This window comes from Oncorhynchus mykiss, chromosome 27, assembly GCF_013265735.2.
Source record: "Oncorhynchus mykiss isolate Arlee chromosome 27, USDA_OmykA_1.1, whole genome shotgun sequence".
In the NCBI taxonomy this organism is placed as follows: Eukaryota; Metazoa; Chordata; class Actinopteri; order Salmoniformes; family Salmonidae; genus Oncorhynchus; species Oncorhynchus mykiss.
Genome location: NC_048591.1, coordinates 24762179 through 24906357, shown reverse-complemented (window position 1 = coordinate 24906357; position 144179 = coordinate 24762179). Strand labels below are relative to the sequence as shown.

General features: G+C 43.5%; 1 protein-coding gene across 2 annotated transcripts; it reads left to right on the top strand.

Moving 5' to 3' along the window:
• The first annotated feature begins 52692 nt into the window (after positions 1-52692).
• Positions 52693-136783, top strand: LOC110507849 (CXADR-like membrane protein). Of its 2 annotated transcripts, none has more exons than XM_036964985.1 (7): positions 52693-53213; positions 120460-120617; positions 126463-126664; positions 130303-130470; positions 133789-133911; positions 134473-134614; positions 135445-136783. In XM_036964985.1, the coding sequence occupies exons 1-7, from the start codon at positions 53108-53110 to the stop codon at positions 135791-135793; spliced, it is 1248 nt and encodes a 415-aa protein (XP_036820880.1). In that variant the 5' UTR covers positions 52693-53107; the 3' UTR covers positions 135794-136783. The 2 variants fall into 2 exon arrangements, with proteins under 2 accessions (XP_036820880.1, XP_036820881.1); XM_036964986.1 differs by lacking the exon at positions 52693-53213 and adding an exon at positions 120120-120235.
• Positions 136784-144179: the final 7396 nt, after the last annotated feature.

The window sequence follows — 144179 nt, the reverse complement described above, 5'->3', positions numbered from 1 at the left end:
CACAAATGGCAGTAGTAATTCAATCGGGATTGAGTGGGCATACAGCTCTTTAAGTCTACGCATAATGTAATTCAATAGTGAACATATAGGAATTGTGTAGGTATGTGTAGGAAATATGTAGTGTTTAGTTAGCAGTAGTGAAACTTCCCAATTTATCACCCATTACCACTTAAATTATAACATAAATCAATACTGGTTTACTAGACATCTCAGTAGCAATCAAGTAGTAAAACCAGTAGGCTTTGTGTAAAATCTTATGTAGTAGTGATAAGTAGTGATTCAGTAGTATTTTCATGAGGGGAGATCCCTTAAAACGCTCAAAATAGTACCTTCATACTCACAGCGAACATACCCGTTGGTTATAGTTTAAACAAAAGGCAATGATTACAAAGTTAAACAAACCATACAACTCTATGCACAATGACTACTTTTAATCATTTCTACTGAGTTGTATGGTTTGTTTAACTTTGAGGTCATTGGCTTTTGTTGGACATACATGATCTTTTCAAATCAGATCTGATTGCTCAAACATCAATTAGTGAAAAAAATATCAGAATTATGCTGCCTGTGTAAAACCGTTTGGAAGAGTTTTTGCATATCTTATGATGGCATTTTGTGCCGTTTTAAATTTTGGGGGGCTGTTTGGGCACACAACATTTTATCTCAGTGCAAGTCGGTGCAGTTGCAGTACCAGGCGGTGATACAGCCTGACAGGATGGTCTCAATGGTGCGTCTATAAAAGTTTGTTAGGGTCTTAGGAGCCAAGACAAATTTCTTCAGACTACAGTTTTTACGACAGGTCTGATTTATAACATAAACATGCGTATGTACAGTATTGTAAGGTCTAACGCAGGAGTAAAGAAGCAGGTACGGAGAGTAGAACATTTAATGAGGAACAGACATGGAGCAAGACAGGAACAGCGTCAGCACACGGGTGACACAACGACATACGACAATTAATCCTGAAGCAGGGAACAGAGCTTGGAAAAAGACAGATCTAGGGGAGATAATGACACAGGTGATTGTCCAGGTGTGTCCAATAATTGCTGATGCGCGTGACAGGGGAAGGCAGGTGTGTGTAATGATGGTGGCAGGAGTGCATAATGCTGGGGAGCCTGGCGCCTTCAAATGCCAGGGAGAGAGAGCGGGAGCAGGCGTGACACAGTATGGCATGTGCCATGTTCATACATTTCTATATTTTTGTACTTGCACAGACTTTTCAGAAATGGGCCACACAGAAATGTTGTGTGAAATATATTTATAATGGTTATAAATGATGCCCCTGTTAACTACCACACAATTTCCCCTGTTTGTCTCAATGCTACACCATTCAGAATAAAATGAACACACATTTTGGTAAAGACATGTATTCCTTTTTTCTTTTAAATCAGTCACTATACAGTGAGGGAAAAAAGTATTTGATCACCTGCTGATTTTTTACATTTGCCCACTGACAAAGAAATGATCTGATCAGTCTATCATTTTAATGGTAGGTTTATTTGAACAGTGAGAGACAGAATAACAACAACAAAAAATACAGAAAAACGCATGTCAAAAATGTTATAATGTCACGTCCTGACCTTAGTTCCTTTTGTATGTCTCTGTTTTAGGTTGGTCAGGGCGTGAGTTGGGGTGGGCATTCTATGTTTTGTTCTATGTTTGTATTTCTATGTGTTTGGCCTGGTATGGTTCCCAATCAGAGGCAGCTGTCAATCGTTGTCTCTGATTGAGAACCATGCTTAGGCAGCCTGGTTTCACCCTTGAGTTGTGGGTAGTTGTTTTCTGTTGTGTGTCTGCACCAGCCAGAACTGTTTCGGTCGTTTGCGTTGTTATTTTTGTGATTTCAGTGTTCATTAAATAAATATGGACACATACCACGCTGCACCTTGGTCCTCTCCTTCCAACAGATGTTACATATAAATTGATTTGCATTTTAATGAGGGAAATAAGTATTTGACCCCCTCTTAGAATAAAGTGACAAGTACTGTTACTATGTAAAGTCAGATTTAAGCTGTTGTCAGGCTGCATAAGAGGCCCTGGCACAACCCCAGCTGGGTGGAGGCCCTGGCACATCACCAGGGAGTGCCTGCACATGCACAAATAGGGCTCTACCTGTGCAGAGCACATGCCCCTTTGCCCTACTAGTTTTCAAAGTGCCCTTTTTGGTGGTTCTGGCAGCTTCATGAAATAGTACCGGGTACTATTTAATGAAGCTGCCATTTGAGGACATGTGAGGCGTCTGTTTCTCAAACTAGACACTCTAATATACTTGTCCTCTTGCTCAGTTGTGGACCGGGGCCTCCCACTCCTCTTTCTATTCTGGTTAGAGACAGTTTACGCTGTCAACTAGTATAAAGAAGGACAGTTTTATTGCTTCTTTAATCAGCACAACAGTTTCAGCTGTGTTAACATAATGGCAAAAGTGTTTTCTAAAGAACAATTAGCCTTTAAAAATGATTAACTTGGATTTGCTAACCCAACGTGCCATTGGAACACAGGAGTGATGGTTGCTGATAATGGGCCTCTGTACACCTATTTAAATATTCCATTCCATATTCCATTAAAAAGTCTACACTGTATTTCTGATCAATTTGATGTTATTTTAATGGACAAAAAAATTGCTTTTCTTTAAAAAACAAGGACATTTCTACGTGACCACAGACTTTTGAACGGTAGTGTATATGGCCTTTTGTTTTAGGTAATTGTCCTGCTGAAAGGTGAATTTGTTTCGCAGTCTCTGTTGGAAAGCAAACTGATCCAAGTTTTCCTCTATGATTTTGCCTGTGCTTAGCTTTATTCCATTTATTTTTACTCCCTAGTCCTTGCCAATGACAAGAATACCCATTACATGATGCAGCCACCTCCATGCTTGAAAATGTGGAGAGTGGTACTCAGTGATGCGTTGTGTTGGATTTGTATTCTATGCAAGCTTCCTTCTTTTCACTCTCTCATTTATTTTAGTATTGTGGAGTAACTACAATGTGGTTGAACAATCCTCCGTTATATCCTATCACAGCCATTAAACTCTGTAACTGTTCTAAAATCACCATTGGCCTCATGGTGAAATCCCTGAGCGGCTTCCTTCCTCTCTGGCAACAGAGTTAGGACGGGTGCCTTTATCTTTGTAGTGACTGAGTATAGTGACACAATCCAAAGAGTAAACAATAACTGTGCCATGTTCAAAGGGATATTCAATGTCTGTTTTTTTATTTGTTAACCTATCTACCAATAGGTGCCCTTCTTTACGAACCATTGGAAAACCTCCCTGGTCTTTGTGCTTGAATCTGTGCTTGAAATTCACTACTCGACTAAGGGACCTTAGAGATAATTGTATGTGTGGGGTACAGAGATAGAGTAGTCACTCAAAAATCATGATAAACACTATTATTGCACACAGAGTGAGTCCAGGCAACTTATTATGTGATTTGCTAAGGACATGTTTACTCCTGAACTTACACTGAGTGTATCAAACATTAGGAATATCTTCCTAATATTGAGTTGCAACCCCCTCTTTTGCCCATAGAACAGCCTCAATTTGTTGGGGCATTGACTTTGCAAGGTGTCAAAAGCATTCCACAGGGATAATGGCTCAAAGCTGTGTCAAGTTGGCTGGATGTCCTTTGAGTGGTGGACCATTCTCGTCATACACGGGAATCTGTTGAGTGTGCAGTTCTTGGCGCAAACTGGCGTGCCTGGAACCTAGTACCGTACTTCATTCAAAGGCACGTAAATCTTTTGTCTTACCCATTCACCCTCTGAATGAGACACAATGAATGAATGAGGGGGTTGGAGACAGTCCACGTCTGAATTGTCTCGAGGCTTAAAAATCCTTCTTTAGCCTGTCTCCTCTACTTCATTTACACTGATTGAAGTGGATTTAACAAGTGACATCAATAAGAGATCACAGCTTTCACCTGGATTCACCTGGTTACTCTATGTCATGGAAAGAGCAGGTGTTCTTAATGTTTTGTATACTCAGTGTATTTAGACTTGCCATAACAAAAGTGTTTAATACTTAATGAATGTGTAAATATTTCTCAAAACATAATTCCACTGTGATATTACGGGGTATTATGTGTAGATCAGTGACACAACATCTCAATTTAATCTATTTTAAATTCAGACCCTAACACAACAAAATGTGGAGAGAGAGAGAGCATACAACATTATACAATCCATGTACATGAAACTTTATTTTTGTTTATTTCACTTTTGTTTATTATCTATTTTCATTTGCTTGTAAACATATGTTTCCATTGCCAATAAAGCCCCTTGAATTGAATTGAGAGAGAGAGAAAACATCCAGCAGGCTGAACAGTCTGCCTTCCTGAGGCCTCTCTTGCGCCCTCCCTTCCTACCAATCACACATTCTCACCCACACACCCCAACCCGCTGTCCCTGGGGCTACCATTTGCGAATTCATCTCTGCCCTCGTAGCTCTGCTCAACTGTCACATCGCATCTCTCGTGCACAGACAGTCAATGATAACAATGGCCTTTCATATTTCATACACCCACCCAGACCTAGCACCACGGACATGCATTGTTACCCATTGCCTCTCATTGTCAGCCTCCCTCTGTGCTTTGTGGACGGCTGATTCCATCTCAACTCCTGTGTCTCTCTCCATGGATATTCAGCGTGTCACTCTCATCCTCAGCCATTCCATCTTTGGATAGAAAAATAATCAAGTTGAGCAGACACATGTTACCATTTCCTTGGAACTTGTCATCTATTCAAAGATGTATAGCAGAAGCCATCCAAGGACATCATCCAACACAAACTATTGTAAAGTGAGTTATGAACCAGTTCCTTCACTCAAATCATAAGGGATTTTCTATTGAAATACAACTGCCTCTATTTGTTACAGAGAGGTAAGTCATGAAAGAAAATGGGATATGAAACAACAAGAGCGTCACAAGTCTCATCTAACAACCTTGGAGGATGGTATTTAATGGAAGTAGAAACATAGGCCAAGCTACATAAGAATGAACCAACTGGGAAGAGGAAAGAGAGCTGGTCTAACCTGTTGTTCTGTGTGCAACTCAGGGAAGACGGCCTAATGGGAGATGACAAAGTGAAGGAAGAGAAGGGGGGAAAAGGGATGAGAGGAAAGTCTTAAAAGCTACTAAGAGTGTGCTACTGAGCAACTGGCAACGTTGACTACGTGACAACACAGTGGGACAATAGCAGACAGAGAGAGACATCTAACAAAGTGCCTTACTGCTGGAGGCTAAACAATCAATAACACCTGACTGTGCATCTGTGCTAAAGCTTCTCTGGTGAATATCTCCCCGCAGCAGAGATGAGCCCTAACTCTCCAAAAGAAAGTATGGTAATGCTAGGGCTATTGTGTTGACCATATTAACACCACACCGGCAGTCATGAGTACCCAACTTGCTAACTACAATCATATCTCTAATGGCCTGGTACTCAGGGCTCTATTGTCCCTCTAACCACTCTAACATCAATCCAAATGAAATAGAAAAACACATCACAGCAGGCCTGTCATACTTTTAAAACTCACCTCACTGTGATGATGAATTTGACGAAAGATGTTCAACAGCAGGTTGAAACACTGTAAAACATGGTTGTTGTGGATGTTGTTTCAAAACCTAACACAACCAAATGGAAAGCACTTTCTAAGGTGATGATTAATTCAAAACATCCATAAGCATATTAGCGCTTATACATAGGCTTATGAGCTCAAGCCCCCCCCCCCCCCCCCCAAAAAACGGAATTAAAATTATGGTTGTGCCCTTATACAGTTCATAGCCAACCGCATATTACGCATGGCAGAAAAACATAAAACAAAACTGACTTAAGATGTCTTTGGTACATAATTAGTCTAACCTATACTCTAACATTTTATTTTTTTAGTAATTGCCTTTGAGTGTGGACTGTATTATTATGTACACTGGATGGACTGGTTACATTATGCTACACTCCAACAGTTCTATCTGTGAGTCTGGGAGAGAATGTATAGCCCTAAGCGATGTTGTTGGTTCATTGAATGTACTGAATTTAGTGAATTTGTATTTGGTTTTGAATGAATAGCTTAGTAATACTTTTTTATATTTTATAATTAATTGGGTGACGCATTACATTTAGCTATACACCATGCGTTTTCATTTCCTCTTCTCTCTGTTCTTTTCCTTTCTTGAGCGCGCAGACAGGCTGTCAACAGTTTAGTGAAATGTGTTTCATTGTGAAACATGTTGCTATCGATGTTCCCGAACAGATTTCACTTGATGTCCCAAAATAAACTCTAGGTAGCTGCAGTAACAAGGTTGAAGACTACATGGCATACAGAGTTTGGGTGGAATATCACCCGTAGGGAAGCGAGAGCATGCCCCTCAAACAGGAATATCACCCGTAGGGAAGCGAGAGCATGCCCCTCAAACAGGAATATCACCCGTAGGGAAGAGAGAGCATGCCCCTCAAACAGGAATATCACCCGTAGGGAAGCGAGAGCATGCCCCTCAAACAGGAATATCACCCGTAGGGAAGAGAGAGCATGCCCCTCAAACAGGAATATCACCCGTAGGGAAGAGAGAGCATGCCCCTCAAACAGGAATATCACCCGTAGGGAAGCGAGAGCATGCCCCTCAAACAGGAATATCACCCGTAGGGAAGAGAGAGCATGCCCCTCAAACAGGAATATCACCCGTAGGGAAGAGAGAGCATGCCCCTCAAACAGTGGCTGATGCATGGAGTGAAATAAGTTTTCTTATATTTCCTTATATTTCCAGCTGCTCATATTTAAGCACATGCTCTGCTATAAAACCTACAGTAGGCCAACTCACATTCTGTTCTTCTGAAATACATTTACTTCATATCATAATCTTTCTTTAGACCTAAATCATTTATTTATTGTGATGATGTATATTAAATTGATTTATTATACTTTTAAATGTAGATGTTCCAAAGGCTCGCATCAGCAGCTTGTATGAGTGGAGTCCTGGAGATGCAAAACGTGTTTATGTTAATTAACAGTAAATTACCGTGAGACTGGCAGTCTTTTGAATGATAATAACCGTTGGACAAAATGTCATGACCGCCACAGCCCTAGGTAACGCTTCACATAAGATGCTCTTATACCTGTTTAATAACACCGTAATTACTCTATAAATCGTGGGTCAAATTTTCACAGTCTACCTTCAGTAGTTGAATTCCACCTCAAAAGGCTCATGCCAAACTCAAGTGAATTACATACCATTACAATTGCTCTGACACACACGTTTGTTTAACATTCAATGCATGGATAGTTTCCTTGTATTTTCAAAGGCAAATCCACCAGGCAGATGGAAGATGGATTGAGTAAGCTTCTGTAAGGTAGACATAAAAACATTGAGCATATGGGACATGGTTAGCATTGTCTTGATATTTGACAGAAGCTTTGCATCTGATCTGTTCCCCTGTAGATTCATGTGCAAGCATTATTCCACCAATAAAGTGACGTTGAAAGGTGTTTGGAAAGTTGGCTGGAATAATTGCAGGAATGTGGTGAGCTTGTGATGGAAATGTTCCTGTTTGTGCTTTTCTAATGACCGATTTCTGTGTTCATGCAAGTGACTGATTGAACGAATTCTCACTATCAGTATATGCAATTTGGCAGTACGCCCAGACCCTTTTTGAGAACGATATCTCAGTTTCAAGGTCTCAGCTTAGACAGAAGAAGTCTCGTGAGGTATTGGTCTGTCACATGCATGACCCAGTTGGTCACATGAATGACGCGAACGTTAATGATGAATTAATTATGAATAATGAATAAGCTAAATCATGCAAATATTACTTTCTGTGTAAGCAGTAGGTATATAAGATAACTAATGGGACTGCCCCATTGGAGCTCCCGATCGACATGTGTACTTGGTGCATTGAGTTGGTTGGAACCTCTCCATTGCTCTGATGATAAAGAATTATTTATTTAAGATTGACATGGAGTGTCCCTATGGAGAATTTTCAAGCTGTCAGGCTGTTTTGTCTCGTCTTCCCTGATATTTATTTTTGCTGGCACTTTTTCCCAAACTTCTTCATCTCTCTGTTTCCTGGAAATCGTTTATTTATGTCAGAGGAAGGTCTCTCTCTTTCTCTCCAACATAGGGCAGCACACACTCCTTAATAAAATAATATAGTAGATTGTGTATAGGTCTTCAAATAATTTTTCAGAAACAAGACAACCCTTCTCTGAGTGACTCAAACTTGTTATTGAACTCTGCAAAGCTGACAAATAAACATTTTTGATGAAAACATACTTTGACAGTTCTTCAATTTCAAGCTAGAGAGAGTTGCATCATTGTAGCGTTTGCCCATAATAAAGAGCCTTGTGGTGTGCATGGTAATGACCTCTTCCTCTAGTCTAGCTCCCATACCACAGAGCCACAGCTCCCCACATATTCCTCTAGGAGTCTCACTCACTCACAACAGCCCTGCTGCTCTCTTCAGAGCTGTCAAGAAAGGAAAGGGAAGATACCTAGTCAGTTGTACATACAGTGGGGCAAAAAAGTATTTAGTCAGCCACCAATTGTGCAAGTTCTCCCACTTAAAAAGATGAAAGAGGCCTGTAATTTTCATCATAGGTACACTTCAACTATGACAGACAAAATGAGAAAAAAAATCCAGAAAATCACATTGTAGGATTTTTTATGAATTTATTTGCCAATTATGGTGGAAAATAAGTATTTGATACCCCATAGAGCACTAAAAATGGGAGAGTCCTGTGGCTGAACAGGGAAGGGTGTTCCGGGCATACTCCACCCAGACCAGTTGTCGACTCCAGGTAGTGGGGTTGGTTGAGACCAGACATTTTAAGGTGGTTTGCAGGTCCTTGGTTAGCTCGCTCTGACTGGCCGTTGGATTGGGGATGGAATCCGGAGGACAGGCTGGCTGACGACCCAATAAGAGTGCAGAACGCCTTCCAGAACTGAGATGAGAACTGAGGACCCCGGTCAGAGACCATGTCCACCGGGAGTCCATTGATCCGGAAGTGCTGCACCATAAGCTGGGTCGTCTCCTTGGCAGAGGGTAGTTTTGGGAGAGGGATGAAATGGGTGCCTTGGAGAACCGATCCAGTACCGTCAGAATGACAGTGTTGCCATCAGACGGAGGGAGCCCAGTGACAAAGTCCAGAGAGATATCGGACCAGGGACGATGAAGGACAGGTAGTGGCTTTAGGAGGCCAGAAGGAGCTTGCTGTGGAGTCTTGTTCTAAACACACACTGTGCACGCGGCGACAAAGGCAGAGACGTCAGGAACCATTGTGGGCCACCATAAATGTTGTCAGAGGAAGAATAGGGTATGACGGGAACCTGGATGACAGGTCAGCCTGGAGGAATGAGCCCATTCCAGGACCCGGGACCGGACTGTGTTAGGGACAAACAACCGGTTAGCTGGGCCCCCTTCGGGTTCAGGCTGGGGACATTGTGCCTTGCGGACCAAGGTTTCAATACCCCAACCCACTGAAGCCGCAAGGCATGGGGTAGGGAGAATGGTTGTCACGTTCTGACCTTTATTTCCTTTGTTTTGTCTTTATTTAGTATGTGAGTTGGGGTGGGCAGTCTATATTTTGTGTTTCTATGTTTGGTTTCTGTTTCGGCCTAGTATGGTTCTCAATCAGAGGCAGGTGTTGTTAGTTGTCTCTGATTGAGAATCATACTTAGGTAGCCTGGGTTTCACTGTTGGTTTGTGGGTGTTTGTTTCCGTGTCTGTGTTTGTCACCACACGGGACTGTTTCGGTTTGGTTTTCGTTCATGTTCACATGTATTGTTTTGTAGTTCTTAGTGTTCAGTTTATGTTTTATAATAAACGATATGGACACTTACCACGCTGTGTTTTGGTCCGATCCATGCTACACCTCCTCTTCAGACGAAGAGGAGGAAATCTGCCGTTACAATGGTTTCGGAGACCGAAGGTGTGGCAGAGGAACGGTATAGGCAGGAGAGGTCATCAGGCTTCACATTTTTGGACCCTGGGCGGTAGGAAATGGTGAAGTTGAATCCTGTAAACAATAAAGCCCACCGGGGTTGCCTGGAGTTAGGGTGCTTGGCGGTACGGAGATATTCCAAATTTTTATGGTCCATCCAAACTAAGAATGACTGTTCTGCTCCTTCCTTGCAGTGCCTCCACTCTTCCAGCGCCATCTTGACCGCCAGGAGTTCTCGGTTGCCTACATCGTAGTTCCTCTCTGCAGGATTGAGGCGATGGGACAGGAAGGCACAGGGATGGAACTTTTGGTCCTGGGCAGATTGCTGAGACAGGATGAAGGGGACGTCTCAAGAACGGCTGTGCCGCTTTAAGGCAATGAGATTGACAAAACGGGCTCCAACCCAGGATGGAGCTCGTGGTCCAGTCAATTACATGATTGTGTTTCTATAGTCAAGAAAATCCCAAACCCACAGGAACATGGGGGGAAATCGATGAGGAGGAACTGTATGGTCTCACTGGTTTCCTGATACCCGTATATGAACGGGCACTGTGCTATGGGTGACTTTTCCAATAGAGGGGCCGTCCAGTGCCCTTGCATCCATAGGGACAGAGAGAAGTTGAATGGGAATACCTAATTTAGAAACCATGGTAGCATCCATACAACTTTCAGCAGCCCATCAGCCATTTCCCGAGCTGCGAGCTCGTCCTTCATCCCCTCCGACAGTCCATGGAGGAAGGTGTCAAACAGAGACTCCGGATTCCAGGAACTCTCGGCGGCCAATATGCAAAAATCTACTGCATAGTCTGCCACACTACGGGAGTTCTGATGTACCTGCAGTAGTTTTCAAGCCGCCTCCCTCCAAGGCACAGGAGAATCAAGAACCTTTCTTGCCTGAATTCCTCCAGGCTATGGCACACAGTGGATTGCTGCTCCCACCCAGCCGTTGCGCAGGAGAGCGCCCTTCCGGACATTAGCGTGATTAAATATGCTATCTTTGATCGTTCCGAAGGGAACGAAGAGGGCTCAAGTTCAAAAATGGGGGAGCACTGGGAAAGGCCAGCAGGTACCAGGATTGCCTGCATAATGCTCCGGAGGAGGTAAGCGGGGTTCTCGGGGAGCCGGGGTAGGTTGAACAAATCCACTAGTAGTAGAAAGTTTACTGGGTGGTTGGGAGGTCTCAGATGTGGCGTGCTGCCTATGAGCTAATTCACAGATTTGCTCCATTGAACCTGCGAGCCTTGAACCTTTGGTTCAAAAACAAGATGAACTGGCTCAGAGAGACAGGAAACACAGGGATAAATACACCGGGGATAATAAGCAACACCTGGAGGGGGGTGGAGACAAGCACAAGGACAGGTGAAACAGATCAGGGTGTGACAGTACAACTGAATGCATTCAACTGAAAGGTGTCTTCCGCATTGAACCCAACCCCTTTGAATCAGAGAGGTGCGGCGGGCTGCCTTAATTGACATCCACATCTTCGGTGCCCGCGGAACAGTGGGGTAACTGCCTTGCTCAGGGGCAGAACGACAGATTTTTACCTTGTCAGCTCTGGGATTCGATCCAGCAACCTTTCAGTTACTGGAGTGTGTGTGAGGGCAGGTGTGTGTCTGCATGCATATGTGTGTGTATGTCTGCAGGTAACTAAAACAGTGTGTTGGCAAAGGTGCACAGAATCACTCTCTACACCACCACCTGTATTGACCTACCACAATGCCACGCCTCTCTGGGGTCCGGCCTTCACGTCTGGGCAACAACAACGAAGGGGGAAAAGAAACAGGTGGACAAGGACAGCTGTCAAACCAGCAGGCCTGTGTGTCCTGCTACTGCAAATGTGATCAATTAGAAGCTGAGGTATAGGCAACATCTTTCCCAAAGCGCTGTCCCTACATTCTGATTATACACTAACTAACACACTTATTTACATGTACTTTAATGCCAGCAATAAAAATGTCTGGCATCAGCATTGTGCCACTGGGCCGTGTCCACCATTAGGGTTTTGATTGCATTATGGGACGTAAGCATGATTGATGCAATGGGGGGAAATGGTGAGGCTGCAAAGAGGGCCAGTGCAAGTAGAAAGATAAATCAATTAATTTTCAAATGTAGGATTTATATAATTGGATAAGAGACATATTAAGGGGAACTGATTTCACATGCAAAGACACCAAAGAGAGCGGGGGAGAAAACAGTTTTGGTCTATTACCATTTTGCTGATCATCAGAACTACAATGAAGAGAGTACTGTCGAGTCTATTTTGAGGCTCTATCAACATGGCATGAGAGAGTGAGTGACATCCCAACTCATGTATCATCAGTTACTTCACTCACGCTATGAATCACAATATTAAAGTTATATAAAAGATGGCTGCTGGTTACTCTTGCTTTTTTTTACTAATAACCACAGTGAAATAACCTTAGACGTACGCTTATTGAAACCCTAAATGTGTCCTAGGTCACTTCTGGACTGATTCTCTCTTTGATAAAGATATTATATACATTTACAAACAGCACCACCCAAAGCAAAGTCATTAATATCCCAATGCCCCAGTGCAGTGATTGGGGACACTGCCCTGTGTAGGATGGAACGTTAAACGGGTGTCCTCACTCTCTGTGGTCATTATTTAAAGATCCCATGGCACTTATCGTAAGAGTAGGGATGTTAACCCCAGTGTCCTGGCTAAATTCCTAATCTGTCCCTCATACCATCACGGTCACCTTTGATTCCTGGGACCACCCATATGTAAGCATTGATGCAAGCATGACTGTAAGTCGTTCTGGATAAAAGTATCTGATGAATTACATATATTATTATATTAGATGATGTCATAAGATTTCTGACTCTCTTCATCTCTGACAAATCATATTTTATGTTGCCATGTTATAGAACACAGAGATATTTTCTATCTTGTGCTATTACAGCAGACATGCTGTACCATCAGGTCTGAGCAGACTTGGTCCTCTGTAGTTGAGTTCATGATGGCTCACTGATTCTCTCCCTCTATCAATGATTCTCTCCCTCTATCACTGATCCTCTCCCTCTATCAATGGTTATCTCCCTATATCCCTCATTCTCTCTCTCTCTATCCCTTGTTCTCTCTCTCGATCAGTAGATAATTGACAGTCAAATGTTCTGGCGGTAGCCACACTCTGGTGGATGGTGCTTCAGTCAGAGTAATGTGTGACAACCGGATGCCAGCGAATTCCCAGCGAATTAGTGGCATAACAGAAAATGCTGATCCCATTTTTGGGGGTAATAGGAATTCACTCCTCCTATAAGTCCCCTCTAATGGGCCTGGGACACAAACACATGGCCAGCAATGGGGAGCCAAGAGGAAACCAAGCCACAGATATCAACAATTCATTCCACGGATTTGTCCTGTGATGTGAGTTTCTTCTGATTTTCCTCCGCCTCTAATGCTCAGTGAAGGAGATGGACCATTAAAATAGCCGAACATGTCTGTGACATGGCTCCGGGGAAATCGTGTGTCCATTAATAATTCAGAGGCAGACAAACAGAGCAAGACAGGTTGTCAGTTACCAGATATCTCTTCAGTGAAAGACACAAGATGCTCAACCTGGAATTAGTGATAGTCAATGTAAATCAAGGGCACATACACTATCATACAAATTAGCGGATTCCAATTTGTTGTGGGTAACTTTAGTTAGGTGGCTAAAGCTAAGTTTAGTTAGGTGGCTAAAGTTAGCTAGGCTAGGGTTTAGGGTTAGGGGTTAAGGTTAGGGTTAAGGTTAGGATTAGGATTCAGGTTAAAGGGTTAAGGTTAGGCAGTGGGTTAGGGGTAGCTAACATGCTAAGTAGTTGCAAAGTAGTTAGGGTTAGGGTTAGTCAGTAGTTGCAAAGATGCTAATTAGCTATAATGCTAATGTTATCCTTGATGAGATTCGAACACGCAGACTTTGGGTTGCTAGATATTTGCTTTATACATCTACTATCCACCCCAACCAACTCCCCTACTTTAGTTTTTGCCTTAAGTAATCTTGTCTTATATAACCATACCAAACATAACATACTGTATCAATCTAATTCTAACATTTACTTGATGATTGACGCTAGCTGGGATGGCAGCTTCTTCTGTTTTTCTCCCTTCTCTGGCCAGCCAACCCATCCGACCCTTCCTTCCATTCTTTAGTTCCCCTGGACAGAGGGGGTGGCAGACAGAGGTCATTAGTAACTGTCTGGACAGTGGGCACCATCCCCTAACACCGGCCACTATGAGAAAACAGACAAATATTGGGCAGAGCCCCTTTCATAGCAGATGTCCTACTAGCGATTGATGCCCAGGCTCCAGTCTGACAACTGTGGACATTGGGTCCCCTTGGCCCCGGTCCTGTCGGGCAGAGAGTCCTGGACACGTTGTCTGTGCCACCCCCTCAGCCGACCCTCTGAGCGGAGCTGTGAGACTGGGGAGTGGGGAGAGGCGGGCTAAGCTCTTAGCAGCTCCTTGTCTCCACACTTTACTGCACATGGGACAGGCACAAAGTAAATAACCAGCCTTTGTAAAGAGTAATCAGACGGAAGGGTTCCAGGAGGTCATGATGCTGCGGTAGGGCAGGCAGGCTTTCTCTTTCTAGATAAATCCCCTTTCCTGACTGTCTGAATTCTGAAGGAGGACTGGAATGTTTCTGGAATCTGACTGTTCTTTTCTACTTTTATCAGTCATTCACGTAAATTCCCACAGGTGTTGTCTTATTAAAGGCTACAGGAACACAATGCCATCAATTGCCCCTATTCATTGACCCTCTTTGAGTCCAGATGTTAACACCAATGCAGTATGCCCTTTTATAAATTAATGCATTAAGTACAAACCACTTTCGTCCTGGCCTGCTCATTCCAGACTATAGACAGACTACAGGAAATGGTGTAGCCTCCTTGACTGCTCCAAATGACTGATACGAATGAGAAGTGCTGATGAGTGTGGTGTGGGACTGGTTCCTGGCTGGGATAATCTGTCTGGGGGGAAACCTCTGATTTTTCCCACACTCCTGCTAATGCTTCTCGGTAAATGCAAAGGGCAGGAATCAGGGAGAGGCATGTAGTGTAACCCAGTGTGATCTGTTTACCCACCAGGCCGATATGGTTGTCTACCTCAATTGAGCTCCACCTTTTAATGTGTTGCTTGATGTGTTGGCCTGATCTATGAGAATGTCTCTTGTTTAGCACCGCAGCATTGTAATCCATTCAATTACGGACCTATTTTTAAGTGAAGCCATCTGTATGTAAACAAAGACCTTCCCCCCCAACGGTGCTGAGTGAGAGGAAGAAAGAGCACAGTGAGAGATCAGGATGGTATGACATACCCACCCACCACTGTGTTTGTGATGAAGCCAGAAGAGGTGCACTTGCCAAATCTGCAAGTCAGCATGACTCGTTTGATGATTTCCCGATCCATGATTCAAAGAGGAGCGGAAGGGATGCAAACTCCTGGGTAGGTAGGCAGCTCTAGCTGGCTGTGTGGGGCTAACTCCCTCACTGGGCTCTCTGCCAACATTTACATTTATTTATGCTGCAGCCCACTCACTTAACAGGCTCCGTGATATCCTGGCTGTTGCGGCAATCTCATTTACCACCCCGCGACACGGCGCCAAACTTCCCCTTCCATTTTCACCTTAAGCACTCACTCCTGTATCAGGATGAATAATGCATGACTGTGTGGAGGTGGAGGCCTTCCCTACTATAGCTTCACACATCCATAAAATACCTAAAGATGTTATTGGGGAAATACACTGTAGGTACTGTATTTGCGGTTGAAGATATTTTGGGGCATGAGTCATTGCCTTTAATTAATGGCCCTGAGCAATAAAATTATAATACAAATCTGTGGTTAAGTGGTGTCTGAAGAACTTGGTAACGATGCCCCAGTAGAACATATACTATATCAACAATGACAGATAGATTATTTATGTAGTTTATGTCAAATGTGACTATTTTGCTACTTGTGACTATTTTGCTACTTACACAGTCAGATGAACTCATGGATACAAATTGTATGTCTCTGCATCCAGTTTGAAGGAAGTTGATAACTAGCATTAGCGCAATTGCTAACTAGAGTTGGTGCAATGACTGGAAGTCTATGGGATCAGATAGCATGCGAACAATCGCTCCCAAACACCTTTCATACAAATAGTATCTATGAGTTCGTCTGTACAAGAACAAAACCAGAAAAACTTAAGGGGTACCATTGTGTTGCACTGTTCTGTTTCTCGCTGCATGACACTGCATTTCAATAAATCAAAAACTAATGTGACAATGATCCCATCAAGTTGATCAACGTCATTCAACAGACTGGTAATATTTTTAGCCAGCTGTGTAGAGCGGTACTAAGTAGCCTCTCAACAATGTTTGCAGTATGTTATACCTGTCAAGTCTCTAGTCATTTGCATGGAGTCTGGGGGTTTTGATGTATGTCTTCTGGACGTAACAATTATGCTCTATTTGGTTTCCCAGACATACACCATATGCTGGACTTCTGAAGGATTCAAAAAAAACATTCAGTATGCTTTTGATGCAGAAGCAACATGAACGTTAATCTATCTTGGCTACAAGTTAGAGCGATGCAAAATGTTTGGACATTGTCATTAACTTCTTATGGCTGCAGGGGCAGTATTGAGTAGCTTGGATGAAAGGTGCCCAGAGTAAACGGCCTGCTCCTCAGTCCCAGTTGCTAATATATGCATATTATTATTAGTATTGGATAGAAAACACTCTGAAGTTTCTATAACTGTTTGAATGATGTCTGTGAGTAGAACAGAACTCAAATGGCAGGCAAAAACCTGAGAAGAAATCCAAACAGGAAGTGAGAAATTTGAGGTTGGTCGATTTTCAACTCAGACGCTAGAAACTTGAATGAGGTTTATACTGTGTTGTGTGGCTGAATAAGAGCTGAATAAGTCAGGTTACTGGCAGAGAGCCAGGTCCTGGTCATGCACAATTCACATGATAGCGACCTGCGTTCCATGGCTTTTCTACACACAAAGGAATTCTCCAGTTGGAACTTTATTGAAGGTTATAACAACACCCTAAAGATTGTTTATTTTCTTAGTTTGACAAGTTTCTTCGACCTGTAATATAACTTTTTGAAGTTTTCATCCGACGTTCGGATGGACCTGCACAAGCGTTTGGATTTGTATATCTAAGCCCTAACAACAGTAGCTACTTGGACATAAATAATGGACATTATCGAACAAATCAAGCATTTATTGTGGAACTAGGATTCCTGGGAGTGCATTCTGATGGAGATTGTCAAAGGTAAGGGAATATTTATAATGTGATTTCTGGTTTCTGTTGACTCCAACATGGTGGATAATTGTATTTATTTTCTGAGCGCCGTCTCAGATTATTGCATGGTTTGCTTTTTCCGTAAAGTAATGATTCATTAGAGAAGTCCTTATCAACTAGTGGAACGGAAGAAGAATTCTTCACTACCGGCAGACTGTCAGAACATGATCTCTAATTATTATCTATGTGGGACTGATACCGGTGTGGAAGAGCTGGTCACTTTTAAAGGACTCTGTGAATGATTATCTTCCCAATAAGACACTTTTTTTGTAGGTTTCCTCCTAATACAGGATGTGGTAGGAATCATAACTTTGTGAGAAATCAATTACTTAATGCAACAGCAAGTAAAATATGCCCTTTGTGTTTTATAAGAATGCAAGGTGTTTAATGTGAGTGATTTTATGTTTCAGGCTAATGTTTTTAATACGGTCTATTTTTTCATGTTTTTTATTGTTTTATTTGTTATATTGGCCATTGGCCCAATTTTACTACAAGGAATTCTAATTGGTCAACCACAGGCTAGGGTTGGGTTATAAACTACATCCTGTCTCTTTGTTCAAGGGAGAAAACACTGAGGACAGGGAAGAATGACCATCTACCATCTACTTTCCAGCATAACAACTAAGATTTGTTCTGTTTGAATAAATATATTTTTCTGCCTCTGATTTGCTTTGGGGTCTGTGTTATTGGAGAATAACATCAACTGCTAACAGCTAGAGCACATGTGCCAAGACCAGAGCAGTCACATTTGCAAAATAATTAACGCAATAGTTTTTGTGACAAAACTGTTAAACTATTGGTAGAGTTGAAAATGCAATGAAAACACCTTGAACTTTAAAGTTTTATTCTGTTCATGAAAACTTAAGCGAAAAAAGTAAACTTTGTGCGCACTACGTCATCACGCACTGATTTTTATCTGCAACAAGTCAGTTTGGTGGAAACAACCCACGGGTGGGAAAAGGCACTTTTTTCTTTATGCGGATGTTGGAATATTCGCATGAAAATCTTTCGCCAATTGGATAGAAACCTAGCTACAAAAACACATTTTTAATCCGTAGAATTGGTGTTGAATTAAATGGCTTTCTCTTGTTCAATTTGTCAGCAGGCTGGTGTCATGTAAAACATCAGCTAAGCCATCATTCAATTGGCTATAAGCCATGGTCATTTTGTAACTTGGCTAATGTTATTAAGACAGTGATTCAAGCTATTAGCTCATTGGTAAAGTCAAATAGAGTGGGTAGCATACTTAAAGAATGCAGAAAGTACTGGTAAACCTTATATCAACCTTACATCAACAAACCTGTGTTGTTTCTTTGGTTCTGTAATTTAAAGTCAAGAAGAACTAAATCCCATAAGAGGTGAAACTAATGCCCCAAATATTCACCATTGACTGTGAAATTCACCAGAGCTCTAAACTTCTCGACTGTAACAATGTAGCTTATAATTACATCAACAGAGCAAAGCTTATGTTCTGCAGAACTGTGACTAAAAGTATAAACAGAAGACTTCCTCCGCACTTTGTTGGAAGTTTGCTTTTTGTCACGCTATTTGTGCAAGTATTTCGCTGCACTTTGTACAAAGAGCAGCTACCTTGATGTCTGTGTTTATATCTCCCTCTAACTTACTTTCTCTCTCTAGTTTCCTCTCTCTAGTTCCCTCTCTCTAGTTCCCTCTCTCTCTCTCTGACCCTCTCATTCTTTCTCTCACACACACTCCAAAATACACAGAAAAACTCTCACCTTTACATGTCTTTCAAATGTCCCTTCTGAATGCACATATTTCTGCATGGCAAGACCCCACTGTTATGAAACAATATCATGAGAGTGTGATGCCCGCAGGGGCCTCTTGTCCTCTGTAATTGCTTTTGCTGGTGTCCCATGCAGCTCTCTGTGTCCTGAACAGGACCTGTAATTACCGTCTCAACCAAGGGCCCCACAAAATAAATGGCCATGCCTTCTTCTCCACAGACCTCCGAGGCCTCCCTCCCCTACCTGGTCCCTGACAGATGTCCAGGGATTCCCCTCATCCCATCCTGCCTGAGAAACAAACGGCTCCAAGCTGGAATTTGTTTTTGTTTGGTAGTTTGTTTTGCTCTGTAGAAAATGTCAGGTATTTTTAGAAGTGGCTGAGTTGGCATGCTGGTCCAGTGTGTAGGGCAGATTGCAGAGCACACAAGTCATTCAGATCTTTCCCTTTGTCCACAGATGAGTACCAAGCCTGTGGTGTTATAACCCAACAATCAATCCCTTCAGCCTTACTACAATATGGCATTGTTTTGATATCTGTATCATTATAGTGGGAACATTGTATTCAGCTGTAATATAATGTTGGTTGTTTTCAGATATTACACAGGATATTTTTGAGTGGTGGATCAATAAAAATCCAATACCACAAGCTAATAAAAGGAGTGTGAATATATAAAGTCATATAATTTTTTATGACGTTTCTGAGATTGCATAAAACCTGCAAGTGAAACAAAATGCTGAGGAAATTCGAACAGAATGAGATGAAAGAGTAATATAGTCCTTTGGCGAAGTCCTGTGTCTCTTTAATGGTGACATCCTGGCCCGTATCTGCTGTCCATCCGTCTGTGTTAAAGGCTCTTCTATGTGTCAGTTATTCCATTGCACACAATGCTTGCCATCTGGTTTGCACATCCTATGGAATGGATTTATGTTGGAGTGTCAGGCATAAAGTCAGAGGAGGAGAAAATAAAAATGTGGTTAACCTTCACTCAGGTTAGAATGAGAAACGTTTATACTGCTGCTCCAACTCTCCTACTAACCTTTTGTCTCACTCAATTGCATTTACAAATTATTGTTTTTGTCTTGCAAACCTGCAAATAAATTATTGACAGCAGTGAAGTAATTGTGTATCGAAGAAGGATGTAGCAGTTGTTCTTGGAAGGGTTAGCATCACTGTTTGTGAGTTGAAGTGTCAGTGTGTGTGTTTGTGTGTGTGTGCATTGCCTCCTCTCCCTCCCTTCAAAGAGAGTGCCTGATGTCATTTTTTATCACAGGTTGACATTAGATATGGTGGATTAGCTACAACCCCGTGATCACTCTGATTGCAGCTGGCTGCTTCGGTTCATCCAGCAGAAGAAAGTGTTGAGGCTGTGGATGTGAGGTTGTGGTGCTCCAGAAAGAACATGGCACCCAAACACAGGTCGATCTGGTCGGCTTCCCACCTCTTAATCTAGTGAGTCACACTGTCAGACCCTACCCCCCCCCCCCCCACTCACATCATCATTAGCAGTATTCCTGTGTAACTATATGAGATAATCTACAATCAAATTGTACCAGGTATACAGATACTTATATTGTATTTACCACTGTTTATTCCTGTTCCCCAAAACCATACACATAACTATTACATTCATTTAAATAATGGTAATAACAGTAATTACAGTGTAATAACAATGTAATAACATCATTGATTCTACCAGTAGGCCTGTGTCACTCTTATTTAAGGAACATGTGACAATAAGACCAATCTAAAGACTAAATACTAAGCATAAAACAACAGCTGACATATTAGTGGCAGGTTCTGAAAGTGAGTTAGTACTCAAATTGTTCCATTGTAATACATGATCCATTATTCTTATCAGTAATGGACAAGAAAAAGTTGTCAATTTGATATGGCGGCACTACAGTGTTTCATAATACCTGTTCCTGGTGACATGGCCCAAGGGATGCACAAGCCTGTGCGCACCAAGTAAACAGCGCTCCAGATGAGAACTTAGCCAGAGGAAAGCAGAAACAAATCCTCTGTCCCTAAGCTCGTTAGCCCACCTCACAACAGAAACGAATTACAATACATTTTGACTTCCAAAAGAATGGGCTCCTGTTGCCCCTGGCAAAAACAATTAGAGAGTGATGGACACCTGATGGACACCTGATGGACACCTGATGGACACCTGATGGACACCTGTCTGTGTCAGACAGCTTTTTTCAATCCATCTCCAGGGCAAGCTAGTCTTCTGCTTCATCTCAGTCACTACCCTTCCTTTGTCCTTTAAAATCAAGGGAGTAAAAATCAATGGTGCTATATTGTTGCTTTGAATCCACACATACAGCGGTGGGATGGTGAGTGCTTTGTGGGGTTGGATAGAGGAAGGGGGAGGGACAGTGAATCTAAGGTATCTGGATAAGATCAATATGAGAGAGAGAGAGAGAGGGGGGGGGGGATAGTAAAGCTTGATGACTTCAGACACACAGGATGTAATCTTTTTGAAAAGCCCGTAGGTGGGGATTTCCTTTTGGTCCAACTCATTTCACTGTCCATACAAAAAATGTAGTGCACAGACAATAAAATGAGTAAATCATTATAGGAAAAGGATGATTGCTCCTATCTTAGTGTTGCCACCACTCAACATCTCATTGACATTTCAGTGCACAATGAACAAATAGATCAATGGGTTCTTTAATAATTAATCATAAACCTCATTGCAGTCTTTGTTGAAGGTAAACTGTACAGAGATTTATTCATTCAGATATATTCCTAAATTGACATTTCAGCTTGAAAGAGCAAAAGAAAAACGTTTTTAACCTCTGTAAGATAAACGTCCAGTTACTATTTTCCACTTACGGCTATTGAGGGGCACCACTGCAGAGGGATGGTGTCAGGGGGAAGTCAGGGTTGTGTGCTCTCTCGTTGCTTTTTGAGAAGATAACTTACCTAATCCTGAATCCCAATCAGACCTGGGTTCAAATACTATTTCAAATACCTCAATGACGTTCACATACCTTTCGAGAGTAAATATTCTGTTTTTTTTTAAAGATAAGTAGTTCAATATTGGAATTATTTGGAAAATACACTTGAAAAGCATTGGCATGTATTTGGAAATACTCAAATACACTCCCATGCATTTAACCAAGGTTTTTCAAAATATTATTAGAAATAAGTATTTGAAAATACTTTTAAATAGTAGGCTATTTAAAGGAAATTATTTGAAAATAATTCAAAATACTTTCAATAGAAGTAGATGTTGATACGGGCCACATTTTTTGCAAATGAAACAACAACATACTGTTAGCTATCATACTCCCAACATGAAACAGCAGCATATTGTTAGCTATCATACTGTGGCGAACTGCACTAGCATCGAATAGTCCCCGCAATATGCAACTTTTCAGAGAACTCAGAAACCAATACACGCAGTCAGTTATGAAAGCAAAGGCTAGCTTTTTTTCAAACAGAAATTTGCATCCTGTAGCTCTAACTCCAAAAAGTTTTGGGACACCGTAAAGTCCATGAAGAATAAGAGTACCTCCTCCCAGCTGCCCACAGCACTGAGGCTAGGACACTCTGTCACCACCGATAAATCCACAATAATCAAGAATTTCAATCATTTCTCTACGGCTGGCCATGTTTCCCACCTGGTTACCCCAGCCAACTGGTCCGCATCCACTGCAGCTACTTGCCCTGAAGCTACTTGCCCAAGCCTCCCCAGCTTCTCCTTCACCTAAATCCATATAGCAGATGTTCTGAAAGAGCTGCAAAACCTGGACCCGTACAAATCAGCTGGGCTAGACAATCTGGACCCTCTCTTTCTGAAATTATCCGCCGCCATTGTTGCAACCCCTATAACCAGTCTGTTCAACCTCTCTTCGAATCGTCCGAGATTCCTAAAGATTGGAAAGCTGCCGTGGTCATCCCCTCTTCAAAGGGGGTGACACTCAAGACCCAAACTGTAAGAGACCTATATCCATCCTGCCCTGCCTTTCTAAAGTCTTCAAAAGCCAAGATAATAACAAACAGATCACTGACCATTTCGAATCCCACCGTACCTGTGCAGTCCGGTTTCCGAGCTGGTCACTGGTGCACCTCAGCAACGCTCAAGGTACTAAACGATATCATAACCGCCATCAATAAAAGACAGTACTGTGCAGCCGTGTTCTTTGACCTGGCCAAGACTTTCGACTCTGTCAATCACTGTATTCTTATCAGCAGACTCAACAGCCTTGGTTTCTCAAATGACTGCCTCGCCTGGCTCACCAACTACTTCTCAGATAGAGTTCAGTGTGTCAAATCGGAGGGCCTGTTGTCTGGACCTCTGGCAGTCTCTATGGGGGTACCACAGGGTTCAATTCTCAGGCCGACTCTTTTCTCTGTATATATCAACGATGTCGCTCTTGCTGCTGGTGATTCCTTGATTCACCTCTACGCAGACAACACCATTCTGTATACATCTGGCCCTTCCTTGGACACTGTGTTAACAAACCTCCAAACGAGCTTCAATGCCATAGAACACCATCCGAGGTCTCCAACTAGCGTCACTAGTGTGAACTAGCATCACTACTCTGGACGGTTCTGACTTAGAATATGTGGACAACTACAAATACCTAGGTGTCTCGCTAGACTGTAAACTCTCCTTCCAGACTCATATTAAACATCTCCAATCCAGAAATAAATGTAGAATCGGCTTCCTATTTCGCAACAAAGCCTCCTTCACTCACGCTGCCAAGCATACCCTCGTAAAACTGACTATCCTATCGATCCTCGACTTCGGCGATGTCATTTACAAGATAGCCTCCAACACTCTACTAGGCAAACTGAATGCAGTCTATCACCATGCCATCCGTTTGTCACCAAAGCCCCATGTACCACCCACCACTGTGACCTGAATGCTGTCGTCAGCTGGCCCTTGCTACATATTCGCCGCAGACCCACTGGCTCCAGGTCATCTATAAGTCCTTGGTAGGTAAAGCTCCGCCTTATCTCAGCTCACCGGTCACCATAATAACACCCACCCGTAGCACACACTCCAGCAGGTATATCTCAGTGGTCTTCCCCAAAGCTAACACCTGTTTTGGCTGCCTTTCCTTACAGTTCTCTGCTGCCAATGACTGGAACGAATTGCAAAAATTGCTGATGTTGGGGACTTTTATCTCCCTCACTAACTTTAAGTTGGATAGCTATCTGTGTAGCGTACCGATCGCTGCAGCTGTACACAGCCCATCTGTAAATAGCCCATCCAACTATCTACCTCATCCCCATATTGTTTTATTTACATTTTTTGGTCTTTTGCACACCAGTATTTCCAATTTTTCTAGTTGCACATCATCATCTGCACATCTATCACTCCAGTGTTAACTTGCTAAATTGTAATTACTTCGCTACTATGGCCTACTCATTGCCTTACCTCCTTATCCCATTTGCACACACTGTATATAGACTTTTTATTGTGTTATTGACTGACTGTTTGTTTATTACATGTGTTACTCTGTGTTGCTGTTTGTGTCGCCCTGCTTTGCATTATCTTGGCCAGGTCGCAGTTGTAAATGAGAACTTGTTCTCAACTGGCCTACCTGGTTAAATAAAGGTGAAATAAAAAAATAAAAAATAAAATACTCCTAGCATGAAACAACAACATACTGTTAGCTATCATACTCCTAACATGAAACAACAACATATTGTTAGCTATCATACTCCTAACATGATTCAACAACATACTGTTAGCTATCATACTCCTAGCATGAAACAACAACATACTGTTAGCTATCATACTCCTAGCATGAAACAACAACATATTGTTAGCTATCATACTCCTAACATGAAACAACAACATATTGTTAGCTATCATACTCCTAACATGATTCAACAACATACTGTTAGCTATCATACTCCTAGCATGAAACAACAACATACTGTTAGCTATCATACTCCTAACATGATTCAACAACATACTGTTAGCTATCATACTCCTAACATGATTCAACAACATGCTGTTAGCTATCATACTCCTAACACAGTACTTGGCCTCAAATTGGCCTCAAATTATTGCTGTAATGTAATCATATAATCGAAAACTAAAACATAATTTCCATTACCTGCAGCTAACAATAAGCATTGCTGTGTGATATTCCGCTGTCGGCAATTACATTTTTGTAAACTTGGCAGAATTTGACTATGTTTCCACACAGTGATCATATTTCCATACAGTAAGTAGGATTACCTTGTTCCTTCATTTAATCAACTAATTCAAGCATGCTGTTGGATCATTCAGCAGTTTCTTCACATCACATCCATTAGGTCCTGTTGGAGTAAAACATTGATATGCCGTATGGACATCTTATTCCTACCAGTACATCAAAACATTATAGAGAAAGTACTTACCACAGCATTGCTTGACTCCAGAGGATTTGTCTTGTAGACTATCAAACAACCATACTAACCCATTAACTAGTCAAAGCCATTCAGACTCATGTCTTGTTCCTTCATGTCGGAAACCGATGAGTAGCGCTCCTCAGGACTTCTAATGTACAGACAATCTTGGCTAACAATGCTATTGCATATTTCCCTCTTTCTTTATTTGCCTGTTTTGTCTACTGAGATCAAATAAACAAATACATTTGTTTCCATATGCATCATGTGTCCCTGTGTGCTCTCATTTCTGTTTTTAGCTTTTGTAACTTTCAAGTCTGGAGAAAGCTCTCTTCCCTTTGTTGCCAGTTCTGTTTCTTCCAGCAACCGTCTCAGAGCAATAATTATCTCTATGATAGAGGGAGTCTTAAGAAGTTCAACAAAGTTGGCAATGGGAGACTCTGTTATGCAGTAACATTGCAGATTCAATGATCATGTACAGTACATAATATAGGTTACTATACAATCAATCCCATGCTACCAAAGACATTGTCTCCTTTTGAAATAAAGAGTACTATAGTTGTTTATGTATATTCTCATGCAATGGAAAATAAGTCATCCTGGAGGAGAGGACATCACATTTCAATTCAGTTATGAGAATCCCATTACGTGGGGTTTTTGGCTGGGTTTCTGTATAAGCACTTTGTGACATCTGCTGATGTAAAAAGGGCTTTATAAATACATTTGATTTGTTTTATCGCATTGTGCTAACACTTCTCCCCAAATCAGGCAAAGTGTGTTTCGAAATATAACGTCCTTTGCTGCACACGCTAATGTTAACAATAGACAATAACTTGTTTAGTCTCTTAGACGATGGAAACATGCATTCCTCTGTCCTCTTCAACAAAGTGTTGAGACCTGCAGAGCCCCAGACTCCAGCCTCGTGGCAGCTTCATGAGAAGCTTTATTTCTAGACGTCAAACAACAGGAAGGGAAAATTGGGCCAATTCTACCTGGCAAGATGTGCAGGAGTGAAGACACACGCTCAGTAGAGTGTAAACAGAGCAAGAGGAATGGCCAGAAAGAGTGTTATGAGAGAGAGGGAAATAGAGGGAGAATGAGGTCTCTCGGTGTTATAGTCCAAAACATTTCCTTAGCCCTGAGCCAGTGAGAGTGCCGTATATGCCTCCCGATGTCTAAGGCAAGGGGAGAGTAGAGAGGGGATTCAATGAGATTTACTATGTAGGTCAGCCCTTCTATCTTACAAGTAGAAAGTCTGGGATAGCGGTTCTGTGGAGCTCTCTAGCATGGAAAATGTGCACCTCTGTGAATTGTTACAGTTTGCTGTTTACAGTTTAACTGGAAAGAAGAAGAGGCATGACATCACATTACGAACAAAATGAGTGTTGGATTCAGGTCATTTAATACATTTCATTGAGTGCAAAGAAGTCAAATAGCAATTCCGATTTTATTGTTTTGATTTGATTTATTTGACTATTTTGAAACACAACCACACGTGGATACAGCACGATGTCTTTAACATCATAGAGGATGACTCAAAAACAGTTAGAAAAATGTATTTCAACTAAATCTACACAAGGTTATAACATGAAAACAAAATACATCATAAATTCATCTCATCTATAGGGAGGAAACTGTAAAAGGAATACAATAGATTACATTAATTGAAAGCAATTATACTTTCTTTAAGCCTGTGCAGTTGTAAAGCATTGCCTATAAACCTTTCCTTAAAGTTTATCTTAAAACTCCCTAGTGGATTTTATATGATTGAACATGATTCCTAAGGTTAAAGACACATGAGGCTTGTCCTGCAACTCGTTCAGTTTTCATTTTCGTGGTATTTGTAGTTAGTATAATCCAACATTGGGAGATATTTGTTTTGTCTCCCAAAACCTCTGTGTCAAACCTTTTTCATCTCTCTAACCTCTCTGGTAGACTTCCAATATTATACCCACCCTGAGAAATACTACCATTAAAATGCAAGTATCATGGAGGCATCCAAACAGAGGCGTATTTAGGGGGCGATATCTGTATATAGAGATTATTGAATCATTTATTTGGCAAATCCAATCTTGAGACTGCAGGGGACGCCTGCAAGCCGTGTGATGAGACCATGACTTAACAGGCTTAGGAAGCGATGCTGTGGAGAAGGCCTCTGCTGCTTCTCATTAGACCAGGGTTTTGAGAAACGGATCTGGCTCTGAGTTCATTAGCGTACACACACCACAATGATTGTTACACATGGACCCTATAATAACCTCACCTTCACACACGGAAGTATTTATCAAGCGAAGAAGGGAAATGAATGGTCCGTCTCATATACATCTTTGATTTCAGTCCTCTGATTATGAAGGCCATTAGAAGGAAATAGTATTTTGTGCAATTAAATAAATGGTTCAGAGATAATCACCTGGTCCCTTGAGCTATAATATGCATATGGGGAAGGTGGAGGCTCTGGATGAGGTTACCCCCTCTAATTAAAGGAACATGTCCACAGTGAATCTGCTGTCATGGCAACCACATGATAGTGGAAATATTGTGAATTTAAAGGTCCAGTCAGAAACCTATAAAGGATTATCATGGGTATGACATGAAATAATGCAGTAGGTCTTGACAGAAACAAAAACAACAAAGAAATAGAAAACATAGATTCTCCCACCCAGGTCACACCCTGACCTAACCAAACATAGAGAATAAATAAGGATCTCTAAGGTCAGGGCGTGACATTACCCCCCCTCCCCAAAGGTGCGGACTCCGGCCGCAAACCTGAACCTATAGGGGAGGGTCCGGGTGGGCATCTACTCTAGGTGGGTGCTCCGGTGCTTGACGCAGACCCCGCCCCGCTTTAGGCTCCCCCGACTTTGGTGGCGCCTCCGATGCAGGGATCGTCACCGGGACCTTCGGACCATAGATCATCGCCGGAGGCTCTGGACTGCAGACCGCCGCTGGGGGCTCTGGACTGCAGACCGCCGCTGGGGGCTCTGGACTGCAGACCGCCGCTGGGGGCTCTGGACTGCAGACCGCCGCTGGGGGCTCTGGACTGCGGACCGCCGCTGGGGGCTCTGGACTGCGGACCGCCGCTGGGGGCTCTGGACTGCGGACCGCCGCTGGGGGCTCTGGACTGCGGACCGCCGCTGGGGGCTCTGGACTGGGGACCCTTCGCTGGATGCTCCGGACTGCGGACCGCCGCTGGGGGCTCTGGACTGCGGACCGCCGCTGGGGGCTCTGGACTGCGGACCGCCGCTGGGGGCTCTGGACTGCAGACCGCCGCTGGGGGCTCTGGACTGCGGACCGCCGCTGGGGGCTCTGGACTGCGGACCGCCGCTGGGGGCTCTGGACTGCAGACCGCCGCTGGGGGCTCTGGACTGCGGACCGCCGCTGGGGGCTCTGGACTGCGGACCGCCGCTGGGGGCTCTGGACTGCAGACCGCCGCTGGGGGCTCTGGACTGCGAACCGCCGCTGGGGGCTCAGGACTGCGGATCGCCGCTGGAGGCTCCGGACTGGGGACCCTTCGCTGGAGGCTCCGGACTGTGGACCGTCGCTGCAGGCTCCGGACTGTGGACCGTCGCTGCAGGCTCCATGCCATGGATCATCACTGGGCGTGACACACTGTCCTTTGTGAATATTTTTCTTACATTTCTCCTGAAACAGCTTTGTTACTAGTCTAAAATTCCACAGTAAGTAAGTTACAAGCACCAGATCTAGACGTCCCACAACTCTCCCACACTGGTTTATTTTTCTTGTTGCAAAATGATATCAATAAATAATGCCAGCGATATCAGCGAGTGTGACAGAAATGGAAATGAGATTTGGGTTCCCGCTGCCTGCCACATATCGCTGTGGGTTGGGTCTTCCAGGAAGTTATTTTTGAAGCAAATTTGGGTCACGACTTGCAAGGTGTTATTTTTAAGTATCGTCCTGTTTAGCTAACGTCTGCGAGCTACAATAAATGTAACCGTGCTTTGCGTGATTTGCATGTATAAAGGAAAGCAGAGGAGGGAGAATCAATGTGCTCTGTTGCTCTTATCTTTCCTTCTCATGTTTCACTGAAATGCTCCTCATTTCTAGGACAGCGGCTGGAGCAAGCCAGACATCTCCAGTCTCGGCTAGTTTCTCTCTGTGATGGGATGAAGCATACAGTATTAAAAGCTATTCTGTACCTCTGTACTAACCCTCTCTCTCCCTGGCCTGCAGACTGAACTAGATTGGTTGACTGGATGTTTCTATTGCATTGTGCTTCACACCATCATGCTGTTATTGATTTCTAAGCTCCCTGGTGCACCTCCTGTTGTCTGCTTAATGTCGATACTCACTCTCATGCTAAAACCATTGTCTGGCGCACCACACTTAAGGAGAAGGCAGCTGTATTCTATGTTATAAACTGGGTGGTTCGAGCTCTAAATGCTGATTGGTTGACAGCCGTGCTATATCAGACTGTATACCACGGGTATGAAAAAACATTTATTTTTACTGCTCTAATTACATTGGTAACCAATTTATAATAGCAATAAGGCATCTCGATGTGTCAATGCATCGTGCGCCGTGCCTAAGAACTTTGATGCGTCGTGCCTAAGAACAGCCCTTAGCCGTGGTATGTTCGCCACATAGCACACCTCCTCGTACCTTATTGCTTAATAATAGCATTTAATTTGGACATATAGTCTAGCACTGGTGACACATTGGTGGAGAAAATACTCCCAACCAAGACTTGGACGTCTCATGTTTGGATTTCGGTTTCATTATGGAGTTACAGAGTCCAATTACTGACTTTTATTGGATTCTGAGACTGCATTCTCAATCCTTTTGGAGGAATTATCACAGATATTTGTGAGAGAACTAAACAAAATTTTGTCTGTCATACATTATAGTGGGTAATAATGAGAAAAGCACAAAATGAAATGTAGTAATTGTTGGGCTTATATTATAATTTACTTCCCAAAATCCTAACGGAAAACACTGACATATTTAACAATTCAGCTCAACCTGTTCTGACACCCCTATCCAAGTCTGCCATTCGATTCTCACTGTTTATTGGCCTCACACACCACATCTTTCTATCCTAATATTTTATCCCAGTTTGTTTCTAGATGCTGTCAGACTTTACCATGGTAACACTGTTAGAGTGAAAAATGTCATCCAATCACAGTCCAAACTCGATTGGTAAATTGTAAATTCCATTTACACTGAGATCAAATATTTATAAACAGTATTGCTTTCCTATTGCCAAGAAAAATATCAAATTAGAAACCATATTGGCAAGGACTGCCAATATTTGTTTTTCATGCTATAGTAGATTTCATTTGTGGCATTTGAATGATATATTCATGAGCGTTAACAGCAGCCTTTGTTGGAGTCCCATTCCTGATGTGCATGGATGTCTCACCTTTCTTTTGCGTCATACGTTCAATAATTTGCTCACCGAATCACACATAGCCACTCTCAGTTCAATGAGCATCCCTTAGGTTCAGTGAGAAAAATGTGCTCCTTGGAGCACGACTTTCAAGTTCACACAATGTTCCAACATTTCCTTGTTTTATTTTTTTATTTTGCAAGCTGGAGGAACAACGATTTGTGAATTCACCAATCACAAACAGCATGTGACAGTGGATATTCCAGCACAGTGGCCAGATATGTAAAAAATCTGGGAATGATTTGCTGGCTCCTCAATGCCAAGCAGAGTGACCTGCAAGTATAATGGTTCATTTCTATCCAAAGAAGGGAACAATTTAATGAATTTAAAGAACCCATTTAGTACTAAAGCGTTTGGATGGGAGCATCCATCATTCGGCGGACTATTCCTGATGGTCTTGTCTGTTTGACCATGATGCTGCTATAGTGTTGTCTGAAATGGATGCAATTAGAATAATCTCATTGGAAGGTGAAGCGTTTTGTTGGCCATGCATGTGATTCTTTCCTAAGGCGTGAGCGTGCTCCTTATAGTCAAACAAGCTCAAGGTGAATCTCACTCCCAGTAGTGTTTCATGGTGCAGTTGAAAGTGATTCATGTTTGCTCTGGACAAGCAGTATTTCACTGTGCCCTCCTCCCACTCAATCCCTGTCTGTTGAAGCTCATTAAACATCACTGTTTTCCCCGTCGGCTCGGGAACCGTACAGACTGCATACGTCCTGCAGGAGCCGTGTGTGTTGTGTTCCAAAGGCATCACTGTAGCTGTGGAGGCACTTCCTCAGGGCACATTGGTCTGTTTGCTGTGGCCATGAGCTGTGTGTGTGTGTGTGCGTGTGTGTGTGTGTGTGTGTGTGTGTGTGTGTGTGTGTGTGTGTGTGTGTGTGTGTGTGTGTGTGTGTGTGTGTGTGTGTGTGTGTGTGTGTGTGTGTGTGTGTGTGTGTGTGTGTGTGTGTGTGTGTGTATTTACTATTATTATGGGAAACTGCCCAAAGGAACAGGAGAAAGGCAGGGAGGGCAGCTATTTTTACCAGCTCGTGCTCTGCCTTGATCCTCACTCCTCCCTTCCTCCTCTCCTTCTTCCCTCCCCTCATCCTTTTCTCCTTCCTCTCCTCCTTCCCCTCCTCCTCCCTCCCATCCTCCTCTCTCCGACACCTCCTTTTTAAAGCAAGGTGTGCCAGTGCCCTGTGGTGCCATGTGCTGGCCAGGCATGCCTGCAACATCTCTCTCTCTACCCCCTGTTGTCTCTGCATCCATGTCCACTCCAGGTTTGATGTAATGCTAAAGCACCAGGTGCCAGCGTCCCTGCCTTTCCTCTTTCATTTTCCTCATCAGCCAGCATGGACGGGAACATAAAAGGCTAGGGGAATCACTGTTCTACGCGATACGAGCTATTTTAGGACAGCACTTTTAATCAGATCAAATCAAATGTTATTGGTCACATACACATGGTTAGCAGATGTTATTGCGAGTGTAGCGAAATGCTTGTGCTTCTAGTTCCGACAGTGCAGCAATACCTAACAAGTAATCTAACAATTCCACCTAATACACACAAATCTAAGTAAAGGAATGGAATATACACATGTAAATATATGGATGAGCAATTACCGAGCGGCATTGGCAAGATGCAGCAGACGGTATAAAATACAGTTTATACATATGAGATGAGTAATGCAAGATATGTAAACATTATTAAAGTGGTATTATTAAAGTGACTAGTGATCCATTGTCACGCCTTGGTCGTAGTATATTATGTTTGTCTTCATTTCTTTGGTCAGGCCAGGGTGTGACATGGGTTTTTGTGGTGCGTTTTTGTCTTAGGGTTTTGTGGGGTGTCTAGCATAGTCTATGGCTGCCTGAGGCGGTTCTCAATCAGAGTCAGGTGATTCTCGTTGTCTCTGATTGGGAACCATATTTAGGTAGCCTGGGTTTCACTGTGTGTTTGTGGGTGATTGTTCCTGTCTCTGTGTTAGTTGTCACAAGATAGGCTGTATAGGTTTTCGCGTTACGTTTGCTGTTTTGTATTTGTTCGTTTGTTCTTCTTCATTAAAGAACATGAGTAACCACCACGCTCCATTTTGGTCCGCTCCTCTTTCAACAGACGAACGCCGTTACAGAATCACCCACCACAACAGGACCAAGCGGCGTGGTAATGGGCAACAGCAGCGAAAGGAGGAAAGGACATGGGAGGACGTTATGGACAGCAAGAGTATGGACTATACTACTTGGGAGGAGATAGACAGGTGGGCGGTCGACCCAGGGAGAGTGCCGGAGCCCGCCTGGGATTCGATGGAGCAGTGCGCGGAAGGTTATCGTAGAATGGAGTTGGCGAAACAAGCACGGCGGCGCGCAAGGAAGCCCGGGAGTCAGCCCCAAAAATGTATTGGGGGGGGGCTAACAGGGAGTATGGCTACGCCAGGTAGGAGACCTGCGCACGTGTTATGCTGTGGTGCGCACAGTGTCTCCAGTGCGGGTGCATAGCCCCATGCGGTACATTCCAGCTCCGAGTATCTGCCGGGCTATAGTGAGCTTCGAGCCAAGTGCCATGAAGCCGGCTCTACGCATCTGGTCCCCAGTGCGTCTCCTTGGGCCGGCTTACATGGCACCAGCCTTGCGCACGGTGTCTCCGGTTTGCCTGCATAGCCCAGTGCGGGCTATTCCACCTCGCCGCACTGGCAGGGCGACCGGGACCATTCAACCGGGTAAGGTTGGAGCCTCTCGGTGCTCAAGAGCTCCAGTGCGCCTGCACGGTCCGGTCTACCCAGTACCACCTCCACACCCCAGCCCTCCGGTAGCAGCTCCCCGCACCAGGCTTCCTGTGCGTGTCCTCGGCCCAGTACCACCAGTGCCAGCACCACGCATCAGGCCTACAGTGCGCCTCGCCTGTCCAGCGCTGCCAGAGCCTTCCTCCTCTTCAGCACTGCCGGAGTCTCCCACCTGTTTAGCGCTGCCAGAGCCTTCCGCCTCTACAGCGCTGCCGGAGTCTCCCGCCTGTTCAGAACTGCCAGTCTGCAAGGAGCTGCCAGTCTGCATAGAGCTGCCAGTCTGCATAGAGCTGCCAGTCTGCATAGAGCTTCCAGTCTGCATGGAGCTGCCAGTCTGCATAGAGCTGCCAGTCTGCATAGAGCTGCCAGTCTGCATTGAGCTGCCAGTCTGCAAGGAGCTGCCAGTCTGCAAGGAGCCGCCAGAGCTGCCAGTCTGCATGGAGCAGCCAGAGCAGCCAGTCAGCATGGAGCAGCCAGGGCCGCCAGTCAGCATGGAGCAGCCAGGGCCGCCAGTCAGCATGGAGCAGCCAGGGCCGCCAGTCGCCATGGAGCAGCCAGGGCCGCCAGTCATTATGGAGCAGCCAGAGCCGCCAGTCAGCATGGAGCAGCCAGTCAGCATGGAGCAGCCAGAGCTGCCAGTCAGCATGGAGCAGCCAGAGCTGCCAGTCAGCATGGAGCTGCCAGTCAGCATGGAGCAGCCAGTCAGCATGGAGCAGCCAGTCAGCATGGAGCAGCCAGAGTTGCCAGTCAGCATGGAGCAGCCAGAACTGCCAGTCAACCAGACTCTTCCAGATCTGCCAGTCAGCCAGACTCTTCCAGATCTGCCAGTCAGCCAGACTCTTCCAGATCTGCCAGTCAGCCAGACTCTTCCAGATCTGCCAGTCAACCAGACTCTTCCAGATCTGCCAGTCAACCAGACTCTTCTAGAACCACCAGCCAGCCAGGATCTGCCGGATCCAGCTACCTGCCTGAGCTTCTTCTCAGTGCTGAGCTTCCTTTCAGTGCTGAGCTTCTTCTCAGTGCTGAGCCTCCTCTCAGTGCTGAGCTTCCTCTCAGTGCTGAGCTTCTTCTCAGTGCTGAGCTTCTTCTCAGTGCTGAGCTTCTTCTCAGTACTGAGCTACCCCTCAGTCCCGAGTTACCCCTCAGTCCCGAGTTACCCCTCAGTCCCGAGCTACCTCAGTCCCGAGCTGTCCCTCAGTCCCGAGCTGCCCCTCAGTCCAGTGGGGTTCTAGGTGAGGACTAGTAGGCCATGGTCGGCGGCAAGGGTGGACTATCCAGGGACGCGAGGAGGAGGGACTAAGACAATGATAGAGTGGGGTCCACGTCCCGCGCCGGAGCCGCCACCATGGACAGACGCCCACCCGGACCCTCCCTATTGTTTTGACGTGCGTCCGGGAGTCCGCACCTTAGGGGGGGGGGTTCTGTCACGCCTTGGTCGTAGTATATTATGTTTGTTTTCATTTATTTGGTCAGGCCAGGGTGTGACATGGGTTTCTGTGGTGCGTTTTTGTTTTAGGGTTTTGTGGGGTGTCTAGCATAGTCTATGGCTGCCTGAGGCGGTTCTCAATCAGAGTCAGGTGATTCTCGTTGTCTCTGATTGGGAACCATATTTAGGTAGCCTGGGTTTCACTGTGTGTTTGTGGGTGATTGTTCCTGTCTCTGTTAGTTGTCACAAGATAGGCTGTATAGGTTTTCGCGTTACGTTTGTTGTTTTGTATTTGTTCGTTTGTTCTTCTTCATTAAAGAACATGAGTAACCACCACGCTGCATTTTGGTCCGCTCCTCTTTCAACAGACGAACGCCGTTACATCTATTTACTAAAGTGGCCTCAGCAGCCTCTCTTTGTTAATGATGGCTGTTTGACAGTCTGATGGCCTTGAGATAGAATCCCTTTTTCAGTCTCTTGGTCCCAGCTTTGACGCACCTGTACTGACCTCACCTTCTGGATGGTAGTGGGGTGAACAGGCAGTTGCTCAGGTGGTTGTTATCCTTGATGATCTTTTTAGCCTTCCTGTGACATCGGGTGGTGTAGGTGTCCTGGAGGGCAGGTAGTTTTCCCTCTGTGATGCGATGTGCAGACTGCACCACCCTCTGAAGAGCCCTGCGGTTGTTGGCGATGCAGTTGCCGTATCCGGCCGTGATACAGCACGACAGGATGCTCTCAATTGTTTTAGGTGACAAGCCAAATTTCTTAAGCTGCCTGAGGTTGAGAGGTGCTGTTGCGCCTTCTTCACCACACTGTCTGTGTAGATGGACCATTTCAGTTTGTCCGTGATGTGTACGCAGAGGAACCTAAAACTTTACACCTTCTCCACTGCTGTCCTGTCGATGTGGATAGGGGGTTGCTCCCTCTGCTGTTTCCTGAAGTCCACGATCATCTTCTTTGTTTTGTTTATGTTGAGTGAGAGGTTGTTTTCCTGAACACCACACTCCGAGTGCCCTGAGCTCCTCCCTATAGGCTGTCTCGTCGTTGTTGGTAATCAAGCCTACTACTGTTGTGTTGTCTGCAAACTTGATGTTTGAGTTGGAGGCGTGCATGGCCACGCAGTCATGGGTGAACAGGGAGTACAAGAGGGGGCTGAGCACGCACCCTTGTGGGGCCCCAGTGTTGAAGATGAGTGAAGTGGAGATGTAGGGCAGCCCGTCAGGAAGTCCAGGACCCAATTGAACAGGGCGGGGTTGAGACCCAGGGCCTCAAGCTTAATTATGAGCAAAGCACTGGGGGTGCTTTGCTGCAGAAGGGACTGGTGCACTTCACAAAATAGATGGCATCATGAGGTAGGAAAATTATGTGGATATATTGAAGCAACATCTCAAGACATCAGTCAAGTTAAAGCTTGGTCGCAAATGGGTCTTCCAAATGGACAATGACCACAAGCATACTTCCAAAATTGTGGCAAAATGGCTTAAGGACAACAAAGTCAAGGTATTGGAGTGGCCATCGCAAAGCCCTGATGTCAATCCTATAGAACTGGGCAGAACTGAAAAAGCATGTGCAAGCAATGAGGCCTATAAACCTGACTCAGTTACACCAGCTCTGTCAGGAGGAGTGGGCCAAAAATCACCCAACTTATTGTGGGAAGCTTGTGGAAGGCTACCTGAAACGTTTGACCCAAGTTAAAGGCAATGCTACCAAATACTAATTGAGTATATGTCAACTTCTGACCCACTGGGAATGTGATGAAAGAAATTTAAGCTGAAATAAATCATTCTCTCTACTATTATTCTGACATTTCAGTTTCTTAAAATAAAGTGGTGATCCTAACTAACATAAAACAGGGAATTGTTACTTGGATTAAATGTCAAGAATTGTGAAAAACTGAGTTTAAATGTATTTGGCTAAAGTATATGTAAACTTCCGACTTCAGCAGTACATATGAGATGAGTAATGCAAGATATGTAAACATTATTAAAGTGACTATTGATTATTTTATTAAAGTTTACAATGATTTCAAGTCTGTATGTAGGCAGCAGCCAGCCTCTGTGTAAGTGGTTGCTGTTTAACAGTCTGATGGCCTTGAGATCGAAGCTATTTATCATGTCCTTTAATTCAGCTCAGGCTGTAACACTGTTCAGCAAATGGACGCTGTTTCTTGGCTTTTAAATAGCTTCTTGCACAGAATATGCAAAAATCCATTCATACAGTCAGTGATATATAGTCCTCATTGACATTGCAGTGCTAATGCAGGGGAGACACATTTCTCCCCTCCTCTGCAGGAGCCAAAAGGTAGTGTGGTTGACTGAGAACTTGAGCTTAGCTTTCTCTCTCTCTCGCTCTCTCTCCATCTCTCTATCTGTCTCTCTCTCGCTCTGTCTTGCTCTCGCTCTTTCATTCATTTGCTTTACTTGGGTTTATCTATCCTATGCCTCCTTTCTCCCTCTTGCTTTATGTCTTTATTTGCTCTCCTCTTTCTCTCTACCAACCATGTCGTTTCTTGCAGCCCAGAAAAGAGGCAAAAACCTTGTTCTAAAGCCCTGATCTCTCTTCTACCCCATTTCAGCCCTCTCCCTGAGACTTAAAGTTATTATCTTAGAAATCTGCAGATAACGTAATGTCATTATTACCTTGATCAAACTGTTTTGGGTGTGTTTCTGAAATAAACAATGACTTGGGAATGATATGACTGAGCTTGTTCTTCAACCAGTGTATTATTTTTAGTGTTGGATGTGACAGGTATAATTATGCCACCCATATGCTATTTTCTTATTTGTGCTTTGACGGGAGCAGAGAGGTCATTGCGCTAAATATGTTCAGTGGTTCAAGTTAACTGTGCTGTCAAGGCTACCACATGAAGACTGTGAACTTGGTGCATTACACATCATTTTCTATGTTTGTTGTTTTGCCAGCCACAGCCTGGGCCTTAATGTGGACCATTCCCTTCAACATGGTAAAGCATTGTTTATGGCTCTGAACTCACAATCACCCTACGAAAAGCAATATAGGAGCAAGCAGTTGTAACTTGACTAATCTTTTCAACTTAATATAATTTATTTGGTGGCTCCTCCATACTGCATTGCCAAGTGATCAAAATAAGTATTCTCCGATCTCCCATGGCAGCAACTTCTGCAGTGCCGTTTGCCAAACACTCTCCCAAGCCTGGTGGCATGAGGAGTGGCAGGCAGATATTATCTAGACGGTAACAGAGGATGTCTCCACAGAGGGGAGGATGGAAAGAGAGAGAGAGAGAGAGGAGGGGGTGGAGGGGGAGACTGCAGAGCTGGCATTGTGCCAAGAAATCCGTCTTGTGGGCTCACAAATCAGTTTGTACTAGCGGTTCAGATTCCAGAACCTGCCTTGAAATAAAACAGCAGTAGTCATAAGGTTGGAACCCAAAGATTAGAGGGAAATTGAACACACCCAACTGAGGAAACGTAATCAACTGGTTGCTATTAGATAATGTAAAGTTTGTCTAATAAATCCTTAGCAGTGAGTATCAACAGCTTATCCATGACATGATACTGAGATACAGTTCAATCACACATAAATGACAATCATTACCAGGTCAAGAGTTCCAGTCAATACAAAATGAATGTACCAATATTTCTCATCCTGTGGATCTAGTGTGGTGTGGGATTCATTCAGTGGGTAGAGTACAGGACGTATTCAAGGTATGTCATAAAGTATGCTTGTTACCTGTCTCCCTGTGTGATGTTGAGCTGCTATGTTCATCAAGTGTGCAGCAACCGTGGCTCAAGGCACAATAATGAGCTGTGTGATATTTGGTGGGTGGCCCTCCTGACTAAAGCTTTGTGACAGGTTGCATGCTACGTTGTAATTTCCTTGTTAAGAAACTCGAGTTCAATGTCTAACCAAATTAGATGTTTGAATATATAATGTACCATAATTAATTGGGTAGTAAATGTAATGTGTTTTAGTGAACGCGTACAGCCTACCTTGTGCTGTATACAGTGTGCAGCATGAATCACCTCTGCGACAAATAGCAATGCTGTCTAGTTCACGTCCTTTATCAATGGACAAGCCAGTTCAAGGCATTACAACATGATTACAATGTAATAGCTGTACTATGTATGTGCGCAGTGCATTCAATGGTTCTGCATAAAAATATGATTTGTAATTCCATATTATCACACCTTTACTTCTCAGTTGCAACAAAGATAAACACGACTGGCATCACCCCTATAGATTCCGATTATTTGCCACTTTATCTACTTGTCCTTCAATCCGGGTCTCAAGATTCCTTTCCTCAATAAGATTAGTGGTAGCTAGTTCCGAAAGCACTTTCCTGCTCTTCCTGAATTAAACGTGATTGACTTATGGAAGGACCAAGCTGCCATTATCATATTTATTACTTGTGGAATTTGAATACATGCATACCAAGTTTACTTCTCCATCTCCAAGTCAGCAAGCAATTCCCCAGAGGCAAGAGGTTAGCCTCACTCCTTCTGCCTGGCTATTCTTCCCAAGAACAGACATCAAATCATTATGAATGGTAGAATAGAAGCTTTCATGGTACGTGCAGCCTACATGGAGAAGTTCCATCAGGAAAGATCAGGAACCTCATGAATAAACTGGGGTATGAAAAAGAAGGTTGAAAGTCAGGATGGCACTAGACTGACACCTCAAATGCCTTGGACTGAAGTTATTTGATTTACTCCAGCATCCAGCAAGATACCACCAGGGCATTGCTGCTAAACGTCCTGATTTCTTCAGGGTGGAAAATCTATAGAGATTTCTATTTTTACTTTAGTTATAAATGAAACCTGTACACAGCCCAAAGGTCAGAGCTGGCTGAGATGGAGGGGGATTTGTGTCTCTGGCCATGGACTGTAAATCAAAACGATGATCATCTGAGATCAATTTTATAATCCATATGCAGTTAAAGTCAGCTGCTCCCTTTTGGAAATATGAAACAGGACACCATTTTACTCATAATCAACGACACACAGAATCAGATAATTAATATGACATTATTTATTACACAGCTAAAAAAACTATATCTATTTTTGTTTCGTATAAGTGGAGACCAAAATAAAACAAAACTGTGACCATCCTACTGTAATCCATTGCCTGTATGTCTTTGAATAAGACACACCTTAAACAGTTTGTGTAATGTTAGACCTGCTGGGCCTTGGGGATACAGAGAGAGCAGGGGACAAAACCAGGAGGTTTGGTGACTTCATGAATGAAAGGATCAATTGATTGATTTGTTTAAATGCCTGGATGGTAGTTGCATGTTGATGTCTGCTGTGCCCCCAGCATGATTTACAGACACCCGTGGACAATGTTAAACAGTGCTAACACATACGCCTCACAGCTTTGACTGGGGGGAGGAAACCAGAGCCAAGCAACCTTTGGTATTTATCTAAAAGCCAATGCGTATAATTGTCCAATAGCTACATTCCAAGAGACAATGTCACAGCACAGAGAAATCCATGGTTCCTTTAACCTCTGATGAGAACAGAGTCTATTTTTAGAGCTCTGCTGATATTTTAGAGTAAACCAGGCTCACTGAGGCATGGAGGTATAGCCTTTGTATTAGAGTGCATTAAGGAACATGTGAAGGAAGGCATATGATCATCCATATCAAAAAAGAATCCCTGCATGCAGGATTTTCTAGGTTACAGTGTTACATTGTCAGGATAAAGGGTATCATCTTTGTGCTACATTTTTCATGTCTTGTCATTCTTCTTTGGTAGGGGCTTGTCAAAGAAATGATCTTGCTTGGCCGGACACTGCGTCAATTACGCCTCAGTCCATAGTTGCTCTGGAAAATAGCCGGGACTTTAGATTAGTTTGCGGCTAGAGGCAAGGAATTTTCTCTGACCAATAAATTCTCCCTTGTTGAAAATATATTTTTTATTTTCTGATTTGGAAGGTTATTCGGCCCAAAGCATTACCATCGTAATCCCATATCTTTTCTTTTTTTTTATTGTTCCAAAAATGTACGGTACATTTATCCTTCGGCTCTGTGTGTCCCCTTTTTTATACTGTGAGAGGCATTGACTCTGTATTGGAATGTGGAGGTTTTACTTAAGAGTACTAACCGTAAATGTCCTTCACATGGTAGATTACGTTTGGTTTTAATGATGAAAACACCTCTTCATCCCTTCCAATAAAAAATGCAGTGGTTTTGCCAATTTAGCAAGGGACAGATGATAACATAATTTGTTTCCACTCTTGCAATTATTGAGTTGACCTTGGGTGATGCCTTGTGTTATCTCCAAACTCTGCCTTAATCAAGTGACAGTGTATGAGCCTTAAGAAGGATTTCCCATGAACATAAAACTGCTCCATCTACTCCATCTACTGTATACCCATACATTTAAACAAGAGCATGTGGAGCACATACACAGTACATTCGGAGAGTACTCAGACCCCTTGACTTTTTCCAAATTTTGTTACGTTACAGCATTAGTATAAAATGTATTACATTGTTTTTTCCCCTCATCAATCTACAAACATTACCCCATAATGGCAAAGCAAAAACAGGTTTTAAAAAATGTAGCAAATGTATTAAATATAAAAAACTGAAATATCACATTAACATAAGTATTCAGACCCTTTACTCAGCACTTTGTTGAATCACCTTTGGCAGCGATTACAGCCTTGAGTCTTCTTGCGTATGACGCTACAAGCTTGGCACACCCGTATTTGGGGAGTTTCTCCTATTTCCTCTGCAGATCCTCTCAAGCTCTGTCAGGTTGTTTGGGGAGCGTCGCTGCACAGCTTAATTCAGGTCTCTCCAATCTGAGTTTGCCACAGTCTGAGGTCCTGAGAGCTCTGGAGCAGGTTTTCTCTGCACTTTGCGCCGTACATCTTTCCGTTGATCTTGACTAGTCTTCAAGTCCCTGCCACTGAAAATGGTGCCAGGTTTCTTCCAGATGTGATGATTGGCATTCAGGCCAAAGAGCTCAATCATGGTTCCATCAGACCAGAATCTTGTTGGTCTGAGAGTCCTTTAGGTGCCCTTTGGCAAACTCCAACTGGACTGGCGTGTCTTTTACTGAGGGGTGTCTTCATTGTGGCCATAAAGGCCTAATTGGTGGAGTGCTGCAGAGATGGTTGTCTTTCTGGAAGATTATCCCATCTCCACAGAGGTCACTCATCAGGTTCTTGGTCACCTCTCTGACCAAGGCCCTTCTCCCCCAATTGCTCAGTTTGGCTGGGCGGCCAGCGCTAGGAAGAGTCTTGGTGGTTCCAAACTTTGTCCATTTAAGAATGATGGAGGCACTATGTTCTTGGGGACCTTCAATGCTGCAGCAATATTTTTACACCCTTCCCCAGATCTGTGCCTCGACACATTCCTGTCTTAGAACTCTACGGACAATTCCATCGACCTCATGGCTTGGTTTTTGTTCTGAAACGCACCGTCAACTGTGGGACCTTACATATACAGGTGTGTGCCTTTCCAAATCATGTCCAATCAATTGAATTTACCACAGGTGGACTCCAATCAACTTGCAGAAACATCTCAAGGATGATCAATGGAAACAGGATGCGTCTGAGCTCCATTTCGAGCCTCATAGCAAATGGTCTGAATACTTATGTAAATAAGATATTTCCGTTTTTTTTTTTTAGCAGTATTTTTGTCATTATGGGGTATTCTGTGTAGACTGATGAGGATTCTTTTTGTTTAATCCATTTTAGAATAACGCTGTAACGTAACAAAATGTGAAAAAAGGGAAGGGGTCTGCATACTTTCCGAATGCACTGTAGAAGTAATTCTGTAAAAAATGTAATCTCACCCACCATGACCCAATGGACACTGTTAGCCTATAGACTTGCAATATAGGGGTAGGGGATTCACATAACAGACATCAAAGGGACTTTCACCTTTACCAGGCTTAGTGCTGTGGTGAACAAACAGTTCTATTTATCATCGGCAGAGTTAGGTACCCTCATTTAGCAGCATGATTTATGTAGACCTGTGGAGAACTGATGTGTTCCCCCCCACCTGACATATGATGTAATTTAATTTTTTTATTTTTAATTTCACCTTTATTTAACCAGGTAGGCCAGTTGAAAACAATATCTCATTTACAACTGTGAGGTGTCCATGATAAAGCAAAGCAGTGTTACAAAAAAACAACACAGTTACACATGGGATAAACAAAAGTACAGTCATTAACACAATTGAAAAATCTATATACAGTGTGTGCAAATGGAGTAAGGAGGTAAGGCAATAAATAGGCCATAGTAGCAAAGTAATTACAATTTAGCAGATTAACACTGGAGTGATAGATGTGCAGATGATGATGTGCAAGTAGGCATACTGGTGTGCCAAAGAGCAAAAAAAGTAAATAAAAACAATATGGGGATGAGGTAGGTAGTTGGATGGGCTATTTACAGATGGGCTATTTACAGATGGGCAGTGTACAGCTGCAGCGATCGGTAAGCTGCTCAGATAGCTGATGCTTAAAGTTAGTGAGGGAGATAAAAGTCTCCAAATTCAGCGATTTTTCAAATCATTTCAGTCATTGGCAGCAGAGAACTAGAAGGAAAGGCGGCCAAAGTAGGTTTTAGCTTTGGGGATGACCAGTGAGACATACCTGCTGGAGCGCGTGCTACGGGTGGGTGTTGTTATGGTGACCAGTGAGCTGAGATAAGGCGGAGCTTTATCTAGCAAAGACTTATAGATGACCTGGAGCCAGTGGGTCTGGCGACGAATATCTAGCTAGGGCCAGCCGAAGAGAGCATACAGGTCACAGTGGTGGATGGTACATGGGGCTTTGGTGACAAAACGGATGGCACGGTGATAGACTGCATCCAGTTTGCTGGAGTAGAGTGTTGGAGGCTATCTTGTAAATGACATCGCTGAAGTCGAGTATCAGTAGGATAGTCAGTTTTACGAGGGTATGTTTGGCAGTGTGAGTGAAGGAGGCTTTGATGTGAAATAGGAAGCCGATTCTAGATTTAATTCTGGATTGGAGATGTTTAATATGAGTCTGGAAGGAGAGTTACAGTCTAGCTAGACACCTAGGTATTTGTAGTTGTCCACATATTCAGTCAGAACTGTCCAGAGTAGTGATGTTAGTCAGGCGGGCGGGTGCGGGCAGCGATCGGTTGAAGAGCATGCATTTAATTTCACTAGCGTTTAAGAGCAGTTGGAGGCCACTGAAGGAGTATTGTATGGCATTGAAGCTCGTTTGGAGGTTTGTTAACACAGTGTCCAAAGAAGGGCCAGATGTATACAGAATGGTGTCGTCTGCATAGAGGTGGATAAGAGAATCACCAGCCGCAAGAGAGACATCATTGATATGTACAGAGAAAAGAGAGCCTGAGAATTGAACCCTGTGGTACCCCTATAGAGACTGCCAGAGGTCCGGACAACAGGCCCTACAATTTGACACACTGAACTCTATCTGAGAAGTAGTTGGTGAACCAGGCGAGGCAGTCATTTGAGAAACCAGTTGAGTCTGCCGATAAGAATATGGTGATGGACAGAGTCAAAAGCCTTGGCCAGGTCGATGAAGACGGCTGCAAAATACTGTCTTTTATCGATGGTTGTTATGATATTGTTTAGTACCTTGAGCGTTGCTGAGCTGCACCTGTGACCAGCTCGGAAACCGAATTGCACAGAGGAGAAGGTATGGTGGGATTCAAAATGGTCAGTGATCTGTTTGTTAACTTGGCCTTTGAAGACTTTAGAAAGGCAGGGCAGGATGGATATAGGTCTGTAACAGTTTGGGTCTATAGTGTCACTCCGTTTGAAGAGGGGATGACCGTTGCAGCTTTCCAATCTTTAGGAATCCCGGACAATACGAAAGAAAGGTTGAAGAGACTAGTAATAGGGGTTGCAATAATGGCGGCGGATAATTTCAGAAAGAGAGGGTCCAGATCGTCTAGCCCAGCTGATTTGTACGGGTCCAGGTTTTGCAGCTCTTTCAGAACATCTGCTATCTGGATTTGGGTGAAGGAGAAGCTGGGGAGGCTTGGGCAAGTATCTGCGGGGGGTGCGTAGCTGTTGGCCGGGGTTGGGATAGCCAGGAGGAAAGCATGGCCAGCTGTAGAGAAATGCTTATTGAAATTCTCGATTATCGTGGATTTATCAGTGGGGACAGTGTTTCCTCATCTCAGTGCAGTGGGCAGCTGGGAGGAGGTGCTCTTATTCTCCATGGGCTTTACAGTGTCCCAGAACGTTTTGGAGTTAGAGCTACATGACGCAAATTTCTGTTTGAAAGAGCTAGCCTTTGCTTTCCTAGCTGACTGTGTGTATTGTTTCCTAACTTCCCTAAAAAGTTGCATATCGCAGGGACTATTTGATGCTAGTGCAGTACGCCACATGATGTTTTTGTGCTGGTCGAGGTTTGAAGTGAACCCAGGGCTAAATCTGTTCATAGTTCTGTTCATAGTTCTACATTTTTTGAAAGGGGCATGCATATTTAAGATGGTGAGGAAATTACTTTTAAAAAACAACCGGCATCCTCCCTTCCAGGATACCCAGGATAAAAGGAGCAGATTTCTGGGTGTGGTAGAATAGATTCAGGGCATAGTGTACAGACAGGGGTATGGTAGGGTGCGGGTACAGTGAAGGTAGACCTAGGCATTGAGTGATGATAAGAGAGGTATCTGAGGCATGTTGAGGGGTGCTAGGGGCTCCACAGTAAAATAAAACAACGATAACTACCCTAAACAACAGTGTACAAGGTGTATTGACATAAGAGAGAGACATAAAGTGAGGCATAAAGCAATCACAGGTGTTGATTGGGAGAGCTAGCTCAGACAATAACGGGTAGGACAACAACAGTTAATCAGCTCAGACAACAACAACAGATAAAATGGCAATGAATGGGCAGAGAAGATCAGTTAACTACACACAGGGCCTGAGTTCGAGGCTGGGGCCGACAGATAAACAAAATAAACAAAATGGAGTACCATGATTAATGAACAGTCCAGCAGGCATCAGCTATGTAACCAGGTGATCATAGGGTCCAGTGAACAGCAATAGATGAAACAGGGAAGCCGTTGGGTAGTTGTTACACCACTAGCAAGCGGGAGACACAGCGTTCATAAAGTTAGCAGGCCGGGGCTAGCAGAAGCATCTTCACTGACGTCCGGCAAAGGTCGGTTGAGGGCACATCGGACAGAATTACTTCGGCAGACCAGTCGTGATGGATCGGTGGGGCTCCGTGTCAACAAAGGGTAAAGGCCAATTGGCAAAAGAGGTATTGTAGCTGGAGTCATTTTGTTTGCTAGCCGGGAGATGCGCCTGGCTCGAGGTTAACTGGAGCTAGTTTCGGGACAAGGGCAAGGGGACTAGCTAGCTGCAATGATCCGATGCAAAGGTCCAGAGCTTACGGCAAGAATCCGGTGATGTAGTGGCTTCTAGTCGTGTTAGTGAAGAGTCCGGGAGGCATCAGCTGTGTAGCCGAGTGATAATAGGGTCCACTGAGTAAGCCGGAAGATGGGCCTGGCTCAAGGCTAGCTTCTGGGCTGGGCCGGGGCTGGGCAACTCAGTAGCAGCTAGCTAGGTGCAATGATCTGGAGTAATGGTCCAGATCTTACGGCAGGAATCTGGTGATGTATTGGAGAAAAGCAGTACGGTATGCTCAGGGTTGATATCGCGCTGTGCAGACTGGTATTATCCAGGCTAAAAGTGGCTGGTGTCTGAGCTAACGGTAAAGGCTTCTAGCAGTGGCTAACAATGACTAAATAGCTAGTATCTAATTAGCTGGTTAGCATCTTGTGGCTAGCTTCTGATGACGGTTCTAGCTATAAGTTCTGAAAACAACAGATCTGTATCACATTGGGTGAGGCGGGTTGCCAGACGGTATATTTAATTTAAAAATCGAAAAAGAGATTGAAATATATACAAAAAAACTCAATCCACACGGGACAACGACAAACATGTCTGCACTGCTACGCCATCTTGGATAAAGCGCCTGTTGATTTACAATGGCTCTCCTAGCTGTGGCATGCGCCTCGGAAAGCCTCACATCCCTCACTTCCCATTCCCTAGATAGGGAACACTTCATCAAGGGAGGGGTGGTGGGATTGGAGAAGGAGAGGGGAGGTGGCATGACATCAGCTACTCTTCCTGGGATCTACATCATCATCCATGACCAGCATTCACATGCATAGGCCTTAAAATGCAATGGAATCAATGCCAAGGAACGCATTCAAAGTGGGTTTAAATCCCAGGCTAATCAGCTAATTCATGGGGTTAAAGAAAGTATCCCAGTTGGTGTCTGAGGATCCTCAAATGTCTTAATAGATACATAAAGATTGTTTTCTCTTTTCCCATTAACCACTTTTGCAGGGGAAGGGTATGGGACAGGGTTGCAATCTGGTACAGTTTCTCTTTGGGAGAAACTTCCTTTTGTCAAAAGAGGCTGCCCCTGTGGAATAGAGATGAAATTAAAAACAACAAAAAACAACAGTGGCTCTTTGGGGAGTGGAGAGGAGCCAGGCGAGAATTCATAAGCACCCATTTGCATCTCTTAGTGTTGTAAACGGGCTATGCTAACATAGTAACATAGTTTGCAGTATATCAGTCGATATCTCTGAATTAATGGTTCACAAAAAATTAAGGACAACTTCCTAATACTGAGTTGCAACCCCAGCTTTTGCCATCACAACAGCCTCAATTCATCATGGCATGGGACTCTACAAGGTGTCGAAAGCGTTCCACAGGGATGCTGGCCTGTGTTGACTCCAATGACTCCCACAGTTGTGTCAAGTTGGCTGGATGTCCTTTGGGTGGTATACAATTCTTGATACACACGGGAAACTGTTGAGCGTGAAAAACCCAGCAGCATTGCAGTTCTTGACACAAACCAGATGTGTCTGGCACATACTACCATACCCCGTTCAAAGGCACTTAAAACTTGCCCATTCACCCTCTAAATGGCACAGATACACAATCCATGTCTCAATTCTCTCACGGCTTAAAAAATCCTTCTTTAACCTGTCTCCTCCCCTTAATCTACAGTGATTGAAGTGGATTTAACAAGTAACATCAATAAAGGATCTTGGCTTTCACCTGGATTCATGGAAAGAGCCGGTGTCCTTAATGTTTCATACACTCAGTGTATATCCAAACAATCCGTTCCCCAGGTAGGCCGTCATTGTAAATAAGAATTTGTTCTTAACTGACTTGCCTAGTTAAATAAAGGTTAAATGTAAAATGTTTAAAAAATGCAGCATTAGTATGAGCAGTATCACACAACACCTTTGAGAGGTATTTTTTTGCACACACAAACATCCACACAAAGGTAAAAACAAAAAAACAATCAAATTAGGCTAAATGTATTTATTTGAGTAATTATGAATATTTTTGATTTAAGTTATGCTTTCTGGCTATAAGAGATTGCATTTTCCTGCGCCTAGTGGTGCTGAAAATACCAAGCAATGTTGGGGAAAACAAAACTTAATGTTGTGTGCAATGTAGTGGAAATGATTTTGAAAGAGATTGATCTTTTTACCTTGAATGCACCAGGCATCATACCACCCAGTGCAGAGGAGGATGGTGGGAGGAGCTTTAGGAAGACAGGCTCATTGTAATGGCTGGAATGGAATTAATAGAATGGAGTCAAACTTGGTTTCCATTATATGTTTGATGTGCTTGATACGGTTCCATTTATTCCACTCCAGCCACTACAATGAGCCTGTCTTCCTAAAGCTCCTCCCACCAGCCTCCTCTGACACGGTGGTATATTTTACCTCTCAAAGATACAACCATGAGATTCATCATAAACAGTGATCAAATTCGGCCTTTTTGACGATAATCTTCTGACTGATCCCTTTTGATCCATTCAAGCAGCTTACGAATGCAAAACAAAACATTGGTTCCAAGTTTGGCTCTTGATTCTGATTCAGTCATTTCCCTTGTCTTTAATCAGTGCATGATAAACATGTTCCGATTTTTTGCTCCCTCTCTGATTCTCTACCATGATGAAAGCTTCATGAATAAATTGAAAAGCAGACTCAGAGTAACATCTGCTTATGAAGTCATTGGTTCTTTAACTGCAAGGAGTGTGCACTGTTCCCCAAATAAGATATGGGAATAACAAATGACAGAGAGAGAGAGAGAGAGAGAGAGAGAGAGAGAGAGAGAGAGAGAGAGAGAGAGAGAGAGAGAGAGAGAGAGAGCCAAACATTCACTAACCCTTCATAGCAGTAATTGTGGAGCAATGAACATGCATCTGAACAATCACTTTTCCTCTTGCCATGACTACATCATGTTGAGAGAGGCAGTAACAAAGGACCTTTTGGAAGAGAATACATTCATGTGATTGGATTAAAATATGCTGCCTGCATGTGGATGTGAGCATCACTAAAGGCCTGGCTGTGTTCTAGTACACAGGAGGGAATGCGCTTTACTGAGCTATAAACGAACATTCAACGTGGATCAATAGGCCGAGTGGCCAATGCTGACTCGAGATGCTGACCATAAATCTCCCAGGGCCACCCTCTCCCTCATTAAATTATAAAAGATCTATGAGCTGTGAAACACTGACGGTGAAGGATCCCAGCGGTGCCTAAAAATAGAGACCAACAAAAGAGATTTTCAGTCCATATTGTTACTCAAGAATCCTTTTAAGTTTGTCTACAGAGCTCATGCACATCTGTGGTGCGTCAGCTTGTCAAGAAAATGCTTACACCTCTGTGTGATGTCACGACCATGGAAATACGGTGTAAGAGCGACCAGGGAACACTCGACAGGTACGTTCCTGAGGTCCGAGCTGCAGCTCAATGCTTGTTATATTCAAATTGAAAATCCACTGCAGTACATAAGTTAGGAGTGCTCGGAACTAAAACGGAAGCCATGTTGTGTCTGAAGCTTTTTAAAAAATCATGGACCTTGCACTTATGGAGATTACATTTTCATGTGGTAAAATAAAAAGAGTCTCAACACATCACCGTCATAATTTTTAAAGGGGGTCTGTTCCCACAAATGGAATCCTAATGCCAAAAGTTATGCCTCATACAATACCGGCTCTGGGGGAATGAACGCAAGGACAGAAAGTGGCACATTGTAATGCTAGCTCACCAATCAGTGTTGACAAGGACCTGTTTCCACACTAGTGAGTTTTCAGGGCCTGTATAAATATCAGCCATCTGCGAGACCATCTGCATTAGGGTGCTATATCATGCACTAAGGCTAAGCCACCAAACATAGACAAGTTTGCTTCCATGGCAAGGTCTGCTCCCCATTTGTGATGGATGACCTGCTGCATGACCATTAGTGTCTACCTCGCAATGTTTCATCTAACTGCATTACATTTTACTATTACAGGAGCAATTAGGGTTAACTGCCTTGCTTAAGGGCACATTGACAGATTTTTCACCTAGTTTGCTCAGGGATTCGAATTATGTCTAAATAGGACACATTTATGAATACAAAAACTTCATCCATTTGTTTAAAATATGACAAAACGGACAAAACTGCACATGCTATAGCACATGGACAGAGTGAGACAAAGAAAAACACTTCTTCATACCTCTCCTGGCACATTGGCTTGATGTAGATGAAGGGGAAGGGGGGGGGGGGCATTGTTTCAAGCTATCTAGATATTGTGATGGAAATTAATGGGGGTCTTGTGCTAAGAGAGCCACTTCAGAGAGAATCAGCAGTGAGGGGAGTGGAGTGGAGGGCTGGCCTGGTGGCCACTGGAGACCTCAGACCTGTGTGTTATTTAAATAGATTGTTCAGAGACAGAAGAGGGGATTAATCTCAATGGGACACTTTGCTTCTTTGTTTATTTACCTCATGGGATGCACAGTCATACATTCTACATCCAGGGAAACCATGAATGGTTACATAAATATTATCTGGATGTGAACTATGCCTCAGGGATAATGGACACTACAAGCCGATAGTTGCTTATGATAGTTGCTTATGTAGACAGAAAAATGTTAGAATGTTGTGTTGAGTAGTGACATTTGTTGCAATTGTTTATAAATGCAAATATACAGTACATTGAATATACAGTACCAGTCAAAAGTTTGGACACGCCTACTCATTCAAGGGTTTTTCTTTGTTTTTACTATTTTCAACATTGTAGAATAATAGTGAAGACATCAAAAATATGAAATAACACATGGAATCATGAAGTAACCTATTTTTTTCTAAACAAATCCAAATATATTTTAGATTCTTCAAAGTAGTCACCTTTTGCCTTGATGACAGCTTGGCACACTCTTGGCATTCTCTCAAACCAGCTTCACCTGGAACATTTTTCCAACAGTCTTGAAGGAGTTCCCACATATTCTGAGCCCTTGCTGGCTGCTTTTCCTTCACTCTGCAGTCCAACTCATCCCAAACTATCTCAATTGGGTTGAGGTCGGGTGATTGTGGAGGCCCTGTCATCTGATGCAGCACTCCATTACTCTCCTTCTTGGTCAAATAGCCTTAACACAGCCTGGAGGTGTGTTTTGGGTCTTTGTCCTGTTGAAAAACAAATGATAGTCCCACTAAGCACAAACCAGATGGGATGGCATATCGCTGGAGAATTCTGTGGTATCCATGCTGGTTAAGTGTGCCTTGAATTCTAAATAAATCACTGACAGTGTCACCAGCAAAGCACCCCCACACCATCACACCTCTTCCTCCATGCTTCACAGTGGGACTCACACATGTGGAGATCATCCATTCACCTTCTCTGCATCTCACAAAGTTGGAACAAAAAAATCTCAAATTTGGACTCATCAGACCAAAGGACAGATTTTCACTGGTCTAATGTCCATTGCTCGTGTTTCTTGGCCCAAGCAAGTCTCTTGTGGTTTCTTTGCAGCAATTCGACCATGAAGGCCTGATTCACGCAGTCTCCTCTGAACAGTTGATGTTGAGATGTGTCTGTTACTTGAACTGTGTGAAGCATTTATTTGGGCTACAATCTGAGGTGCAGTTAACTGTAATGAATTTATCCTCTGCAGCAAAGGTAACTCTGGGTCTTCCTTTCCTGTGGCGGTCCTCATGAGAACCAGTTTCATCATAACACCTGATGGTTTTTGCGACTGCTCTTGAAGAAACTTTCAAAGTACTTGAAATGTTATGGATTTACTACCTTCATGTCTTAAAGTAATGATGGACTGTCGTTTCTCTTTGCTTATTTGAGATGTTCTTGCCATAATAGGGACGTGGTATTTTACCAAATAGGGCTATCCTCTGTATACAACCCCTATCTTGTCACAACACAACTGATTGGCTCAAATGCAAAAAGATGGAAGAAATTAACAATGCACACCTGTTAATTGAAATGTATTCCAGGTGACTACCTCATGAAGCTGGTTGAGAGAATGCCAAAAGTGTTCAAAGTTGTCATCAAGGCAAAGGGTGGCTACTTTGAACAGTATAAAATAAAACATATATTTTGATTTGTTTAACACTTTTTTTGGTTACTACATGATTCCATATGTGTTATTTATTAGTTTTGATGTCTTCACTATTATTCTACAATGTAGACAATAGTAAAAATGAGAAGAATGAGTGAATGAGAAGGTATGTCAAAACTTTTTACTGGTACTGTATATATTGAAAAAAATAAGGAATTCCAGTCATTTATTTTCCATTTCAATCTTTCCCAACATGTGTTACTTTTTCACTGCGCTGTCTCCCAATTTATTCTATACAGTATACACTATTGTAAAAATAATGCAAGAACATTAACATTTTCTTTAAAGCACTGAAAAATAGTAACCTATTACATAAACATTTTCATGCAGACATCTGTAGGGGGAAACATTGTTAACCTTTTTTTGCACTGCTAACGAAGTGGCCACCAAGTAGCCACCTCACAGTCAGACCAGCCCAAGATGCCTTTGTGGTCATACAAGGCGATGTGAGCACTTCAGACTCTAGAGGTCTCCGTCCAGCATGCAGCAACATCCACCTATCCAGATTCTGCCCCTCACGTTCTAGTGCAGCGGACAACCGTATAGGAGAAGACCGCTCAGAGCCACGGAGACAGAGGGAACCTGAGGGATGCACGCTTCCCGAACGAGACAGAAAGAACGGGAACTTTGATTTGACGCGAGGCTGATAAAATTACGATAATATAGAGCTGCATTCCTTAGTGAAGGGATGCATTGACATTTCGAGTGTTCAAAAATGATGTCCTTGGTTCCCTGCTCATTGTAGATTATATTTAATGTATCTCTCCTATTTCTGATGTGCTACTTCATTGTGACTGTACACTTGGGTCACCCGCATGAATTTTAAGGCAGCCGGAGCGCATTGTTTCCAGCTTCGTTTCATGGGATTTCCAGTCGTGTCGGGTGCCGTGATGTCTGCAACATTTCGCTCTTTGTTTCTGGGTAAGTGAGTTCCCAATCGCAAATATGTAGTTATTTTATAGGAGAGTATCAATGTGACGATAAGTATTTAATCGGGTTTTTGTTATGAATTATTATGATTTATATAGAGACGTTATATAAATGTGTATTGTTCACAAAAAAATGTACCATAGCTAACAGCGCTCTATTGTGCGTAATTTGATCCAGAATTATATCAAAATTTGCCTAAAAATGATGTAACAAACTATTCATAATTGTTTATCTCACGTTCTTTTTGAATAGCCTAGATCACTTTGACAAATTAGCCATTTTGTAATGTAAAATCAAAAGTAAATGAGATGGGACTTAATTGCGATAAATTGGCTAATTCAAGTGAAGAATTAGTGTTAAGAAAAAAAAAGTTCACTTCGTTTAAAAAAAGAAACCCTTACAATGTGAATTGAAAGCTGTGTTAATGATCACCGTACAAAGGCTACACTTCAGGCATTCACTTGACTGGTGCTGGACAAAGACTGTATGTAGTCTGAGTGTATTCTAGGTATTCATTAGGCTATTCATTGTCTGTTAATGGCAGATTAAACACAACTGCTTCTTATCAGAAAGCACAAAGACAGGGCACGCCACATATAATCCGAATCACAAACTAATGTGCTGTGACACCGATTGGCAAACAGATATTTCTAATAGACCACGGCCGGTGGTGAGCGAGCGGCTCGGCTGGTGCCCTTAAGAGGAATGAGGAAGCTGGATATCGCATGCCCGCGTGTGCCGGGGTCAGAGCTCGTAAGAGTGGTGCAAAGCAAACGTTGAAGATTCTCGGGTTTGTCTCCTTTGGTTAAATTCCAACAATTCCGTCCATCGTTGGTGCATTCCAGAACAATTGTTATGTCTATTGACAGTTTGTTAGCTATAGCCTTTTGTGTGCAGCCTAATGTGTCCAGCAAACTTAGACCTGTAATATACTGTGTATTTCATTTGCAATAGCACATTAAATGCATGACCTCGGGTAATATATTTGGATGTTAAATTGGGCCCTAAAGTCTTCTTTTGTCCAAATTCAATGCAACGTCCACAATTCCTGCAGTAACCTCACAATGTCTAAATTGCACTGTGAGGTTTCTAAAAATTCAGGAAATACCGTAGCTAGAGCTTTACATGTTCAAAGTACAGTAGCTATGCCTGAATGAGGTCTCAGTAGCCTGCCCTGCAAGGATGGGCGTATGAGTGAGGCAGACAAATGATGTGGGTTGCCGTCCATTGACCGACTTAAATAGTTGGACTGAGGATGGGACACGCCATAGCACTTTAAGCCACTCTGTCACTGGGATAATGAGGATCATCATATAACCACTGTGTTCATTTTCTATAGCCTATAGGCTGTGGGATCACTGGGTTGGCAGTCTAGACATGCAATAATATCTTTAGTGATCTGTATTATCAGCTATTCATTTTGTCAGCTGGTGGTGATGAGGGTGATGATAATGATGGTTATGGTGATGATGACAATGATAGTGGTGATGATGACGGTGGTGGTGGTGAGGATGATGATTATGATTATGGTGTGGTGGTTTTGGTGGTGGTGATGTTGAGTATGATGGAATTGGTACACTATGTATACAAAAGTATGTGGACACCCCTTCATATTAGTGGATTCTGGTATTTCAGCCACACCCGTTGCTGACAGGTGTATAAAATCGAGCACACAGCCATGCAATCTCAATAGACAGACATTGGCAGTAGAATGGCCTTACTAAAGAGCTCAGTGACTTTCAACATGGCACCGTCACAGGATGCCAGCTTTCCAACAATTCAGTTCGTAAAATTTCTGCCCTGCTAGAGCTTCCCCGGTCAACTGTGAGTGCTGTTATTGTGAAATGGATCAACAACGGCCCAGCTGCAAAGAGGTAGGCCACACATGCTCACAGAATGGGACTGCTGAAGCACGTAGCACATAAAAATCATCTGTCCTCGTTTGCAACACTCACTACCGAGTTCCAAACTGCCTCATGAAGCAACGTCAGCACAATAACTGTTCATCGGGTGCTTCATGAAATGGGTTTCCATGGAAGAGCAGCCTCACACAAGCCTAAGATCACCATGCTCAATGCCATGCATCGGCTGGAGTGGTGTAAAGCTCGCTGCCATTGGAACCGGAGCAGTGGAAAGCTATTTTTCATGGTTCAGGCCCCTTAGTTCCAGGGAAGGCAAATCTTAACGCTACAGCATACAATAACTTTCTAGATGATTCTGTGCTTCCGACTTTGTGGCAACAGTTTGTGGAAGGCCATATTCCTGTTTCAGCATGACAATGCCCCTGCGCACAAAGCGAGGTGCATACAGAAATGGTTTGTAGAGATCAGTGTTGAAGAACTGAAATGGCCTGTACAGAGACCTAACCTCAACCCCATCAAACACCTTTGGGATGATTTGGAATTAGACTGCAGGCCAGGCCTAATCACCCAAAAACAGTACCCGACCTCACTAACGCTCTTGTGGCTAAATGGAAGCAAGTCCCCGCAACAATGTTCCAAAATCTAGTGGAACGCCTTCTGTTATAGCAACAAAGAGAGACCAACTCCATTATTTTGGAATGAGATGTTCGACAAGCAGATGTCCACATACTTTTGTTCATGTAGTGTATTATTGTTTGTATTTGGCAGATTAGTGCAGTGCTGATGTTATCGTCAGATGGCATACATGTAATGGTTACATATCCCTCTGTGTGGTCTTTCATAATGTAAAACCAGGTTGAAGGACATTTCCCTTATAATTATGAACAGATCAACACAGAGGCTGAGCTAAGAGAGAAGAGCTTATTCTATTATGGAATGATCAATACTCATTAATAAAGCTCATTTCCTTTTAATTTGTCTTTGGCCTTGGAAGTCCTGAGACATTCTTAATTTAATATCTGTGGGAGATGTAATATCCAGTGTTCCCTTTATAGATAAGTACCACAATTAAACACCACAGAAAACCTCAACTGCCTTTATCAAGGCATACATCACAAAATGAACAGAATAGTAGAAGGTCAAATAATGTGGTAAAGCCCTTAAAACTGCTGGAAGTAGAACCAGAGTAACCAAACCAAAGTAGTGGAGCTTAATGATGGATTGCCTGCCTGTCCTTCCCTCAGCAAAATATGGTATTGAGTGGAAAATGTTAAATTACTGTCCATGAAGTAATAACAGATTGTAATTCACTTGACAGAAATGTAATGGGAAAAATGAGTAGCCTTTCCGTTCGAGTTATTCATTTCCAACCCCCAAACGCCCTCATTTCAAATGGAGCTTATGCGCTATGATATTTAGCAGTCTTGCATCTATGCTGCACTATTTGAGTTACATCCTCACGTCTAATCACTGTTCTTCTGATCCACTATATATGGAGATAGATACTAGGTTTAAAATTGGTTTCTGTTCCCGTTCTATATTTAGAAAGTCTCCAGGGGTGGACAAAGGATCTCTCAAATGTGGAGATGACAGGAGCCTCCAGAGCCAGAGGTTATGAAGTGACATCTCGATGTGTTTGCTCCTAAATCACACTCCCACACATACTAACCCCCCCTATCTCACACTAATACAAACACACAGCCATTTAAAAAAAATCAGATGACCATAGAAAGCATTAAGGCTATAGTTCTAGTTATTGCATATTTAGTCAGTATTCATCGACTATGGGCTGTATTCAATTAAATCAGATGTTATTAGTCACATGCGCCGAATACAACAGGTACTGAATACCTTACAGTGAAATGCTTACTTACGAGCCCCTAACCAACAATGCAGGTAAAAAAAATAAAAAATAATAATAATATTAAGAAGAAGAAGAAGAAGAAATAAAAGTAACAAGTAGTTAAAGAGCAGCAGTAAAATAGCAATAGCGAGACTATATATAGGGGGGGTACCGGTACAGAGTCAATGTGCGGGGGCACCGGTTAGTCAATATATCAAATTTATTTATAAAGCCCTTCTTACATCAGCTGATGTCACAAAATGCTATACATAAACCCAGCCTAAAACCCCAAACAGCAAGCAATGCAGGTGTAGAAACACGGTGGCTAGGAAAAACTCCCTAGAAAGGCCAGAGCCTAGGAAGAAACCTAGAGAGGAACCAGGCTATGAGGGGTGGCCAGTCCTCTTCTGGCTGTGCCGGGTGGAGATTATAACAGAACATGGCCAAAATGTTCAAATGTTCATAGATGACCAGCACGGTCAAATAATAATAATCACAGTAACAGCACCTCAGGAGTAAATGTCAATTGGCTTTTCATAGCCGATCATTCAGAGGATCTCTACCACTCTTGCTCTCTAGAGAGTTGAAAACAGCAGGTCTGGGACACGGTAGCACGTCCAGTGAACAGGTCAGGGTTCCATAGACCCAGGCAGGACAGTTGAAACTGGAGCAGCAGCATAACCAGGTGGACTTGGGACAGCAAGTAGTTATCAGGCCAGGTAGTCCTGAGGCATGGTCCTAGGGCTCAGGTCCTCAGAGAGAAAAAAGAGAGAAAGAAAGAAAGAGAGAGAGAGAAAAAGCAAGAGAGAGAGAAAAGGAGGGGGAGAGAATTAGAAAGAGCATACTTACATTCACACAGGACACCGGATAAGACAGGATAAATACTCCAGTTATAACAGACTGACCCTAGCCCCCCGACACATAAACTACTGCAGCATAAATACTGGAGGCTGAGACAGGAGGGGTCAGGAGACACTGTGGCCCCATCCGACGATACCCCCGGACAGGGCCAAACAGGTAGGATATAACCCCACCCACTTTACCAAAGCAAAGCCCCCAAACCACTAGAGGGGTATCTTCAACCACCAACTTATTATCCTGAGACAATGCCGAGTATAGCCCACAAAGATCTCCCCCACGGCACGAACCCAAGGGGGGGGGCGCCAACCCTGACAGGAAGATCACATCAGTGACTCAACCCACTCAAGTGACGCACCCCTCCTAGGCACAGCATGGAAGAGCACCAGTAAGCCAGTGACTCTGCTCCTGTAATAGGGTTTGAGGCAGAGAATCCCATTGGAGAGAGGGGAGTCGGCCAGGCAGAGACAGCAAGGGTGGTTCGTTGCTCCAGTGCCTTTCCGTTCACCTTCACACTCCTGTGCCAGACTACACTCATAGGACCTACTGAAGAGATGAGTCTTCAATAAAGACTTAAAGGTCGAGGCCGAGTCTGCATCTCTCACATGGATAGGCAGACCATTCCATAAAAATGAAGCTCTATAGGAGAAGGCTCTGCCTCCAGCTGTTTGCTTAGAAATTCTAGGGACAGTAAGGAGGCCTGCGTCTTGTGACCCTAGCGTACGTGTAGGTATGTACGGCAGGACCAAATCGGAAAGATAGGTAGGAACAAGCCCATGTAATGCTTTGTAGGTTAACAGTAAGCCAGTGTAGAGAGGTTAGCATTGGAGAAATATTATCATATTTTTTGGTTCTAGACAAGATTCTAACAGCCGTGTTTAGCACTAACTGAAGTTTATTTAGTGCTTTATCCAGGTAGCCGGAAACTAGAGCATTGCTGTAGTCTAACCTAGAAGTGACAAAAGCATGCATACATTTTTCTGTATCATTTTTGGACAGACATTTTCTGATTTTTGCAATGTTACGTAGATGGAAAAAAGCTATCCTTGAAATATTCTTGATATGTTCATCAAAAGCGAGATCAGGGTCCAGAGTAATGCTGAGGTCCTTCACGGTTTTGTTTGAGACAACCATCAAGATTAATTCAACAGAAGAGCTCTTTGTTTCTTGGCACCTTGAACTAGCGTCTCTGTTTTGAGATGTTCTAAAAGTAGGACATTTGCCGCCATCCACTTCCTTATGTCTGAAACACAGGCTTCCAGGGAGGGCAATTTTGGCGCTTCACCATGTTACAGCGAAATGTACAGCTGTGTATCGTCCGCATAGCAGTGAAAGTTAACATTATGTTTCCGAATGACATCACCAAGAGGTAAAATATATAGTGAAAACAATATTGGTTCTAAAACTGAGCCTTCAGGAACACCGAAATTTACAGTTGATTTGTCATAGGACAAACCATCTACAGAGACAAACTGATATCTTTCCGACAGATAAGATCTAAACCAGGCCAGAGCTTGTCCGTGTAGACCAATTTGGGTTCCAATCTCTCCAAAAGAATGTGGTGATCGATAGTTTCAAAAACAGCACTAAGGTCTAGGAGCACGAGGACAGATGCAGAGCCTCGGTCTGACGCCATTAAAAGGTAATTTAGCACCTTCACAAGTGCATTCTCAGTGCTATGATGGGTCTAAAACCATTGTTTCATATACATTGTTTGTCTTCAGGAAGGCAGTGACTTGAAGCTCAAAAGATGAAAACGCAGCCGTTTTTTTTGTCAATTGAAATTTGATAACGTAAATGATAGCAACACCTCTGCCTTTGCGGGATGCACAGGGGATATGGTCACTAGTGTAACCAGGAGGTGAGGCCTCGTTTAACACAGTAAATTCATCAGGCTTGAGCAAGGTTTCAGTCAGGCCAATCACATCAATATTATGATCTGTGATTAGTTATTTGACTATAACTGCCTTGGAAGTAAGGGATCTAACATTAAGTAGCCCTATTTTGAGACGTGAGATATCACAATCTCTTTCAATAATGACAGGAATGGAGGAGGTCGTTATTCCAGTGAGATTGCTAAGGCGACCACCGCCATCTTTAGTTTTGCCCAACCTAGATCGAGGTACAGACATGGTCTCAATGGGGATAGCTGAGCTGACTACACTGACTGTGCTAGTGGCAGACACCACTAAGCTGGCAGGCTGACTAACAGCCTGCTGCCAGGCCTGCACCCTATTTCATCGTGAAGCTAGGGGAGTTAGAGCCCTGTCTATGTTCGTAGATGAGATGAGAGCACCCCTCCAGCTACGATGAAGTCCGTCTCTCCTCAGCAGGCCAGGCTTGGTCCTGTTTGTGGGTGAGTCCCAGAAAGAGGGCCAATTATCTACAAATTCTATATTTTGGGAGGGGCAGAGAACAGTTTTCATCCAGCGATTTAGTTGTGAGACTGATCACTAGAGCTCATCACTCCCCCTAACTGGGAGGGGGTCATAGACAATTACTTGATGCCAACATCTTTCTAGCTGATTTACACGCTGAAGCTATGTTGCGCTTGGTGACCTCTGACAGTTTCATCCTAACATCATTGGTGCTGACATGGATAACAATATCCCTATACTCTCTACACTCGCCAGTTTTAGCCTTAGCCAGCACCATCTTCAGATTAGCCTTAACGTTAGTAGCCCTGCCCCCTGGTAAACAGTGTATGATCGCTGGATGATTCGTCAAAGTCTAATATTGCGGGTAATGGAGTCGCCAATGACTTGTGTTTTCAATTTGTCAGAGCTAATGGTGAGAGGCTTCTGCGTCTCAGACCCCTTAACGGGAGGAGGAGAGACCAGAGAAGGCTCGGCCTCTGACTCCGACCTGTTGCTTAATGGGGAGAACTGGTTGAAAGTTTCTGTCGGCCGAATGAGCGTCACCGGTTGAGCATTCCTTCAGTATTTCCTTCCAGAAGCCATGAGAAAATTGTCCGGCTGCGGGGACTGTGCGAGGGGATTTATACTACTATCTGTACTTATTGGTGGCACAGATGCTGTTTCATCCTTTCCTACACACAAATTACCCTTGCCTAACGATTGCGTCTGAAGCTGGGCTTGCAACACAGCTATCCTCGCCATAAGGCGATCATTCTCCTGTATATTATCAGTACAGCGACTGCAATTAGAAGGCATAATGTTAATGTTACTATTTAGCTTCGGCTGGTGGAGGTCCTGACGAACCATGTCCAGATAAAGCATCCGGAGTGAAAAAATTGAATGAAAAAAGTTGTAAAAAAAGTGTAATATAAATGTTAATTAGAAAGTAAAAACCGTAGGTAGCAGGTAGCAAAGTAAGATTAGCAACAAACTGCACAACAGCTCGTAAACAAGTCTACAAGTTGTGACTGGAAATGATGCCAAAAAACAAGTCAACTAATCCTCCGAGGTAACTGAGGTAATATGTACATGTAGGTAGATCATTAAAGTGTCTATGCATAGATGATAACAACAGAGAGTAGCAGCAGAGTAAAAGAGGGGGGGAGCAATGCACATAGTCTGGGTAGGCATTTGATTAGATGTTCAGGAGTCTTAGGCTTGGGGGTAAAAGCTGTTTAGAAGCCTCTTGGACCTAGACTTGGCGCTTCGGTATCACTTGACTTGCGGTAGCAGAGAGAACAGTCTATGACTAGGGTGGCTGAATCCTTGACAATTTTTAGGGCCTTCCTCAGACACTGCCTGATATAGAGGTCCTGGATGGCTGGAAGCTTTGCCCCAGTGATGCACTGGGCTGTACGCACAACCCTCTGTAGTGCCTTGCGATTGGAGGCTGAGCAGTTGCCATATCAAGCAGTGAGTGATGCAACCAGTCAGGATGCTCTCAATGGTGCAGCTGTAGAACCTTTTGAGAATCTGAGGACCCATGACAAATGTTTTCAGTCTCCTGAGGGGGAATAGGCTTTGTCATGCCCTCTTCACAACTGCCTTGATGTGCTTGGACCGTATTAGTTTGTTGGTGATGTGGACACCAAGGAACTTGAAGCTCTCAACCTGCTCCACTACAGCCCTGTTGATGAGAATGGGGGCATGCTCGGTCCTCTTTTTCCTGTAGTCCACAATCATCTCCTTTGTCTTGATCACGTTGAGGGAGAGGTTGTTGTCCTGGCACCACACGGCCAGGTCTCTGACCTCCTCCCTATAGGCTGTCTCATCGTTGTTGGTGATCAGGCCTACCAATGCTGTGTCATCGGCAACCTTAATGATGGTGTTGGAGTCATACTTGGCCGTGCAGGATGTGACTGAACACGCACCCCTTAGGGGCCCCTGTGTTGAGGATCAGTGTGGCGGATGTGTTGTTACCTACCCTTACCACCTGGGGGCGGCCCATCAGGAAGTCCAGGATCCAGTTGCAGAGGGAGGTCTTTAGTCCCAGGGTCCTTAGCTTATTGATAAGCTTTGAGGGCACTATGGTGTTGAATGCTGAGCTGTAGTCAATGAATAGCATTCTCACATAGATTTTGTCCAGGTGGGAAAGGGCAGTGTGGAGTGCAATAGAGATTGCATCATCTGTGGATCTGTTAGGATGGTATGCAAATCAGAGTGGGTCTAGGGTTTCTGGGATAATGGTGTTGATGTGAGCCATGACCGCCTTTCAAAGCACTTCATGGCTACAGACATGAGTGCTGCGGGTTGGTAGTAATTTAGGCAGGTTACCTTAGTGTTCTTGGGCACAGGGACTATGGTGGTCTGCTTGAAACATGTTGGTATTACAGACTCAGACACGGAGAGGTTGAAAATGTCAGTGAAGACACTTGCCAGTTGGTCAGCGCATGATTGCAGTACACGTCTTGGTAATCCGTCTGGCCCTGCGGCCTTGTGAATGTTGACCTGTTTTATGGTCTTACTCACATCGGCTACGGAGAGCGTGATCACACAGTCTTCCGTAACAGCTGGTGCTCTCATGCATGTTTCAGTGTTATTTTCCTTGACGCGAGCATAGAAGTAGTTTAGCTCGTCTGGTAGGCTCGTGTCACTGGGAAGCTCTCGGCTGTGCTTCCCTTTGTAGTCTGAAATGACGAGAGTCAGAGCCGGTGTAGTACAATTCGATCTTAGTCCTGTATTGACGCTTTGCCTGGTTCTTCGGAGGGCATAGTGGGATTTCTTATAAGCTCCTTGAAAGCGGCAGCTCTAGCCTTTAGCTCAATGCGGATGTTGCCTGTAATCCATGGCTTCTGATTTGGGTATGTACGTACAGTGGTTCCTTCTTTAAAAGTTGCAGCGTACAGCGGCGCAGCTTGCATGGTGCGGTAGAATTCTATGGCACGTTATTTAAGTGTAAACCACTGGTACCATTAATGCTAGTTAGTCCTAGTTTGACCACCAAATAATATCTTTGAGAGGCATTTGATAGCCTTCAATAATGGCTGTACTAGAGAATGCGGGCAAGCGGGAGACTGGGGTTCAATTTCCCGACAGGGAGAAAGGAGTAGGCTGTCCTTGTAACTTATGAATTTGTTCTTAATTGATTCCATATGTGTTATTTCATAGTTGTGGTACAATGTAGAAAATAGTGAAAATAAAGAAAATCCCTGGAATGAGTAGGTGTGTCCAAACTTTTGACTGGTACTTGCTTAATTAATTTGATTAATATTATGGTGTTTTTATTCCAAGAATAATGAAAACCCTCTGGGTTTCTTTTAGGATGGAACGGAAAATATGGCGCTGTACAACGTGATGTCGGGAGTACAGTACTGAATCCCCATGTAGCGCACGGGGAGGAAGGAATAGGCTGTCCTTGTAAATAAGATTTTGTTCTTAACTGACTTGCCTAGTTAAATAAAGGTTACACTAAGAGCATAACATTTCTGCACTCTAATTCTAGTCTAACCAATACCCAAGCGGAGATTAAGTGAAAATAAAAATCTCAATAATTTATCAAGACCAGTCCCCATGCTTGTCTCAGAGCAGTGTGAAACGGTGCTAAAATAGTCGTAGGCTTTTGCTTCAAATCCTATTGCCTCTAACTTCAATATGCTCTTCAAATAAATAAGACCTGTGCCACTTTTAATAGCACATTACTCAACATTAGTGAGACTCATGTCGCCTACGGTAGGCCTACAGTATATCGAAAAATATGACGTGACTCTCCACCAATAATTACATATAAAGGATTGGAAGATTGGAGCATATTTCTGTAATTCAGTGATATTTATTCCCATAGTAATTTGTTATGAATCCATAACTAAATAAGCATTATAAATCTGAAAGAGTATTTTTGTAATTATTTTATTAATGAAAGATTAAAGATGCCATTATTAGTTACATTGTTTGAACGTGCAGACTGACACTAAGAACAGAACCCCTTCCTCCCTTCCCCATGGCTAGGTCAGTCTTCTGTGTGTGGCTCTGCGGCCCATCCCGTGCCCCCTGCCCTTGTGTCTTGCGTGCTTTCAGTGGATACAGCTGATAACTGCAAGGCAGTCCCATTGTGCGCCACTCCGGAGCCATGACCAATATATATTGTCCTGCTAATAACAGGGTTAATAATATATCTATGAGAATTTCCAATGAGCTTTTATATCATTTTAAATAAATAATAATAATAATAATCACTTTGTTTAAAAAATATTAATATTTTGGAGATTATTTTGTTTTCCAAAAATGTAAAATGAGCGAGAAAAAGGCCATTCTCGATCATGGGGTGAGATAAATAAATAAAGCCTGTTTGTTATTTATAATTATTTATTTCTGTTTTTAGAGCCAGAGAAACCAAAAACCTAGTTATCTCATGGGTCTCCCAGTCAAGTGTATTGAACCAGCATCTGCAGCAACACAGCTTGTCTTAGACCATTGCGCCACTCAGGCGCTGTACAATGTCACTGGTCGGGAGTGGGCTACAGTACTACAGTAAGAGAAAAATAAGACATTAGTGTAACAACAGTTTTAGTAAGTAATACTGAAGTCGTGCACAATTATCAGTCTCTATTTAGGTTTATGTCGCCCATTCATTGTCAGTTAGAGACACAGTAGGCCCCAAAAGCATAATCAGAGCTCTAACTGCTCCTTGCGCTGGTCTGGAGCAATGAACTGGTGACGCAGGGTACTGTACTAAACCACAAATTACCTCTAAGTCCTGCGGTATAAACTCACAATTTTTAAAGGAGGAACCACTGTACGGTCACTGTGGGGACGTCATCATCGATGCACTTATTGCTGAAGCTAATGACTGATGTGATGTACTCCTCAATGCAATCAGAGGAATTCCGGAACATACTCCAGTCTGTGTTAGCAAAACAGTCCTGTAGCTTAGCATCTGCTTCATCTGACCACTTTTTTATTGATCGTCGAGTCACTGGTGCCATCAGGAGGATAGAATTATGGTCAGATTTGCCAAATGTAAGGCGAGGGAGAGCTTTGTATGCGTCTCTGTGTGTGGAGTAAAGGTGGTCCAGTGTTTTTTTCCCTCTGGTTGCACATGCTGATATACATTTTGGTAAGACTGAGTTAAGTTTCCCTGCAATCAAGTCCCCGGCCACTAGGAGCACTGCCTATGGGTGAGCATTTTCCTGTTTGCTTATGGCCCAATACAGCTCAATGAGTGTGGTCTTAATGAAAACTAGAGGTAGAAAACTAGAGGTAGATAGTGTGGTCTACAGCTTATCATGAGATACTCTAACTCGGGCGAGCAAGCTGTTATTTACAAAAATACATAGTCCGCCTCCCCTTGTCTTACCAGTTGCCGCTGTTCTATCCTGCCGATACAGTGTATAACCAGCCAGCTGTATGTTTATAATGTCGTCATTCAGCCACAACTTCGTGAAGCACAAGATATTACAGTTGTGAATGTCCGGTTGGTAGTTTAATCTTCCGCATAGGTCATCGACTTTATTTTCCAAAGATTGCACGTTTGCTAGCAGAATGGAAGGCAGTGGGGGTTTATTCGATTGCCTACGAATTTTCAGAAGGCACCCTGCCCTCCGGCCTCATTTCCTCCGCATTCTCTTCACGCAAATGACGGGGATCTGGGTGTGTTCCCGGGAAAGCAGTATGTCATTCACGCCGGGCTCGTCGGACTCGTTGAAGGAAATTAAGGATTCTGCAAGTTCGTGATGAGTAATCGCAGTTCTGATGTCCAGAAGTTATTTTCTGTCATAAGAGACAGTAGCAGCAACATTATGTACAAAATAAGTTATAAACAACACAAAAAAAACAAAAAAACACAAATGGATAGGAACACGTAAAACGTCAGCCTTCTTCTCCGCCGCCATCTAATCCATATCGCAGAAGTTCAGCGTTACAGCGTGATTGAAATTTAAAGATAATGTTTCCGCATTAGCAGAGACTGCATTCAATTAAACGCTGCATATGTCTGCTCAATCGGAAATTACCTTTACATTTCTTTACATTGCACTATCTGTAATGCTTCAGCCCTAGATACTGATTTTCATCAACATGACTTGACATTCATTTTCCATAAAGCCTACATTTTCTACTTGGAGGTTGTTTTGGTTTTAAGGGTTGGGTTTCACTTGGCAGTTTTGAATTTGTGGGACAAAAATCACATGGTATTTAACATGCTTGGCCTGGACTCTTGGCTGGACTCTTGGCTGGACAGTGCTTTGGACATTCTTGTGGTGTTTGAGGGAGGAAATGGTCTTGATTGTTTGACTTATTAATCCTGTTGGAAGTCGCTGTAATACAAACAGAAAGTACACTATGAATGACTTGCACCTTTGGCATCAAGAGCAAAGAGAGAACAGATATGATTTACCTCCAAGGCTGTGTTTTGCTTTGGCAAAACATTAAATAATAGTGAATCCAAATATTTCAAGCTCTTGGCTGCAGAGATACACAAAGGATGGAAGAACCTTTTAGAAGACATGTGAGCACACATCTGATGATCAGCCTATTGAGAAGATGTTCGAGCACAAAGGTCTGTCACTATTAGAACTATACACCCAATATCGCTAACAAACACGGATTAGCTTTTCTTGCAGTGTTTCTAGATGAGTTATGTGTTACTAGATTCCTATGGCCTTTTTTCTGGCTAATACGCTTTTCCATTTTTTCTGCTGAAAGAACATTGTTTAATGAATTGAGGTGCTTTTAGTAAGGTTTTTCCATCCAGAGCAAGCCTAGGGCCCGATTCAATCAGATCCGCTTTAGCCGACATCCGCATAGTGTTTGTTTTGGCAGTGTCAGAGGTGGAACTTTGTTAGAGCTGTCAAATCCACAAGCAGCTCTATGGGTTAAGGCCAGGTAAGGCTATTGCGGATCACTGCCATTGGATGCAATGAAACCACACCTGACTTGAAGTTCATGCATCCGCTTTACAAGTTCAAACACTCTAATTAACTTATAGGCATAAATCCACACATCCAAAATGAACATAAAAATTAGTCTAACATCAATGGTTTGACATTTTTATCAGTCATTATTTCTACCATTGATAGAGCCTACACTTTCTAACGCCATTTTGAACTTCTATTGCAGTAGGGATAATAAGGAAGAGAGTGGTTTGTGACACACAAGAGCAGCCGCTCCACGATTTGTCAGCTCATACCCCAGTTACACCTCCAACACCATCAACACATCAGCTATGTAGATCCTCCCAACTCTGGTTAACGTTGGTTAGTGCTTGATCTGATTGAATCCAGGTCCTACTTCTGTGTTTTGAATAAGAGCGACTTTAGGTGAAATAGTGCCTATTTTATACCTGTTCTTGCTCTCTCTGTGGAACATATCCACTGTGTGTATTTTTTTACACTCAAAGACATTCTCGGTACAAGTAAAGGTCATTCTGGTGGGATGAAATTGTATATTTCAGCACGACAGATTTCCTCTCTTTTTCTAAATCCTGCCTATTTTAACTCCCAGTGTCTCTCACCATCTAATTTGCATCAATACACTACATTGATGTTGGACATCAATTTCACCATTGATCAATGTTTTTTCAAAATGTATGACTCAAATACAATATGTCTTCGTTTGAAATACGATGTAGCATTGACATGGGCCACAAACGTCTGGACAGGTAGCTTTGTGGTTAGAGGGTGGCAGGTAGCCTGGTGGTTAGAGCATTGGGCCAGTGAACAAATGTTTACTAGATCAAATTCCTGAGCTGACAAGGTAAAAATCTGTTGTTCTGCCTCTGAACAAGGCAATTAACCCACTGTTCCTAGAATTTGTTCTTGACTGACTTGCCTAGTTAAATAAAGGTTAAATAAAAAACAGTACTGGATTTGTGTTGTTTTCTGACCTATGAATCTCAGCCGCTTTTGAACCTTCATTGACAAAATGACTTCCAGATTATTTTGGAACCCATGAACAGGAACTGCCTAGTTCACTTTATGGCTAACTTTTGACAGATGTTCTGGAGAGGGTCAGATTCAAGTTAACTCAAGCCACCTGTATAGTACAGTAGGCTACGTTCATTCTTGAATACCAAGCTCTTCTTTCTATGTTATCTATCAAGCATTGCAGACCTTTCATTTTGGGTTCATAAATGGGGTTCAAACATAAGAGTGCCCTGCGGCTTTCTCTAATCTCTGCCGCCATGGTCATTTACGAGCAAAGGTTTGAATTTCTGCACTATTTGCTGCAGTAAATAACCATGAAAGTCAATGGAGCAAGGACAATTATTGCTTCTTTTCAGAAAAGCTTTGCCGCTAGTGAACATAAACAGTTTGATGAGGGTCTCTTTGATTGGACTCAGAGATCTGAGGGTGAACAAGACAAATACTGATGTTTTCTGCCCTGATCTACAAAGGGCATGGTGCTGCCTTGCGGTGATTCACCTCGCTAAAGCCATGGAATGATATTTTTTAAATTGCAGATAGATTGTGTGTTCTATCAATTTAATTATTTGCATAATTTCTAATCCCTGTTATTTTCTCAATATTTTTTCCATCTACCCTACCTTCCCTACCCTGATTGGAATAAACTAATGGATAACAATACTTCTACTGATACTTGTAGTTATTTTCTCTTACATGTTCGGTACATGTACTTAAATCATTTTAGATATATTTCTAATTTCTTGTTTCTGTAAATTCACCCACAGTGGCCAATCCACCATTAATTCTGATCTTAACTCCAACCCTCTGATGTCCAGAGATGATGCCATTTTGCTATTTCCTTTTGCAAAACATCCCTCCATTTTACTATTATGTTTTACGGGGATCCTGAACTTCCCTATTTGTAAAATGTTTACCAATATTGTAAAAAATATATGTACTTTACCCAAGAGTATAATGATATTTCCCATTGACTGATTGTGGTTTTTCAGATCCCCTGGTAAGTTATTGTTGCACATCAGTGCTTGACACTGTTGAACTTTAACCACATCTTTCAATTGATACCTAGTGTATGGGTCAATTGACACCTAGTGTATGGGTCAATTGACACCTAGTGTATGGGTCAATTGATATCTAGTGTATGGGTCAATTGATACCTAGTGTATGGGTCAATTGATACCTAGTGTATAGGTCAATTGATACCTAGTGTATGGGTCAATTGATACCTAGTGTATGGGTCAATTGACACCTAGTGTATGGGTCAATTGACACCTAGTGTATGGGTCAATTGACACCTAGTGTATGGGTCAATTGATATCTAGTGTATGGGTCAATTGATACCTAGTGTATGGGTCAATTGACACCTAGTGTATGGGTCAATTGATATCTAGTGTATGGGTCAATTGATATCTAGTGTATGGGTCAATTGATACCTAGTGTATGGGTCAATTGACACCTAGTGTATGGGTCAATTGATATCTAGTGTATGGGTCAATTGATACCTAGTGTATGGGTCAATTGATATCTGGTGTATGGGTCAATTGATATCTAGTTTATGGGTCAATTGATATCTAGTGTATGGGTCAATTGATATCTAGTGTATGGGTCAATTGATACCTAGTGTATGGGTCAATTGATACCTAGTGTATGGGTCAATTGATATCTAGTGTATGGGTCAATTGATACCTAGTGTATGGGTCAATTGATATCTAGTGTATGGGTCAATTGATACCTAGTGTATGGGTCAATTGATACCTAGTGTATGGGTCAATTGATACCTATTGTATGGGTCAATTGATATCTAGTGTATGGGTCAATTGATACCTAGTGTATGGGTCAATTGATACCTAGTGTATGGGTCAATTGATATCTAGTGTATGGGTCAATTGATACCTAGTGTATGGGTCAATTGATACCTAGTGTATGGGTCAATTGATACCTAGTGTATGGGTCAATTGATACCTAGTGTATGGGTCAAGTGAATAGAGATTGATCAAAATCAACACTTCTTTTGAATACCATTTAAAATGATACAATTATCATCATTCATTGTTGGATGCTATCATTCCAAGCTCACTGCTCTGTTTTGCTTCTCTGAAGCATGCTCTGCCTAAGTGAAAAATGTCAGCCCAGAATAAGGCTGGCACGCTTGTCTACTCTGAGCAGAACATGCTTTTGATCTGTGTTCTCTCTTTGGAAACTAGGTATATCTGTTTTCAGAGAGGCTGAGTGATCCGACGCAAGTACAGGAAAATAAATAGCTTCAACCCTCCCCAAAAATCCCTGTACCAAAGGTGTCATTCAATTTCAAGCAGCTTAGCATACTGCTTACATCAATGACACAAAAAGAATAACAAGTGCTTACCAATGTATTTTAGATGTGGTTTGCCTCCATTGAAAAGAATGGAATTGTCATTCTGTACGTTCGTTCCTTGGCTGAAATTGGCCAAACCTTCTTTTTCTCAGAGGCTGTAGTGAGCGTTTCCTCTGTGTCAAATGCTCAAGCCTCCTGTCAACTGAACGACCATTAGCTTGAGCTGAGGTGATCACGCTGCAAGGCTGAGATGATGAGTTGTGATTTGACTGTTTTATGTTATTCGTCAAATGTGCAAGACCTTGCAAAATATGCAGGGAATTGTTGATTTTGCCCCAAAAAATCTGTAGGGACTAATTGATTATTATGTCCAAATAGAGGCTTTGATGTTCAAAATGCTTGATATGACTGAAGATCTGAATCATTTGGGAATATTGCTCTCAGAAGAATAGGTTCTCACTATAAAGCACTCTATGATAGTGATTATCAGCTAGGACAAGTTTTTCTTCGCTATTTAAGTGCTAATATTGTCACCCATCAGACTATTCTTGATTTAATCTTGTCTTTGCATATACTAAATAATATATGTGTGAAATTTGTTTTGATTTAGAGTGGACCATTACCAAGCACCTGTATCGAAACAGGGGCAGGGGAACGACATGTATGCACTTAAATAGCGAATGGAGGACGCTATTCCAGTGGTTCATTTTCATTCCAGTCTGTTGCAATGAGAAGCAATGTGCTTAATATTAGGAACGTTTAGAAATAAATATAGTAGGCTTAGCCTATAGAACGCTAATGGGATCATTAGCCATCGCTCACGCAATTTCGCAGGCTCATGTTGCGCAACATGAGCTCATGGGCTCTCATGAAGGGTTTGATTCGATTTTGGATTACATTTGCATTGATGTCAGAGTGATTAGAGGGACAATAGAGTGCTGAATACCAGACAGTTAGCAAGTTTGGTAGGTTACTAACGACCATCAGCAGCATCAGAGCTTGGAGATGCCTAATTACCCTGACTAATGGGTCACGTGGAATTTGACTGCCGTTATGACCCATGAACGGCGGTGTGGCGGTAATGCGATCACCGTAACAGCCCTAACTAAGGATGGACTTCTTCTCCCACATATGACATTAAGAAATTGATTACAGATTTTTTTTAAATATCAACCCATGATGCAAAAGCATATTTCACAAGGCAATGGCAACCCTGTTGTTTTTTCTCTCTCTCTCTTTGTGGAATGGGAGCCAACTGAGTGAACGGGGGAAATGTTCCACGTCTGACTATTTAGACGCCTGCTGTTCCTTTCAATTTGAAACAGTCCATTACCTCTGCTAGCAGGCCACTCCATTAGGTGTTCTGAACCCACGTGCTCCATTGTCTCACTCCATTTCCCTCTTGCTGCTCTCCCCCAAGAGTTAGTGCCAGTAATCAGCCTCCTGTTCTTCTTGCATTCATCTTCACCCCCATTGGTCGTCACCACTCCACCCGGAAAAGATCCAAAGATGGAGGGTTTTTGCAAGGGGTATTTGGTGACCAGTTATTAGTGCATTTAAAAGTAAGGAAGAAGGAATGGGTAACCTACATGTAGCATCAACAACTTGAGCACCATTTGTCTTATTACCTGAGTCCAAGTCCCTATTTGATTTGGAGGGGTTTTAAAATCTGAAGTTTGTTCATGGTTCAATACTCTTGTTTTATGTCTGTAATTAATTTATCAATAACATAACGTCCTGTAATTCGGATAGGTTAAATTATTTTATTTGAATCATGAAACTGGCTTTATATGATAAACACATATACTGATGCTGATTCATTTATAACTAAGGATAAATGCATTGGTCATCACGACTGCAGATCTTGTATTGCTATTCAGTACAACTAACTGTAGAATGCAATATTTAGGTCCCACGGTAGTGGCTTGCTTTTATCTTGTACTAGAGGCGTCATGATGGATGGTATAATTATCAAGCAACAATGCCAGGCACTTGGCTGTTCATACCACAGCAAAAACATTGTAAACTGGATATCGCTGATCAATCGCTAGGCTGCCTGCAATTAAGTGTGTAATGCTGCTGATTACACTAGCCTGCAGTGTGTCACACTAACAGTGACTCAGCCTTTAGACACTGAGAGGTGAGATGCACTCAATGGAAGAAGTTTATGTTTGCATAGGAGATTAAGTCACTTATTCAAGTGCTTAGGCCAGGGGTGTCAAACTCATTTTGTCCCGGGGGCCTCATTCGGTCTTTAACGAGGTCCGGTAAGGGGGCGCTTAAAATTGGTTAGATTTCCTCGCTGCCAGAATTAGTAAAAATGTTTCCTCTATCCATCGTTTTGGGAATTTTCGATGCTCCCTGACTGTCTAGGTTTCATTTCGGTGAATATTAATGAGCTGGACAGAGTAAAGAAACTACACACTTTCCATTTAGATTTTGGATTTTTGTTTGTTTGTATTTTTTATTTATTTATTTTTTACAAATAATGGAATGTATGTTTGGCACCCATGGCTTAGAGTTAGACCATGGTGAGTGTACAGTAGATTGCCCTCCCTGCTGAAAAAGCCATTTTTTTCTCCCTTCCTGTGAAACTGTTCCAGAACAGATGGCATCACCACCTTTACTTTTACGAGTCGTTAGACTTGACTTGTTGATGAAATGGAGCCTTTCTGCTTTACTGCCCATGCAGATGTGTAGCTCTATGGTTTGATGTTATCCACCCTGTAGCATAGTGCTGTGCAGTAATAGCGATGTAATACACTGCCCAAACACCTACGAGCATTACATTTACAGGCTTCAGATATTGCCTTTCCAAAGAGGGCACATTATGTTTTCCCATGACTGAGATGGCAGCAGCACCAAGACCTGTGCTCTGATAAAAGTGTAATGTGTGGTTGTTATCCTGTACGCCTGAAATACACACACACACATTCACACTCCTTCTCTCAGACACACACACACACACACACACTCCTGCCCTGGGATCGTGGGGTTTATGGTATGGTTGTGCTCCTGCGTCTGAGGAGGCTTCCAATACATTGGGGAGTGGCAAATTAATGCCATCTACTTCCCTGTTCCCGGATGGACCAAGCTGCTACTTACATTTCCTGCAGATGCTACCATTTTCACTCCATTGTTTAGTCATCTTCTGCCCCTCCTGTGTCTCTTCTTGATTCTTTACCATGGTCCTCCTCCAGCCTAACTGTAGCTCACTACGCCACCAGAGAAGACACGGCTTAGGACTGTGTTTAAAATGCTTGTCATGGTTTTGTGTTTTTGTCAAAACTGTCACATTTAATGTATCCCATGCTGGTGCTGGACAGTTTGCTTCTGAATGAGATGTTCCTTTTCAAATATTTGTTCATTTCGGAGCAAAGGTTCAGTTGGGAGCAAATAGAACATGACGGGCACGGCTTGTCTTTTTTAGATTAAATGTGAGGTTTTTAGCAGCACACATCATTTTATTGTCTGTGTCATTTCTGAAAGGGAAATCTGGGGTGTTAGCATTTGGCATGATTTGCCGTCTGGGTTCCAGAGTTGCTGTGGAAGAGGAATAGCAACGTTTGCAAAATCATGCTCTTAAAATAATTAAAGTTGGCAATGATGACTGTGTATTCTAGACTAGTCCAAGCTGAAATAGTACAGAGATGGGAAGTACTGTACCATCAAATGTATGCTATGTTATACATTTCTTTTAAATGGAATTGGGTTAGAATATAGAATACGAAGGTGTGATTAAATGGATTGCAAATAGAGAATAAGGACATGCCTCATCTCCTTGGTTACTGGAACCAATTTAAAATTAAAATAAAAAAAAATTCCCTATCTGCACTCTTGGGAAAAAAAGGTGCTATCTAGAACCTAAAAGGGTTCTTCAGCTGTCCCCATTGAAGAACGATTTTTGGTTCCAGGTAGAACTCTTTTGGGTTCCATGTAAAACCCTTTCCACTGAAGGTTCTACATAAAGCTGTGGCGGTCACAAAATTTTGCCGGTGATTGTCAAGCAAATAACTCTCGGTCTCACGGTAAGTGACCGTTAATTAACATTAACACATTTTGCATCTCCTGGCTTCCACACATAGCCTACAAGCCATTTTAAAAAGTCTAATAAGTCCATGTAATATAGCCTACACCTTCACAATAAGTCCATTATTTATTTTAGACAGGTCTAAAGAAGCATGATATGAAGAAAATGAAGTCTATTTCAAAAGAAAACAATGGCATACTCTGAGTTGTCCTTATGTTAGGTCCAGATGTGGCTATGCCAAATGGCTGTGGGCTACACTAGTTAATTTAGCAGACAAGATTTGCTTATTATTATGTTGCATTATTTTATTGTATGAAGAATAGTATTGAACAAATATGAAAAATAATATAAATATTTTCTCCAAATTATTTGAGGAATTGCGCACATGCGGCTATTCTGTGTTGAGCGGTTAACAAAGAAATAGGTACTCCTATATCCTTAATTTAGAGTTATGAATGTAACTTTAGTTGTTCTACAAACGTTGAGCTATATGTTTAGATTTTTTTATTTTTAACACATTGTAAGGCTGCATGATGAGACTCTAACGATGATTTGAAAAAAGTTGCATGAATTCTGTTTGTTTTTTTTGCGCAGGCTGTACACACTTCAATAGTCTCTCATTCACAATTTGACAAGCACCTGATAATGCCTCGAATTTCATGGCGGCATCCCCTTAGTGGCCTTAATGCACCCTAAAAAAATCCATGCCTTTTGCGGCCCAGAGTGCTTTTGCGGCCCCTTCTCTCTGAGTGTGCTGCGCAATCCGAAGCGCCTCTCACTCACATGGCTCTCCGTCACATGATCAGGTCTTTCTCACAGGCTACAAGTGAAGATGAACACATCAGGGATGCAACTGCGGATGTCCTTATACAATTCCAAGGTGCATGTTGAAGATATTGGAAGAACTGTCCATATTTACTTTTTGTCAGCCAACAAGAGTCGGAGTAGGCCTAACGAACAGCAAAATCCCTAGCCTATGTCAATCTACTCTCCCCCATAGTACAAAAGTTGACCTATTCTATTCTGTGCAATAAATAAATATTCCAAACATAGTCTGGGACAGTTGTGGGATGCGATAGATCCCAAATTAATACAACCACTAGCATCAAATAACCTTTTTTATGCAATGTGGCTGATGCAACAGATCAGAACGTTTAGCTTAAAATGTTGATAAACTATTATGCTATTTCTTCACATTAGAAGCGCAGCAATGTGTACATGGTAGTAGGCTATAAGCGTGAATGTTACATTAGCAGAAAAAAACATTATCAAAAGTGACCGCAAATGCAATTATGCATGTAATGCTTTTTTATAAAGGTGCATTTTTATTGTGAAAATTATCTTCCCCAAACTCATGCGCTGCTTATATATTAGTTAGGCTCTACTCTGTTTGTAAATTAAATTAATTTTAAGAAGCTATTTCGCCACTTTAGTTATGATACAAACCTTATTAAAACATATAGGCCTATGGGCTAGACTACATGAGGTGTGATACTAACCTTATTAAAACATATAGGCCTATGGGCTAGGCTACATGAGGTGTGATACTAACCTTATTAAAACATATAGGACTATGGGCTAGGCTACATGAGGTGTGATACTAACCTTATTAAAACATATAGGACTATGGGCTAGGCTACATGAGGTGTGATACTAACCTTATTAAAACATATAGGACTATGGGCTAGGCTACATGAGGTGTGATACTAACCTTATTAAAACATATAGGACTATGGGCTAGGCTACATGAGGTGTGATACTAACCTTATTAAAACATATAGGACTATGGGCTAGGCTACATGAGGTGTGATACTAACCTTATTTAAACATATAGGCCTATGGGCTGGGCTACATGAGGTGTGATACTAACCTTATTAAAACATATAGGCCTATGGGTTAGGCTACATGAGGTGTGCGACTATGATTCCAAAAAGTTTTTTTTTAAAGGCATTGTTTCTTATGCTCGGCATCATTCACAAGTGCTAATATATAATCCACAAGTGATAGGCTAATATTGTCACCCATCAGATTATTCTTGATTTAATCTTGTCTTTACAAATACTGAATTATATATGTGTGACATTTGTTTTGATTTAGAATGGACCATTATCATGCACCTGTATCGAAACAGGGGCAGCAGGAAAAAATACATGTCATCTCTGCACTTAAATAGTGAATTGAGGACGCTTTTCCCCTGGTTTATTTTCATGCCAGCCTGGTAGACTGTACTCCTGTTGTAAATATAAGCAATGTGCTTAATATTAGGAAAGTTGAGAAATAAATATAGTAGGCTAGCCTATAGAAAGCTGATGAGATCCTCCTATTTTTATTAGCGGCTGTCACTCTGTTTTCTCCCGCAATTGCATAACCTATAGAAATGTTGCTCAACATGAGCTCATGGGCTCTCATGAAGTGTTTGATTAGATGTTTGAATGCTTTTGCATTGATGTCGGAGTGATTAGAGGGACAATAGAGTGCTGAGTACCAGGCAGTTAGCAAGTTTGGTAGGCTACTAATTACCAGCAGCAGCATCAGAGCTTGTAATTATGCCTAATTACCGTGACTAATCGGTCACGTGGAATTTGACTGCCTCCATAACTCGTGGCGGTAATACGGTCACCGCAACTGCCCTATTCTACATGGAACCCAAAAGGGTTCCCCTATGGGGATAGCTGAATAACCCTTTTGGAACCCTTTTTTTCCAAAAAAATGTAGAGGAGAAGACACTATGTACCCTATTAGCCTTTCCTCTTGGATGCACTCTTGGCATTGAACAATGTGGAAGAGCCGACTCGTCACTAGCCCTTTTGCTAATCAGGCAATTAAGTCTAACCTTTCGTAGTGCGGCACTGGGCTGAGTGTAGGGCCGAGAACTCATCTGCAGTCTCAGCAAACACCAAGCGTCTCATGCCCCCTGGCTGAAAACAGAAGGCACATGCAGGCCTGTTTGGTGGGATTCACTCCCCATCCATCCCCCTTCCACTCCTCCCTTCTTCTGTGGCCATCCCTCTCCAATGTGACCCTCACTCATCGCTTCAGATCACAAGCAGAGTCAGGCCACATCGAAGCCTTTGGTGTCATGCTAGTAGCTTCATAGAATCACGTTATCCATGATTGATGCTTGTGCGCTTCCTGTTTGGCGATGGGATATGAAACCGTACATGGTCTTATAGTGTTGCTTCAGAGTGTTGACTGCTACTGCTGACCTGACCTGATTATAACATGGTGCAGCAGCAGCGTTTTCCTGTCCTGGCGCCTCAGCCGTTTGTGGAGTATTTACCATGTTTCCTTTAGTCCATGAGTTATTCATGCCACCAAAAGCTCCTCCTCAGGGAGGGGACCTTGTGCTGCAGCAGTGTGGATGGAGGGATCCTACTGCAGATGTAGGTAGCGTGGTGCGAGTGTGCTTGTTTCTACTTTACCTCCCTCTCACATGACGCTCATAAATAAAACAAGGCCCACCTCTCCTTCACCTGCTCACTCATTACTAGATAATCCTGTGTGTTAGTGTGTGTATGTGTACAGTATGTGTGTGTGTGTGTGTGCATGCATACGTGTGCATCATGTGTTTCTTTAGATTGCATCTTCCTAGTGTGTTATGGGGATGTCTATTAAAACATGTAAATTCATTCACCTCAAGGATGTTTTGCTTATTCCCAGGCTAACGTTGATTGTTTAAAATTGATACTCCGCATTCCTCCTCTTGCCCAATTAAATTATAGTGACATCAGTTAGCATGCTTTTTCCTCCTCTATAGCTTATTGCTGCTGTGTCATGTACAGAATTAGAGCCTAAGTTAATGTGTTAAAAGGCAGTGATAATGGCAAGGCTTACGGCTGCTCAGAAAGGGATTACTGGACATCGTTTTCTGTCTTCAAATAGCTGGCTTAACCGTCAGATTACTTTCTTCTTCTCTGGTAATGAATCACTGGTGTTGCCTGACAGACGGCATGAAAGAAAACGTCTCACTCTGCGGAGAAGGAAGACTGCTGCTCATTAGCGCTGGAAAGGTATACTGCACCGCACAGTGCAGAGAGAGAGAGGAGACGTCCTGGCGGATTTGCTTGAAGTCTCTGAAGTCTCCTCTTTCACGGCCAGTTGGCTAATGATTGATCAGAAACATTTGAGAAGCGATCCATATGTGATTTGTAATGATAGTGTTTGTGTGGACGTACAGGAATGTCCTCATGCATATACGAAAGCAATTGTACATAAGAGGGTGTGCTAAATGACTTTTTTAGCATGGCAGTGCTGCAGATATAGGTACGAGGCAGAGCGGAGTACAGTAGCTCAGCACAGCCGTGCTAAAAAAGTAGGTTTGCACAACCTCGAGTGTAAAATTGCTTTTCTCCAATGGGTTACCAATTAAATAAAACACATTATTTTGATCAATGTATTCATAGGCTACTATTTTATCTCTCAATGAAAATATTGGCCTAGTCCCGACACATTCTATAGGTTAGGTTGCCAGAGACGTGACACAGTCGTTAAGTCTTTTTGTTCTTTATCTATGGACGCAACCCAGTCATTCTAAATGTTCCATTGCCTTGTTGTCTGGCAACACTCTTATCCCTTGCTTGCCAGCTATCCAACTACGGCTAACACAGTCATGTCAAACCGTGCAGCTAGAATAATAGCAAAGTAGCTGCATTTCATTTGACTTGTTTTTCAATAGATTTTTCATTGTATATACAGTATCCATAAAAATGCTCATTATGCTGATTCATGGTTTCGACTGGCTGAGAAAAGATGTCCGTCTCGTCCTGACACGTTAATTCTCAATATGACAGTGGATTTCGAATTTCAATATTGAAGCAATGTTGCAAATGTCGAGAGACAGACAACAACATTTGTACAAACTCCTGTTGTTGCAAACCAAATGTTAGGCTAGAAGCAAGGGGAAATAATGTCTAGATGTTTTTTTACAGTGGAGATCAAGTTAATTCATTGGCTGACTGAGCTGATGGACACTGGATGCACATGAAATTCTCAGATGGAACAGAAAACAAGATGCCCATTTTCGCATCATAGCCTTATCCGTGCTAAATGTTTTTTTTTTAGTATGGCTTACGATGCATCTCAACTAATCACAATGCTTGTTTTGACCAACCCGTTGTAGAAAGTAGATTGATATACATGTATAAAACAACATGTTCAGTTGATTCCATTTGTAGAGAAAAGTCTATCAAGTGTATCAAATGGCAGTCCCTTTGTTTAGGGTTTCCACATCCTCTCCAGTATTGAGAACAAACCCACTAAAGGGTGACATATTGTGTGTCAAGATCCATCTGCAGATCACGTGAGCGGATCAATAGCCAGAAACCACTCCTGCGAGCGATTGGCGCCTGTGAGGCAGCTGGATTGGGGGGTATCAGTTACAGGTCACCTGGAGGGTAAACTGACAAGACCTTACGAAAGTGCCCTGTGAGCAATGGCCGAACGCGTCTGCTCTGTCATTGGCCGAGCGGAGTGACACCAGATCCAGAAGGAGACGTGCTTGACAGCACAGCAGCATGCTGAAGGATAAATAATTCCCTCCCTTGCAGACGTAATCCTTTCCTCCAAATGCACTGCTTACAGGACCTTTATAAAGACATTAGACTGGAGAAATGACTCCGTATTCAATATTCAACCCACATAGCATGGCAGGATGAGACAGTGGTTTCTTACTTCCCTTGTCAGAGGAAATGTATTGAGTGTGCACCCTGAGGATTCACATCCCAATGTAATGCTGTCTGATGTTGCAGGCAGCGGCACTCTGCTTATGGCTGGAGCTGCACTGTGTTGTGTGTTTCAGGAGGCTAGCTAACGAGTGCTCACCAATAGCCCACGGTAACTGCACTGGTTATTGGATTGTCTTGGGCACGCTTTATCTGAAGGCATGTCAATAGCTCCGGTATACCCCAGCCTATTCATCAACTGACTGGTTAGCGCCATTTTGTAATGAGGTTTTTGTCTGGTCTCCATTACCTCTGAGGGGAAGCCATACAGTTTGAGGGTGCATCAGTGCTTAATGAAGAGGGTTTATTCTAGCACTGTACTATCAGTATGACCCAGTTGCCTCACTAGTATGTCGCTCTCCTTCTATCTCCCATCCTCTCCTTCAGACCATCCTCCCACCAAGCTAAACACCTCCTGCAATCGATTTCACAGAACATTTGTGCAGGAGGGAGGGGGAAGGCAGTTAACATTTGTGCAGGAGGTGGTGGGGCAGTTAACACATCCTGTCTTGGGGGCGGACATTTTGATGTATCACGCCATGCATCATCATTGGAATGCATTAGCATGCCTGGCCAATGGCGAGGCTACATGGGTTTTGAAAACCACCATTATTTCAACTTAGATCTTTCAGCAGCACGGTATTGAGATCTGTTAAAGTAATACAGTATATCTTCCCTACATGTATCATTCTTTTCACTGACTTATTCTAATTGGATTAGGGAGAAAGAAGCAATGATGCCTTTTTATACATCCCAAATATCTTTTGTGTTAGTCTCCCTGTGTGCCGTTTGAATGTAACTGAAGGATGAATGATGTTTCACCCAGCTGACCCTACCAGACCATTCATCTTAATGTTTAGAGTGTAGCCACCACATACTCTCAGCCTTGGTTTGACCACCAGTCATCATAGCCAGTATCTCTGTGTGTTGTGCAGCAACAGAACCACTACACACGCAGAGCCATAGTCCATCAATCTATGGGACACGGCCATTTCTTTCCACCTGTATTGTTTTTGTTTCACGCCTCACCCCTCCCTCATCTTTTAAAGACCTGTTTTTACTGTCCTTTACCACTCTCTGAGTAATGGAACTGGCTATGTACGGCTAGAGCATCATGGACATGTAGCCACTGCAGGGTGTGATGGTTAAGCGTACGGGCTATGTACGGCTAGAGCATCATGGACATGTAGCCACTGCAGGGTGTGATGGATGACCACTCAACCACGTGCATCCTGCTCACCAGAGGCAGCTTATAAATTATGCTCTGAAGTAGGGTTGGGTCTGGGGTAGACGAGGGGTTGGGTTGGGTTGAGCTGGCTGCAGGAGCATATTGGAGGCTCTTGCTTGGTACAGGAATGCTCTGTAGGGAGACACTGGAGGACAGAGTCGGAGTGCTATAGGAAGAGAGAAAGAACCATTGAGAGAAATATAGAGAGACAGAAACAGAAGGAAGGAGTCTGGGATAGTAAGCGAGATGGAGAGGGAGAAACAGCACTTGAGAGAGAAAAAAAGAAAGCAAGAGAGGGGGAAGGAAGGGAGAGAACGAGAGAGAGAGGCAGGGAGGATCCGTCATTGATCTTGTGGCATTAGCCAGGGCTGTCATAATGAGGCCTGTGCTGTGCTCTCTGCTGTGTGTGTGTGTGTGTGTGTGTGTGTGTGTGTGTGTGCGTGTGCGTGTGCGTGTGTGTTGTCTATGCGTGCGTGTGGGTGTGTGCACGCTGGGCCACAGTGGAGGGAGGCAGCACGACTCATCCATCATGTTTCCCCTTGGCCTATGGTGCCCTCAGAGGAGTGCGGCGCTGTCACGGTGACATTGGGCTCATTTTCGACCAGAAAAATGTAGAGTACACAACAAACGCCGCAGCCCACACACCCCAGCTCCAGCACCACCTGAACCGCCTCAGACACCACATTAATAATCCCTGTCTTAGTGGGTCTGGTTCTCAGTCTCTTCTTCCGCCGGGACAGATTGCTAATCAGAGATGTGTGAGGGTCTCCTTTGTCCTCCATTTAGACACCGCTTCAGGTGGGCTGTCCTCCGTTTAGACACCGCTTCAGGTGGGCTGTCCTCCGTTTAGACACCGCTTCAGGTGGGCTGTCCTCCGTTTAGACACCGCTTCAGGTGGGCTGTCCTCCGTTTAGACACCGCTTCAGGTGGGCTGTCCTCCGTTTAGACACCGCTTCAGGTGGGCTGTCCACCGTTTAGACACCGCTTCAGGTGGGCTGTCCACCGTTTAGACACCGCTTCAGGTGGGCTGTCCACCGTTTAGACACCGCTTCAGGTGGGCTGTCCACCGTTTAGACACCGCTTCAGGTGGGCTGTCCACTGTTTAGACACCGCTTCAGGTGGGCTGTCCACCGTTTAGACACCGCTTCAGGTGGGCTGTCCACCGTTTAGACACCGCTTCAGGTGGGCTGTCCACCGTTTAGACACCGCTTCAGGTGGGCTGTCCACCGTTTAGACACCGCTTCAGGTGGGCTGTCCACCGTTTAGACACCGCTTCAGGTGGGCTGTCCTCCGTTTAGACACCGCTTCAGGTGGGCTGTCCACCGTTTAGACACCGCTTCAGGTGGGCTGTCCACCGTTTAGACACCGCTTCAGGTGGGCTGTCCACCGTTTAGACACCGCTTCAGGTGGGCTGTCCACCGTTTAGACACCGCTTCAGGTGGGCTGTCCACCGTTTAGACACCGCTTCAGGTGGGCTGTCCACCGTTTAGACACCGCTTCAGGTGGGCTGTCCTCCGTTTAGACACCGCTTCAGGTGGGCTGTCCACCGTTTAGACACCGCTTCAGGTGGGCTGTCCACCGTTTAGACACCGCTTCAGGTGGGCTGTCCTCCGTTTAGACACCGCTTCAGGTGGGCTGTCCACCGTTTAGACACCGCTTCAGGTGGGCTGTCCACCGTTTAGACACCGCTTCAGGTGGGCTGTCCTCCGTTTAGACACCGCTTCAGGTGGGCTGTCCACCGTTTAGACACCGCTTCAGGTGGGCTGTCCACCGTTTAGACACCGCTTCAGGTGGGCTGTCCACCGTTTAGACACCGCTTCAGGTGGGCTACTCCCTCAGATAACCTTGGGCCTGACTGAGAAAGGCTGAGGAGGGAGGACAGGATTAGGGTTGTTTATGAACACGGCACATTCCCCCCTTGTCTCCCCCTCACCCCCCTGCTTGCAAATGTAACGGGTGAGTCAGCATGAGCTATCCAATCAATCTGTTTATGCTCGCCTCTGAGGGGACAATGTGAGCGCCGTGCTGCCTGCCGACTGACTGCTGCTTCGTGACTCAGTAGCTTGCCAGTCCCTCCCCAACCTCAGTATGTGTGTGTATATTTGTGTGTGTGTGTTTACGTGTGTGTGCGTGTGCTTGCGTGCATACATGTGTGCGTGTTTGAATGTTTGCATTCTGGGTGTATCTCTGTGTGTGTGTGGGAAAGAACATAACTTCCATCAGAAGCTGCTGTACCGGGAGAGAGAGATAGATAGTTGTCAAGGTCAGGTGACATGTTGGGGAATAAATATACAATTCACTCGTCCCCGGGAGAGAGGGAACGGAGAGACGAGGAAGATGGAGAGGTGTGTGTATAGGAGGAAGGAAGTGAACACTGCCTGGTCTCAGGCTTTATGGAGAGTGGTGTTGGGTCTGTTAGCCTCTCTGTGACTGTTACTCTTCCACGTCACTGGGCCTGTCATATACAGTATCTCCGGTCCTTGTACCACTCCATGGACAACCTTTGAAGTGGGCCCTGCTAGGATAAACAACCCCCCTCCCCAGCTCCCCCTCTGCCATTATGGAATGCCAGTCACCACATTTTAAGGTCATTCCTACAGAAACAGCACATCACACTCCTATCATCCATCTCCTGCATTTCTGGATGGGACGTATATGGGGGTAAGGTGTTGGTCGGTGGACAAGGGAAGGGAAGCGGGGATGAATTCACAGCACGTTTGCCCTGCCACTGCCCCGTGGCTGTAGTTATTTACAGTCCCTCATCGTCCCTACCCCCATCCCGCCTCACACACACCCACATACTGACGGACACACATACATTGACACACAGTAACCAGTCCCCAATCAGCCTATTTTACAGTAACGTATACGCTATCCCCATCCAACTGACATGAAATAACAGCACACCAATCCCAGTCCCTACTGAAGTGACACACGCGTCAACAGAGAGAAACAATGTCCTTCACTGTCCCAAGTCAGCATGTTCCTCTCTGTTCTGTTCTTTTGTTTTGAAAGGGACAGATCTATTTCCAACAGCATGGTTCATTTAGAAGATGCTTGTGCATGGTGATTGATTGTTCCCTTGTCACCAGAAATCCATGGTCATCCATCGTCTTTATCACTGATCTCATTCCTCCATTTGCATTGAGCTCCCGGTCCAGTGACCTCAGGTTTCATTGAAGTGAGGATAAATGTGTACGCATGTCATTAATTGTGTGACCCCTCTCAGTTGAATGTACTATTGAACAGAACCCATGGCAGTATTGTATTTCATACGGCCCCAGGAATAACTTCAACTGACTTCCTTCCTTCGTATCAATCAATGGTATGGGCCCTAAGAAATATTATGAGATTCAGTTTACAAAGGATATGAGTTCTTGAATACACCAACCGTAGCCATAATGGACATCCCACTGCAGATAGAAATGTTGCTGTTCCCGCTTTTGTAGCTGTTGTGGATGCCGCATACTTTTGTTTTCAGTGAAAGTGGATTCCTTTAAATTCAGTGTTCGCTGCACCAGAGGCTTTTGATGTGTACAATCTTGCTCTTTTTCCTGACATAACTGAGAGGGTTTATACTGTACTGTATTGCATCTTATCCTACTGTAGCCCGTCACCGTGAAGCTATTTTGAATAGCACATTTCAATAATTCTGTCACTGGAAAACTCGAGTCTTTCTCTGCTGCATGGCATATGTCCTCGACTTCCCCTAATCCCTATTATGGTTGAGAAGCGAAGGTCATTGTCAAAGCGGATGAGTGATTAAGTTAATCCACTTGTTTAGTGAATCCGATTTACCTCATTTTCCAATCTAAGAAACACTGTTCCAGTACAAAGACATAAAAATGATAGTAGTGCATAAAGGAGGCCCAGGCTAAAAAATAATGATGTTATCTGTCTGCATTATCTGCATCCCTTCTCCTGTGTTTCCTAGTTATAGCAACCCAGTGGATTTCAAATGAATATATTCAAAGCTATCTGTGTCATGCATGTGAGACAGACAGACAGACAGACAGACAGACAGACAGACAGACAGACAGACAGACAGACAGACAGACAGACAGACAGACAGACAGACAGACAGACACAGACAGACAGACAGACAGACAGACAGACAGACAGACAGACAGACAGACAGACAGACAGACAGACAGACAGACAGACAGACAGACACAGACAGACAGACAGACAGACAGACAGACAGACAGACACAGACAGACAGACAGACAGACAGACAGACAGACAGACAGACAGACAGACAGACAGACAGACAGACAGACAGACAGACAGACAGACAGACAGACAGAGACAGACAGACAGACAGACAGACAGACAGACAGACAGACAGACAGACTTTTGGGGCGGCAGGTAGCCTAGTGGTTAAAGCATTGGGCCAGTAACCAGAAGGTTGCTAAATCGAATCTCTGAGCTGACAAGTTAAAAATCTGTCGTTCTGCCCCTGAACAAGGCAGTTAACCCACTGTTCCTAGGCTGTTATTGTAAATAAGAATTTGTTCTTAACTGACTTGCCTAGTTAAATTTTAAAAAGTAAGTCAAGCTCATAATCATCAACACCTAATGTCTGGTTTTGTGTAAATTGCCTGACAACCTGATGTTTCTGGATTCTACTGACCTGCTGGGGGTGCCTTAAACAGTAGACATCTAAAAACCATGTCAGTCAGTCTTCTCTCGCTGACATGGTTGTTTTGCTATGTTATGGTTCTTCTCTTGCCACATGTTGTTCTCTTGATTATATTGTTGCAGGTCTTTTGGATTCCATCGGTGGTGCCGTATGAGTGTGTTTGATTCGGACGTGGTGTGAGAGGAAGGCTAGTTGCTGGCTGTATCAGAGAGAGTTCACCAGTGGAGGCTGCTGAGGGGAGGACGGCTCATAATAATGGCTGGAATGGAGTCAATGAAATGGTATCAACCACATCAACCACGTCTTTGATGTGTTTGATGCCATGTCATTGACTCCATTCCAGCCATTATTATGAGCCGTCCTCCCCTCAGCAGCCTCCACTAGAGTTCACCATTAAAAGCCCTTTCTCTTTCTTTCTTCTCTGCTGTTCTCAATCTCACATATCCTCGACTGACAGCCGAGATACTTTGTTTTCTGCCCTGCCTCTGGAGATTGTGTAAAGCACAGTCATCTCACTGGGGGTATCACGTAGACTGCAGAAGTTCATTCCCTTTCTCTATGTATTTTTTTCTCTCTTCTTCTCCACCACCCAGGGTTTCCTCCTGTCAGTTTCAAACGCAGAATGGAACTCACGAAACAAGCTCAATCCTCTGAACTCTAGTTGACTCCAGCTCATTTGAGGGGGAAAAATAAATAAAGAAAGTGAAGTCCTTGGTCTTCCAGAAATCCTGGTTGGTGGATTTCTGATTTCTTGCTTATTCCCTCCTGATTCTGGGAATCCTCCAACTGGGATTTTGTGAAAACCAGGGAATTGATTGATTGTTCCCGGAATTTTGCAACCCTCAGCATACCCAATCTAAATACTTCATGATCCACATCCTGTAGATGACTCTTTAGCGGGGAAGTTACTTTCCCCCACTCATTAACACTCTTTCTCTCTCGCTGGGGTTTAACAAATCCCACGGTCGCATCCGTCATAATTAAGTCCTAAATGAGTTATTGCCTAGCATTTCATTAGGAAAAGGTGGACGCCAGCAACAACTTAATTACATGCCATTCCCCCACTTTATTATTTTCTGAAGGACCATTTGTAATGATGAAGAGATAGAGAGGGAACTGTCTAGTGGGGGAGAGAGAGATGATGCTTATCACTTTAGTTCTCATGGCACCAGCCAAATGTTGCCTTTTGGGGAGACGTAGTTCAGAGCACCCTCTCGTAGACTCCGGGTGATCGCTGTGTGCTATACTGGGATGTACGTGCTAATGAAATGCTACAGATGTAGGATCTTAATTTGAGACATTTTGCTACAGCAGGAAAAAAATCCTGCAGCAACAGGATATCTGAATTATTATGTGGATTATAATTAATAGATTATTTTTTAATTTAGGCAAGTCAGTTAAGAACAAATTCTTATTTATGATGACAGCCTACCAGGGAAAAGTGGGTTAACTGCCTTGTTCAGGGGTAGAACAACAGATTTTTACCTAGTCAGCCCCAGGATTCCATCCTGAAACCTTTCGCTTACTGGCCCAACACTCTAACCACTAGGCTACCTGCCACCCCAGGGGTTGATACATTTTTCGTAAGGAAAAATAAAGTCTGAAATGACAAACTTTAGAAGTCTTTTTAAAACTCGAATACGCTTCAAGTTTTCATTTCCTGCTTTCCAGGAAAATTCTCATTAACAAAAGAGTGATCAAAATGAAGATCCTACATCTGTACTTAACAGCCCTTAATGGATTAACTGTTAAAATGCATTGTCTGCCTGCCCATTTCTTTGTGTTAGTTCACTGTTAACAGCCTGGTTGACCTCATTCAGTCTGTCTTATTCAAATTCCCTTTGATCCTCACTCGTACTAACCATCTCAGGTACATCAGGGATGGCTGGGAGTTTGAGTTCCTAAAGTAGTGAGATAGTGAGAAATTCAAAGTAGCTTTTTTTCAAATGATGTGTTCCAGAGCTGTTAAACTATAGGTCTGGTCACACCATTTTTATATTCCTTTTTCTTTACCTTCAAAAACTCACCAAGCAGCCAGACTGTCTCAGTCCTCCTCTAGACTGCATGATCAGTGTCTGCTTGGAGACCTACCTGCCCATTCAAATTATCTCCTTGGAGCTTGGGCGCAATGACCCATTTGAGCAGGAGACACTCCCCTATTACTCTGAAATTGAACTTGGCACACCTCAGCTAGTCCTGATGGCCACAGGCAGGGCAGGCCTCCTCTCATTGGTACAGTAAATTGCTTTTAAGAGTGTTCATCTGCACTAAATGAGTCTATCTGGGCACTTGAGCTGTTTCACCTGCTTTCCAATCATTTACAGCCCCTATTTGGTTTAGTCTCTATTTACAAAAGAGATTGTCACAAAGTTCTGTAAGGTTTGCCAGGCAAAATTCAAGGAGGCAAACTAATAAATAAAGTAGCATTTCTCCTGATTCAGGCTAATAAGAAAAATACTCTGCATCAGAATTTCAGGGACTGAGAGAACCATTGATACTACACATTTATTTAACCTTTTTTTTAACTAGGCAAGTCAGTAAAGAACAAATTCTTATTTTACAATGACGGCCTACCTTGGCCAAACCCTCCCCTAACCCGGACGACGCTGGGCCAATTGTGCGCCACCCTATGTGACTGCCAATCACAGCCGGTTGTGATCCAGCCAGGGACGCATCCAGCACAGAGATGCATTGTCTTAGACCGCTACACCACTTGGGAGCCCAATAACTAATAGAGAAAGGCTCCCACACTGTTTTATGATGTTTCTTCCTATCCTGTTCTCTGGAGGAAAGGGAGGGAGAGGGATTGAAGCTGGCTCAGCCTGAGGTGTGTGCTAAGTGCTCTGTCACTGTTTCATGAGGACAGGAGGAGATCAGCTGAGGCTCCAAACAGAGTTAGAATCTTCACTCTCATCAGAGAGGTCCATACACCTCCTCCATCTCTCTCGTCCCCTCTTTCCCTCTCTTTTTATCTCTCCATCTCTGTCTTTCTAGCTCTCTCTATCTCTCTCTCTCTCTCTCTCTTAATTAATAATTTTCTCTCTAGCTCTTTCTCTAATAAGAAGTATTATTATAGTGTACCAAGAAATACTGTTATTATTCCTGTAAGTGTAATTCCTGTTATTATGAAACCAATGTCATAAATAATATAATGGAGATATGCGTTTGCACATGTACATGACCTCAGCAAAAAAAGAAACATCCTCTCACTGTCAACTGCGTTTATTTTCAGCAAACTTAACATGTGTAAATATTTGTATGAACATAACAAGATTCCACAACATACATAAACTGAACAAGTTCCATGTGACTAACAGAAATGTAATAATGTGTCATTGAACAAAGGGGGGGGTTCAAAATCAAAAGTAACAGTCAGTATCTGGTGTGGCCACCAGCTGCTTTAAATACTGCAGTCCATCTCCTCCTCATGGACTGCACCAGATTTGCCAGTTCTTGCTGTGAGATGTTACCCAACTCTTCCACCAAGGCACCTGCAAGTTCCCGGTCATTTCTGGGGGGAATGGCCTTAGCCCTCACCCTCCGATTCAACAGGCTGGCCATGGCAGAACACTGACATTCCTGTCTCGCAAGAAATCACGCACAGAACGAACAGTATGGCAGTCATGTCAGGATGAGCCTGCAGGAAGGGTACCACATGAGGGAGGAGGATGTCTTCCCTGTAACGCACAGTGTTGAGATTGCCTGAAATGACAACAAGCTCAGTCCGATGATGCTGTGACACACCGCCCCAGACCATGACAGACCCTCCACCTCCAAATCGATCCCGCTCCATAGTACAGGACTGGCAAAAAGTGCTCTTCACTGTCGTGGTTTTGTCTCACCATGGGTGCAGGTGTTGTTACACATGGTCTGCCACTGTGAGGACAATCAGCTGTCCGCCCTGTCTCCCTATAGCGCTGTCTTAGGCGTCTCACAGTACGGACATTGAAATGTATTTCCCTGGCCACATCTGCAGTCCTCATGCCTCCTTGCAGCATGTCTAAGGCACATTCATGCAGAAGGACCCTGGGCATCTTTCTTTTGGTATTTTTCAGAGTCAGTAGAAACGCCTCTTTAGTGTCCGAAGGTTCCTAATTGTGACCTTAATTTCCTACCCTCTGTAAGCTGTTAGTGTCTTAACGACCATTCCACAGGTGCATGCATGTTCATTAATTGTTTATGGTTCATTGAACAAGCATGGGAAACAGTGTTTAAACCCTTTACAATGGATTTTTACAAATTATATTTGAAAGACAGGGTCCTGAAAAAAGGGCCGTTTATTTTTTTGCTGAGTTGATATGTTTGTGAATCAACTCAAATTAGCTTCTCTCTGTCACATTCTGATGAGTTGCTCTCTGTTTCTGGTCATTGTAACGATGGCGTGGTACATGAGAAAGCCCCATTAGAGGGAGGGAGGGGGGGGAGGGAGGGAGAGAGGGAGAAAAACTGTAAATTGTAAATTTATGTGTGACTAGACAAAAATGATCTCTCTCTCAGGCTAAATATTAGAAATCTAAAAACCATGTCTGACAGTCTTCAGTCTCTTAAAGGCTGACATGATTGTTTTTCTATGCTATGGTGTAGAGTGGCAAGTATCCTAGTGGTTAGAGCGCTGGTTTTGAAAGGTCACTAGTTTGAAGACCATACACCTCCTCTATCTCTCTTTCTCTTTCCCTCTCTCTCTATCGCCTCCCAGGTGGGAAACAGTGTTTAAACAGGGTCCTGAAAAAGGGATGTTTCTTTTTTTGCTGAGTTGATATGTTTGTGAATCAACTCAAATTAGCTTCTCTCTGTCACATTCTGATGAGTTGCTCTCTGTTTCTGGTCATTGTGGCTAAGGGCGCTGTACTGCAGCGCCAGCTGCGCCACCAGAGACTCTGGGTTCGCGCCCAGGCTCTGTCATAACCGGCCGCGACCGGGAGGTCCGTGGGGTGACGCACAATTAGGGAGGGTTTGGCCGATAGGGAAATCCTTGTCTCATCGTGCACCAGCGACTCCTGTGGCGGGCCGGGCGCATTGCGCGCTAACCAAGGTTGCCAGGTGCACGGTGTTTCCTCCGACACATTGGTGTGGCTGGCTTCCGGGTTGGATGTGCGCTGTGTAAAGAAGCAGTGCGGCTTGGTTGTTGGGTTGTGTATCGGAGGACGCATGACTTTCAACTTTCGTCTCTCCCGAGCCCGTACAGGAGTTGTAGCGATGAGAAAAGATAGTAGCTACTTAACAATTGGATACCAAATTGGGGAGAAAAAGGAGTACAAATAAAAAATAAAAAAAGTTTTTAAAAATTGTATTTGTCACATACACATGGTTAGCAGATGTTAATGCGTGTGTAGCGAAATGCTTTTATAGCTGCTATAGCTGCTATTTGCTAATCACAACAAATCTGTTGGAAACACTGAACATGAAGTAAATGAGTGTCTCAAGACAATCTACAGTGTGTCTCCCAATGTGAATCCTCTGGCTGGTAATCTACAGTTCACACTGCTGGATGTTCCCAGTGCTTTAACAGGTCTGTCTGTCTGTCTGTCTTACTCAGCTCAAACTATTTTTGTCTATCCTCTGTGACAGCTGAAATTCAATGTGAATCCCTATGAGCTCCAAATACTGGAGTTACTTTGACACAATTGTGACAATTACAACTAAACTGAACAAGAATATACATTTTACATTCAACAATTACAAAGACGGTTCAGGGTGGGCCTGGGAAGCCAGGCCTAGTCAATCAAAATGATTTTTTTCCCACAAAAGGGCTTCATTACAGACATAAATACTTCTCAGCACCGCCTCAGATGATCCCGCAGGTGAAGAAGCTGGATGTGGAAGACCTGGGCTGGCGTGGTTACACGTGTTCTGCGGTTGTGAGCACAGTTGGATGTACTGTGAAATTCTCTAAAACAACATAAAAAATAAAAAAAAATATTTCACCTTTATTTAACCAGGTAGGCTAGTTAAGAACAAGTTCTTATTTACAACTGTGACCTGGCCAAGATAAAGCAAAGCAGTGCGACAAAAACAACAACACAGAGTTAGTTACACATGGGATAAGCAAACGTACAGTCAATAACACAATAGAAAAATATATGTACCGTGTGTGCAAATGTAGTAACATTAGGGAGGTAAGGCAATAAATAGGCCATAGAGGCGAAATAATTACAATTTAGCATTAACACTGGAGTGATAGATGTGCAGATGATGATGTGCAAGTAGAGATACTGGGTTACAAAAGAGCAACAAATAAATAACAATATGGGGATGAGGTAGTTGTGCTATTTACAGATGGGCTGTGTACAGGTACAGTGATCGGTAAGCTGCTTTGACAGCTGTTGCTTAAAGTTAGTGAGGGAGATATGTCTCCAGCTCCAGTGATTTTTGCAATTTGTTCCAGTCATTGGCAGCAGAGAACTGTAAGGAAAGGCAGCCAAAGCAGGTGTTGGCTTTGGGGATGACCAGTGAAATATACCTGCTGGAGCGCGTGCTACGGTGAGTGTTGCTATGGTGACCTGTGAGCTGAGATAAGGCAGGGCTTTACCTAGCAAAGAGTTATAGATGACCTGGAGCCAGTGGGTTTGGCGACGAATATGTAGCAAGGGCCAGCCAAAGAGAGCATGCAGATCGCAGTGGTGGGTAGTATATGGGGCTTTGGTGACAAAACAGATGGCACTGTGATAGACTACATCCAATTTGCTGAGTAGAGTGTTGGAGGCTATATTGAAATGACATTGCCGAAGTCAAGGATTGGTAGGATCGTCAGTTTTACGAGGGTATGTTTGGCAGCATGAGTGAAGGAGGCTTTGTTGCGAAATAGGAAGCCGAGTCTAAATTACATTTTGGATTGGAGATGCTTAATGTGAGTCTGGAAGGAGAGTTGACAGTCTAACCAGACACCTACGTATTTGTAGTTGTCCACATATTCTAAGTTAGAACTGTCCAGAGTAGTGATGCTCGGCGGCAGATATGAATATTAGGATATCTGGAAACGCTCCCTCAAAATTTGAGACATCTGTGGCATTGTGTTGTGTGACAAAACTGCACATTTTAAAGTGGCCTTTTATTGTCCCTAGCACAAGGTGCATCTATGTTATGATCATGCTGATTAATCAGCTTCTTGATATGTCACAACTGTCAGGTGGATGGAGTATCTTGGCAACTGAGAAATGCTCACTAACAGGGATGTAAACAGATTTGTGCACAAAATTAGAGAGAAATACGCTTTTTGTGTTTACAAAATTTTTCTGGGATTTTTTTCCCCAGCTCATTAAACATGGGACCAACACTATACATGTTGTGTTTATATTTTGATCAGCGTAATACGCTACTTGCAGTCATAAATGGATGGATCTTTATTTATTATTCACATGAACCTCATATAAGACTCATTCAGTATAACATTTGGCTCCAGTGAACATTTGTATTTTCTACCATTATATTTTTTTTCACATTCTTTGGTCTGTTCCATGGACATGGTCAGCAATAAAGCCTTCACAGAGCCACCCTGTTCTGGTGTTATAGGGTGGGGAGTTAGTTTGTGAGTCTGCATCCACCAATCCCTGTGACTGTCTGATTACAGTAAACGGGAGGCCTGGGTTCTTGGGATCTGGTTTCATAGTGCGGTTTGGACGACAGATGTCCACGGATGTACAAGGCATAGGCGGGTCCCTGCTCCCAGATGTGAGAAAGCTTGGCACGACACAGACTGTTTTCTCCTTGGTATGATACAGTGTGGACGCCTCACCATCCTCAGCCTCAGTCCTACAGTACTCCCAGCCCCAGCAGTGCAGTCAGCAGCAAGATGCCAGAGCGACCAAACACTGATTACATTACTGAACTCTTTCACTCTCTTTCTTACCACAGCCTGCTCTTTACAATAGAGCACTCTTAAAAATAAAGCAGTCGTCTGAAAAGAAAGCAACACCAGTCAGTCTAAATGGTGCTTTTTTTCTACATGTTTAGTACAGTAAACAAGCTTTGCTGAATGTAATGACAGAAAATATGTTAGCTAGCTAATTACGACAATTAGAAATCATTGTTTTGGTTACGTCTCTTCCTGATCATTTATTATTATGACATTCAGTTGCTCTGTGATTATAATTATCACCCCAAGTGTGTTTTCCAGTGGTCCTGATTGCCTTGGTCCCATTTCATTTGGAGAGCAGACCATGGATGAGCTGAGGCCTCACAGATCATCATGTGATTGAGAGTCCCTGATCAATGAGGGAACAGGGCCAATGTCTACTGTCTCCATCCATCACATCCCCATATCCCAAGATTACTGAGTCTCTCGGCCTCAGATAGCTCATCCTATGTTTATGGGCTTGGCTAAGGAAATATCATCCTGATAACCCATTGAAGGGGTCAACCGGATGGTCTCTCCACCTGACCCTATGGACCCATGTGACCAAGCCCCCTGCTGAAATAATGAAGGAGGGCCTGTTAGCGTGACAGGAAGCACCCATGTGTCCCTCAGGCTGATTAAAACATGATGCTCTGTATTTACTGCCACAAGCCAAGGAGGCGCAACACAGGAGGCTCTAAACTCCTCCACCCCATCGCATTACTGCCTTGTGGGGGGTTGAGCTAAGGACCAAGATGGCTGCTGCTGCTCTCCACCTCTAAAGGTGTATTTGTATTTATTAAGGATCCCCATTAGTTTCTGACAAGGCAGCAGCTACTATTCCTGGGGTCCAGCAACATTAAGGCAGTTATATACCATTTAAAATACTACATGACACTTTTCACAACACATTGTGTTCCCTCAGGCCACCACTCTATTACCACATACAGTATCTGCCATACAAAATTCATATGTACATGTGTGTAGACTGCATGTCTTATCATGTGTATCTGTGTCTGTGGCTGTGTGTGTGTGTCTCTTCACAGTCCCCGCTGTTCCATAAGGTGTATTTTTATGTTTTCTTTAAAATCTGATTCTACTGCTTGTATCAGTTACCTGATGTGGAATAGAGTCCATGTACTGTAGCCATGGCTCTATGTAGTACTGTGTGCCTCCCATAATCTGACATGACATGTCTTGTGGGGTATGCATGGGGGTCCGAGCTGTGTGCTAGTAGTTTAAACTGAGATCTCGGTGCATTCAGCATGTCAACACTTCTTACAAAAACAAGTAATGATGAAGTCAATCTCTCCTCCACTTTGTGCCATGCAAGATCTACATGCATGTTATTAATGTTAGCTCTCTGTGTACACCCAAGGGCCAGCCATGCTGCCCTGTTCTGGGCCAATTGTAATTTTCCAAGGTCCCTCTTTGTGGCACCTGAACACATGACTGAACAGTAGTCAAGGTGCGACAAAACTAGGGCCTGTTGAACCTGCCTTGTTGATGGTGTTGTTAAAAAGGCAGACTTCTCCCCATCTTAGCTACTGTTGTATCAACATGTTTTGACCATGACAGTTTACAATCCAGGGTTACTCCAAGCAGTTTAGTCACCTCAACTTGCTCAATTTCCACATTATTTACGCATTACAAGATTTAGTTAAGGTTTAGGGTTTAGTGAATGATTTGTCCCAGATACAATGCTTTTAGTTTAAAAAATATTTAGTACTAATGTATTCCTTGCCACCCATTCTGAAACTAATTCAAACTCTTTGTTAAGTGTTGCAGGGATTTCGCTTGCTGTAGTAGCTGACGTGTATAGTGTTGAGTCATCCACATATATTGACACACTGGCTTTACTCAAAGCATGTCTTTGGTAAAGACTGAGAAAAGTAAGTGGCCTAGACAGCTGTCCTAAAATGTCAAAAGCCGCACTGAAATCTAACAAAACAGATCCCACAATCTTTTTCATCATCAATTTCTCTCAGCCAATCATCAGTCATTTGTGTAAGTGCTGTGCATGTTGAATGTCCTTCCCTATAAGCGTGCTGAAAGTGTGTTTACAGTAAAATAGCACTGTATCTGGTCAAACACAATTTTCCCCAAAGGTTTACTGAGGGTTGGTAACAGGCTGATTTGTCAGCTATTTGAGCCAGTAAAGGGGGCTTTACCATTCTTGGGTAGCGGAATTACTTTTGCTTTCCTCCAGGCCTGATGGCACACACTTTCTCGTAGGATTAGATTGAAGATATGGCAAATAGGATATGGCAATATCATTCGCTATTATCCTCAGTAATTTTCCATCCAAGTTGTCAGACCCCAGAGGCTTGTCATTGTTGATAGACAACAATACTTTTTCACTTCTTCCACACTCACTTTATGGAATTCTAAATTACAATGATTGTTTTTCATAATTTGATCAGTTATACGTGAATGTGTAGTGTCAGCGTTTATTGCTGGCATGTCATGGTTAAGTTTGCTAATCTTGCCAATGAAAAATCATTAAAGTAATTGGCAATATCAGTGGGTTTTGTGATGAATGAGCCATCTGGTTTTAGGAATGTTTAAATTCCTCATCAATCCAAGGGGATTTAAATTCCTCATCAATCCAAGGGGATTTAAATTCCTCATCAATCCAAGGGGATTTAAATTCCTCATCAATCCAAGGGGATTTAACAGTTTTACAGTTATTTTCTTAATGGTTGTATGCGTATAAGTAAATGAAATAAGCAATTTCATAAATGTGTCAAGTGCGACGTTTGGTTGCTCCTCATTACACACCACAGACCAACAAATATTATTTACATCAACAACATAGGAATCACTACAAAACTTATTGTATGACCACTTATACACTATATTAGGCCCAGCCTTTGGAACTTTGGTTTTCCTAGATATGGCTACTATATTGTGATCACTGCATGATCAATACATGTTGATGACTTCAATCCTGTGCTGTTTGTACTGTAACTACCCTGGTAGGTTGACTGATAACCTCAACCAGGTTGCAGGCACTGGTTACAGTTGAAAGAGTGGGCAGCTTGATGAAAGCCAGTCAATATTTAAATCACCCAGAAAATACACCTCTCTGTTGATACGTCATCCAGATACTGATTGTTAGGACGTGGTGTCACCCCTGGCAGAGTGGTGTCTAGGATTGGCGATGGTGAGTGTTTTTGTATCGTGAGAATTTGATGTATGTTTTGTGTGTCTGTCTGTGTGTGTGCACTAGTTTGTGTGTGTGTGTGTGTGTGTGTGTGTGTGTGTGTGTGTGTGTGTGTGTGTGTGTGTGTGTGTGTGTGTGTGTGTGTGTGTGTGTGTGTGTGTGTGTGTGTGCGTGTGTGTGTCTGCCTACCTGCCTGTGTGTGTGTGCTTGTGTGTGTATACTCACTGTGTCACTGCAGCTGAAGGCTTGTCACTGATAGTGGCCCTGCTGTGAAGTGAAGGTCACTGTACTCTGTGGCTTTCATCTGGCCCTCTCCGAGGGACACCTCTGTGCATGTCAGCTAATGAGACAGGGGAGAGAGAGGTAGGAGGGGGAGAGAGAGAGAGGTAGGAGGGGGGGAGAGAGAGAGAGAGAGGTAGGAGGGGGAGAGAGGGAGGGGAAGGGAAGAAGTAGTCAGGGGTGCGGTAGAGATTACTGCAACAAACAAGAAGATGGAGAGAAGAGTGGGTGCAGAAATTTGGGAGTCATATGGAGTGTGGTTGCAGAGTGAAGGCCTATCCAAGGCACAGTGGGAGAGGCCTCCTGCAGTCTCACCTACCATGGCTCACAGCACTGCTCCTATCCCACTGAGCCTGCTGCTCTCTCACTGCACACTCCTACAGCAGGGAGAGAGAGAGAGCTCCCAGACATCGTCAGGAATGATGGATTGGGGTGGGATGGGGGGGGGTGGGGGTGCACTGCAGTGGATATGACAGATGGAACATGCATTATTTTCCCGGTGGGTTTGGCTTGGGTTAAAATGTATACCGCGAGCACAGTATGGAAAAGCCTCCAGTCTGTAGGATGAGGGCTCTTTTAGTGATTGTTTTTTACCACTGAATCACAACCAGCAATTCATACGGTATGCATTACGTCATGTCAGGGGCAGCAAGAAAGAGGTTGGCAGACAGACAACAGTTTACACAGCCATAGACGGTTGTTAGGTAGGCAGGAGGTTTGGATAAAGGAACTGTTTTAGAAATCTGGTCAAGTGTGCTAACTCAGTTAGCACACACAGACCAGGCAGATTTTGGCTTCAACATGTGCATAAAACTGACATTGTTTACAGGACTATATCCCAGATTTAGGCTTCAACATGTACATAAGGTCAGTCTCCATGGCAGAAACACAGTTTGGCTGCCCTAATGTTGATACATGACTCATCAGCCCTGTGACATCATTACACAAGCTTAGCCCCTGCTGTCATTCATTTACATACAGTATGCATATGGAACTCCAGCCACAATCCACCATTTCCATTTCATTTTCCTCATGTTATGTGTGGTTTGTTTAACAGCTTAATTGACATAGTCATTAATGGACAAAACCCTCAAGCTGGTCACACGTCAATTCCCAATGCTTTCATAACATTTTACTTTGTGCATAAATCAATAGGCTTGACCATAATTCCCATGACTAGTTAAACATAGTTCTAAACGCCCTCCATTAAAGGATGTCAGTTGTGATGTGCATGTGCACTGTATGTAGCAGTAGATGTAGCTCTCTTCATTCATTTCAAATGAGCCTGTTATGACTCACTGGAACCACAGTGGAGACTGGAGTCTTATTGTACGCTGAACTGGAACCTCCTGTTGGACAATGTATGCAGAGCATATACTCTGGATAAGGCCTAATCATAGCAAGGAATAGTGTTGTACTATACTTGATGTACACTACTGTTCAAAAGTTTGGGGTCACTTCGAAATGTCCTTTTTTTAAAAAAGAAAAACACATTTTTTTGTCCATTAAAATAACATCAAATTTATAAGAAATACAGTGTAAACATTGTTAATGTTGTTAATGTTGTAAATGACTATTGTAGCTGGAAACGGCAGATTTTTTATGGAATGTCTACATAGGTGCACAGAGGCCCATTATCAGCAACCATCACTCCTGTGTTCCAATGGCACGTTGTGTTAGCTAATCCAAGATTATCATTTTAAAAGGCTAATTGATCATTAGAAAACCCGGTTGGAACCGGAATTTCATTCTGAACAGAACCATTATTTTTTTTGTTCCGTTCCACTTTTCCGACCAGCAAAATAAAATTCTGAACCAATTCTAACAAAAAACAAGTGATGGATTATATCGTTCCTTTCCGTTCCTTTTTAAACCTCTGAAATTTACATTTTGTTTACAATTAGCTTAACATAAAATTATTTCAGATAGAACACCTTGTTATGGAGCGGCTAGCTATTTACATGCATTGGACAGACGAGTGTAGGACGCGAGATGCGACTGAAATGTTGTGGGTGGGGAGAGAGCGAGAGAGGGTGGAGGACAATGCTTGGCTTGAAGTGCTGGGCAACTTGTTGTTTGCATTATCAGAATTAGGCCCACGGAATTATACCTACGGAAGAACGGTTTCTATGAAGGAACTTTAAATGTCTTTGAACTTCAGAATGTGCGTTGGACCAGCTAGCTAGCTAATAAGCTGGTGTGGGCATACCGGCACCAGAATTAAAATATACATTTTAATAAATCCAATGTGAAATGTGATAACTATAGTGTCCTTAACTAGCATCAAAAAGGTTAACTTCTTACGGCTGAAATCCCGCTAACGGGATCAATATGACAACAGTCAGTGAAAGTGCAGTGCGCCAAATTCAAACAACAGAAATATCATAAATAACATTCCTCAAACATACAAGTATTTTACACCATTTTAAAGATAAACTTGTTGTTAATCCCACCACAGTGTCCGATTTCAAAAAGGCTTTACGACGAAAGCACACCATCTGATTATGTTAGGTCAGTACCTAGTCACAGAACAACACAGCCATTTTTCCAGACAAAGAGAGGAGTCACAAAAAGCAGAAATATCGATACAATTAATCACTAACCTTTGATGATCTTCATCAGATGACACTCATAGGACTTCATGCTACACAATACATGTATGTTTTGTTCGATAAAGTTCATATTTATATCCAAAAATCTCAGTTTAAACATCCGGTGATTTTGCAGAGAGCCACATCAATTTACAGAAATTCTCATAATAAACATTGATAAAAGATACAATTGTTACGCATGGAACTTAATATAAACTTCTCCTTAATGCAACCGCTGTGTCCAATTTTTTTTAAACCATGCTATAATCTGAGTACTGCGTTCAGAGACCAAAACAAGCCATACGGATATCCGCCATGTTGTGGAATCAACAGAAGTCAGAAATAGCATTGTAAATATTCACTTACCTTTGATGATCTTCATCAAAATTCCATTAGAGTTCGTAGAAACATGTCAAACGATGTATAGAATCAATCTTTAGGATGTTTTTAACATAAATCTTCAATAATGTTTCAACCGGAGAATTCCTTTGCCTTTAGAAATGCAATGGAACGCAGCTACCTCTCACTGGAGCGCGCGTGATCAGCTCATGCCTTCTGGCAGACCTTTTACTCAATCAGCTCTTATTCTCTCCTCATTCACAGTAGAAGCCTGAAACAAGGTTCTAAAGACTGTTGAGATCTAGTGGAAGCCTTAGAAAGTGCAATTGGACCAGATTTACACTGTATATTGGAATGGCAAAGAGTTGAAAAACTACAAACCTCAGATTTCCCACTTCCTGGTTGGATTTTTTCTCAGGTTTTTGCTGACATATGAGTTCCGTTATACTCAAATACATCATTCAAACAATTTTTGAAACTTCAGAGTGTTTTCTATCCAAATCTACAAATAATATGCATATCTTAGCTTCTGGGTCTGAGTAGCAGGCAGTTTACTCTGGGCACCTTATTCATCCAAGCTACTCAATACTGCCCCCAAGCCATAAGAAGTTCATCCATTCTTCGCTAAAGAAAAATCTCACTCCCTAATTTCTGAATCACGCTTAAAACGTCATTAGGCTACTAGAAGGAGCTTCGGAATGAGCTGCCTACACACGCACAGGCAAAGAATTTCCATGGCAGACAGGCAGACATTGGAATATGTTTCTGAGTGACAGAATGAGGGCTTTGCGTAGGCACTTTGTAGAATTTTGGGGGGGACTGGAAAAAAATGCCCGTAACGTAATGAACCTTTTTAACCGGTTCCCATGCGTTTAAAATAACAGTTCTGATCCGGAATAGTATAGATCACTTTCGTTTGCGGTTCTGATTCAGTTCCTTGAAAAAGGCCATTATTTTCAGTTTTTTGGCTCTCTTCCCTGAACCGGTTCCAATCCCTGATAATGATATCATTGGGGTCAATTCCATTTCAAGCCAATCATTTCAAATCATTGAAATGCATTGAGGAAAATTGGAGTTTCAGTTTACTTTTTGAAACCCAACCCTGATATGTACTTTGGAGTAGAATATTCAGATGTATTTTTGTTTATTCATCCACACAGTATAACCTAATGTTGCTTTGGAAGCAGTGAAACAATGCACCAGAGAATCAGCCCAATTGCATAATGGCCCGTGGTCAAAACCTGTCAGGTTTTGGCTCTGATTTCCCCATCATCGAACAAGTCTCTGAAACCACCGTCACCTCATTTGTTCCTTCCCATCCGTCGCTCCCAGTCACAAACAACAATGCCATTTTACTGCGCCAATTAAAAGGCAGTGACATTCAAGCGTGGGAGACGGAGTGACATTAAGATTAATTTCTGGTAAAAACCCAGTGACATTACTCTGCTGATCAGCCGGCGAGCACATAGGCACGCTTGTACCTACTGGCCAGGAGCACTACTACAGCATACAAATCCGCTGCTGGGGACCCGTTCTCAATATGAAGCCCTTCGAATGTCATTAGACATTTTTATTCCATGCTTTTGGCAATTAAGCTGCTTTTCATAAAGTGAAAGGGAGGGATGGTCTCTTGTGCTTACCTCAGCAGCGATTATTATTCAGTATGGTTTGATATACCGAGCAGGCGAGTTTCTCTCTCTCTCTCATCCACATTCATGTAGATATCCGTCCCCCTTTGTGTTTGAGTGACAGGGGACCTAGCTTGTCATGAAGGACATCTGGGGGAGGAAGGACATTGTGGCTAGAAGGTTGCGCTATGGAGTCTGTAGCACTTCGCTAAGGGCAGCCTTACAGCTCCAGTTGCCTCCGTACTCGTGTGTGTGTATGTTTGTGCATGCGTGCATGTGAGCGTACGTGTGTGTGTGCACCCTCCTAAAACCCTACACCATGCAAATATCTACTGCTTATTAAATCATACAGGGCATTTCTCCCTCTCATCTACACCAGACCCATAATCAGCATGCACTCCCACCCTGAACCTCCCCAACTACTGTATGTCTGCATTAAGAACCAGGCACACATCTCAGACAGAATGAAGTCCTGCACCTGCCTGACCTCCCCTCCACCCCCTATTAGAGGAGTGTCTCGCGCAGAGCAACTTGTGTCGCAGCACATCACTGGAATGCAGGTGGGGCTAATAGAAATATTAGAGTGAGAAAGATGGTGAAGGTTTTTTTCTGAGTTGACCAGATTAGACTGGACTAATCCGCCCGACGATTGGGAATATAAATTGCGCGCAGAGCCTGTGTGAATGACCATGGTGGGATAAATAAGCCTAGAGCAGAGCAGGCCGGTCTGAAACAGATCCTGCTAACTCCAGCGCCGCCTGGCTCGCCTCTACTCAAATATGCTGGCTAGCTGCTCCAGCTGAAGACATGGACCGGGCTACTGCATGGCATCTGGGCCGGAACCGAAGCTGATTGAATCAGTTCTTGTTTATTGGATGCCTGGGAGAATATTGTTATTGCCCTGGCATTGGCCCACCCATGCATGGCAAGTGCATTATTCCCCTCCAACGAACAGTCGCCTTGCAGTTTGTGTTGTAGTGTGTGTTCTGTGTGTGCACTGTGGGCTTGTCCACATCAAGGCAAAAGGGGTGGGTGGAGAAGGTTTGGAGGAAGAAACTGTTGAAGGATGTGGGTTGAGATGAATTGAAGAAAGTCTCACTGCAGGCTCCTGAAAACATTCCCTCACACTCTTCCCCCCAGAACCATCCACCCTACCCTACCTGCATCACCCCCAATGCAGCAAATAAGCCAGACAGGGATGGTGAATCTGGTTTGAGATGGTCATGTTCCACACAAAGGGAGTAGTATGAGAGTGAAGTGTACCACCACTAGTGATACAGTGCCTCTTAGACTGGGATGGGTGGATGCCAGTCAGACAGACAGCATGACAAAGTCTCTTTATACAGTCTCACTTTGTCTGCCTCCAGAACTCACTCTAGTTCTGAATAGGAGGATGCTGCAGTTCACTGTTTGACACAATCGTCTTTGAAAGGTACGTTGGACAATGATAGGATGCCAAATCTTTGTGTTATAGGCTTTAGTACATATTCTCTGTGATGTTTTATATGACCAGATGATGATGGGATCAGGCTCTCACCGGTTCACTGTGTTGTGAAGTCATGACACCACGATGTACTCATCACACCCAGAAAGCAAAGCCCACAGTCTGCTGCTGTGGGATAGGGCTTATCTGGCACGGACATGGTCAAATGCAGAATTATATCAAATGGATGCCATGTTGTTATTATGTTTTACGAATATGGAGTACTTGAGTCTAGATATATGTGTGATGCTGCATGACGCAGGGCGGCATATAAATGGCATATAAATCAACTCCTGCCCCTTAAACTCAAGTCAGCTCACAGAAACATAAAGGACATACAGTCCCAGATCAGCAGTCATTTGTCCCTTTTAGAACAGATTATATTATTTTCTAATGTGGTTGCTGCCCTTCAAAAACATGTTAACGGTATTATTTGGGGTAATGGTTTTCATTTCCTGCTTGAAATCCGATTTGTCAGCAGGGGACAGAGAAAAAGTAGTCATTTTCAGATAAATTTGAGATTTATTTATTTGTTAGGAGGGTAAAAATGGGAGAGGAGGAGAGAAAGAATTGCTTCACTGAGTGAGCAGAACGTTCTGTATAGTGTGGCGCATAGTGAGGCTGTTCTTAACCTCTGTGTAGGATCCAAACACCAAAGAGCCAAACGTCTTTCATTAATCTTGAGACAAAGTCCCTGCATCAGCAGAACCGCAGACTCCACGGCAGAGTGAGGATCATACTGAAAACTTTGAGAAGAAATACAACAAGAAACCCACCCGCCTCAACAGCAGCTATCCCTCCTCTGCTCCTTGCTCCCTTTTTAATTAAGAAGAAGAAATTACCCTACGGGTTGATGCATAAGAGACAAAACACTTAGCATGTCTGGCCTTATATAAGATTCTACATTCTGTTGCCTAAAATAAATCAATTTATTCAGACCTCCAGGGTACGCTTTTTCATGGCTAAAAGGGTCCTGTGTTGATTCTAGTTTAGCTGCCACACCACTTAAGCACTCATCTAGGGCTGTGTGGCTGTATTTAAACGAAGGAATGGGAGGTATGAATTTATATAACGTACCAAGAGAGGGAGGAAAGGGGGTAAGACCAGGCTTGACAAAAGAGAAGAGGGAGAAAGCTCTAATTTCAGTCTCTGAAAAGCTTTTGCCAAATGCTAAATTAATATCTAGAGTCCTCTGACACATCCTCAGATACTGTACCTTCTTGCACATTAATCATAATTGATACCCATTTGAAATTAGAGAGAGATGGAGGAGAAGGAGAGAGAGGGAGAAGGAGAGAGAGAGAGTGGGTAGGGAGGCTGTGTTCTTTTGTGTTGCTCACTCTGTCTCCCGTGGTGATGTCATAGGGGATCAAGTCATGGAGGCTCGGGCCAGGCTGGTGATTCACACAGATAGATGAGGAAGCCAATAGGGACAGGGGAAGACCCAGGAGAGACAGGAGACAGGAGAGGAGTGGATAGCAGCAGCAGCTCCCTCCCTGCCACATGAAGGGAGCCAGTTGATTAGGAGGAGGAGAATAATAAGCTTAGCCTGCATGTGTATTGTGTCAAGGCTGGCTGAGTTTAATAGGGGACTCACAGCAGGTAAACCACAACTAACTAAACTCACACTGCATCACTAGGAGCACATGTTCAACCACAGAACTAGCCTGTCCTGTGCCAGGTTTACCCCATTGTTCTGCTTTTGTTATTGTTTGTGTTTGCAGTGCTGGGTATTTTGTCATCTAAGTGGTTTGCTCTCTACTGGCTGAACTGTATGTTCAGTAGGTCCAGTGTCTTTTTAATGGCTCTCTTAATTAACTAACTGTAAAACGTTAGTCTCGTCAGAGAGGATGCCCAAGCATGCCATTTAGCCCAGGGTAATGAGATCAACCTCTTGTTGCCCAAGCAAACACAGATTAAGCATTTCGTATTAATTAAATAGGACTTTCTTAGTGCAGGGCAGCAGCCAGCGAAGCTGCCACAATTCTTTCAGCAGTAACATAGCTGAAATGTCATGGGGATATGGAGTGTGTTTGGCGTTGGGTTGTGAGTGTGGCCAACCAGCTACATGTCAGAGGGAACAGGGATGGATCCTGGAGCAGTGTCTGGAAAATAGTATGCTACATTACTGGGTGAGACAGAGAAACAGGGACACGTGGCACGTTTAACAGAGTCCTCCGCTGGCCAACAGAAAATCACCTCCAAGCTGGAAAAACAAGCCTTGTGCAGTTTGTTTGTTTTTTCTCTTTCTTCCTCAGTCCCCGAAACCACAGTCAAACACCCTCCAAGTTGCCCAAATTCTCTGTGCTGGAACATGGACTTTATACCACATTGCTGTAAAACATTCAAATTTCAGGGAAAGGCTTGAGTTATCGTATATTGATTGCATTTCATTGGACTTACAAGTCTTACATCCATGTTACACAGACAGTAGTTGCAGACAGGGGCATTAATGTGTCCTTTTAATAACTCAACTACAGTGCCTTGCGAAAGTATTCGGCCCCCTTGAACTTTGCGACCTTTTGCCACATTTCAGCCTTCAAACATAAAGATATAAAACTGTATTTTTTTGTGAAGAATCAACAACAAGTGGGACACAATCATGAAGTGGAACGACATTTATTGGATATTTCAAACTTTTTTAACAAATCAAAAACTGAAAAATTGGGCGTGCAAAATTATTCAGCCCCTTTACTTTCAGTGCAGCAAACTCTCTCCAGAAGTTCAGTGAGGATCTCTGAATGATCCAATGTTGACCTAAATGACTAATGATGATAAATACAATCCACCTGTGTGTAATCAAGTCTCCGTATAAATGCACCTGCACTTTGATAGTCTCAGAGGTCCGTTAAAAGCGCAGAGAGCATCATGAAGTACAAGGAACACACCAGGCAGGTCCGAGATACTGTTGTGAAGAAGTTTAAAGCCGGATTTGGATACAAAAAGACTTCCCAAGTTTTAAACATCCCAAGGAGCACTGTGCAAGCGATAATATTGAAATGGAAGGAGTATCAGACCACTGCAAATCTACCAAGACCTGGCCGTCCCTCTAAACTTTCAGCTCATACAAGGAGAAGACTGATCAGAGATGCAGCCAAGAGGCCCATGATCACTCTGGATGAACTGCAGAGATCTACAGCTGAGGTGGGAGACTCTGTCCATAGGACAACAATCAGTCGTATATTGCACAAATCTGGCCTTTATGGAAGAGTGGCAAGAAGAAAGCCATTTCTTAAAGATATCCATAAAAAGTGTAGTTTAAAGTTTGCCACAAGCCACCTGGGAGACACACCAAACATGTGGAAGAAGGTGCTCTGGTCAGATGAAACCAAAATGGAACTTTTTGGCAACAATGCAAAACGTTATGTTTGGCGTAAAAGCAACACAGCTGAACACACCATCCCCACTGTCAAACATGGTGGTGGCAGCATCATGGTTTGGGCCTGCTTTTCTTCAGCAGGGACAGGGAAGATGGTTAAAATTGATGGGAAGATGGATGGAGCCAAATGGAGCCCTTCTGGAAGAAAACCTGATGGAGTCTGCAGAAGACCTGAGACTGGGACGGAGATTTGTCTTCCAACAAGACAATGATCCAAAACATAAAGCAAAATCTACAATGGAATGGTTCAAAAATAAACATATCCAGGTGTTAGAATGGCCAAGTCAAAGTCCAGACCTGAATCCAATCGAGAATCTGTGGAAAGAACTAAAAACTGCTGTTCACAAATGCTCTCCATCCAACCTCACTGAGCTCGAGCTGTTTTGCAAGGAAGAATGGGAAAAAATGTCAGTCTCTCGATGTGCAAAACTGATAGAGACATACCCCAAGCGACTTACAGCTGTAATCGCAGCAAAAGGTGGCGCTACAAAGTATTAACTTAAGGGGGCTGAATAATTTTGCACGCCCAATTTTTCAGTTTTTGATTTGTTAAAAAAGTTTGAAATATCCAATAAATGTTGTTCCACTTCATGATTGTGTCCCACTTGTTGTTGATTCTTCACACACAAATACAGTTTTATATCTTTATGTTTGAAGCCTGAAATGTGGCAAAAGGTCGCAAAGTTCAAGGGGGCCGAATACTTTCGCAAGGCACTGTATGCAATTATAATAAACTCTAAGGTATAATTAGTAACTCCAGCAATTGTGGATCTGTGTCAGTTATTTTCACTCTTTTCACATGATCCATATAAACTCCTGGATTAGACAGGGATGTTTCTAGTCCTCGCTTTCTCCCATAATGTTGCAGTATGCGCTCATTTTCTTTGACAGCGTCGGTTGTCACTTTCCACCCCATGGCTTACTTTACTGTATCGCGCAACTTTATTTCACACAAAAACACAACGTAAGGTGACAAACCCCTTTTAGGCAGAATCTAATTTCATTACATTCATCAGCGCTCCCATTTAACTGAAAAGTCTGAATCAGGGTCGATCAATTATTTTGTCTGAAGGAAATTCGGAGTGCATTCTTGATGTGTCTGGAAAGAACTCCTGAGACTACGGTGACAAATCAGAGAGACTGTAGGTCTGCCCTTTACCCTGTTGTCGCATTGAGCCCACGCCCTGCTCTGAGCACTGAGCTCTCAGCCTTGGCCCAACGAGCTCCGCATCTCGTTTAATCAGGCTTTGGGGAGTGAAATATGGGCCTGGCGAGCCTGCTGCACCAAAGTCCCATTCATCTGGTTTCAATCTCCTCTCCTCCCTCGGATGTGGCCGCGTGGGAATTCCTTATCTGGCTGACGGGCCGGGAGGGGCCACCCCGCACTGAGACTGAATGGGCTGAGCAGCCCAAAGGCCAGCCTTATTTATTGAGGGAGTGTGTGAGAGCTGTGAAGCTTTTGCCACATATGGATGCATGGGGACCTCTGCTCTGCTTTGCTGCTGACCCCTAGTGATGGGAGAAGGTTTTTGGCCTTTCCTGGAGCTCTATCTTTAAAGGGCTTCTTAGGCATGTTGTTAACTGGTGCTGTAAGATGCCTAGTTGCATCACATGCATTATTTGACTGGATATCTAGTATATGGCACATTACAAGTGGACAAAGTAAAGTAATGATTCTAAATAGTTTACTATTGATAGGCTGCTCTATTAGGCCTACTGAAATGCTGCATTGTTTTCTTATGCCAGCATTTAGTAAGTAAAGAGATGCCTGTACTTTATATGTGAGTGATTGTGTATTCTGTGTACTCATGAGACAGAGTGTGTGTATGTGTGTCTAGCAGGCACTCACTGTCAGTCGGCTCCATTGGACCTGAGTAGCCAGCAGCACAGATGGTAACCTGGGCCATTAGTGATCCTCTGAGCATAAATGGGACCTTTCCTGGAAGCTCTGGCTCCTGTTTGCCCTCCACAGCAACAGGAGCACTTTGTCTTTGTCAGATACCTCACAAATCAACACATTTCACAAGCCGTGAAAGTTGCCATGGCACCTCTTCACCTCGGGGGATATCAAATCATATCAAGCTTTATTTCTACAGCATATTTCAGACATGGAATGTGCTTCACAGGAAAAAACAATGAAAAACAATGAAAATAAAAACGTGTATATTTACTACACAACCAACATAAGATAAAAAAAAACTAAAGAATAACAATACAATCTGAAAGATTAAAAAGCACCCTAAGGAAAAGCAAAGCTAAAAAGGTGTGTTTTAAGATCTCTTTTAAATATGTCCACAGTTTCGGCCCCCCTCAGGTTCTCTGACAGGCTATTCCAGAGGCTGTGGGCATAGTAACTAAAATCTGCCTCCCCATGCCTCTTGGTCCTAGGCTTTGGGATAGTTAAAAGGCAAGTTCCAGAGGACTTGAGGGACCTACTGGGTACATAACTTAAAAGCATGTCTGACATGTATTGGGGTGCACAATCGTGGATTAATTTAAAAAACAATAGAAGAATCTTAAAGTTAATTATAAAACTCACAGGCAGCCAGTGCAGAGACCTTAAAACTAGTGTAATGTGTGCTCTCTGTCTTGGTCAGTACCCGGGATACAGTGGAGGCTGGTAGGAGGAGCTATAGGAGGACGGGCTCATTGTAATGGCTGGAATGATATAAATGGAACGGTATCATACACATCAAAGATATGGAAACCACGTTTGACTCCGTTCCATTTATACCATTCTAGCCATTACAATGAGCCCGTCCTCCTATAGCTCCTCCCACCAGCCTCCACTGCCGTGCTGCAGCATTCTGTATGTTTTGCAGTTGACCAATGGCTCTCTTGGGTAGACTAGACAGGAGAACATTACAGTAGTCAAGCGTGACTCAAGCCTGCTTGTAATAAAAGCCTGAATGAGTCGATTCAAAATTGAGTTCAAAATCTAAAATAGCACCTAGGTTTTTTACCTGGTGTTTTATCTTTATTGGCCTTGAATTAAAATATGCGGGCAGATTATTTCTCTGTGCTTTGGCTAAAACAATAAGTACCTCGATCTTGTCTTGATTTAGCTGGAGAAAGTTGTGAGCCATCCAAGTATTTAAATCACTAATAAAGTCTAATAATATATCAAGTTGTGTAGCAAACTCATCACGTGGAGGAAAGCTCGTATAGGTTTGCCATGGTAGGATTTATCAGGCCATCAATGGTCGAGAAGAGCACTCTCAAATTATTCGGATTATTAGTCATCAAGTTAGAAAAATTGAGATGGGTCCCTCGATGTGCCCTTCCCAGTCATCAGACAGGATGGATAGGGTGACTCCACTCCCATGCAGCAACAGCGGCATCCTGTATACACTCCTGGTTTCATGTTTCGTGTATTTGTTATGTTCTGCTTAGTCGATCAAGTAAAAGGATGAATCAGATGCATACCATAATTCTGGAGACTATGGAGAATATGGAGAATATGTTACTCTTGCTGGCGAGCTAGCAGACTCGGATGAAGGGGAGGGAGTTAGTGTCCCGTCTGTTTTCAATTAGCTTGTTAAATGTACAACATGGAACTCACTCTGCTCTGTTGTTGTTCAGATCCTATTCTTCCATGGACAACAGCCCAGCTCTTCAGTGCCTTTGCTCAGATACGCTCCGTCTAACCCCGGGTGAACTCAAGGGCTTCGACAGTGACAAACAGTGGCAGTGGACAAACTAATGGAATTAAATGTGTGTTGAGAGGAGAGGGACCAGGAAAGTATCCTGAGGCCCAGCAGCATACTCAGGCCACAAAATGTAGTATGTCCAAACCCAGGCCATTTTACACCATATAAAACCATGCTTTAGCATTAGCATGTCCAAACCCAGGCCATTGTACACCATCTAAAGCCATGCTTTAGCGTTAGCATGTCCAAACCCAGGCCGGTTTACACCATCAAAAGCCATGCTTTAGCGTTAGCATGTCCAAACCCAGGCCGATTTACACCATCTAAAGCCATGTTTTAGCGTTAGCATGTCCAAACCCAGGCCGTTTTACACCATCTAAAGCCATGCTTTAGCGTTAGCATGTCCAAACCCAGGCCGTTTTACACCATCTAAAGCCATGCTTTAGCGTTAGCATGTCCAAACCCAGGCCGTTTTACACCATCTAAAGCCATGTTTTAGCATTAGCATGTCCAAACCCAGGCCGATTTACACCATCTAAAGCCATGTTTTAGCGTTAGCATGTTCAAACCCAGGCCGTTTTACACCATCTAAAGCCATAATTTAGTACAGCTCTAAATATAGTCCAGGCTTTGATGTTGTTTTGAAACAGCCCTGTTTTCACATACCACCACTAACCTTTGTATATACTCGTGTGTTTTATTGTCTTACTTGTAAAAGGAGTTAGAGAGACTCCTTTAAAACATCATCATCGAAATATTGAATTGCATTTAATAAAAGTTAATGGTACAATACTTAAGGCAGACAGCATTTGATGTTTTTTATTGGTCGTACTGTATGGTGATATAGAGCATCCATCACCACAGAGACTGGGCAACCACCATGCATTCCACTTCTTGGTCATCCACCTAGTCAACTCTATTTTCCACCTAATTGACATAAAAAATTGCAGATTGCAGCTAAATGGACTTGGCAGCACCGTAGCATATTATTGATCTTCGGAGGTCAATGCACAAGTCCAGGCAGCACCGACAATGTGAGCGGAGTTCACCAGCAGCCAGCCACAAATGGAGATTAGATTCATAAATAACAGGGAAATAAGCATTGTCCATTTTGTGTCCTGGATAATGGAGAGACTTGCACACAGGTGCCTGTTGTGCCAGGTGAAGTAGTATACAAAAAGGTTATTGATATGGGTACTGTGGCAATTCTGTTTGGTCTCAGTGCTTCTCTATCTGTCTGTCCATAGCATAATTTAGTTTCTATCACACCAATACCCAACATGACAGCTCCTGTTTATCAGCAGCAGGTGAGGCAGTATTAAACAGTGCTTTAATTCATAAGGCCAGCTTCCAAGTTGACTGCACCATCTGTTTTGATGGCAGGGTCAAGCCGAGCCTGAACCCCATGGAGGTAAATGTATGACTGTTTTTCTTTTTCTAGGCATTGTTTCTTGTTTCTTCTCCAGCTAAATGTTACAGTATAAGTCCTCTGTTATTAATATTTCCTTTCTGTTTACACAATCCTGGAAAATAACCTTTCTGTTTGCCAAGAAAAATAACTTAATGCCACTCAAAGCGAAACATCTTTGAGCTCAGAAAACAATAGTTTTGCTGAATTCTTGGAGAAACTTTCCAAGTGCTTGATAAAAATAAATGTTTTCCTAATAGAGGTAAATTCATATAGTTTCTATGAAAATACATGTCATTTCTTAACAGGATGTAGAATTGTTTTCTTTGAATATCACGAATTGCTGAGTCTTTCAATTATTGCCATTGTTTTTCATCCTCACTTATTGTTTACACAACCACCTCACTGGGCAAATGATTTTCAGCAAAGTTTTCTAATGTTTTTATGGAACCGGCAAAAAGCGGTCTATTCTAGCCTGTTTGGAAATGTCTAACCTTGTCGAGGGATTTCAGTCCCCTGTCCATGAAATATGGATACGCTGCACTGTACTCGGTGGGGGTGGGGCATTGGAGGCTAGTAAAGTTTGTGCAGGGGCGTGTGTGTGTGCATGTCTCTCTGTCTTAGTGTGAACTCACACCACAACCACATGTGAAGCAAACACAGAGAGAGAGAGAGAGAGAGAGAGAGAGAGAGAGAGAGAGATGACCAGCACATTAGTCAAATCTTTTTGAGGAGTAAGTCTACACCTCTCTCTCTTTCTATCATTCTCTGTCCTGGGAAGAGAGAACTAAGCACATATTGTATGTAGACACTTTGGTCATGTGTAGCAAAGCGAATGAACACACATGCTGGTTTATTTTGGAGCGGCCAGATGTGGGGAGGATATATTGCCACAGCAAAGCAGAGGGTCTTTCTCCAAGCCCCACAACATGCGTCAGCTGCATTATCTTGCGCAAGCCAGACCATTTGATATTTGGGAGGCTTGTTTATTTAGAACACATCATGGAAATGGGAGGTCCTTTACATGGTGTTATTTCAACCTAAAAATAACCCCTTAAAAGGTTTAACACCATACAGACTCCGGTGATTATCCTGTGAGGGAGCCTGGAGTCTCTTAAAATGCATTGACATAATTAAAATGTAAATGGAGAACATCCATTCCAAATGATGAATTGGGTTTGAATTAAAACTCAACCAATGACTTTCAGTGGTGTCTGTGTTTGGGCCCTTTTAAGTCCTGTGCCTCTCTTTCCACTCTATCATATGTTGGAGCTGTGGTTTTACTGAGCCACATAAAGATAAAGGGAGGAAGGAGGAAGTGGGGCAGCGGTGGCTGCTTACTGGAACGTCTCGAGTACCACATGTGGTACACTCTGGAGCCCTGGTCGTTTAAGCTAACGGCTAAGCGGCTGATGGAACATCCATAGGATCGTGGATAACACCCGTGCATACAGTATGATTCCAACAGATGTAGGGTTTGGAAGATGTAAGCAGGTTTTAGTGACTTGGCGTTCCTTTGGGAAAAGTTGTAATTAGCTTTTTTTTGCTGAGAGAGTTTATCGAAAACTTTTGGGGAATTAAAAGCCCTCGGCATGAAACCAATTTAGCATCTATTTTGGGATTCTGTCAGTGGGATGGCGTCCGTTTTCCGCTTGATGTGACAAGCCCCTGAAATAGACGCTAATGAAGGCAACAAGCGAGCTTGAGGTGAAAACGTACCACAGTGTCCTACATTCTTGAGACCTTAGTGGAGTTTCATCTCCCATTCCGTATTTCCCATTTCCCCTCCCTTTACCTGTTCCTCTCTTCCAGGTCCAACAGATGATCCTGGAAGTGATTCCATTCCTTCTCTGCACTCGCCTGCTCTAGCCAGGCTCTTAGGAATCCATCATTGCAGACGAGTGCGGACACGACAGGGCCCTCATTTGAAACGTTTTTCCTTTCAAGCCCCGGCTCTCTCTCTCCATGCTTGAAGTGGCCCTGATCTTTAATAGTGCTGCAAGTGGCATGGAGAAAAGTTCCATGTCAGCAGAAGGGGTGTTGGTCACCGAGCGCAATGCAGGGAAGGATTATGGGTACTTTATCCCTCCAAAAAGCAGCCTCCAGTCAGAGAAAACACAGCCCTCTTTGATTCCACAGGAGGAAAATATTCATGACTTGGACCAAGAATTAGGGAGTGCCCGCGACACGTGCGATTGAATGTTTGGGCGTGATCTCTGGGAGCGTTTAAAAAGATTTACCCCCTTCAGAAGAACTAATTAAAAAGAGCCTGTATAAGAGGCAGTATAAATAAAGGAGTCTCTTTGAGAGCTCTGACGAGGGTTGTTTTCGTAGCCTGTCAGTTTGTACTACCGTCTCAGAGCATGGCTCTTGTCTGGGGAGCCATCAGAGATGTGAGAGGATTTCAGTGTTTCATGCCTTCCGTCTCTCTGGAAAGCCTCAGAGATGGCAGTAAAAGAGAGAGCATATGCTTTACCTCCCTCTGTGCCCATCTCTGTGATAACTCTGTTTCCCTGTGAAGAAAGCACCAATATACTGTATTTACCATTTGTATAGCCACAGCAACAGGAGGTCAACAAACCCACTGTGATGCAGTGTTCATTTCATTGATCTTTCTAAAACACCAAGCTGCACCTCTGGCTGTGACCTCTGAATATTTCAATGTTTTCCATCATCTGAATGTTTCTCCAGCTCAACTAAACCTGCTGTATGTCAGCTGTCACTTCTGATGCACTTCATACATATTGGTCAGAACAAAGAGAAAAGCCAAATACAGTGCACCTGGTAACCTAGGAGGCTTTTCTCTATGTCCCAGCCCAGTGTTCTCTGAGTAGTTCTCCCCATCCGCTCCCTCTGTTCTCTCCTCCTGCCAGAGGAGCCTGTCAGTGGCGCAGGCTAAAACATTTAGTATAGAGTGGCAGTGCTGAGAGATGAATGCTGCAGACCTCTCTCCCTGTCTGGACCCATACCTTGTGTGGAGCAGTTGGTAACTCCTATGCAATTTGAAACTCCATATGCCCCACAACTGCTATACTCTAATTCACATGTCTGCACAGAGGCATTGATTTTACCGTCAACATGAGATAGCCTTGCTTTTCCATTATGCAGATAGAGGAGTATGGAAGGGCATTTCTGAGACAGCATATGTTCACATAAAGCATGCAGCACGCATATACTGTTCACTCTCACACAGAGATGCACTCTTATTACAAAGACCAATACTGTACATATTCTCTAAAGGACTCTAAAGGAGTTAGTTTTGCATCCTCCACTTTTCCCCACTGCTTGTTCCTATAGCTAAGGTAAGATTAAAGCTCATTGTGGCCTTTTCCTCTCTTATTTTTCCTCCACTGATCTCTTCAGTCTTAAGAGCCAGAGGTCAGGAGCTTTAGCGGTGCTGATGCCCCAACCAAGCCAATGTGCTGATGGGATGTGGAGCTTGACTTTGGTAAATGTGAAAGATCTGGGGCCGCTGCCTGCCTGCATCCCACTGGCTGCTCTATAATAAGATTGTACCGTTCTGTGGGGAGGTGGATTTACTGGAGCACAACTCCCCCTAGGGCATTTTTATAGAAATTGGATCCTCCACTACAGTTGCCCCAGCTCTCCCTCATTCGCTCTGTCTCTCACTCTCTCTGTTTCGCTCTGTTTCTCTGTCTCTCTCTGTTCCTCTCTCTGTTCCTTTCTCTGTCTCTCTGTTTCTTTCTGTCTCTGTTTCCCTGTCTCTTTGTCTCTCTGTCTCGCTGTCTCTGTTTCTCTCTGTCTCTCTGTTTCCCTGTCTCTGTCTCTTTGTCTCTCTGTCTCTATCTGTTTCTCTGTCTCTCTCTGTTTCTGTCTCTCTGTCTCTCTGTCTCTCTCTGTCTCCCTGTCTCTCTCTCAGTTTCTCTGTCTCTCTCTGTTTCGGTCTCGCTGTCTCTCTCTCTGTCTTTCTTTAGCTCTTTTCTTTGCGAGCTCCATCAAAAATGACAATGTGCAGCCGCGTTGATCACAGTCCAGAGAGTAGAGGAAATGAGGGGGGGGGGGGGGGGGGGGGGTGTCTAGTCAGAGCCAGAAGTTATTAACATAGTTATCTTATCGCAAAATACCTCTTTGACTTACAGCTCTCAGTTTAGATGGCCTCCTTAACATGGCATTTCCCAGGGCCCTATGGAATGTCAAGAAGACGTGAATTAATAGATGCCTCGTGATCAGACATGGGTTCAAGTACATGTGTATTAGAGTATCTGGTATTTAAAATACTTTTTTGTGTATTTGACTTTTTTCAAATACACAGCCCAAAACAAGTAATTGTATTTGAGTACTTGAATGGTTATTTGTAAAAACCAAATAGTATTGTATTTCAAATACATTGACTCAAATATACTCCCATGCAATTAACCCAGAACTTATTACTTATTTGAAAATACTGTAACATAATTTCCAAGTGGATTTTCAAATATATTAAAATATTCAACCACCCCACTGGGCAAAGACATCAATTCAACATCTATTCCACATTGGTTCAACGTAATTTCATTGACATTATGTGGAAATAACTTTGATTCAACCAGTGTGACTTTTCTTTATAAATATATTTGAATACTTACTTTGAATGTATGTGAAAGTATTTGAGATATTTGAAATAGTACTTGAACCAAGGTCTGCTCATGATGGAACATATTTCGAGTTTCGTCATGCCTGACTGTAGGTAATGTCTTAGACTATTTACTATGTCACAAGTATGCATAGTAATTCAACCATTTTTTTGCTTCTGTTGCCAGAAAGCTGTTTAGCAAGCTGCCCACCAGTTCTAGTTTGTGTGGAAACGACCAAGTCAAACAGTATTATGCCAAGTTTTTATTTTGCAAAGGTAGCAGCCGCCAAAGGAGCAATTATGCTAGCAGAGCTTAAATGCGCCAAAGCCACAGGCCTGGATAATATTCCAGCAAGGTTTCTTAGAGATTCTGCTGAGCAAATTGCCCCTTGCATTACGCATATCGTTAATCTCTCTCTTGAACAAGGCATCTTTACCAAGGACATGAAACCAGCTAAAGTTATACCTCTGTATAAGAAGGGGATAAAGTCTGACCCTGGGAATTGTAGGCCTGTATCTATCCTCATTATTACATCAAAGATCCCGGAGAGAGTTGTACATGAACAAATGTATGAATATGCCAAACTAAGTCTAATGTATGATTTTCAGTCGGGATTTAGAGAAACATAGTCCACTGATACTTTACCTGACTGACTTCATCAGGAAAGAGTTTGATGAGAGGAATCTTTGTGGAATGGTACTCCTTCCTCCTGGGGGGGAGCATGGCCAATAAAGTGCTAGGGAAGGTTCATTCCGGGACCAAGTTTCTGGCTAGAAAGTCCAAGCAGCTTGATAAGGACTCCGTGAGAGTGCTAGCCACTGACCTAATTCAATTCCATTTTGACTACGCAAATAATTCCTGGTTTGGGGTCTTGTCTAATCTTCTGAAGGGGAAGCTCCAGATTGCCCAGAATGAGCTGATCAGGACAGTATTGAAGGTGAGTCCACGTACTCACATAGGCAGGAGCTGCTTTCAGGAACTCAACTGGCTGCCTATTGAGGCTAGGGTGTCCCAGATTAGACTGAGTCTGGTTTCCAGGTGTATTTATGGTTCTGCACCCAGATATCTGACTGATTACTTTCCCCATGTTAGGGATGTACAAAACCACAGCACCAGATCAGGTGTTGCTAATTTGTGCTTAAACAAATTCAGGAGTAATGCTGGGAAAGGTACTGTCTTGTATACTGGAGCCTCAGGGTAGAATGCCTTAAAAATAAAGTAAAAAACTGTTTGATGTCTCCTGTGCCCACGATGTGCCCACGATGTGCCCACGATGTGCCCACGATGTGCCCACGATGTAACTGCAATGATGAGATAGATGTTGTTCTTCTTTGTTTTTATGCTTTATTATCTCGCTGCCATACTCTGTCTCTTGTCTCAAGAGGACCACAGTGGATATAAGTTCCTGACTTTATTGTTTGTCATCCTCGATGATTTTACTGAATGTGCGTGTATGACTTCTTCAAGTTTTATGTGTGCTTGTTTTTTTAAATGGTTGAATTAATTCACTAAATTAAAGTATGCTGAAATATCCCACTATATTAAAACCATTGAAAGCCAATGTCATAAAACTACAGACTACCGGATGTTCCTATACAGAGTCACCATAGTCTGCTGTGACACCCCGGTATGCCGCATACTGGGCATCTCACAAATGCCGGTTCCCATCGGTCCAAACTGCCACAGCTGTGCACACTGTGAATGAGGCCAATCCAAATTTGAGTGCAAATAGATTTCAAGGCAGGCTTATTCTGGACCACTTTGTTATTCATTCCACAGCACAAAATCCCCTCTCCATGACCATAAACTGTGGATGTAAAAGCTGACTGTAATGTCACTATAAAGACATTGACATCTTTGTCATGTTGTTGGCTGAAAGTTAGATCATTTCATATGTGGTAAATCTATTGACAGGTGATGAAGTGAAGCCTACTTCCAAACCCAAACTGTCTTTATTGGCTCATCGTGCTTGTTGGAAGGTTGTTGAGAGTTGGCAAAAGGAGTGAACGATATACAGCACAGTTAATTGCACATACAACACACAAACGTCCATATACCCCCTTTGATAACTAGCCCTACTTGTATTTCTCAAATGCAGTACCCTGCCTGTGAGTCCTCTGTCAAAGAGAGGGAGCAGGGAGGCGTGGGCGGGCTGGCGGTGGAGAGGTGAGCCTACTAGCTGTTATCAGGCCAAGCACACAGAGCAGGGAGTTCAGCCCTGGGGTGACGAGTGTGGGGCACTGATTAGACAGCACGGCTTAAACAGGCCTTGTCTAGCAGCGGGCACTGGGCTCCCAACGGAATATCACCGGGCCCCAACACTCACACTCTCTCGGACACACACACTCCAGCCAACCTCCTCCTCCTTAAAGTGATTAGGAGCTATGCTGAGAGGATACCCAGTGTCCTCTGTGCTGGCTGGATCCTTCTCTCCTAGGCTTCTCTCCATAACTTCCATCCAAAGTAATATCTGCGGGGAGCCCACAAGATGAATGGCTCTGCAAATGCTGCATTAAAAAGTCATGAACGGGGACACCTTCAGGGGTGCTGGGAGCTCCTTGGCTGGGAAGAGGTGGCCCTTTTTTCTGCTGAGTAGTGATTTGAGCAGAGCAGGGGAGCGCAAGAGCAGTAGGAGGACCTCAGTAATGTGTCCTGTCAACAGGGTCGTATTCAGCGGACTGAGGGCCCTGATGTACTGTAATATGGCTTCCTCTCCTGTGTTGCTGGGTGCCAGTCAGTGAGTGCATCTGGGGTTGTGTCTAAGTGGTGACTCAGATGGATGTGAGTGATTGGCGTGGAGCCCAGGGTTATTGCAGCAGGGAAATGTGAAGTGAAGGAAACTTAAAGAGCTGCACACAAAGTTCACAGAGTAATGATGTCATCACTGTGAGTCAGTCAACCAATTCTGTATAAGCGGTTTACAGTTAGGCTACCTTCCTCCCCGTACCAAATCAAATCAAATTTGATTTGTCACATGTGCTGAATACAACTGGTGTAGACTTTACCATGAACTGCTAGCTTACGACTCATAAGTTGTCACCCATCTCCAACGGCACCATCTTTAACACAAACTTACACCAAGTCACATGTTTTATAGGGCAGACCAGCGACCATTCTCATTGGCGCTGACAGCTCATACATGTGCTGTTCCTGAGGGGGTGGCAACTGAATAAGAAGAAAGGTGCCTATGACTGATGCATTGACCACATTAGGTGATCCATGGAACATTGACAACGTCATCGAGGGTGATAGGGCACAAAAGCATTCTTTCAACGAGTCGCTGTCTGTTGAATCACTCAAGCCCAGACATAACACACAGTGTTTGTGTAAGTATGTATACCACACTGTATATTTAGTGATTTTTTTTAAACACTCTGCACCTAATCAGCAACATACCACTGAGTAATGAAAAGGAGATAATATAATGTTTACATGACCAGGACATACGGCATCCGAACAAGCATTTGGATAACTTTATTTAAAAGCTATTTGAAGCCAGGCTCTTAGCCCGCTCTCTGCAGTGACTAAATTAAATGTGATAGTTAGGTTAATGCTGAGGCACCAAAAATATCTCTCGCATTTGAGGGAGTAAGCCCAGTGGGGTTGTGGAGCCTGTGCATTGTTTTCCCTATGTCGGGTCTACCAGGTGGAGGGAGTCGTATGTCCCCTTGGCCCCCCTACGGCCCCCCTAAGCTTCATCCCTCTGCAAATCCCCCCGACGCCTCTCCCTAATTCCCCTCAAGCCAGTGGGGCTGTCCAGCATCCTCCAATAAATTAGCCCAGCGGCCCCCGCTGCGTAATAGGCCCTAACAGTCTGGCTTCTGGCCAGGGGCCGAGTCACAAGCCCCATGTATGCTACTGACTGAACCTAGTGTAACCCATACCCTGTCCTACAGCAAAGAACCTGACAGCTAGGTCGGCTTGGGAGATATTGACTAGTTATAGTCTTTGTCTCATTGTGGTTTGGATGGTTTTTATTGTTTGATTCTGTTTCTTGTACATATTATGTCCTAGTAATTCTGATTCTGTTTCCTATCTCACTAGGTTTTTTACTCCAGCTATATTCTGCCTGTGGCTGCTGTCTGGCGGTGTATATGGTTCTAGTTGTCTGACAGTGTCTCTGTTCTCTCTCTCTCCAGCGCTGCTGAGCCTGCTGACGGCTGGCGCCCAGACAGAAATGAAGAGAGTTGTCGGAGACAACGCCACCCTGCCGTGCCACCATCAGTTCTGGCAGTCCAACGCGCAGTTGCTCGACATCGAGTGGCTACTGCAGAAGCCCAACTCCAAGCAGAGAGTGGTGAGGAAGCAGCTCTCTCTCTCTCTCTCTCTCTCTCTCTCTCTCTCCTTCCTTCTCTCTCTCTCTCTCTCTCCTGTCTTTCTTTGTCATTGTCTCTCTTTCCTTCCTTCTCTCTATCTTTCTTCTCACTCCTTTTCTCTATACCCCCCCCAATCTCTTTGTTGCAACCAATATGGTATCATTTGAATAGATTTTTCAAAGGCACACTTACACAACACAATGTTCCTCCAATTTGTTTCCTTCCCATCTCAACCGTTTTCTACTTCCTGCAGTTTACTCTTACTCTCTCCTAATTCCTCTTTCCTCTATTTATTTAATCTGCTCAGGGTTTCTTTCATAGGCTTTTTCAGATTCCCTGAAGTGTTACAATGTCGACAGAGATACAGTAGTAAACAAATTACTGTGGCTGAAAGTCCACCAGAGACACAGTTAATAAATAAAGCCTATACATCCTACCAGCTGTGAAAATAGAATACCTAGACCTTCCAGTCCCTGACAATTGAATTAGACCACATCAATACTGCCAGCTCTTAATAGGATAAAAATGGATCCATCCTATCACCTACCTTGAATCATTTACCCGAGTCTAAAAACAGCCCTAATCTAATTACTTGTGTTGTAGCTCTCAGAAGATGTTAGAGTATCAGTTTCTGTTTTGATTTGTTCCTGTTTTTTCTTAATGAAATGCAGTATCTGATAACAGTAAGACCATGGCATCTCAACAGTACTCGTCAGAACAAAGAGATGTCTTCTCTCTTTGGAAGTAATTCGTTAACACACTGATCTGTTGATTAGCAGTGAGAGATTTGGTTCCACAAGAAAATGGAGACAGGACAAAGGGGAGGAGGGAGAGAAGGGAGGCGGGAGAGAAGGGAGGAGGGAGAGAAGGGAGGAGGGAGAGAAGGGAGGTGGGAGAGAAGGGAGGTGGGAGAGAAGGGAGGCGGGTGAGAAGGGAGGAGGGAGAGAAGGGAGGTGGGAGAGAAGGGAGGAGGGAGAGAAGGGAGGTGGGATAGAAGGGAGGCGGGTGAGAAGGGAGGAGGGAGAGAAGGGAGGAGGGAGAGAAGGGGAGAAGAGAGTAGGGAAAGAAGGGAAGAAGGGAGTAGTGAGAGAAGGGAGGTGAGAGAGAAGGGAGGAGGGAGAGAAGGGGAGAAGAGAGTAGGGAAAGAAGGGAGAAGGGACAAAGGGAGGTGGGAGAGAAGGGAGGTGGGAGAGAAGGGGAGAAGAGAGTAGGGAAAGAAGGGAGAAGGGACAAAGGGAGGTGGGAGAGAAGGGAGGTGAGAGAGAAGGGAGGAGAGAGAGAAGGGAGTAGGGAGAGAAGGGAAGAAGAGAGTAGGGAAAGAAGGGAGAAGGGAAGAAGGGAGGTGGGAGAGAAGGGAGGAGGGAGAGAAAGGGAGAAGAGAGTAGGGAAAGAAGGGAGAAGGGAAGAAGGGAGGTGGGAGAGAAGGGAGATGGGAGAGAAGGGAGGAGGGAGAGAAGGGGAGAAGAGAGTAGGGAAAGAAGGGAGAAGGGACAAAGGGAGGTGGGAGAGAAGGGAGGTGGGAGAGAAGGGAGGAGGGAGAGAAGGGGAGAAGAGAGTAGGGAAAGAAGGGAGAAGGGAAGAAGGGAGTAGGGAGAGAAGGGAGGTGGGAGAGAAGGGGAGAAGAGAGTAGGGAAAGAAGGGAGAAGGGACAAAGGGAGGTGGGAGAGAAGGGAGGTGGGAGAGAAGGGAGGAGGGAGAGAAGGGGAGAAGAGAGTAGGGAAAGAAGGGAGAAGGGAAGAAGGGAGGAGGGAGAGAAGGGAGGAGGGAGAGAAGGGGAGAAGAGAGTAGCGAAATAAGGGAGAAGGGAGTAGGGAGAGAAGGGAGGCGGGAGAGAAGGGAGGAGCGAGAGAAGGGAGGTGGGAGAGAAGGGAGGCGGGAGAGAAGGGAGGAGCAAGAGAAGGGAAGCGGGTGAGAAGGGAAGAAGAGAGTAGGGAAAGAAGGGAGGAGGGAGAGAAGGGAGGAGGGAGAGAAGGGAGGCGGGAGAGAAGGGAGGAGCGAGAGAAGGGAAGCAGGTGAGAAGGGAAGAAGAGAGTAGGGAAAGAAGGGAGAAGGGATGAAGGGAGTAGGGAGAGAAGGGAGGAGGGAGTAGGGAAAGAAGGGAGTAGGGAGAGAAGGGAGGTGGGAGAGAAGGGAGGTGGGAGAGAAGGGAGGTAAGAGAAGGGAGGAGGGAGAGAAGGGGAGAAGAGAGTAGGGAGAGAAAGGAGGTAGAGAGAAGGGAGGAGGGAGTAGGGAAAGAAGGGAGAAGGGAAGAAGGGAGTAGGGAGAGAAGGGAGGTGGGAGAGAAGGGAGGAGGGAGAGAAAGGGAGAAGAGAGTAGGGAGAGAAGGGGAGAAGAGAGTATGGAAAGAAGGGAGAAGGGATGAAGGGAGGAGGGAGAGAAGGGAGGAGGGAGAGAAGGAAGGAGAGAGAGAAGGGAGTAGGGAGAGAAGGGAGGAGGGAGAGAAGGGAGGAGGGAGAGAAGGGAGAAGGGAGAGAAGGGAGGAGGGAGAGAAGGGAGGAGGGAGAGAAGGGAGTAGGGAGAGAAGGGAGGAGGGAGAGAAGGGAGGAGGGAGAGAAGGGAGAAGGGAGAGAAGGGAGGAGGGAGAGAAGGGAGGAGGGAGAGAAGGGAGTAGGGAGAGAAGGGAAGCAGGTGAGAAGGGAAGAAGAGAGTATGGAAAGAAGGGAGAAGGGATGAAGGGAGTAGGGAGAGAAGGGAGGAGGGAGTAGGGAAAGAAGGGAGTAGGGAGAGAAGGGAGGTGGGAGAGATGGGAGGTGGGAGAGAAGGGAGGTAAGAGAAGGGAGGAGGGAGAGAAGGGGAGAAGAGAGTAGGGAGAGAAAGGAGGTAGAGAGAAGGGAGGAGGGAGTAGGGAAAGAAGGGAGAAGGGAAGAAGGGAGTAGGGAGAGAAGGGAGGTGGGAGAGAAGGGAGGAGGGAGAGAAAGGGAGAAGAGAGTAGGGAGAGAAGGGAGGTAGAGAGAAGGGAGGAGGGAGGAGGGAGAGAAGGGGAGAAGAGAGTATGGAAAGAAGGGAGAAGGGATGAAGGGAGGAGGGAGAGAAGGGAGGAGGGAGAGAAGGAAGGAGAGAGAGAAGGGAGTAGGGAGAGAAGGGAGGAGGGAGAGAAGGGAGGAGGGAGAGAAGGGAGAAGGGAGAGAAGGGAGGAGGGAGAGAAGGGAGGAGGGAGAGAAGGGAGGAGGGAGAGAAGGGAGGAGGGAGTAGGGAGAGAAGGGAGGTGGGAGAGAAGGGAGGAGGGAGAGAAAGGGAGAAGAGAGTAGGGAGAGAAGGGAGGAGGGAGGAGGGAGAGAAGGGGAGAAGAGAGTATGGAAAGAAGGGAGAAGGGATGAAGGGAGGAGGGAGAGAAGGGAGGAGGGAGAGAAGGAAGGAGAGAGAGAAGGGAGTAGGGAGAGAAGGGAGGAGGGAGAGAAGGGAGGAGGGAGAGAAGGGAGAAGGGAGAGAAGGGAGGAGGGAGAGAAGGGAGGAGGGAGAGAAGGGAGTAGGGAGAGAAGGGAGGAGGGAGAGAAGGGAGGAGGGAGAGAAGGGAGTTGGGAGAGAAGGGAGGAGGGAGAGAAGGGAGAAGGGAGGAGGGAGAGAAGGGAGAAGGGAGGAGGGAGAGAAAGGAAGAAAATGGAAAACAAATGTAACACTTTTATTCCTCTGAAGGGGCTGGCACATTGCATTGACTATTTAACGGGGAGATAACATTGAAGGCACCATTAATTAAAATCAAATATCTGATAATTTGGTTAGGAATGAGACTGTGCCTGTGGCGGAATGAATAACAAATTATTTTATTTCCGCTGAAAGGCCGTGTTGAAATGGAAAAGAGCAGCTTGTCAACATTTAGCCTCTGTTGCCGAGCGTACAGGCTACATGTGTCAGGAGCACAGAGGGGAGAGAAAGCCTGAGCAAGGGCAGAGTACACTTGTGCTAACCTGGGGATGCGTATGCTAATGATAATGGTGGTAACCACCCATAGGCCCATATACTGAGGCCTTCCACAGACACGGAAACAAACAAAAATTTGACCAACTGGGGACATTTTGTTAGTCCCCACCAGGGTTGGGGAGTAACGGATTACAAAAGACTAGTAGCTGTAATCCGTTACATTACAGCAAAAATACCAGCAATAATAAAGTAATCAGATTACAGATACTTTTGAAAAACTAGATGATTACTTCGAGGATTACTTTTAAATTCAGAAATTTGCGAAAAAAAATCTTTGCCACTTCTCGGTTTTCTCAATGACATTCAAATCAGTTTGTTCACCTGAGTGAGTCTGACCACAAGTCAGAGACCACTATGATGACACACCAAATGTGTTTGATGGATTGTGGGAAAAGAGCTGGGATAGGCTTTTGTAGGCTACAGCCAAGCTATGTCTTCCAATGGTGCAACTGCTGTCGGCATCCAAAGATGATCCAACTTGAATAAACACTTGGAGGTGAAGATGACAGCAGTGGTGTAGTCTACGGCTATACGGATATCACTTATTATTGATATCTACATAGCGCATTGATGTAAATCACACTGCTACTCTCTGATTTAGCTATTTGAGCTTTACAGATTGTGGTTGTTATGGATGGCTGTTCACAGTTCAGAGTGAAAGAAAAGCAGCCAACGGGTGCTCAGCATATGTGGGAACTCCTTGGAAAATAATTTCAGGTGAAGCTCGTTGAAGGAATGTCAAGGCAAGAATCATCAAGGCAAGAATCTCAAATCTCAAATATATTTTGATTTGTTTAACACTTTTTTGGTTACCACATGATTCCATATGTGTTATGTCATAGTTTTGATGTCTTCACTATTATTTTACAGTGTAGAAAATAGTACAAATAAGGAAAAACCTTTAAATGAGTAGGTGTGTCCAAACTTTTGACTGGTACTGTCTATTAATGTAAAGATATAATTTAATGTAGTGGAAAGGGATGGGTTAGAAGAAACCAACATAACCAACCCATAAAGTAAAATGTAACATCTTATAGGGCCAGCTATGTAAACTTTAACATTGATTTATCCTGCAATAGATGTCGTTCAATTGGTAACATATATTTTTGTATTTTTCTAATGCCTCTTAAGGGGAAAGTAATCTAAAAGTAACATAATGTAAGCAGATAATGTTACTGAGTTTGGGTAATCAAAAAGTTACATTACTGATTACAATTTTGGACAGCTATCTAGTAACTGTAGTGAATTACATTTAGAAAGTAACCTACCCAACCTTGATCCCCAAAAGGTAAAATGCTATTTCTAGGGAGTTTAGGGTTAAGGTTAGAATTAGTGTTAGAATTAGATTCAGGGTTAGATTTAGGGTTAGGGTTAAGGTTAGGTTTTGGGGTTAGGGTAAGGGTTAGAGTTAGGGTTAGGGGAAATTATTTTGAATAGGACAGAATTTTGTCCCCACACGGTTAGTTGTACAAGACTGTGTTTGTGTGTGTGTGTGTGTGTGTGTGTGTGTGTTTGTGTGTGTGTGTGTTTGTGTGTGTGTTTGTGTGTGTGTATACTGTAAATGGCCAGTTGTCACCTGCAAGCACAGCAGGTAAACCCAGCTCCTGTGGCACTGATGTGCTGTGGCACCAGCATTTAGCAGTCACCATCTGCAGGCTCTCAGTTGCCCTGAGTAATAGGCTGCTGTGACAGCTGTGTTTGATAGTGTTGTTGTAGTGTGTGTGTGTTTACAAGGGAGATAGAAAAAAGACAAAGACAGGGTACATGTCTGTACTGTATGTGTATGTGTCTTTATGAGCAAGCAGTGTCCAATGCATGTGTAAATCCAGATACAGATCTGATGTCTTTACATATGTCTCTGCATTACAGCTCTCTCAGTGTGTCTCATTGTATCTCTCCCCAACCCAGATCATTACGTTTTTCGGTGGCCAGGTGTACACCAATGAGGTGACCAGCGAGGCCAGTCGTCTGTCTTTCGCAGGGGACTACCTGAAAGGAGACGCCTCCCTGCTCCTCAGTGATCTACAGCTGACAGACTCTGGGGACTACTACTGCAAGGTCAAAACGGGGGGAAAGTACCACTGGAGCCAGGTTAACCTCATAGTGCTGGGTGAGTCTGCTCTCCAGCTCTGTCTCTCACACACGCTAATCAATAGGGAATTAGCAGGCACATTTCCTCTCTCATGCTAACTGATCTAATGACTCAATTTGATTTAGACGGAGTGATTCGATTTAGATTTTTTTGTTTGGCCTTGTTTCTCTGTTGCGAGGGTCTCTGAGATGTGTGGTTGTTGAGGCATATACAGTAGAAGTAACATATCTTATATAATATACTAAACTCAGAAAAAAAAGAAACGTCCCTTTTTCAGGACCTTGTCTTTCAAAGATAATTCATAAAAATCCAAATAACTTCACAGATCTTCATTGTAAAGGGTTTAAACACTGTTTCCCATGCTTGTTCAATGAACCATAAATAATTAAATGAACATCCACCTGCGGAACGGTCTTTAAGACACTAACAGCTTACAGACAGTAGGCAATTAAGGTCACAGTTATGAAAACTTAGGACACTAAAGAGGCCTTTCTACTGACTCTGAAACACACCAAAAGAAAGATGCCCAGGGTCCCTGCTCATCTGCATGAACGTGCCTAAGGCATGCTGCAAGGAGGCATGAGGACTACAGATGTGGCCAGGGCGATAAATTGCAATGTCCGTACTGTGAGATGCCTAAGACAGCGCCACAGGTAGACAGGGCGGACAGCTGATCTTTCTCGCAGCGGCAGACTACGTATAACAACACCTGCACAGGATCGGTACATCCGAACATCACACCTGCGGGACAGGTACAGGATGGCAACAACAACTGCCCGAGTTACACCAGGAATGCACCATCCCTCCATCAGTGCTCAGGCTGTCCACAATAGGCTGAGAGAGGCTGGACTGAGGGCTTGTAGGCCTGTTGTAAAGGCAGGTCCCCACCAGACATCACCGGCAACAACGTCGCCTATGGGCACAAACCCACCATCGCTGGACCAAACAGGACTGGCAAAAAGTGCTCTTCACAGACGAGTTGCGGTTTTGTCTCACCAGGGGTGATGGTTCGCGTTTATCGTCGAAGGAAGGAGCGTTACACCGAAGCCTGTACTCTGGAGCGGGATCGATTTGGAGGTGGAGGGTCTGTCATGGTCTGGGGCTGTGTCACAGCATCATCGGACGGAGCTTGTTGTCATTTCAGACAATCTCAGCGCTGTGCGTTACAGGGAATACATCCTCCTCCCTCATGTGGTATCCTTCCTGCAGGCTCATCCTGACCCTCCAGCATGATAATGCCACCAGCCGTACTGCTCGATCTGAGGGCTAGGGCCATTCCCCACAGAAATGACCGGGAACTTGCAGGTGCCTTGGTGGAATAGTGGGGTAACATCTCACAGCAAGAACTGGCAAATCTGGTGAGGTTCATGAGGAGGAGATGCACTGCAGTACTTAATGCAGCTGGTGGCCACACCAGATACTGACTGTTACTTTTGATTTTGAACCCCCCCCCCCCTTTGTTCAATGACACATTATTACATTCCTGTTAGTCACATGGAACTTGTTCAGTTTATGTATGTTGTGGAATCTTGTTATGTTCATACAAATATTTACACATGTTAAGTTTGTTGAAAATAAACGCAGTTGACAGTGAGAGGCCGTTTCTTTTTTTGCTGAGTTTATGTCTAGAAATGACATTGGGGATTGACCTCGTCAGCTTGAAACAGATGATGCAGAATTTAGTTGTTAAAGCGGAAGTTCACCCATTTTTACAGGTGGCCTTATTTTCACTTTTTCTGTGCTTGTAGTTGATACCCCAAACCATTTTTCATATTTTGTTTCGTTACAGAGAAAATTGATTGTCACATTTTGCTGTCATTACTTGCTTTAGACTACAATGCATTATGAAAATGTGTTTAAGCATGTTATAAAATGCTCCAAATCCCCTTATATTACATCAGAATCTCATTCTGGATAACACCTCTGTACTCAATTTTAGAAAACGTTTTCCACTGTCCCATAAATCCATATTTGCATATTTTTGTTGTTGTTAATAGCATCATTCAAACATGGATTTATTGCATGGTGGAAAGACAATCCCAAATTGAGTGCAGAAACATTATCCAGAATGAGATTCTGATGTAATATGAGGTGGTTTGGAGTGTTTTCGAGCATTTTCTAACATGTTTTAAACACATTTTCACAATGCATTGTAGTCTATGGCAAGTGATGACTGTGACAAACAATTTTCTCTGTAACAAAACACATTTTAAAAAACTGTTTGGGGGGGGGGATGGGGGGGTCAGCTACAAGCACAGAAAGAGTGAAAATGTGTGAACTTCCCCTTTAAACATTAGGAAAAAAATGTTGCTACCGTGATAAGAAAACACTTTTTCTGTCATTATGCGGCAGACAAGCTCTTTATGATGATTTAATATGTGTTATATCTGTTTTTAATTATTAAACACCAGACAGAGTTCTGAGCCGTAATTCAGCTCTCATAAGTATGATGGCAAAGCCAGTTGGGCTACTTTAGCAGAGGCAAAGACGCCATTGTTGTTTTATTCTCTGTTCGGTTTAGTTTCTTCATTGCCCCAATACACAGAGGCTTGGCGGATCTGTTTTAAATGGTTTAGTTTTAACTGTCTCTGTGGTAAATGTGTCTCTGTATATCATTGAATAGACAAACAGCTTTGAAGGACAGACAGGCAAATGGAGAGCAGCAATACCACAAAGCCGTCTAGTAGTCCAATGGGGGAAGTGAGATCATTCTCAATGTCAGAAACTATGCAATTTATTAAAACATCATGGGAGATTAGTTCAACCGGCGGCTATTGGTTCTTTAATGGAACAGTCTCTTAATCCTTTCTCTCTTTTCTCTCTCTCCTCCATAAAGACATTTCATTGAGTTAACGCTTAGATTTTTACTAATTGCCATCAGCTTTGCAGTGACACTTTGGATTTTGAGAGACGAACATTTGCATTTTTCTTTCGCAGTCCCAATGTTAATATAATGGGTTGGCAGAGGAGCTGGCTGCCTCCTGGGTCTGGGCCTGGGCCTCTGTGTCAGTGTGTGTCCTCGCTCTGGCTGCTCCTGTTGCAGAGAGAGCAGCCTAACTGGCCCTGACAGAGCTGTGAGATGAACTGCAGAATCCCCGGCACTCTCCTCAGCCCCCTTATTATATCCCTTACTGAGTGTGTGAGCAGCATGTTCACCAGGCCGGTTAGACTAGAAGGGAAGGGATGGAGGGAAAGGATGGACGGATGGAAGGAGGAAGAGATTGAGGAATGGGTTGAGGGATAGAGGGATGGGTTGAGGGATGGAGGGAGAGATATAGGGAGGACTGGAGCAGCTGCTGTGAAGCAGCCATAGAGCTTAGAGCAGGGCTGGCCATCTAGTGACCTCCAGGCCACAGGAACTCAGGAGCACAGTGCTCTCTCCTGACCTGTCTCTGTTTGCAGGCTTTCAAAACCAACTCACAGTCACTTATTGATCTTGGCCTGGGCCTTTAATACTACTCTTAATCCCAGCATTGACTTCCATGAGAAACAAACAAGCTATTGTTACACTCAAGAATATTTTTTGTATTAATTCACATTTACACATGCTGCTATATGAATAAATCATTATCCGTATTAGGTACCATCCTGTTTTCTTTTTTGTATAATAGTGTTATTTGTCATGTTATGTGACTACTGTTCTGTTGTTTCTACAGTGAAGCCCTCTAAGCCACGATGTTGGATGGACGGCAGGCTGTTAGAGGGCAGTGACGTTAAACTGAGCTGCAAATCCAGTGACGGCTCAGACCCTATCAAATACAATTGGGGGAGGGTGCTGGATAAGGGAAAGAGTGTTGGGAAACTCCCCCTACTGGCACTGAGAGGTAAGTAGATTGTCCACAAGTACACATGTGTATGTGTAACACGGGTCCCCTAAAGTGGATATTACATAGTATATGTTACTTTGATGCTAGTATTTCCCAGAATAAATTTGATCCCCAAACACCTAAATTCCAGTCTGCCTCCGAAACACCAAAATATAATGGAGAGTCAATACAGCACGACAAAACTTCCTCCATTCTTCATCCACTTCCAGACCAGGGTTCCCCAACTGGTGGCCAAATTTGGCCAGCAAGTGATTTTATTTGGCACCCCAAGTTTAAAAAATATATATATAAACATATAAAAAAATGGGGACATAAATGACTGTAAAAACACCAGCAAATCAGCTCCAAGTGATATTTATTTCGAACATTTGTCCAAAAGTATTCCCACGCATAATAGAGGGATATATGTGATCGTATACAAATGTAAGCAAGGTTTTATATCTGTTTGGGCTTCTTGCGGTCAATTTGCATTCTAAAAATGATTAGTAATTATGTTCCCGAACCCGAACAACAATCCTTCATTACATTTCATTTTTACCACCTATTTTCCCCCCTCAACTCGCATTAGCCATGGCACGTGCCAATGCCAAAAGCCTAGAAGTTAATGACCTCCATGAAACAACACCTGTACAGTCTAATTAGTTTTCAGTGGGCGATAAAACAAATTGGCATGGGCCATTATTTATTGGTAGTGGTGAATGGTAATATTACGTGGCTGTTGTGACGGGGATGACTAAACGACTCTTAACCCAGTAAAGCTCAATCGTTCTCTCAGACAAACTCTTTCAACTCCCCCTAAATTCCTCCAGTGTCTATGGGCCCGCTCTTTAATCACCAGAGCCACTCTTGAGTCTGAGTATACTCAATCTCTCAGAGGCCAAGATCAACATTTGCGAGTTCATCTCCTGCTCTGTCCCACAAAGTGTGATACATCAGAGCTGACACACTATTACAGACGGGAATGGTTAGCCCAAAACAGACCTGAGTCAGATCCAACTAGGCTCAACACTCATCAATACAATTTCACCTCAATACTAGATTATCATAGAATGGAGTGGATCAGAACTAAGTAGACTTTGATATGAAGTACAGTACATAACTTCAAGGATTTACTACATGCTGTTAATCAAATTACTCATCAAGGTCATGCTAACTGTAATTGTAATGTTGTAATGTAAATACATGTACAAACTGCAACACAGACAAATCAAATCAAATTGTATTTGTCACATACACATGGTTAGCAGATGTTAATGCAAGTGTAGCGAAATGCTTGTGCTTCTAGTTCCGACCGTGCAGTAATATCTAGAATGTGTACATATAAATTATATGGATGAGTGATGTCCGTGCGGCATAGGCAAGATGCAGTAGATGGTATAGAGTACAGTATATACATATGAGATGAGTAATGTAGGGTATGTAAACATTATATAAAGTGGCATTGTTTAAAGTGACTAGAACATTTATTACATCCAATTTTTTATTATTAAAGTGACTAGAGATTGAGTCAGTATGTTGGCAGCAGCCACTCAATGTTAGTGATGGCTTTTTAACAGTCTGATGGCCTTGAGATAAAAGCTGTTTTTCAGTCTCTCTGTCCCAGCTTTGATGCACCTGTACTGACCTCACCTTCTGGATGATAGCGGGGTGAACAGGCAGTGGCTCGGTTGGTTGTTGTCCTTGATGATCTTTTTGGCCTTCCTGTGACATCGGACGGTGTAGGTGTCCTGGAGGGCAGGTAGTTTGCCTCCGGTGATGCATTGTGCAGACCTCACTACCCTCTGCAGAGCTTTGCGGTTGTGGGCGGAGCAGTTGCCGTACCAGGCGGTGATACAGCCCGACAGGATGCTCTCGATTGTGCATCTGTAAAAGTTTGACAGTATTTTTGGTGACAAGCCAAATTTCTTCAGCCTCCTGAGGTTGAAGAGGCGCTGTTGCACCTTCTTCACCACGCTGTCTGTGTGGGTGGACCATTTCAGTTTGTCCGTGATGTGTGGCTACTGTCCCGTCGATGTGGATAGGGGGGTGCTCCCTCTGCTTTTTCCTGAAGTCCACAATCATCTCCTTTGTTTTGTTGATGTTGAGGGTGAGGTTATTTTCCTGACACCACACTCCGAGGGCCATCACCTCCTCCCTGTAGACTGTCTCGTTGTTGGTAATCAAGCCAAACTTGATGATTGATTTGGAGGCGTGCATGGCTACGCAGTCATGGGTGAACAGGGTGTACAGGAGAGGGCTGAGAAAGCACCCTTGTGGGGTGGGGTGGAGATGTTGTTTCCTACCCTCACCACCTGCGGGCAGCCCGTCAGAAAGTCCAGGACCCAGTTGCACAGGGCGGGGTCGAGACCCAGGGTCTCAAGCTTAATGACGGGTTTGGAGGGTACTATGGTTTTTAAATGCTGAGCTTTCATCGATGAACAGCATTCTTACATAGGTATTCCTCTTGTCCATAGGTGTTAGGGCAGTGTGCAGTTTGATTGCGATTGCGTTGTCTGTGGCCCTATTGGGCGGTAAGCAAATTGGAGTGTGTCTAGTGTGTCAAGGAGGGTGGAGGTGATATGATCCTTGACTAGTCTCTCAAAGCACTTCATGATGACGGAAGTGAGTGCTACAGGGCGATAGTCGTTTAGGTCAGTTACCTTAGCTTTCTTGGGAACTGGAACAATGGTGGCCCTCTTGAAGCATGTGGGAACAGCAGACTGGGATAGGGATTGATTGAATATGTCAGTAAACACACCAGCCAGCTGGTCTGCGCATGCTCTGAGGACTGGGCTAAGGTTGCCGAGGGTTAACACGTTTAAATGTTTTACTCATGTTGGCCGCAGTGAAGGAGTCCTCAAAGCGAGCAAAGAAGTTGTTTAATTTGTCTGGGAGAAAGTCGTCATGTCCGCGACGGGGCTGGTTTTCTTTTTGTAATCCGTGATTGACTGTAGACCCTGCCACATACGTCTCATGTCTGAACCGTTGAATTGTGACTCTACTTTGTCTCTATACTGACGCTTAGCTTGTTTGATTGCCTTGTGGAGGGAATAGCTACACTGTTTTGTATTCGGTCATGTTTCTGGTCGCCTTGCCATGATTGAAAGCAGTGGTTCGCGCTTTCAGTTTTGCGCGAATGCTGCCATAAATCCACGGTTTCTGATTGGGGAAGGTTTTAATTGTCACCGTGGGTACAACATCACCGATGCACTTGCTAATAAACTCGCTCACCAAATCAGCATATACATCAATGTTGTTGTCTGAGGCTATCCGGTCCTCTCGGATTTCCCTGGTTGAGCAGGTTCTTAAATCACAGCCTATCTATCTCTCCTACAGATCTGAAGAATCCAGAGATCGTCACCCTGCGGAACCTGACGAAGGACAGTACAGGTTTCTACAAGTGCACCGCCAGCAATGATGTGGGCGAGGAGAACTGCATCATCGAGGTCACCATGCAGTGTGAGTAGCGAAAGCTGCTCTCCGGCTCCGCACCACACCGTGCTACAATGGTGATGAATGACTGTAGTTTCCAACAGCACCTGAAAATTGGTTTCCCCTCCCTCCGCTCCCCTCTGCCTCAGTAAACCAACACTGGGGACGGTACCGTTTAAACATTGGCCATTGGTCATCAGCTTCACCCAAACAGCCATGTTTCAATGTCACAGTAATAGAATTCCAGAAAGGCACAGGAATTGTAGGGTCACAACAGGGTAAACTGTTGGGGACATGATTTATAAGTTAACACAGCAACAAAAATGGTTTGATACCATTTTGTTAGATTCATAGCTTTGTAGGGGACTGAACACATAATACTACACACAACACCAGCAAAATCTATGATCTACAAATTTACAGGATTTACCTATCGGGACTAAACCATTATTTTCAAATGGATTGTTTATGTGAGAAGCATCAATATTTGCATGTGTGCACAGTACGGTATGCATACTGTATGTGCAGGTGCATTTGTGGTGGTTTTTCTCTGCCCTTCTGATGTCACAGATGTGTGGTGTTCCACAGATGTTCGAGGGATGGGCGTGCTGGCAGGTGCCGTGGTGGGCGTCTCCTTTGGTGTTCTCCTCATCATCCTAATCATCTGGCTCGTCTTTCGCAAGAAGGAGAAGAAGAAGTATGAGGAGGAGGAGACTCCCAACGAGATCAGGTCAGTTATTTTTCTTCTTGTTCCTCTCTCTTCATCTTCTTCTTCTGTTCTTCTTTTGCTCTTTTTCTGTCTAACTAAAGTACTAAAGCAAATCACCCACTTCTGTGCATGTGTATGTACACATGCGTGTGTGTCTGTAATAAATCCCTTATTGTCAAGCGTAGTATTGATTGGTTTCTGAGAGCCTTCTTTTCACACCTCTCTGCTCCTGTGCCCAGAGCTTCTCTCCTTTCCAGAGCAGGCCTTAGAAGGCGGCAGGGCCTAGGTGTGGATTGAGGCCGTGTTGATCTACAGTAAACTGGGGCCTCCAGGCTGCTAATGGCACGGCTAGTTACAGCAGCAAAAAACAAATGTCACAGCTTGGCGGGTGTGTAGCTGTTTATTTGCTGGTGTTCAGATGAATAATGCAGCTTGGTTGGGGATGACTGTGTAGTAAATAATGCAGACTACAGGGAGGTGTTTCCTGTTTACATGCCATGTTTAGCCACTGAGCGGGCAGGAATGGATGGAGCTCGCAGGTTAGGTGATGTAGTTTTCTGAAGTGGGCTCGGTGATGGTGGTGTCAATGTAATGTGGTGGATTTAGACCCAGACGAATTAGACTATATTTAGTTAGACACTGTGTCAGACCCAGATGATAATGCAGCAAGTGCAGTGGAGCATCACCAAACCCTTTTCCCTGATTGTACAAGACAGCTTTCTCCACTGGCTCTCCTCAGAAAGGCTGTAGAGTTTGTCTAAGTTTATGTTTGTCTCTGCGTGCATGCTTGAAGTCACGACTGGTCGAATCTAAGTAGCTCTTGTTTGTTTTTGCTGTGTGTCTCCATACAGGGAGGATGCAGAGGCTCCCAAGGCCAAGCTGGTGAAGCCCAACTCCCTGTCCTCATCCCGCTCTGGCAGCTCCCGCTCCGGGGCCTCCTCAACACAGTCCATGGTGCACAACACCGCACCCCGCGGGCACCGCCCTCGCCTCCCAGCCATTGCTGCCCTTAAGGAGAACGGACAGCCCCCTGACTTCCCACAGTCCCCCCCAGCCTACACCACAGTGGTACCACCCAACAAGACCCCTGAGCCCCCCGGCACCCCCAAATACAACATCAACTCCAGGAACCAGATCTCTGGGCCCACTCCCCCAACTCTCATGGTCCCTGCCCAGAACAAGGCCTTTCAAACTGTGTAGGAAGTAGAAGAGAGTCCATCCTGGCTGTGTTGAAGCATAAGACCCACCCCTCCCCCCACCCCTTCAAAGACACAAACTCTTCTGTTAAACAACGAAATGCAACTAGTAAAAGGATGTAATTAAAATAATAAATAATAGAAATCCCAAAACTTTTAATGAATGCATACTTAAAAAGGGAAAATAAGAAATGCTTGCCCCCTACTGAATAAAAAACAACTAAACTAAACTAAAAACCCGAGACAGAACATTTCTGTTTATGTCTCTCGGCTAAAGAACTTATTTTTACACTTTTCTTTCAACTTTGAAGGCATGGGAAGCAGTGAGCGAGCACAGCGCTGTGTGCGGTGAGGTGGAAGGAAAACCAGAGTGGAGCTTTTATTTATTTATCAAATCAAAAGGACGGGAGGAGTGCAGAGAAAAAGGAAGAAAGAAGGGATGGGATGAGAAAAGAGAAATCCAAAGTCAGAGCCAGGTGCCGACGGAGGGATGAGGGCATGACATACTAAGAGAGAACAAGCCTCTTTATTTTGGCCTTGTGGTGTCTCTGACTCATCCAACCACACCAATCCAAGCAGGCAGACACATTGGAGCTTCCCGCTACAAACCACACACCCAAAAACACCCCTAGCCCTCTGACAGATAGCCGACTGTTTTCCCTGTGAGGAGAGAAACCGTTAGATCACCCCTCCAAACCACAGGTGGCACCTTATTTGCGGAGGACGGGCTCATAGAAATAGCTGGCATGGAATAAATGAAATGGTATCGAACACATCAAACACATGGGGAATTTCTCAATATGCATACTACCGTACCCTACACTCTCATGCTCCGAGTGATGTTCTCTCAAGTACGTTCTTGTGAGGACGAGAGTGTGGAGAACACATAAAACATTATATTTGAGAAGCACTCCCACTCCCCCTACTGTATTACCTCACACTGCATCTCCCCAATCACTGAACCTTTTCCAGCCAGGACAATGGCAACAATAGACGCAACAAGATATACATAAAACAAATGTTTTAACTAATAATTATCAACTAGATATATGTGAATCGTAGTACTCTAGTTAGCCACATAGTTTAACAGGCAAAAATGACCTAAAACTAATGTTATGCAAGGTAGATGGGTAGCTAGCTTCCAATTCTTTGTGGCTAGCTAGCTAGCCCTATTAAATTACTATGGATTTACCCATTCACTGAACCTTCTTCCAGACAATGGCAATAGAGATTAAACAAGATATACACAAAGCAGATGTTTTACTTCATAACTATCAGCTAGCTATATGTGAATCGTAATAATGTAGCTAACCACATAGTTTAACAGGCAAAAATGACCTAAAGCTAATGTTATGCAAGGTAGATGTCAATTCTTTGTGGGTCGCTAGCTAACAATCTTCGTGGCTATCTGGCGAGCTAACAGTAGTAGCTAACCAGTTTGCCCTATTGACTTATTATGGGCTTGCATTCTACGATACGTAGGCAGGTAAACATGCCAAAAATAACACAGCATGTATTTATTAACCTATCAAGATAAAAATATTGTAGTCATGCAACATATGAGATGAGAATAGGCAACATTTCATTCCGAAGTCGGAGTGTATTTTCTCTCGATTCAGCTCAAATAATGGATTTCAAGAAATGTTGTGTCATTTTTTACGTGGTTGCCTCATATTTCTTTGCATAATTTCTGTTGAAGCTTGCATCGATGCATGCTTCCAACTATGTACAAACTCATTCGAGAAGTGCCCTCTGTGCTCCATTTCGCATACTTTGATTTGGACTCATACTCCGACCCTCCCCTTCTACAATTTGCGTGCTCGGAGCATGGTAGTATGTATTTTGAGAAACACCAATGCTTTCCATGTGTTTGATACTATTCAATTCACTCCATTCCAGCCATTATTAGGAGTCGTTCTCCCCCAAGGCATGCCTCCTGTGCTGCAGACACTCTATGATGCTTTACGGACTCCACTACAACATCTAAGACACACCATGTTCCATGGTCCTGACCCCATTCAGAGAACAGCTCATCTGCATTTCTCAACAGGAGAAACTTTAGCCACATTCATAGGATGTATCACTGACATGGTAGCTTGAGTTCTGCTGAAACTTTTATTTTTCTCCCCACATCCTCTCTCATAGCTCTGTGGATATTCTACATCAGGGATCGGCAATTCTGGCCTCCCGGGTCTGTAGTGGTGTCACACTTTTCCCCCATCCCTAGCATACACAGCTGATTAAACTAATTGCGTGTAAACTGAAGATCATGATTAGTTGATTATTGGAGTCAGGTGTGTTGGCTGGGGCTGGGGCAAAAGTGTGAGGACTGGAGTTATCATCCCATATAGTATGTAAACTCCTCCCCAAATTAACATATGGGTGAATTATGTGTTAAAGTACAGTACATAGAGATACATGACTGAATATACTGGATAAGAATAGCTTTAAGACAAGGGGGCATAGTATCTCTTCTATTTCTATTTTACTCCCCCCACCCGGGCATGTCTGGACAGGTTGTGAAGGGTGACACAGTTTCAAATAAATCAATCAAATTGATTTATAAAGCCCTGCTTACATCAGCTGATGTCACACAGTGCTGTACAGAAACCCAGCCTAAAACCCCAAACAGCAAGCAATGCAGGTGTAGAAGCACGGTGGCTAGGAAAATCTCCCTAGAAAGGCCGGAACCTATGAAGAAACCTAGAGAGGAACCAGGCTATGAGGGGTGGCCAGTCCTCTTCTTGCTGTGCCGCGTGGAGATTATAACAGAACATGGCCAAGATGTTCAAATGTTCATAGATGACAAGCAGGGTCAAATAATAATAATCACAGTGGTTGTCGAGAGTGCAACAGGTCAGCACCTCAGGAGTAAATGTCAGTTGGCTTTTCATAGCCGTTCATTCAGAGCATCTCTACCGTTCCTGCTGTCTCTAGAGAGTTGAAAACGGCAGGTCTGGGACAGGTAGCACATCTGGTGAACAGGTCAGAGTTCCATAGCCGCAGGCAGAACAGTTGAAACTGGAGCAGCAGCACAACCAGGTGGACTGGGGCCAGCAAAGAGTCATCGGGCCAGGTAGTCCTGGGGCATGGTCATAGGGCCCAGGTCCTCCGAGAGAGAGGGAAAGAAAGAAAGAAAGAAAGAAAGAAAGAAAGAAAGAAAGAAAGAAAGAAAGAAAGAAAGAAAGAAAGAAAGAAAGAAAGAAAGAAAGAAAGAGAATTAGAGAGAGCATATTTAAATTCACACAGGACACCGGATAAGACGGGAGAAATACTCCAGATATAACAGATTGACACATAAACTACTGCAGCATAAATACTGGAGGCTGAGACAGGAGGGGTCGGGAGACACTGTGGCCCCGTCTGACGATACCCCCGGACAGGGCCAAACAGGCAGGATATAACCCCACCCACTTTGCCAAAGCATAGCCCCCACACCACTAGAGGGATATCTTCAACCACCAACTTACCATCTTGAGACAAGGCCGAGTATAGCCCACAAAGATCTCCGCCACGGCACAACCCAAGGGGGGGGGGGGCGCCAACCCGGACAGGAAGATCACATCAGTGACTCAACCCACTCAAGTGACGGGTTGTGTCTCAGCCTGAAGAAGTGCCACCAATCTCCAGGATGGGTCATTATTGCTTTTTTTTACTATTTTATTTACCTCCACTGTTTAGCAATGTTACTGAAACCAAAGCCTGTCAAAAACACCATGAATGTGTGTTGAACAAAGATGGTCACTAAATGGAAGGAAGTCAAAGATCGGTACAGAGGCACATATTACCTTGAAGTTAATCCCCCAAATACTGTGGATGAGGGAATGGAGGAAGGAGTATGACTTTAGTGACTTGTATTGTACAGTGTGCATGGTTCCACCCATGGAAGGTACTCTCCTTGGATCCACAACAACAGAGTGGCACTCAATTACTGTCTCATTGTGTTTATGGCTGCTCAGTACGTTGGCCAGGCTTTGGCATCAGCCATCCCATTTGTTGCACAGTGTAGTTTGAATGAAAGTTTAGAAAAAAAGGACAATCTTTGCAATCCCTATCCCCTTTGACGGTTTCTTTCTCTGTCCTTATCGTGAATGCACGTGGTTTGAGTTATCTGTGTTGATCCAGCTTTGGGAATCTACAGCCAAACTAGAGGGGCGTAAGCCAAACATGTGTGATTATATGTAACCCAATCACAATGCAGAGTGTACATCTCCTTAACGAGACAACGATCTATGCCAATGGAGTAATGTACATTATGTAGTCATAGTGTTGTTTTATATTGTACATACAGATAGATATACGCACATGATGTCATTTCATTTAATAGACAAGGTGGTGGTGGTGTTGCTGGTGGTGTTAAGATGTCCAATGAGGAAAGAAATGCCTTTTCAAAGAGAACAAGATGGTTTGTATTGGGCCAGGGAAGCTGATGTGTTTTAGTTCGATACAGGCCTTCAGGGCCTCACCCACACATTCTCATGTTAGCCGCTCATTCAAAGGAGTAGGATAGGGGGACTAGCCAGGCATATCCTATCTGAATGGATAAGGCATCAGTGCAGACACAGTGTTTATTTTAGTTTCTGTGACAGTATAGTATATGCCTATTATTGAATTCAATTCAGTTTCACAGGCAGTAATCTTGTTTTCGCTAGTGCTAGTGGTGTCGAGACAATGCCTGTCCATAATTCATACTCATCTAGTCCTCTGGAAGCCGCTCGCATGCTATCTGCCTGGTAATGCTGTCTTTTAATATAGCCATGCACTGGTCTATTTGTGTATTGACAGCTTCCCATCACACACACACACCACACAGTACACAGTGAACCGAAAGCCGAAATAGTCAAACTTGTTATTTCTGTTCCTTTAGAATAAATTTGATGGAGGGAATTTCGCAGGGCATTATAACTGACTGATGGTCCTGCCCATCAAAGGGAGCACAAAAATAACCATTGCATAGCCCAGGAGACAATACACACACACACACACACACACACACACACACACACACACACACACACACACACACAAACAGTGCTATGTGTCTTATCATTCTCAAAAACAGATGCTCTTACACAGTTTTCAAGGGAACCTGAGAGAGTAGTGGGAGAGGAGGGGACGTATAACAAGATTGAAATCGAGCCAGAGCTCTAGGCTCCTCCATTTAAATTCCCTCCACTGCCTACAGGAGCAGCCCAGTGGAGGATAGAATACTTTGTCTTAAATTCCTCCGGCTTTTTGATTTGCCTTCCAGCAACTGGAGGTCTCAGGTGGCAAATTCCCCAGTTTACGAGCCCTCACGTTGCTTCTCCTCATCTGTGCCAGCTTTGTGGACTGTCAAACCTACTTCTCCAAATGAATCCTGATAGGCTTTTGTCTGAGCAGTCGGGAATTTAAACTAGGCTTTCTCTCCAGCCCAGATTTGCAACACACTCAAAAATGATTCTTAAAGTGGCACCACTCTAATGTTATCAGCATTCAAACGTAAGTGAAATGATTCATGATTCTGATTATCCTGCATTATATTATATGAATATGAATCTCATGTAGCCACCATGTTTGTGTTCTTTAGCAGTTTTTGGGACAAGCAGTCCAGCATGACAGATTGAAGCTCAGACTGTGTTTGGCCAGCCTCTGGTACAGGAACATGATGCATTGTGACATTCTGAAAGTGGAGGGGTGGAAGTCCATCTCAGAAAGGAGGAACGCTAAAGGAGCTGCATGTCAAAGGTCATCGAGCAGATGAGGGGAATGCTTTGCTTTGATGTAAACTTATACCTGTATTTGGCTAAAATCATGTTATTGTAAATATATATCACAGAACGTTTTATGAAGCTTTATTTTGTTTTCTGTTTTGGTTCTTCTGAATCCATGTACTTTTCACTTTTGTGTGCTGTTCTCATCGTGGGTGAGGGTTGGGGGATGGGGGGTTTGGCTTTGTCTGTAACGACCTTGTCTGGATGTCAGACAGACAGCTCAGCACGGCATGATAAAAGGAAATATAAACCTCTCTTTACTTTTCACTCATCTGTCATCTTCACAGTCGCTTCTCTTTGGTTTTTTAAAGCGGTACAGTTTGTTTGACAAAAACAATACATGTAAATATCACAAGTAAAAAATGTATATTTTTACGACTTCTGAGTTATTACTATTTCCTTTGCAAATAAAATATACAATGACAAGTTATATGGCTTTTTTTGCTTCAATCAAGGCAAACGCTAGCAGTGAAACTGACATTCGATAGCAGCTGCCTCTCATGTGTGTGACATTGTGATGGTATTATACTGGTGACTCAAGGTGAGAGAGCTAGGGACCACATTTCTCTGTGTTGCTAATAGGGCTCATGATCTCCAGTTTCCCAGTGACAGAATGGTAATCGACGGCAGTAGCAGAGGCTTCACCCTAAGTGCTACTCTCCAGGCCCATGGATGTGACAGTTATGCCTATTGCAGGAAGATCCAAGATATCTATTGACCTGTCAGCCTTTTATTGACTGACATTTAGCATTTTCCCTCAGAAAATGTCTTCCTATGTTGACAATTTATTGAACTGCCAAAATTAAGTATACATGTCTAACGGATCCATAGATAATGGGTGAATTTTATATATTTTTCAAGGAACACAGGTATCGTACAAAAATATGTCTGTTAACAAATCACGGCAAACAGTGATTATGGAATATATTCCTCAAGTAAATGGTAAAATATATAAAAGTGAATGTACTGTAGATATGAGAGCAATAAAATGGGTTAGGGTTTGGCTACATACCACATATTAGACTGTGTTATCTGACATCTGCTTGTTGCTGATCCTATTTGTTTAAACAATAGCATAATTCCAGAGCCCCTCATGCATATCCAACAAGATTGATTCAGATTTTCAAGCCGACATCACATTTCTCTACTCTGCTCCATGCCTCTGTGCTCTTTGATTCCACAGGATTAACAGTGTGTGATGACACTCACACCCCCCCATCAGACACAGAAAAACATATGTACACATTATGTAAACACATGTACACATACATACACATACACACTTCAGCATCAAAATCAAATGATCTGGCGTGAAAATCAATAACACAAGCACTGGCCATTGTATGTCTCTCATTTAAAAAAAATGTAATTGAAAATGAAAAAGTAGTAGTAGTCCTAGTGTGGAATACTATAATGGATTACCACGGGAATAGAAAACACAATGTTACTCTAATGGGTTCTAACATAACTATGATAAAGATGAGTCCTTGTGTCCTTATCTCGATTTTGCCATGGGAAAATGTTATCAAACCTTATTTGGCTGTTGAATAAGATTTGATTACATTTTCTTATGGCAAAAAAATCTGATTAAGATATTCGTCATCGAGATAAGGACACAATGACTCATATTTATCATATTTATGTTAGAACCGATTAAAGTAACATTGTGTTTTCTATTCCTGTGGTAATCTTGAAAGTTAATGTATGTAGATTGCCATAGTACATAATTGGAGCACCGAAAATATGTTTCTGTTAATCAGTTATAGAATTGTGCCCCCTGGTGTTGATTGAAGATCTCAGTGAAAACTGCTCCATCTGTGATGATGCTGCTGGACCCTAATGTGATAACAGCCATGCGCATTTTAAACCAAGAAATCAGCCAATAACATAAATGAGCCACTTGATCAGTTTATCGCAAATCCTCAAGGTGATTAGTGACCACATATTACTATGTAGACTACAGTATGGTGGTGGTGGGAATTGGGACGGAAACAGTGACGGCATGAATAGCTTTGGTTGTGGCTCCCTCTGGTGGTCCATAATATGGCCACCCCCAGAGGTATCATGGTTGTCACAAACCACGTTTCCATCCAACCATTTCATGCAGATGAATTACCTGCCGCATGAAAAAAGTCACGACCGGGCTTATCGAAACATGAAATGCCTGTAAAATGTTATAATAGAATGGCATTGATAAGAGCATGATGATATAAGCCTAGTATGTACCCACTGGGCACACACATATACTTTGACAACCCACATGGAACTATCATGGTCATGTATCTATCTGGACCAGAATATATTCTTCCTAAAGGACAATTGGTAGCCATCTGCCATCTGCCCATTGATTCCCATCTAAAATGGTAACTGCTGCTGTATAGAAAACAAAGCCTCGCTCACCAGGGTTATAGCTCTGTGTAAAAGCCAAAAAGGTGGTGAAAGAAGACTATTGAGCAATTGTTACATTTGTCTGAAGGTTGTGTCAAACTTAACACACACATCGTAGACTTTTAACGATGTCTGTCTGCCTCTCAGTTCTCTCAGTGATTCTCAGTGGATAATGGGTATTGCACTGTGACCCGCATCTCAAGCACATTTCACTGTCTGACGACTACACTAATTACAGCGCTGCCATAA

Bases quoted from the DNA above. Each gene is read 5' to 3' on its own strand.
- LOC110507849 (XM_036964985.1), top strand. From the start codon at position 53,108: ATGAATTTTAAGGCAGCCGGAGCGCATTGTTTCCAGCTTCGTTTCATG. The intron at 120,618-126,462 runs GTGAGGAAGCAG...TCCCCAACCCAG, and splicing joins CCAACTCCAAGCAGAGAGTG to ATCATTACGTTTTTCGGTGG. The intron at 133,912-134,472 runs GTGAGTAGCGAA...GGTGTTCCACAG, and splicing joins CATCGAGGTCACCATGCAGT to ATGTTCGAGGGATGGGCGTG.